At 39.7% G+C, this 103,630-nt stretch overlaps 2 protein-coding genes across 4 annotated transcripts; one reads left to right on the top strand and one right to left on the bottom strand.

Moving 5' to 3' along the window:
* The first annotated feature begins 14,036 nt into the window (after positions 1 to 14,036).
* On the top strand, positions 14,037 to 56,609 carry MED23 (mediator complex subunit 23). 2 transcript variants are annotated; one of them, XM_066248003.1, is made up of 30 exons: positions 14,037 to 14,320; positions 14,646 to 14,677; positions 14,843 to 14,930; positions 17,279 to 17,403; positions 18,389 to 18,500; positions 19,940 to 20,038; positions 20,933 to 21,034; positions 21,651 to 21,720; positions 24,475 to 24,587; positions 26,512 to 26,607; positions 27,166 to 27,183; positions 32,531 to 32,731; positions 34,851 to 34,994; positions 37,104 to 37,249; positions 38,563 to 38,808; positions 39,283 to 39,425; positions 40,451 to 40,625; positions 41,500 to 41,663; positions 44,142 to 44,266; positions 45,182 to 45,384; positions 45,472 to 45,652; positions 46,522 to 46,692; positions 47,089 to 47,305; positions 48,882 to 49,118; positions 50,085 to 50,250; positions 50,797 to 50,869; positions 51,828 to 52,042; positions 52,655 to 52,775; positions 53,505 to 53,636; positions 55,132 to 56,609. In XM_066248003.1, the coding sequence occupies exons 1-30, from the start codon at positions 14,273 to 14,275 to the stop codon at positions 55,297 to 55,299; spliced, it is 4,131 nt and encodes a 1,376-aa protein (XP_066104100.1). In that variant the 5' UTR covers positions 14,037 to 14,272; the 3' UTR covers positions 55,300 to 56,609. The 2 variants fall into 2 exon arrangements, with proteins under 2 accessions (XP_066104100.1, XP_066104101.1); XM_066248004.1 differs by lacking the exon at positions 27,166 to 27,183 and having other exon boundaries at positions 14,038 to 14,320.
* Positions 56,610 to 60,335: 3,726 nt separating this feature from the next.
* ARG1 (arginase 1) lies at positions 60,336 to 103,316 on the bottom strand. Of its 2 annotated transcripts, none has more exons than XM_066248005.1 (9): positions 103,219 to 103,316; positions 77,700 to 77,816; positions 70,764 to 70,836; positions 65,878 to 66,052; positions 63,032 to 63,191; positions 61,733 to 61,827; positions 61,274 to 61,378; positions 60,927 to 61,063; positions 60,336 to 60,689 (listed from the first exon to the last, which is right to left on the bottom strand). In XM_066248005.1, exons 2-9 carry the CDS (start codon positions 77,754 to 77,756, stop codon positions 60,523 to 60,525), a joined length of 969 nt encoding a protein of 322 aa, XP_066104102.1. In that variant the 5' UTR covers positions 77,757 to 77,816; positions 103,219 to 103,316; the 3' UTR covers positions 60,336 to 60,522. The 2 variants fall into 2 exon arrangements, with proteins under 2 accessions (XP_066104102.1, XP_066104104.1); XM_066248007.1 differs by having other exon boundaries at positions 77,700 to 77,808; positions 103,219 to 103,297.
* Between the last annotated feature and the right edge of the window lie 314 nt (positions 103,317 to 103,630).

The raw sequence follows: 103,630 nt of genomic DNA, 5'->3' as shown, positions 1-103,630 counted from the left end.
CTATCAGGCTTGGGTGGGCAGGTGGCCAACTACAAAAAAGAGCCCCTCATGAGAAAAAGGCAGAAAAACCTACAGGGAGATTGACAAGCATGCCTTGCAAGCAGAAATCTGACCAGGTAGGCAGCTGGTTTAAGAAGAACAGATGCTAGTTCTTGGCAAGTGGAGATCCAGCATTGAAACTGAATCTAGAACTAGCTGCTTGGGTGGGACTGGTGTTGGCAATGGCAAAGCAGGGCCTAGAAGCAATGGTATAAAGAAAGAGACGAGGCAGAGTCTTGGCACGGACTAGGACCAAGTTCCTGGAGTTGAAATAGAAGTAAAGTGGCTGGGTTACTAAACATACAAACGGTAGAGTTAAGGCTTTTATGTCGATGTATTTTGCAGAACCTACGTATGTGAATAACATTTTCCAAGTTGAGATTTATAAAAATCTCATTTTTGATCAACATGGATGCCATTTGTAATCAACATGAAGATAAAGAACAGTAAATTTTGATCCTCAATTTAAATATTATCCACCAACCCTGGGAAAATATAATAATAGGGGGGGGGGAAAGGATACTCCATTATTACATTTTGAATTTTATCAATCAAATTTGTGAAAAATTGTTGTCGCTCTAACTATATAATACACACATCTTTGACTTCATACACATACCTTCATAATATCATTGATGTTGCCTCTTGGCCCACAAAGTTTAAAGTATTTACTAACTGGCACTTTGCAGTATTGTTGATCCCTGATCTACTCCCTCAATTCTTCCAAGTTTCAAAACTTGGCAACTAATGTATTTAACCAAAGAAACCCGCATTGCCTTGTCACTGGAACCATCAATGAGTACCTTCAATGATTCATAAAATCAGAAACTTGATTTGGTGTCTCCTGTGGCATTACAATGGTTTTCTACTGAACAATGAACATTTCTAAAGTTGTCTTTGGATCCCGGAGGACGCTTCTCTCACTCGTCCTCAAGTGCAGCAGTCTGCCCAACTGGTGTTAGACTTTAGCAGCTTTTTCTTGTTCATTCACAACTCAGAAATAAATTTATTTCCCCAAATTTTTCAAGGTTAGAAGACTCTTCTTTTTAATGTCCTCATTTAGGCCTCATTCACAATTCAACTTCTAGGGATATTTCCAGAAGAGTCATTTTAAAACCATGTTGCCATCATGCTATCTGAGTTCACCAAGGTTGGGTCCCACAAGTGCCACTTCATGAAGGTACAGGTTGTGGGTTCGTTGTACTTCTTTGAACCCTGACAGGAACTGGGTTATTTGCCAAAACCTTGGAACCCCTTTGGCACGTCCACTCCATGGGGACAATGCATAGGTTAGTTCACGTTTTCCATTTTGTTCCAGTGTCTAGCACAATGGCCAGCACCTAAAGGACATTCAGTGAACAACTGCAGAATAAGTTATTCAGTGGTTTCAGAAATAATCTTGAAGGTCTAAATTTACCTTATAAATGTCTAATGAAACAAGTTGTTATAAATTATAATAACCTCAGAGGTATAAATTTGTGTCTGATCCAAATGTTTCTCTACATCTAATATTTCAGAAATAGCTATTTCCTCAAAGATAGCCGCACCCATGAAGTGATGGGACTCTGGAGGCTTTATTCAACCCAGACTGACAAATAATAACTGAGTATCACCAAACCCCAGATTTTATGCCTGGTCTAAGGAGATACAAAAATGTTTAGTTTCTGTATTTGCTACTCTAAACAGCTTTAGTCTGGTAGAAGAGACATTACTAACCATAATAACATGTGATTTGGGCTTTACTAGACATATTAATGAAGTACCAGTGGAATGGAGGAGAAAATAATAAGCTTTTTTAAGGGAATTCAAAAAAGTATCTATAGTAGTTTTCTAGGATTGCCATAATAAGGCATTCAAGACTGGGTGGCCTAAATAACATAAATTTATTTTCTCATATTTCTGGAAGTGAGAAGTCCGAAATTAAGAGTTGGTTCCCTCCCTCCTAGTTGTGTGTGTGTGTGTGTGTGTGTTTTGTTTTGAGAGAGAAAAACATTGATTTGTTATTATACTTATGTATGCATTCATTGACTGATTCTTGTATGGGCCTGACTGGGGACTAAACTCATAATGTTGGCATATCAGAACTACACTCTAAACAACTGAGATACCCAACCAGGGCAAGGGTTGGTTTCTACTGAAGGCCTCTACGCTTGACTTGCAAATAGCTTTCTTTTCCTGTGTCTTCACACAGTTGTCACTCTGTGTGTTCACCTGTCTAGTGCCTGTCTGTCACAATCTTCTCTTTTCATAAGTACACCAGTCATATTAGACGAAGACCCACCCTAATAACCTCATTTTAACTTAATGACCTTCTTAAAGATTCTATTTCCAAATATAGTTACATTCTGGGTTACTGGGGTTTAGGAATTCAACATTTGAATATGAAGTCAGCCCATTACAGTACCTTAAAAGGTAAGATTTCTAGTAAAAATTATGTGACTTAAAAATTAACTCAAGCCTGCCTGGTGATGGTGCAGTGGATAAAGTGTCAACCCAGATCACTGGGGTTGCTGATTCAAAGCCCCAAGGTTGCTAGCTCTGAGCATGAGCCTGGCAGCGCAGCATCACTGGCTGGAGCAAGAGAATCATCCACACAATCCCAAAGCTCGCCAGCTTGAGCCCAAATGTCTCTGGTGTGAAAAGCCCATAGTCACTGGCCAGCTGGCTTGAACAAGGGGGCACTGCCTTGGCCCTGATCAAGGTATGTACGAGAAGCAATCAATGCACAACTAAAGTGATAGCAACTACTGTATAAGTTGATCCTATTACCCTCTCTCTCCCTACCTGTCTTCCTCTCACTCCCTCTCTCTCTCAAAAACAAAAACAAAAATAAGTAGCTCAAGCACTATAGTTGAGTAGCAGGAGCATGTGTCCTATCACCCATGCTAATTGTGTTTACAGCACAGTTTCTGCCAATGTTTTATGCACTTGCTGGATAAGCTTTGGGGCAATGTCTGTGTGGGACATTTGAAATTATACACAGAATTTATTTGCATATATGTTTATGTATATGCATGTATATGTTTTCTATATAGCTTAAATTGGGATGACAGTGACTAATTGAATTATATAGATTTCAGGTATAAAATACTATAATACATTATCTGTATATTGTACTGTGGATTCATCACCCCAATATATCTGCATTCATCAGATATATTTCAGATAGGTGAATTGTATTGATGCTAAATTTTCAGAGTGTGGTAAGTGTACCTTGGTTATAAAAGTCAGGTTCTAGGCCCTGGCCGGTTGGCTCAGTGGTAGATAATCAGCCTGGCGTGCAGGAGTCCCAGGTTCGATTCCCAGCCAAGGCATACAGAAGAGGTGCCCATCTGCTTCTCCACTCCTCCCCCTCTCCTTCCTCTCTGTCTCTCTCTTCCCCTCCTGCAGCCAAGGCTCCATTGGAGCAAAGTTGGCCCGGGTGCTGAGGATGACTCTGTGGCATCTGCCTCAGGCGCTAGAATGGCTCTGGTTGTAACAGAGCAATGCCCCAGATGGGCAGAGCATCGCCCCCTAGTGGGCATGCCGAGTGGATCCCGGTCAGGTGCATGTGGGAGTCTGTCTGACTGCCTCCCTGTTTCCAACTTCAGAAAAATACAAAAAAAAAAAAAAAAGGTCAGGTTCTATATGTATGACTTTTAGAAGTTGCATGATGACATATTTAGAGGCGGAGTTATGATGTCTGTAAATAATTTTCAAACAGTTCACTTAGAGATTCGATTAGTAGAGAGAAGAGACCGAAAAATAGCAGATGTTGCAAAATGTTTACAGTACGTATTTGTAAAATTCTTTCCATTTTCTAAATAAAATGTTGGGATGCCTGACCTGTGGTGGCGCAGTGGATAAAGCGTCGACCTGGAAATGCTGAGGTTGCCGGTTCGAAACCCTGGGCTTGCCTGGTCAAGGCACATATGGGAGTTGATGCTTCCTGCTCCTCCCCCTTCTCTCTCTCTGTCTCTCTCTCCTCTCTCTCTCTCTCTGTTTCTCTCTCTTCCTTTCTCTCTCCTCTCTAAAATGAATAAATAAAATCAAAAATTAAAAAATAAAAATAAAAAATAAAATGTTGGGAGAAAAATAGTCTTTTTGAGGAAGTTAATGTAAAATATGCATTCCTCCATCTTCAAACAAGGGGGTAAATTGAGGAAGAGGAAGGCACGAAACTGAGCAAACAAAAGTTGTAGACAGGAGAGAACTAAAAAGAATCAGCAGACCCTGTCCGTGGACGGCAGCCAGGAGGTCGGTTTAGGAAACAGCCGGTCCCGACAGGAACAGACGGGCAGAGGTTCCAAGGGATATCCCAAGAGGAAGATAAAATTAGTGCATATTTTATGTGTCCGAACTTCCTGAGAGGAGATTAACACCTCAGGCAGAGGTTTTCGGATGAATTAGCGATAGGCACATTCAAAATTAGGCAAAGAAAAAACATTAGACAAATATTAACTCCCAAAACAAAACAATAAGTTGGATGGAAAAGGAAAATGGAATCACAAAGCACTGTGTTGTGAATGTGTAAATAGTAGCTAGAGTCAAAACAATATAAATAGTCTGTAATTATGTAACCAACAAATTCTGATACATGAATGGATGGAGGAGGAAACGTGAAATATGTGCGGGAACACTGAGCACTCATTTTACATTGTAAGAAGTATTGACGTAAGAAATGTCCAAACCTGTGGAGACTTTTTTATGAGTTCATTTGAACCCAAACTGACAGTTTCCAGAAGCAAGATCTAAAGAGCTTGAGAGATTGTTTTGCAATCTTTTGCATGTATTTGAAATTAAGGAGGGCATGTAAGGAAGATTATATGAAGGTGGGAGAAAGCAAGGCAGAGATTGAACTACAAGCATTTATTTATTTTTTCTTCATGCATTTATTTATTTATTTATTCATTTATTTATTTTACTTGCTTCTTAATAGCAGTTAACCAGGGGTATTGCTTCTGACATTTCAAAGGCATATCAACCTAGATGCACAAGAACAATGAACAGAGCTGGTTTAAAAACCTTTCACTAAAGAAGTCATGCCCTAGCTGGGTAATTCAGTTGATTAGAGCATCCTCCCAATATACAGGTTCAATGCCAGGCAGGGCACATATAAGAACTAACCAATGAATGCAGAAATAAGTAGAACAACAAATTAATGTCAATCTCTCTTTCTCTCCCCCTACCTTCCTTTCTTTCTAAAATTGATAAATTTAAGAAAAAGTTTCAAACAAGTCACCGGGCAGTTAGGAATTTATGATTTTTTTTTTTGTATTTTTCTGAAGCTGGAAACAGGGAGAGACAGTCAGACAGACTCCCGCATGCGCCCGACCGGGATCCACCCGGCACGCCCACCAGGGGCGATGCTCTGCCCACCAGGGGGCAATGCTCTGCCCCTCCGGGGCGTCGCTCTGCCGAGACCAGAGCCACTCTAGCGCCTGGGGCAGAGGCCAAGAAGCCATCCCCAGCGCCCGGGCCATCTTTGCTCCAATGGAGCCTTGGCTGCGGGAGGGGAAGAGAGAGACAGAGAGGAAGGAGGGGGCGTGGAGAAGCAAATGGGTGCTTCTCCTATGTGCCCTGGCCGGGAATCGAACCTGGGTCCCCCGCACGCCAGGCCGACGCTCTACTGCTGAGCCAACCGGCCAGGGCCAGGAATTTATGATTTATTAGAGCACCCTTTTTTGTCCACAAAAGTCAATATATAATCCCTAAAACTGAAACAGCAAGAGACAGTGGGATAGAACATGTTATTTAGAAAAAGAATTGAAAGTAGTAACTTCTAGGGAGAGTTGAAGGTGGGGAGTATTTAGATAGAGGACTACTATAGTCTTAATAAGAGCTTTGGAGAATCAGTCATCTTTTATTTATTTATTTATTCATTTTTAGAGAGGAGAGAGAGACAGAGAGAGAGAAGGGGGGAGGAGCCGGAAGCATCAACTCCCATATGTGCCTTGACCAGGCAAGCCCAGGGTTTCAAACCGGTGACCTCAGCGTTCCAGGTCGACGCTTTATCCACTGCACCACCACAGGTCAGGTGCTCAGTCATCTTTTAATATATATATATATATATGTTGCTAACTAAAATTAGAGGATATTTCAAAATAAATATGAAGCGAGAAAATATCCCCTAATATTTGTGAGCAGTACTTTGAAAAATTATAACAACAGAAAGAATTAATATTATATTAATAGTGTGAGTACATGTGTGAGTGTGTGTGTGTAACTGCAACTACGTACATAGATTCAAGTCACCAGCAAACTTGACATAGATGCTTAATAGACTTTCCTAGTTATTGTGTCATCTCCATTTCTTCTATAGTCACCATCTTTAGCCCTTACCTTGGAGAAACTGTTCTGTTAGTTTCCTTCTTATTCTCAAACCCAGATAGAACTGGCTTCCAACATTCTTATTCTTCAGTGAAGCAAGGACCTTAATCCCTAAGACCATCCTCTAGCCTATTCCTACCATCCTTATGCAATGGCTCACTCCCCAGCACTAGGTCAAGATTACCCTCTTCAAAAACCAATGAACCCTGATATCTTAGTCAACGAGATTTTCATTTTGTCAGTGATTTCATAAGACAGCTTCTTATCTCTTCAGAACACAGTACCCAGCATACTACCCACACCTTTCTTAACAATTTCAATATTTTATTGATTTATTCATTGCAAATATATCAATTCATTCAGAAGCTACTAAAATAATAACAGTAAGATTTTAGAAATAAATTGTACTTTGTCCAAATTTTAAATTTCTACTATTACAGACATTATTTAAGATAATGAAAAAGCAAGCCAAGAAAGGGAGGAAGCATTCACTATACGTACATCTAATAAAAGACGTGTACTTCATATTATGGATGAGAAAAGGGGTTCTGTGGTAAGTAACCTCACAAAATGATCTGCTCATTGTTAGGTCACCAAAGGAGGGACGCACAAGTACTGATGAGTTTCGTAAGAAATTTACTTATGCATCTGTGAACAGATGGGCTAAGACCCTCGTGGTGTCAGCAGCGAGAGGATGAAAAGCCTCAGCCTATGTAGGACTGAGTTTGGCTGTATTTCTCGCTGTAGGGGGAACACTTCCGTTACCAATAGCAGTTAAACAATGGAAGAATTAAACAATGGAGGGGGTGGTGCGTAATGGACAGCAATAGATTGCTCAGTAAGTGAAGGGGGGAGGGTCACTAACTGGCAGACTGTCCGAGGGCCAGGAGGAGGTAAGACATCAATCAAGATTGCTCAGGTGCAGTGCTACGGGAACTGCCTGGGCACTGGGTCACCTAAAGATCCACCTGCCTAGTTGAGGCTTTTGGTGAGGGGTCCTGGACCTGACCCAACATTCATAAATTCCTAACTGGGCAGGTCATAATGAGTAGTCACACCCCGGGCATGTGACTTCTCTACTTAATGTCTTATCTTTGCCTTAAGCAAGCACTGCCCATTTTTTCTGTGCATCTAGATTAACACACTTTTGAAATACCTTTTTTTTCAGGCTCCACTTCTATATTTTGTTGTTGGTTTTGTTGTGTTCAGATCTCACTTCTAATAACTGACCACCATTCAGGTCCTTCCCTCTAAAAGTGTGAACACCTTCAAGAGATACATGATCAGGACCATTTTGTAATCTGATCCCCACTGCCTTGCCTCCTCCATCTTCCTGTCACCTTCCTTATCTTCTGCCTTAATTTCCAAAGCACAAAAGAAAGTGAAAACTGTTATTGTCTGAAGCACTTATTTCAGTCTATTTCTATCCTGCCTCCAGATGTACCCTTTGGCTCAAGTAAATGCTTGTAAAAACTCTTTACAAAATCAAATAATAATGTGACTGAAGCCATACATTATTTGATCCTCCCAAAAATAAACCCCTAAAAATTTGGATGTACTTGTGTCAACAGCATACTCTATAAAAAAAAAAAGTCACTGGCCCTGGCCGGTTGGTTCAGCGGAGCGTCGGCCTGGCATGCGGGGGACCAGGGTTCGATTCCCGGCCAGGGCACATAGGAGAGGCGCCCATTTGCTTCTCCCCCCCTCCCCCCCCCTCCTTCCTCTCTGTCTCTCTCTTCCCCTCCCGCAGCCGAGGCTCCATTGGAGCAAAGATGGCCCGGGCGCTAGGGATGGCTCCTTGGCCTCTGCCCCAGGCACTAGAGTGGCTCTGGTCGCGGCAGAGCGACGCCCAGGATGGGCAGAGCACCGCCCCCTGGTGGGCGTGCCGGGTGGATCCCGGTCGGGCGCATGCGGGAGTCTGTCTGTCTCTCCCCGTTTCCAGCTTCAGAAAAATACAAAAAAAAAAAAAAAAAAAGTCACTAAGAAACTGTAATCCCATTAGAAAAGCTAAAGGAATAAAGTTGACACCAACCGTTGACAAGGATGTGGAACAAGTGAAACTCGAATTCTACATTAGTAGAATTAGAATGTAAAAATGCTAATGCTATTTGGAGGAACTGTTTGGCAGCTTTTAGTTAAACATATACTTACCATATGACCCAAAAATTCTGCCCCAAGGGGTTTACTGAATGGAAAAGAGGATATATCCAAAGGAACACTTATTTGAGAATGTCCATAATACCTTTACACACAACAGTTAAAAATTGAAAATAAAATAAATATCCACAGTAAAAAAAAAAAGTCTGGGGATATAGACATATTTTTTAAAAATGTAAAGAGTTTATTCAGATAATGATTTTTTCCCCTTAGTATGAACCTAGTATGCTCTCCAAAACGGAGGGGATAGGGCAGGGGTTTATAAAGGCAAAACTTAAAAGGAGCTGTTGATCAAATAGATGGGTTGCTGGAGGTAATAAGTTCATAAACTTATATCTTTTGTTTTCTGACTAGTGGGGGCCACTGGACTTTCAATGGTTGGCTGACTCAGTGATCAAGCATCTGAGGTGGTGAAGTGAAAATAATGGTTAATATATGATTAAGCAGCCATCGAGTCCAAGTCAACCCAGGCCTGTGGAACCGAAAGGCTGTCTTTGATCACACAGTTACAGTACAGAGAGTGTTATTTAATAGCGGTGCAAGGAGTACAGCTTATCAAATAGTACAATCAGCATAAAGGGTGCTGCTCGTTCTGCAGGCAGCTTTGGGGCTCAAAAGGGCACAGGTACGCTCCATAGAGCAGCCCCAGAGCTCAAAATTGTCAACGTAAGAAATAGCCAAGCCTGCAGAGAATTTCTATAAAAATTTATTCAAGCCAAACTGATGACATATGCTGTGTCTTTTTCTCTTACTTCCTCTCTGTCTCTCTAAAATCAATCCAGGAAAAAAAGAAAAGACCAAATCTGTAGAGAATTTTTACGAGTTGACATACACCAGGAGAAAGTTAGTTTTACAGCTTCGTTTATGCATTTGAAATTAAAAAGGGAACATAAGAAAAATCACACGAATGTAGGAAAAAAAACAGCGTAGAGATTGGGTTACAGGACGGTTCACAAGATTATATGCTCTTTCGAGGGTTGATACTCCCTCCCAGAGGTATTATTTCTGATATTTCAAAGATATCTTAGCCTAGATACACAAGAACAATGGACAGGTCTAACTTAAAACCTTTCGTTAAAGAAGTTACAGCCCTGCTTTGGCCAGTGGTGCAGTGGATAGAGCCATCCTGCATAGAGAGTAGTCGTGAAATGCCGAGGTCACAGGCTCGATCTTTGGTCAGGGAATGTATAAGAAGCAATCAATGTGTGTACAAACAAGTGAAACAACAAGTTGATGCTACTTTCAAAAAGAAGAAGAAGAAGGAGGAGGAGGAGGAGGAGGAGGGGGAGGAGGAGAAGAAGAAGAAGAAGAAGAAGGAGAAGGAGAAGAAGAAAGAAGAAGAAGAAGAAGAAGAAGAAGAAGAAGAAGAAGAAGAAGAAGAAGAAGAAGAAGAAGAAGAAGAAGAAGGAGAAGAAGGTGGTGGAGGGGGGGAGGAGGAGAAGAAGAAGAAGAAGAAGGAGAAGAAGGAAGAAGAAGAAGAAGAAGAAGAAGAAGAAGAAGAAGAAGAAGAAGAAGAAGAAGAAGAAGAAGAAGAAGAAGAAGAAGAAGGAGAAGAAGAAGAAGAAGAAAGTTATAGCCCTGGCAGGTTAGCTCAGGTGATTAGAGTGTCGTCTTGTGCAAAAATTGCAACGTCAGTACACAGTCAGGGTACATACAAGAACCAACCAATGAATTCATAAGTAAGTGAAACAAGAAAATGATGCTTCCTTCTCTCTTTCAAATTAATAAATAAGTTAGTTAATAATTAAAAATAAAAGTTATAGGCCTGGGACATGACTACTCATCATGACCTTTCCAGTTAGGAATTTATAATCAGATCAGCTTGTGAGGTACAGGTACTCACTTTACATAGAAGCCCTTTTTTTCACCCACAATATGTAAAAAGAAGATCCAAATATTGTTTCACAAGTTATGAAACTAAAGTTCTTATAAGTCCTCACTACCAAGTGGTGACTCAATAAGTAATCTGTATTATATTCATAAAATGGAATAATATAGATGGTGGATCTCAAAATATAATGTGTAAAAGAAGCTGGATACCATCCTGTGTGATTCCAATTATATAAACTTCAAACACATGCAAACTAGTTAATGGTTACATAAATTAAAAAGTGTTTGCTGCTGAGGGGAGGGTTGAGTGCAAAGAGACCGCATAAAGTTTCCGAGGTGACAGACATATTGCAGACCTTGACAGTGGTATGATTAAACAAATGTGATCATTTATCAAAATTCACAAACTTGTACATTTAAAATTTATGCATTTCAAAAAACTACTCATTTTATCGTATATAAATTATACATCGATTTTTTTTTAAGTACTCATTTATTTTATTATTTTTTTAAATGTTTTTATTTATTTATTCATTTTTAGAGAGGAAAGAGAGAGAGCGAGAGACAGAGAGGGAGAGAGAGGTGAGAGAGACAGAGAGAGAGAAGGGGGGAGGAGCTAGAAGCATCAACTCCCAGATGTGCCTTGACCAGGCAAGCCCAGGGTTTCGAACCAGCGACCTCAGCATTTCCAGGTCGACGCTTTATCCACTGCGCCACCACAGGTCAGGCCAATTATACATCAATTTTAAATATTAATTTCAGGGGCCCTGGCCGGGTTGCTCAGTTGGTTAGAGCGTCTTTCCTATACCTCAAGGCTGCAGGTTCCATCCCCGGTCAGGGCACATATAAGAATTAACCAATGAATGCATAAATAAGTGAAACAACAGATGGATTCTTCTCTCTCTCTCTCCCTTTCTCTCTCTCTCTAACATCAATAAATAAGAAAAGAAATTTAAAATTAATATCAGAAATTTTATTAAGAAGTTCTAAAAATGGTCAATATTTTTAAATTTTTATTTGTTGATGTTAGAGAGGGTGGAAGGGAGAGAGGGGGGGACAGAAACATCAAACTGCTCCTGCATGTGCCCTGACCAGGGGGTGAGGGGGGAACCAACAACCTCAGTGCCTTGGGAGGATGCCCCAAGCAACTGAGCCATCTGGCCAGGGCAGGAATGGTCAGTTTTTATTCAATGAATAAAGCATCAGCAAGCATGATTTAAAAGTTAATGTCGTGCCTGACCTGTGGTGGCGCAGTGGATAGAGCGTCAACCTGGAAACGCTGAGGTTGCCAGTTCAAAACCCTGGGTTTGCCGGGTCAAGGCACATATGGGAGTTGATGCTTCCTGCTGCTCCCCGTTCTCTCTCTCTCTCTCTCTCTCTCTCTCCCCCCTCTCTATAATGAATAAATAAAATCTTAAAAAAAAAAAAAGTTAGTATGTATCGCCTGACCAGTGTTGGAGCGTAGACCTGAGATGCTGAGATCCCAGGTTCAAAACTCTGAGGTCACCAGCTTAAGCGCAGCCTCACAGCTTGAGCTCAGGGTCGCCAGCTTGAGCGTGGGATCTTAGATATGATTCCATGGTCACTGGTTTGAGCCCAAAGGTCACTGGCTTGAAGACCAAGGTTGCTGGCTTGAGCAAGGGGACACTGGCTCAGCTGAAGCTCCCAGTCAAGGCACATATGAAAAGGAATCAATGAACAACTGAAGTGCTGCCATTACAAGTTGATACTTCTCATCTCTCTTTATTCTTCTCTCCCTTCCTCTCTCTCTCTTGCAAAAAATAAAATAAAATTAATGTGTATTTGATTATGGCAAAAAATACAATTCTTTTCTATTTCACTTTTTAATTAATTTTACCTTTTTAATTAGCTGGCATTTGCTGAGAATACACTGATTTGGACACAGACTGAAAGTATGAAAAACTGCTTGATAGTAAATGAAAAATGTTTTAGAAGAGTATTTGATTAATGGTAATCCATAATACTGTAAGATAATTTGTTTAGCATACAAAAATAACCCAATAGATTGTTAGGGAAATTTGATTTTAATAATTCTAGCTCTGTCATCACTCTAGTTTGGGTAGTCTGCAAAACTTATTACTGCAATAGTTCATTAAATACCTTTTTTTTCCCCTTAAGTGAGAAGCAGGGCGGCAGAGAAACAGACTCTCACATGTACCCAATCCAGATCCACCCCACAAGCCCCATATGGGGCAATGCTCTGTCCATCTGAGGCCATTGCTCCATTGCTCAGTAGTCAAGCAAGGCCATGGAGCCATCCCCAGCATCCAGGGCCAAATTACTCCAACCAATCCATGGCTGTGGGAAGGGAAGAGAGAGCTAGAGAGAAGGAAAGGGGGGAGGGATGGAGAAACAAATGGTCCCTTCTCCTGTGTGCCCTGGCTGGAAATCGAACCTGGGACATCCACACACTGGCGATGCTCTATCACTGAGCAAACTGGCCAGGGCTAGTTCAATAAATACCTAACACCGTGTCTAGCACTAAGCAAAGGGTAGAAAAATATTCCATAAATAAAACACTCTAGGCCCTGGCCGGTTGGCTCAGCGGTAGAGTGTCGGCCTGGCGTGCGGGGCACCCGGGTTCGATTCCTAGCCAGGGCACACAGGAGAAGCGCCCATTTGCTTCTTCACCCCCCCCCTTCCTCTCTGTCTCTCTTTTCCCCCCCGCAGCCAAGGCTCCATTGGAGCAAAGATGGCCCGGTCGCTGGGGATGGCTCCTTGGCCTCTGCCCCAGGCGCTGGAGTGGCTCTGGTCGCGGCAGAGCAACGCCCCAGAGGGGCAGAGCATCGCCCCCTGGTGGGCAGAGCGTCGCCCCTGGTGGGCGTGCCGGGTGGATCCCGGTCGGGCGCATGCGGGAGTCTGTCTGACTGTCTCCCCGTTTCCAGCTTCAGAAAAATACAAAAAACAAACAAACAAAAAACAACAACAACAAAAATTAAACACTCTACTAGTAAATCACAGAAGTATTACCTGAAGATAAAGAAGAGATCCCTAAATCAGCTTGAAAGAGGTGGACTAGGTTCCTAGAATATGTTAAACTGATGCTGGAAGAAATAAAATGGTGAGGAGTGCAGCAGTCAGTGCACTTAGGCGTCTGCTCTGACCATGCCAGGGGGATCAGCCTTCCTCTTTGCCACCCTTTCGACCTCTACCCCAACAAATAGGCTATAGGTATTCACTAACTGATCAATATTATTATTTTTAGATTATTATAACTAAAATGATATTATTATTCTAATTAAAAAGCAATAATAATGTGTTTCTCCCCCCCCCCCCCCCCCCCCCCCATTTTCTCTGAAAACATGCTATGTGTCCAGCATTGTACTGGGTTATAATTGAGAAGACATGTTCTCTGTGGTCAAGAAAAGTGTGATTTCAACTCCTAGCTCCACTCTGCAGACAGAGCTACAGGTTAGCAGCTCCCAGGCATCATGGGGTTGACTCAGGCAGATTACAGCAGAAACACAGCCTGCAGTCCGCAGCAGCCCTTGAGCTCCAAAGCTCTTTTCCTTTCCCAATACTTGAGCCTGGAGGAGGAAGTCAATCCCGCTCTAGCCGGCAGGTGGCGGCCTGCAGCCGACAATGCTGTTGGCTGATTTAAGCTCAAGACTCCACTTGGGGGCGCTCTCGTCCGGCTCGCGCGCCGTCCTTCCCCTCTGGCGGAACCATATGGCTGAGTTCTTGGTTTCTGGGGTTTAGGCACCCAGGGACACCAGGCACTTCCCGGCTCTTCCGTGCAGGCCGGGGTGGTTTGCCGGGCCCCAGAGGGGACTCCGTCAGCTAAGCGCTGGGAGTGCGAGGCGACGCTGTCCCTCCCGCGCCGTCCTGCGGGCGTCTCCGCCCCTCTGCGGGCCGACTGCGGGGGCTCGGCCCGGACCCCGAGCCGCGCGCCGGGCGCCCGCGGAAGGCGGGGGCGATGGTGCAGATGGAGACGCAACTGCAGAGCATTTTCGAGGAGGTGGTGGTGAGTGGACGGGCCAGGGAGCCGGGGCCGCGGAGCGAGGACCTGCGCGGGTAGCTTCTCGGCCGCCGCGCCTTTGTTGTGACACCGCGCGCGCGCCGAGGTCCAGCGATGCTCACACCGCTGTCACATTCTGAGTCCCCTCGGCATCCACAGCCCCCGCCGTGACAGGCTGGGCAGGTGGCGGGGGCGCCTTGCCCGAGCTGCGTGGTAACAGGTGGCTCGAGGAGGCCTCTCTTTCTCTCTCTCTCTCTCTCTCTCTCTCTCTCTCTCTCTCTCTCTTTCTTGAATTCACATCGTTTTCTTTTGTTGTTCTTTTTCTTTACAGAAAACCGAAATTATAGAAGAGGCTTTCCCTGGGTGAGTATATCAGGGCAGAGTTTTGTGTTTTCACGGGAACACAAAAATGGGTTAAGATTTTGCTTCGTTTTGCCTTGAAGGTTAGTAAGATCCACTATTCCAGTTAGGTTGAGGTTGAATTACCGTCTCCAAACCAATGGCAAACGATGTGATTTTTGGTTCTAGAATGTTTATGGACACCCCTGAAGATGAAAAAACAAAACTCATTAGCTGCTTGGGGGCCTTCAGACAGTTTTGGAGTGGTCTTCCTCAGGTGAGCACTCTATTTTTTATGCAATCAGATGTGATTTTTGACACCTTTTTTTTTTGACATTTACTTTAATGTTGCTTGTTGAGGTTTTTCTGGGCAAGGAGAGATGAAGTTGTCATCGTCTTTTATTTGTCCATTCTGGTTTGCGTTTGTTCCAGTGTGTATTCTTCCAGTGGAAAACCTGAGTTGAGAGGTCAAGTTGATGACAGCATAGTGTGAGAGGTTAAAACTCGGCCCCCTGTTAGGCTGTATAACACTGTTTTCATCCTACTCTGATTTATCTGGTGCACTTGAAAATAACTGCGTTAGGGATTACAAAGGGTAAAAATTCCATTCATTTGCTCAACAAAGGAATCGGCACAGTATAATGAAGATACTATATTAAAGATACCAAAATGTTACAATAAGGATACAATGATTTTGTAATAAGGATATAAAGATATGATAAAAAAGGAGGAAAAGAGTAGTGAATCTTAGTAACAAAGACCAACAGTCACCAGGAAATGTACAGAGATACAAAGTGTGTGGTTTTTAAAGAGTTTGTGTTCCAGTAGTGCATTTTCTTCTCATGGTTCTTTATGGGTAGGACAGTGTTTTCGGTTGAGGTGCTGATAAGACTTGCTACTCAGACATGGATCACATAATGTCGATACATTCATTTTCCAAGTGTTTTAATAGGTAATATATTCATATGGTGTCAAATGCAAAAAGTACAAAAAGGAGGACCGATTAATAGTTTGCCTTTCGTCTCTCTTAGCTTAGTTACCTGTTTGATTGTCTGTCTGAAGCCAGCATGTTCAGTTTATGCTCCCTTCTAGAGGTGTTTTATACACAGAGAATCACTTCTGTAGAATGATCATATACTATGTACATTGTTCATTCCCACCTTGTTTTTTTTTCCCTTAAAAAATTCTGAAAGTAAGTCTACAGCAATCCACTAACAGTTAAAATTTCTGCCTTTCTTCCTGTCTTGCAGCATAAAATATTTCATTGTTTTGGCTGTACCTTCCTTTATTTAACCAGTCTCCCACTGACTTTTAGGTTGCTTCTTACCTTTTCTACATTAAACAATGCAAAATGAATGATATTATATATGGACATAGAACAAATCCCTGAAAGTAGTATTGCTAGGTCAGAGGGTATATTTATTTGTAATTTTTATAGAAATTGCCTAGTAGCTTTCCATTAGGGTCACCAGTTTATACTCTGATTAGCAATGTCTGAGAGTATATATCCCAATAGCTTCATGATAGAGTGTTAATAAACTTTTTCATTTTTGCCAATCTAAAACATAAGAAATTTTATCTCAATATAATTTTATTTTGTATTCTCTTGAGTATTGTTGAACAAATTTTGAAAATATTTAAAAATTTTAATAATTCATTAAATGTGTTTTATGAGGTAAGGTATGGCCCTTGTCTTAAGACTTATATTCTAATGTGGATCCAGGAAGAAAATAGATATTTCTAAACCTGTGTGATACAGCCAACAATAGAAGTATTTAGGTGGGACAGTGATAGTGCAGAGGAAAGGGACACAGGCTTTCCTCTAGGAAATCTCCAGGATTTCCAAGATATCTAGGGTATCTTGAGGATATTCTAGAAGACAGACTTTGACGTGGCACTACATTTCTGTATCAGGTTTAAAGTTCTTATGGAAGCCTAGAAATTTGCTGTGTCATTGCATTCATATTTGGTTGGGCTCTTAAGGATTAGATTCGTACTAAATTCTCATGAGTCACATGTACTAACCCATAATGAATTTTTCCCCCAGCGACAGGAATATTTATATCTGCCATTAAATAGGTCACTGCCTACAAAGCCTTACACAATCTGTGTGAGAGTCTTCTATTGACCATGAATATGTCAATGATATCTTACTCCTTTAGGAGGTCTGATGTAATAAAAATGGTAGTTTAGCCTGACCTGTGGTGGCACAGTGGATAAAGCGTCGACCTGGAAATGCTGAGGTCGCCGGTTCGAAACCCTGGGCTTGCCTGGTCAAGGCACATAGGGGAGTTGATGCTTCCAGCTCCTCCCCCCTGTCTCTCTCCCCCCGCCTCTCTGTCTCTCTCTCTCTCTCTCTCCCTATCTCTCTCCTCTCTAAAATGAATAAATAAAATTTAAAAAAAAATGGTAGTTTAATCGATATAATTGTCGGGTTTTAAGTTTAATATAATTGAAATACTAAATCTGATTTTTTAACATTTTTTTAAATTGTCTTCATCCAGGAATATTTATAGTAGAGCATCTCATTCATAATCTTGATATACTCCCTGGTGTAGTATTAGTTGTTTGTTAATTACAAGGTTAACTTGAGGCTTAAAATATAATTATTTTCTAATTTTTCAGGACTCTCATGAACAGTGCATCCAGTGGATTGTTAAATTTATTCATGGCCAGCATAGTCCTAAAAGAATTTCTTTCCTTTACGACTGCTTAGCAATGGCAGTTGAGACGGGTCTTCTTCCACCCAGGTATGTGTAATGGGGGGTGTGAGCAATACAAGAATTTTCTTTTTTATTAATGCTTGGAAAGAAGTTAGTTTCAACAAGCAATCCTTCATAATACCTCAGGTTTTAGGTATAATTGTGTACTCAAAGCTCAAAAACAGGCCGGTTTTGCCTTTTATCCCAGGAGCTCAAGTCACTCACTTTGATGAGGTTATTCTATTTAACTTTTGTTGCACCTCAACACTTCATGCCCTAAACAATAATAATCGTTTTATTATTACCACTCATGGTTAACAGTGGTTGACTAGGCTGACTAGGCAGCTTTATTCTCAGGGTTTCATGATTACAGTCAGATAGTAGCCAGGACTGGATCATGACAAAGGCTTCCCCAGTCTGGTGATTGATGTCGGGTTATCTGTGAGACCTCAGTTGGGGCTGTCGGCTGGAACCTGCACATGCTCTCTCTGTGTGGCCTGGACTTTCTCAAAGCATGGTGGATGCCAAGAGCAACCATTCAAAAGAGGGCTGGACAGAAACTGTATCATCTTGCTTTGGGTGCCATACAGCATCCCTTTTGCCGTGGCCTTTGGCCTGTCCAGGTTTAAGGGAAGAGAATGTAGACTCTCCTCCAACCTCTGCACAGGAGAAATATCACCAATGTCACATTTCAGAAGAGTATAAGGATCAAAAATCATGTTGCAGTCATCTTGGAAAAATATAATCTGCCACAGGCCGATAGATAGTAAACATTTAACCATCTATCTTTTGATAGATTTCTTTCTAGTAAAAATATAGCATAATGAGTGTTATTTGTTTTACTTTATGTTTATTCTTCCATACAAGTGAATTATGTAAAATACTATACATATTTTTTAAAAGTATGTTTGAATAATAATGTACTTTTATGAAAAATAATATGGCAAATATAATATCCCATGTATACAGACCTTAGCTATTAGAGAACTTGCAAAATTCTATCGTATAATTGGAATGAGTATTTTTTTTCTAGGTTGGTTTGTGAATCCCTGATAAACTCCGATACTCTTGAATGGGAAAGAACACAGCTTTGGGCCCTAACATTTAAACTGGTTCGGAAAATAATTGGTGGAGTAGATTATAAGGTATTTTTTCCTAATTATAAAAAATAATCGCTTTCAGTCAAGATTAATTGTTCAGTTTGTATATATCTTAATTTCAGATGGGAGAAGTTGAAGTAGAAGCACTTACAAAATGTATATTGTGTTGCTTATTTCCTGAAGGGATTTAAAATTACTCAGTGTTTCCTACAGCTTCCTGTTTTCCTCCCAACATAAAAATGCAGGTGGCTAGTATGTTTTTTTGATGAGTGGGGAAGTTGCCTAGCAGACCTTGAGTTTGTTCATGCCACAGATTTTATGATGTTGGGGAACCTTTCAAATGACGTCACAGAGGAAGGGTGTGTGGAACTTAGAAGAGATGTAGACATAACTGATGAAGGGAGCAAGCCCTTCTTCACGTCTACCTGGACCTTCCTTGTACACGTGCCCTTCCCTAACTAGTATCAGCAGCGCTCTGCTCTTGACCAAAAACAACAGCATGTACTCTAATTGTGTCTCCTAATACAGCTCAGGATTCCAGTAGCTGCGGAAGCCGTTCTGCTTCATTCCAGCCACTTTTGTTATTGTCCTTTTTGAAAGAACTGCCAATACCTGACCCTGTGCTTTATGTCCGTATTTTCTCTAATCTAAAATAACTTAATTGATAATCATTTATTTGAATTATGATTTAATACAAAATTAAATCTATACCTTTTTCTGATTATTTTCTCTTATAGTTCAGTTTCTTCAGCAGGTTAATATGCAGTTTTTACCTTTTTATTTACATAACCCTTTATATTGTTTCTGATTTCTCTCGTGTATGTGTTTTATCTTTTTTACAAGATTCAACACATTGGTTATACTCAATAAATGCTTATTGAATGAAATTTCTTCTCTAAATATTAGATTCTGTTCTGAAATAATGCAATTTGTAATAGATATAAGAGAATGAATGATCCAACAGAATAACCTTGTTAGATAAATTTGAAGGATTAAGGTATGTGGTAGATGAAAATGGACATTAAAATTAGAATATACCAAAGGGTGTGAGCAGAAAGGGACATCTGCCAGGAAGCTTAATATTTTTGTCCATATTTTCAGACTGTTTTCAAGTTCTATTCAAATAAATTTCTGTCTGTAAGCCCAAGTCAAGCTTTTTTGAACTTCATAACTAGAAACTCTTTTAATATTATTAAGGTCAAAAAGGCTTAGAAGATTGTGGAAAGTTTAATTTTTATTTATTAGTGACCTTCTTTGTTCATTAATGTATCAATGCGTTCTTTAGAATTCTCTTTGGGAACATGACTCATCTGTTGGGTTAATGTCAAGGACTTGAATATTAGCTCTGATTAAGAAAAATTGACGGTGTGACTTTGAAGGAAATTTTTTTCCTGAGTGTGTAGTGCAATCTTGAAAGCTTCAGATATATAACTAGCACAGAGGACATTGCTTAGTTTTAACCTGTGACTTTTTTCTGATATCAGGGTGTTCGAGATCTCTTAAAAGCGATTTTGGAGAAAATCTTGACAATTCCCAATACAGTGAGCTCAGCTGTTGTACAGCAGCTTCTAGCAGCAAGAGAGGTAATTTAAACATGGTTGCAGTACATTGGTCATAACTTCAAAAGCTCATTTTCTACAGTTCTGTGCTTTTAAAGCGTATGGTAATCTGTGGGATGTTCCATTTGTTTACTTCTATATAAATCATTTTGTCGTTGGTGATGATTTTGAGAGGAACTTTATTAAAGCTGGGGACAGTGAAACCAGGAAGGGCTTAGGATAGAAGCACCAGGAGAGCCTCGGCGGGCTGCTTTGGCTCCCTAGCAATGTTACAGAAAAGAAGTGGGCCTGGGTGGGGCTGCCTGGGCTCACTGGGAAGTCAGAGAAAGGGGGCCTTGGTGACAGGTTCGGGGGTTAGCCCAGGCTGAGCTGCCGCTGCCCACTGCTCCCCTGGTTGCAGGTCTCATGGTGCCCCTTAGAATTTAGGAGATGCATGCGTGGGAAGGAAGAAAGGTGTGGGCGTGCAGCTGGGAGGGAGGGCATGCCCAACAATCTCCTTTAGTATTACAGGTGCTGTTTCACTTCTTTATATTTTAATTAATTTGTGGGTTTTAATTGTGAAAACAACAACATAGCTATTAAAGTATTTTCAGCCATTACAAGATGCCAGCCTATGGACCACTTAAAGGATCTTTGTGTTTTGTAACTAATGTTGCAAGAACTGTTACTTTGGTCTACTGCTCTCTTGTAGTCTACCAACATTTAAAGCATTTTTAATGTTATTTACTAACCATCAGCAGTACATTCCATTATTTATTAATCTTCAGTTTTAGAGATTCTTCACATATAAATGAATTCCTTTATGGTATTTTAAACCCAGTAATTTCATAAAAAAATATTTCTCCTTTTTAATGTATTTAAAGGGTTCATCTGTGGGACTAGCTAAGAATAATAACATATCCCTTTTATTTTTCTTAGGTTATCGCATATATCTTGGAAAGAAATGCCTGTTTGTTACCAGCCTATTTTGCAGTCACAGAGATCAGAAAATTATATCCTGAGGGAAAACTTCCACACTGGGTAAATTTGATATTTTCCAAATTAAAAAAAAATGTTTAATTGATTTAGCAAGAGTGGAAGGGAGAAAAAGAAGAAAAAACATTGATATGTTGTTCCACTTATTTATATAACATTCATTAGTTGATTCTTATATGTGCCCCTGACCAGGGATCGAATCAGCAATCTTGGCATATTGGGACGATGCTCTAACCAACAGAGCTATCTAGCCAGAGTCCAAATTTTTTAATAGCAATGTTTTATAAAAAGTAGTTATATTAATCTTATTTTTTGTGCTTACTTTTAAAATGGTCACTTTTATCCTTAGATACTATGTATTTTTTATCAGTATTTTCTATTCCATTTCTCTGCTGTCCTGTTGTGATAGTTTATGTACCGTGTTATAAAATATACATAGCTTCATCAAATAACTAAGTACATTGTGGTATGACTTGGCTTAATTCAGAGACAGAAGAACTGTAATTGTTTAGAAGGCAGCAAAAGAGAACTAACCTTTGAGTAATTTTGATGTGCAGGCTTTATAATCTTTACATACTATCTCATTTTATGTAAATGCTCATTATATTTAGAGCAGTCTTGATTTTATTTTTATACTTATTTGTTTTTGTTTTGTTTTTAGTTACTTGGAAACCTAGTATCAGACTTTGTGGATACCTTCAGGCCCACAGCAAGGATAAACTCCATTTGTGGTAGGATTATAATTTAAAATACACTAAATAGTGTGTAATTTTTAACGATCTGACTATGGAACAAAGTTGACAGTATCTTATTACATGTCGTGGTGGCTTGTCATTTTAGTGACTCTCTAGGAGCTTAATAATAGCCTTTACTTGTTTCAGGTACTTTGTGTGCTGAGTGAAGGGAGGGGAGAGCAGATGTCTGGACTGGGTCTGAGCTTCAGATACAATCATTCCAGAAGATCTGTTTTCTGCTGATTACAGGGAGCTTGCAGTAGAGCTAGTAAAGCACCGAGGACTCTCTAAGTGATTGAAGTCTTGACATATCTGCCCCTCGGTGGCCACAGTGCACAGGACTGTTGGGCTCTTCAGGCCATCCCAGTTCCTACCTTTGCTCTCTATTTCATTTATTCTATTTTTCATATTTTCATGTTTTGTTATATTCTCAGAATTTTCTTTTAGAAATAAGCATGTGCCTGACCAGGTGGTGGCGCAGTGGATGGAGCATTGGACTGGGACGTGGAGGGCCCAGGTTCAAAACCTCAAGGTCACCAGCTTGAGTGTGGGCTCATCCGGCTTGAGCATGGCTCACTAGCTTGAGCACAGGGTCACTGGCTTGAGCATGAGATCATAGACATGACCCAGTGGTCGCTAGCTTGAGCCTAAAGGTCAATGGCTTGAAGCCCAAGGTGGCTGGCTTGAGCCCAGGGTCACTGGCTTGAGCAAGGGGTCACTTGCTCTGCTGTAGCCCCCTCGGTCAAGGCACATAGGAGAAAGCAATCAATGAACAACTAAGGTGCCACAACAAAGAATTGATGTTTCTCATCTCTCTCCCTTCCTATCTGTCTGTCCCTGTCTTTCTTTCTGTCTCTGTCACAAAAAAATAATAAAATTAAATAAATAAAATTTAAAAATAAGGATGTGATTTGGCAGTTTTTGCCGTGTCCATATATATTCCTGAATTATTTCTAGAAATTATGGTGGCCTCAGAACTGTCTGGGGATATAGACCATTATTTAGACAATAGCACTTTCTGTGAGCCAGGTGCTATTCTGGACACTTAAATGCAAAAACAAACTAAATACACACTACACAGATAATCCTCAGGCTCTGGCTTCTGTAACTGAGTGGATAGTGGTATTTAGTGAACTATGAAAGTGGTGCGGGTTTGTAACGGATAACAATGGATTCAGTTTAACACGTGTTGAGCTCGAGGTACCCATGGGCCGGCCATCCAAGTGCCAATATGCATTCCACAGTTGTATGTGCTACAGATTCTACATCGAAGGCTTCTAGGAGCATCATGGTGGAAGTTAATCATGTTGGCCCTACACGAGAGTGGTCTATAAATATTGGTATTTATTTACTTCTATATAGTAAGTATTTTAGGTTTTGTGGACTATTCAGTCTGTTGCAGCTACTCAATCCTGCCATTGTGGTGTGAAAGCAGCCGTGATCCAATAAAACTTTATAAAAATAGGTAGCAAGCTGGAATTGACCCCCTGGATGACCTTTATCCTAGATACTTGGACAAATACAACATTAAATTTTTTTTTTAATTTTAGAGAGCGAGAAAGGCAGGAAAGAGACATTGATTGGTTGTTCTACTTATTCATGAAGTCATTGGTTAATTCTTCTATGTGCCCTGACCAGGGATTAAATTCACAGCCTTGGCATGTTAGAACAATGCTCTGAACTACCTGGCCAGGGCAAATACAACATTTTTGAGTTTTGAAGGCCTGTACCAATTTGTGTCAGACTTTGTGGATACCTTCAGGCCCACAGTATGTTCACAACCTTACAAACTTGTCCCAGGAGAGCCTGAGCTCTATGTAGATCAGTCATTCCGGATTCTACTTCCGGCACAGTAGGGCACCCCGGCTTAACAGCAGGGCTGGCAGCCTCCTTGAGACTACTCTTGAGGATTCTACTTATCAGTGCTGAGACCAACTGCCACCGGAGGAAAGACCACACAGATTAATTGCAAGTATCACATAGGAAGTTTATTTCTCACAAATCCTTTTGGTGTGCCTGGGTTCAGCTTAAGGGGGCCCTGTGGGCGTGCTCCTCTCAGCTGTTCTTGGTCAGAGCTCAGAGCGGTGTGGAGACAGTCCATGTTCACGTGGGAGTCTGGGCCACTACCGCAGCATGGGGCGGAGGGCCTTAGTTTAGTGCCTTTTTCTGGCCTATTTCTCCTAACAGTTGTCAATCTACAGGATTATCACCTCAAACCACCTTTTTGGGAGTTCCTAGCAGGGAGCCCTTTTTATGTTAATCTAGTGAAGTGTCACATCAAGCCACTTTTAAGGTGTTCCTAGAGAAGCTTCTTGTTTACGTTAACCTACAGAGTTTTCACACCTGGCTGTTTTTTATCTACCTATGACTTCACACACTCTAACTAGGCCCTGCACGAAAGGCAGAGTCTGCCTGTCGGTACACACTCCATTAATACTTACCCAGACAGCATAGCCTTTTTCACTTGCCTTAATGGCTTTTAATGTTATATCCTAATTTATTTCTATATTCTATATTTTTTTGTTTCTATATATTTAATTACTATAACATTATATTGCTGTAAGAAAACTGGTCTCCAACCATCTGGTTTAAAAACAATGAAAGAAAATTTCCAAACTTTTATCTAATAGAATATTTTTTAAGCCAGAGTCTGGTTCAGCATAGATAGTCATTAAATATTTGTAGAGCGAACGAAGGTACAGGCATTGCTGTGTTCATATTTACTTAAAAACATTTTTGTAATACGTACAGGCCGCTGCAGCCTTCTGCCAGTTGTAAATAACTCAGGTGCCATTTGTAATTCATGGAAATTGGATCCTGCAACTCTTCGTTTTCCTTTGAAAGGTCTTTTGCCATATGATAAGGTATGTTGCTAAATGTAATGGAACTTTTGGCCTAATAGTCTTCGACCTGGATTATATGATGTGTCATGCTCAATTGTCTCTACATACAGTGTGTCCGTAAAGTCACGGTGCACTTTTGACCGGTCACAGGAAAGCAACAAAAGACGATAGAAATGTGAAATCTGCACCAAATAAAAGGAAAACCCTCCCAGTTTCTGTAGGAAGATGTGGCAGCATGTGTGCATGCGCAGATGATGACGTAACACCGTGTATACAGTGGAGCAGCCCACGAGCCATTACCAGTTGAGATGTGGACGGTAGAGAGGAAAGTTCAGTGTGTTCTGTGGCTCGCTAAATTCGAATCCGTGACCAAAGTGCAACATGAATATTGGCGCGTTTATAACGAAGCGCCACCACATAGGAATAACATTAGTCAGTGGGATAAGCAGTTGAAGGAAACCGGCAATTTGGTGGAGAAACCCCTTTCTGGTAGGCCATCAGTCAGTGACGAGTCTGTAGAGGCTATACGGGATAGCTACCTAAGGAGCCCTAAAAAATCTGTGCATGAGCCCACATCGAACTGCACTGAATGGGTATGAAACTGGGAGAGTTTTCCTTTTATTTGGTGCAGATTTCACATTTCTATCATCTTTTGTTGCTTTCCTGTGACCGGTCAAAAGTGCACCATGACTTTACGGACACACTGTATACTGAAGTAAATATCTAATGACAGATATTGTATGGTTTAATGCGTGATTCCAGCGTCCACTTAGACTCTGGTTTGGGATATTTCAGGTGTTTGTGCCCCAGTGGCCCACCTCTGGCAAAGCACGTGGAGTTAGAAACGGACTTTTTAAATTGATTTTTTGTTTTCATCCTTCCATTACAAAGGGAGGACCAAAAATGAATTTGCAATGTCCTTAAAATTTGAAGAATGAGCCTCCTATTTGTTAGATTTTTTTTTTTAAAGGGGATGATGGGACAAAAGTAGAACAGAAAATTCTCAATGGAAAATAAACTCCACAAATATTACTAAAATGAAGCATGAGGTAAAGACATAAAGCTGTAATGAAATTTGAAAGATCACTATATTATGTTGGGGGTTGGAGTGATAACAGAACAGAGTATAGGAGAGGGTGTTCCTGTGAGTGATTCGTAGAGTGATGAGGAAGCTGGTCCGAAAGTGAGGTTGGGGAACTGGTGATGGTGAGGGACAGTCTGAGCTCCTGCCATGTTACTCAGAAAGCTGTGGAACGTGGGGAAGTGGGAAACTCACCCGAACTGACTGTCGTCATGACAGCAGTACCAGTGAAAGCAGATACATTTATTGTGTGCTCAGTACATGCCAGGCAGTGTTCTCAAAGCGTTACTTTGCAAAATCCTTATTCTTTACCATCATATTAGTATCTCCATTATACAGACGATGAAACTGTGACGCAGAGTGGGGAGTAATTTGACTAAGGCCCCATGTTTAGGAAGTGACAGAATCAGAATTTGAACTCAGACGTGATGAGTCCAGAACCTGTACTCTTAAACCCACGCTATCAAGTCAGGTGTCCTCTCCAAATTTGGAAATTGTGTGTTTTCAGATCTATGAGAGTGATTGGAAACTGCTTCCATATCTCTTTCATTAGATTTCTGAGCAGAAAATCCTTTTCTTACAGTGATGCTTAAGACTTTCATGAGACTAGCTGAAGTCATTTCTAAGTTTATACTCTTAGACTTCGGGCAAGTCCCTTTGCCTCAGTTATCACTTATAAATAAGGAGTGGCAACAGATTAATTGCAAGCACTAAAATCCTATGATTTTTTCTCACTAGATACTGTCTACTGTGTCAGGTAACAAGTGCCTTTAGAGGTTTTTTTGATCCCAATTTCAAATTATTTGAATTACCATTTACTTTGATCTTGAAGCAATAATTTTTTTTTTTTAATTTTCTTTAAAGGATCTGTTTGAACCACAGACTGCTTTGTTGAGATATGTATTGGAGCAACCTTATTCCAGGGATATGGTCTGCAATATGCTAGGTTTAAATAAGCAGGTACTGTACTATGCTGGAAACCTAGTAAACTGCGTAGAATCTGCACTATTCTTTTCTCTTTTCTTTGCTATAGCTAGCTGAGCAAAACAGTTAAAAACTATTTGGTGATTTTAAAAAAAAGATTTATTAAACAAGTATTGTTGCTATCATATATATATATATATATATTACTTTAAAATGTTTAAATTAAAAAGGAGATTCTTAAAAGTTGGTTTATTTTGCATTGCTTTTTTTTCTATAAGGCCAGTTTCAAGTATACCTTTTGCCAGAGAAACCTACACATGACTGAACCATAATTTTTTACTTTTTGAGTGTTTGTTGTTTGGGTGTCTTTTTTTATAACCCTTAGTATCTTCAGCAAAGTCTCATTGCTGAACTTTTTTTTTTTTTTTTTTTTTTTGGTGTATGTTTGTTTTTGGTGGTTTAGCATGTGGGAGGGTTTGTGCTGACTCTGGGTCCCTTGAGGCTGGCCTCATAGTCACTGTTTTGTCTTTTCTTTTTTTCTTCCTTTATTTTTGTTCTGTCCTGTCTTGTCCTGCCCATCCTCCAATGCTCTAGACCTTGAACATTGCTCAGGTATGTTCACAACCTTACTGTTGTATTGTGACTAACGATACGCTGGCCGCTTTGTAGGCACTGATTCCATTTAGCAAATACATGTATGGTCGGGGCTTGAAATTGGCAGGACCATGCTGAGACCAAGGCCACCGAACGAATTTCTTCTTGGGATATGAGAGTTGTTTTTGGTGGATTGTTTTTGGTTTTGGTTTTTGGTGTTTTTTTTTTTTTAACATATTTATTTTTTTCTTTTTAAAAAAAGAGACAACACCTAGCACACAATAAAGACAACACCTGTCATTTTTTGATGGGTTGTTTTTTCCTTCCCACTCCATTTTACTGTTTTTCATACTTTAGAGATAAAGCTAGCCTACTAGAATTTTTAGAGATGGAAAGATTTATGGTGGCCTTTATCTTTCCAGACTTTTAAAACATAAATACATAACAACAATAAAAATACTGCTGTTGCTTTGCCTTAAAAAAAAAGAAAACAAATTAAAAAAAAAACAAAGGAGAAATAAAGCACTTTAATAGAGATATGTTACTTTAAAAAGTTGGAGTGGCAAACCTTATACAGGGAAGTTTTCTTTTTTGGAAACATGGGGATTGACTAAGAAATGTCACACTCTTAGGTGACCCCACACCTGCCTGACAAACACCCTTCTTTGTCAGCCTTTGCCAGAAGTGTCCTCCTCCTGGAGTGAGCTCCTCTCAGTTGAAGTTCACATTTGGCGGGAGAAAAACACTCTGGCCAAACTTTGTAAATCAAACTCTTATACCGTCCCAAGTCTGTTCCCAGACTTTTCACCTTGGAGATTTTAAGCAAAATAGTGGTTCCAATTATTTTTGTTAAAATTTTTTGAACCCAACATATTAAAATAGACCAGCTTTTTTATTTAAAAAGACGTTCTTGTCTAGGTTACATAAAAATAGCGTTACTGTTTGCAATACTATAGTGAAGGTTGTGCCAGTGCTTCCATTTATAAAGCCCTATTTTTAAGGACATATAGCTTGGCCATAAAACTTGCTCAGTGTTGAAACTTTGCATGCCAAACCTCACCCTAGTAGCAGTATCTCTTTTATTATTTTAAGTTTTTCTTCTGAAAAATTTACCAAGTTTCCTTGTTTGGACAAGCCTTTGTACATGTGAAACTGAAACTGCTTCACACTACAGTATCTGACAGTTACCTCATATAATCAGTCTGTCAACTTAACATCTTAAATACCCTGTCATAATTCTGATCAGCTTTCACTTGAGTTAGAGGTAAGTATTCAGTTAACTTTGAAAGAATGCTTCATGCTATGTCTTAAAACTAATTCTTGCAATGAACTTGAATTCAAACTTGACTTTTCCAGTTTGGTGGATAAATGTACCTGTCGTCATTTGAGCTGCGAATACCTTCCCCCAGATAGCCCTAGCTATATCATTAGCTTCTTTGTTTTTCGGGGGGCAGCTCATCTGAAACCAAAAATTGACAAACCGACTCAGAGAAGAGAGTATCTCCAATCTGTTCATTTTAATAACAAGTTTCAACCTAAAAAAAGTTTATGACTAAGACATAAATCCATTAAAAAGAAAGTTTATAATGGAAATGCTGACAGAACATTATTATTGGTCCCACTGTAGTGTAAACATTGTCAAAAATTTATGATTCATCAGTATTTGTTTTGGTAGAAAACTGTAGTGAATGGACTTGTAGCTGAAAGAGATATGCTGAATTGACTCGATATGTTATTTTTACCACCTTGAAAGTAGAGAAAGAAAATGAGAACACACAGTATAAGAAGTGTATGATTACAAAGAAGCAGGTTATCTTATCGCATCTTTTATCATTACAAAGCTATATTCTGCACTGTACTTTCTTGTCCTTTCTCTAGCAATGCAGTAATTAACGAAAGCTTGACACCTTTTAAGAGCTGTCCATATTACATTTTCCAGTAGGAATTGGGCTATATTTTATCTTAAAATCGGTCACATTTAGAAGGTCATAAATAGCCCAGTTCTGTGACCAGCAAGGTGAAGTATTCACAGTGGAAGAATCTTGGTTTGTGTGTTTTCAGAAGACTTTGTGTTCTTTCTACTGAATAAGAGCATTACAAAACATATACTTGTCTAGCTCTTATGTGGTGGTGTATGAACTCTGGCTGTCCTGAGATGGTGAAGTACTAGACCCCTGGTCGGCAAACTGCAGCTCGCTCATGAGCCACATGGGGCCCTTTGGCCCCTTGAGTGTGGCTCTTCCACAAAATACGTGTGCGAGCGCTACCTTGTTAAGGAATATACCTACCTATGTAGTTTAAGTTTTAAAAATTTGGCTCTCAAAAGAAATTTCAATCGTTGTACAGTTGATATTTGGCTCTGTTGACTAATGAGTTTGCCTACCACTGTACTAGACTAATAATCACTGTTTATTGTTTAAAGGCACCATTGAAAATGCTATTAGTTCCAGCTTCGCCTCAGCGTTCCCGCGCCCTGCCCCTTCCTGTCCCGCCCGCTTAAAAAAAAAAAGAAAAAGAAAATGGTATTAACTGGCATAGCACTGCAGTTCTTATTTGCTGAGACCCTAATAAATTACATATAATTTCTCAATTTGTCCCAAATAGGTATTGCTTTAAAATTGATTTCTAGCACTGAAATAATGATGTAAAATAAACTTAAGCTCACCTAAGTACAATATGTTAAAATTTCACAAAAGCTGTACCAGAACTATTATATATAGTAAAGTTTAGAGGCCACTTAGCTAAAATACGATTACTACTAAGACTGAAAAAATGCCTTATTATTTGCCATTTGAAATCATGATGGGAATGAATCAGGGGCTTGGGTAGAAGTTAATATTAATGTTTCTCTTACTACCTCAGCTTTTAAATAAGAGCTGAAATTTTAAATTGTTTCCAGTATAGTTTGAGCTGTTATACAGAATTTGAATTGTTAAAATATTAAATTAGATTGTTATTGTTAAAAGAAGTTTTAACTGAATATGCACATAGCTATGATACAAACTAATTCCACTTACATGCTTATTCAGCTTACATGAAGACGTAAATTTATAAAAGTTTTCAGAAAGTCAGTTAAGTCACTATAGACATAGTGTTTATTGGCTTACAGAATTATCATAGACTAGTGATTGATAATTAACCTTTATTTAAAGATCATTTAATTGCTTTGCAAACTTTCATTTCTTTCACTTTTTAAAATAACTTATGTGTTGAAGAGTCTTAATTTTAATGTACTTATTTTAGTAATTGAAAACTAGACAAAACTTAATTATTCTAAAGTAGTAGCTCAGATTTTTTTATCATTAAAAAAATGTATCATTAAAATTGGCAAGTAAACAAAGAAACATGTTTAAGCTATCTCTAAACGTGGTTTGCAACTACCCTTGGCTTTAATGAAAAACAGCTGGGAAATATGGAGTCAGTCCTGATAGCTGTTCTGCCATCCTCAGACACTGGGCACTTAGGCACCAGACAGGGTTCCTGACTGAGTTAACTCTTTACAGAAAATTTGGATGTAATCTTGAGTCATACTATGTATTGAAAAATCATCCACTGTAACTGTTAATTTCCTTCTTACTTTGTCAAAATCTTAATGTTTTTGGTTTTCCTTCTTAAATCATTAATTATTAACTGTATGTCCATCAATACAGCCCTAAAATATGTAGATAAAAGGCCAGTTTATTAAAAAAACATAACATATTAATAAGGATAACTCCAAAATGACTCAGATGCTAAAAAACAATTTTACTTAGTTTGCTCTTTTTTTCCTGAAGCAGATGGATGAAAGACCATCATGGATGGAGAAATAGATGACAAATTGGTTAGTTCTTAAACTAGAAGCAAATTCCCATCACTAATGAAAAATTCCTACTGGAAATAATGGCTTTACTTCTTTTCACGGATTTTTCTGACTCTTATATGCTTTGAATGATCTCACTCTAAATTTGTGTTGTCTGACACATTTCTTAGGTTGTTGGTGGTTGGCAGAACTAGTGAATTTCAAGCCCTGTACACAATAGTTTTGCATGCTGATCTAAGAAATAGTTTGTAGTGTTGTCTGTTGCACTTTGCTCTGCTTCATAAAGATAATTACATCTGGAGGAAAAGTACTGAAGTCTCAACTGGTGGTGTTACTATTGCTATTTGTAAACCTGTAATGTGGTTGAACTGTGATCATGGCATTGTGTTTTTGGAAAAAATATGAACCAACCATTGATGCTTACTGTTTTGGATAGACGTTTGTTTTACTTGCATGTGTTAAGAAAGTGCAGCTATATTGGAGCTTTACAAGTTTGGAGCTGGCAAAGAGCATGCAAAAGAGGGGATGCTATTCATTATGTTTTGTTTTTTTCCAAATTCATCCCCATTTTGCATTTTTCCCTTAAATTTAAAGAAATCATATCCCTTTTTCATGGCAAAAGACTAATAATCACATCTAAAGTTTAGAAGGAAAGCATGTATATTAGTAATTATATTCACTAGAAAGGCATCTAACTGCCTGGCTATTAAGCCATATGACATTTTATAAAGTAAATATGAAAATGCATAAAATATGGCATAGCATATCTTTTGGTAAAAGTATATTTTTAAATCACTTTTAAAAGCGTAAATCATTTTGCCTCTAGAAAGGGAAGTTGCATTTTCATTTTTAGTGTTTAAACTCAGTTCTTTATCTTGTTTTAGATTTTAAAATAGTCTTATTTACAATTAAAGCTGCATTATGTTTGACTTCTAAAAAAGAAGAGCAGAGATTAACTTTGAGACCTTTTTTTTTAATTTTTTTTAATTTTTTATTTTTTGGTAGAAGTTTCCATTTCACAGGATCAAAAACACACACTGAGAAACAGATCTGAGTGATCTGGCAGCAATTTAGGAACCCCTCTGTATATCAGGCTAGAATAAACTTGTGGTTACTTTAAAATAAACTCACATACTTTGCTCTCCTATCACAATATTTGATTCCTAGAAATCCAGGATTCTCATATTTTGAGTGAGATTGCAAAATTAATACTGCTATCCCCATTTCATATGCCTTTTAAAGTAACATTTTTCAAAGGATAAATAAAATTTTCTACTGTGCAGTGCCCCGTCACTTTGAAATAATGATGTCTATAGTGAAAGTCAGAAGTTAATGGGAAGTCTATCTTGTGTGAGGCCTGAGGAAGAAATATTTATAAGGAAAATTCATCCTGTATGATAACTTAACATGATGCAGCTTTAATAGACTAAATCTAACCTTAACTTTCTAAGTTCAACTTCATTTCATGCTTCTCAGCCTCTTGTTACAAATAATGCCCATTAACTGGTAACTTAGGAAACTAAGCAGGAGGCTTTTGGAATACTGTATTTAATCTCTGCCCCACAGCACAAGCAGCGCTGCCCTGTGCTGGAGGACCAGCTGGTGGACCTGGTGGTCTATGCCATGGAGCGCTCCGAGACTGAGGAGAAGTTTGACGACGGGGGAACCAGCCAGCTCCTGTGGCAGCATCTCTCCAGTCAGCTCATTTTCTTTGTGCTTTTCCAGTTTGCAAGTTTTCCACATATGGTCCTTTCTCTTCATCAGAAGGTGAGTACTGAGTCTTTTGTTAGAGCTGCTTCACCTGTTGCTGAGTATGTTGTAGACTGGTATGGACATTGTCTAGTGATTTCTGCGTTGGCAGGTGTTCTGAGTCCTAATTTCTGTTTTGTTCCTTTGAGGTTCTTTTGTGCTTTAGAGGTTTCATCATTTTTTTCTTTCTTGTCACTATATAAACCAGATTTTGTCATTCTCCATATTCACAGTGCTAAGATCAGGGGATACAAAATGAAAAAACACTGTAGTACCCTCAGTGAGCTCCTTACTAGAGCAAAGATATGGATGTAAACAATTTGATTATAATTTAATCATTTAAAGAGTGAAGGCATATTTCCCCAAAAGGAGTGAAGAACAGTCCCAATATAGGAATGGCTTTATCAAAGAGATTTAAAAGCTAGCACTTAAAGGACAAGTAGAAACTGGTGAAGAGGAAAAGCTTGGAAAGTGGTTTCATAGCAATAAGATCATCATTTGGAAAGGGAAAGAAGTGGATAAGAACTGGGGAAAAAGGTAACGGGGAAAGTGATGCAATAAGGAAGGTGGGACGGCAAGACCAGACGAGGAGAACATCATATGGCCATGTGTTGTATATGATAATCATATACAAGTTGAAAAAATGACTGTTAGTGCTCACATGGTAGTGACACAGAGATAGATGTATGGGGCCAGAATTTGAGGCAGGGATATTATATTTTAAGGGGGCTATTGCAGTGGTTGGGAGGAGAGATGCAGACGGCTGAACCAAGACAGAAGCCAGAGACCAGGTATTCCGAGGGTTGAATAGAACTTGAGGATAGGTAACAGGAGTCTCGGATCACTCACTGGTATCTACTTTGACAAGGAATAGAAAGGTAAGACAATGAATGCAGAAAGGGAATATTATAGAAGAGTAAGTTTGTGGGAAGAGTTGGTTTTAGTCATAAGGTTTTATACACATTGAATGGGAATAAAATAAGTGTTCTATATTTAACATTCTTACAGCATGGATTATTTACGGGAAATTTTTTTTTTTTTTTTTTCACTTTCTGAAGCTGGAAACAGGGAGAGACAGTCAGACTCCCGCATGCGCCCGACCGGGATCCACCCGGCACGCCCACCAGGGGCGATGCTCTGCCCACCAGGGGGCGATGCTCTGCCCATCCTGGGCGTCGCCATGTTGCGACCAGAGCCACTCTAGCGCCTGAGGAAGAGGCCACAGAGCCATCCCCAGCGCCCGGGCCATCTTTGCTCCAATGGAGCCTTGGCTGCGGGAGGGGAAGAGAGAGACAGAGAGGAAAGCACAGCAGAGGGGTGGAGAAGCAAATGGGTGCTTCTCCTGTGTGCCCTGGCCAGGAATCGAACCCGGGTCCTCCGCACGCTAGGCCGACGCTCTACCGCTGAGCCAACCGGCCAGGGCTTAGGGGAAATTTTTTAAGAGTTGTTCAAATCAGCCTGACCTGTGGTGGCGCAGTGGATAAAGTGTCGACCTGGAAATGCTGAGGTCGCCGGTTCAAAACCCTGGGCTTGCCTGGTCAAGGCACATATGGGAGTTGATGCTTCCAGCTCCTCCCCCTTCTCTCTCTCTGTCTCTCTCCTCTCTCTCCCTCTCTCTCTCCCTCTCTCTCTCCTCTCTAAAAATGAATAAATAAAATAAAAAAAATTTAAAAAAAAAGAGTTGTTCAAATTATATCAACCCCACTGACCCCCAACCTCCCTCCTCCACCACTGCCATTGATTTCTGTTATAATCTACAGGAAACCAGGAGAAGTGCTTTTTTAATAACCAATCCTTGAAGATTTTAAATTAAAAAAAATGTTTATGGTATAATAAAACAGTCCTCATATTTTAATGACACACTTTTTAGTAATTATCCCATATTAAATTTGATTCTCATGCACATGTAATTAATTTTATTCAAAAACATTTAATTTTTGATGTGTATAGTTGTTGTGGATGCCAGGGAGGAAAGCTATATGTTATATTAAAATAATCTTGATTTGAGACTAAGTAATTAGCCAAAATTAAATGGCAACTTTCAGAAAACAAGATTTCTCTTTATTTTTTTCTTTAAACTTGACTACATCATCTCTTTAACTGGCTGTTTAGATGTGTATTTAAACATGTTTTGCAGTTAGCAGGGCGAGGACTGATTAAAGGCAGAGATCATCTAATGTGGGTTCTCCTGCAATTCATTTCCGGAAGTATTCAGAAAAACGCTCTAGCTGATTTTCTCCCTGTCATGAAACTCTTTGACCTTCTGTACCCTGAAAAAGAAGTAAGTTTTACTGAGTAATTAACAATATGTTGAGTGAATTATGTCTAATTTATGCTTAAGGATTTTATATGACTTTGTGAAAAGAGCGCTGAATTTAGAAGCTAGAAATCGGAGTTTTTTTCCTAATTCTGTGACTAATCACAGTCGTGGGATGGGCATTAGGTCTTTCTTGTCATTAGTTTACTCATGTATAATGAAGAAATGGAACTAAATTATTTATGAAGTTTATCTTAAATCACAATGGAATGTTCATTATAGTAAACTCTTCTACATTTTAAGTAGGTTTACAATTTTAAAAAGCATGATGTTGTTTTTATCTATATACATTAGTGTCTGTGAATGTCCTTTTTTTGTTTGCCAATTGAGTGTGTACACCTCCCACAGTTTTTTATTATATAAAGTATTTGAGTAAAATATGCTAATAGCAATGATTGCCATTTTCTTGATGATTGACATTTTTTAAAAATCATTTTATTATGGAAAATTTTTTCCAATTTTGATTTAGGCTATCAGTTCTTTTTTTAAATTATAGAAGCTTCAGGTATGCAACATTATAATTTGACATCTGTATATCCTACAAAACAATCACCCCAAAAGTCTAGTTTCCATCTATCACCATACAGTTGACTGTCTTCACCCCTTTCACCTAACCCCTTGACCCCTTGACTTCTTTAAAGTTTCACATGAGTAAAATCATATGGTAGTTGTCTTTCTCCTTATAACTTATTTACTGTTATATCCTCAAAGTTCATTCATTTTTGTCACAAATGGCAAGATTTCATTCTCTTTTATGGCTGAGTAGTATTCCATTTGTGTGTGTGGATCATCTTTATTTATTCAAACATTGATGGGCACTTAGGTTGTTTCCCTCTCTTGGCTATTGTAAACAATGCTACAGTGAATGTAGGGCTGCAAATATAATACCTTTTCAATGAATAGTTTTGTATTTTTCAGATAAATACACAGAAGTGGAATGGTTTGATAATATGGTTGTCCTTAATTCTAAGAGGAATTTCCATACTGTTTTCCATAGTGGCTGCATCAATTTTTAATCTCACAAACAGTGTACAGGGATATCCTTTTTCCACATTCTCTCCAACACTTATTAGTTCTTGGAATTTTTTTTTTATAATAGCCATTCTAACAGGTATGAGGTGATATCTCATTGTGGTTTTGACTTGTGCTTCCTTACATGTTTATGGAATTTTTTTTTATGAGAGAAAGTTTATTTAGAAAGTTAGGAAGGTAGAAAAGGTGAGCCAGCTGAGCTGCGTGGGCTCAGGAGATAGGTTAGAGAAGTAAAAGAAGGGTCCTTTTAGCTTAGGAGAAGGGCAAAGGTTATGCAAGTGGGAGGGAGAAGGGGGGCAGGGAAAGGTGCTGACACGCTCTGGGCTGGGGCAGGAAGCGGGAAGGCCGGGAGTGCTCAGAGAGAGAAAGTGCCGCTTGATGGAAATTTTTAAATGCACAAAAAAGTAGATTGAATAGAAAAGTAAACTTCTATGTACCCATCACCAAGATATATATTTTTTTCTTCCCTTTTCATATTTTTTGTTAATACTGGACATTTTTAAAGCAAATTCTTAATTTTTGTGAATTTGAAAAGCATATATGACTTAAAGAAATTTCATGTTTTTAGCGTATTTATCATATTCAGTAAGATTTCAGTGTTTAATTTTTTAAAGAATAAAACTTTTTAAATGATGAATTTTCTGTGGCACGAAAATCTTGACTAAGCAGCTGTGAATTTATTTTCTTGGTAAGTCAAAACAGTCTTGTAATAGTTTCAATATATTATACCTGTTATATCTTCTGATTTATATTGAATAGTCAAAGAATGATTGGAGCTAAATTAGTACAAGATATTTTAAAAAGAGCTATATCAAAAATAAATGACTGCCCTGCTGAACAGCTTGGTTGGTTAGAGTATCATCCTGAAGCAGAGGTTGCTGGTTCAATTCCCTGTCAGGGAACATTCAGGAGCAGACAGATGTTCTGTCTCTCTCTCCCTTCCTCTCTCTCTAAAATCAATAAAATGAACATTAAAAAAAAGTAGATGACTAAAATAACTCTAATTATAATTCTTCTCTTTCTGATGCCATTGTTTTTCAGTGTATCCCCGTTCCTGATATTAACAAACCTCAGTCAACGCATGCCTTTGCAATGACTTGCATTTGGATTCATCTGAACAGAAAAGCCCAAAATGACAACTCCAAGCTACAGATTCCAATACCTCATTCTCTAAACCTTCACCATGAGTAAGTATTTGTAGTTTGACAGTTAATTTTTTTATTTTATAAATAGTAGATTATAGACTAATATTCTTAGTCTTTGTGTAAAGAAGGGAAATCTCCCCACACTCACTGGAAGTAAGGGTGAATACTTAATGTGTATTGTCAGACCACAAGAAACTAATGTCTGTATCAGAGAACAACTAGAAGATTAACCAATCCTGTTTACGTGTGTGTGTGTGTGTGTGTGTAAATATATATACAAACACATTTACTTTGCAGGTCTAATCTTTGCTTTTATATGTTTTACCTTAATTAAAGTTCTTAATTTCCAAAAGTATGTCAAAGTGTTTCAGAATTTCTTAACTATTTGGTATTTGAGCATGATCTGACTGAGATGTCCTTCTCACCTGGACTGCCAGGGTTGCTTGAGCTGATGCTGTGATTACTCAAGGAGGCTGCCCTTTTCAGCTAGGACTGGGCTTCCCACCCACCACTTCTTAAAAGGACTTTATTAGAGACTGTAGGATGGTCACACTTCACATTTCATTTCACTTTCATTTTATGAGATACCCCTTAACCATCTTTTCCTGTTGACACCTATAACGAAGGCACATTGTTGTGCTTAAGCAGATGGTTCATGAATTTGTGAGTTACTTCTTCATTTCTGAATCTTTTTTTTTTTTGTATTTTTCTGAAGCTGGAAACGGGGAGAGATAGTCAGACAGACTCCCGCATGTGCCCAACTGGGATCCACCCGGCACGCCCACCAGGGGCGATGCTCTGCCCACCAGGGGGCGATGCTCTGCCCCTCCGGGGCGTCGCTCTGCCGCGACCAGAGGCACTCTAGCGCCTGGGGCAGAGGCCACAGAGCCATCCCCAGCGCCTGGGCCATTTTTGCTCCAATGGAGCCTTGGCTGCGGGAGGGGAAGAGAGAGACAGAGAGTTAGGAGGGGGGGTGGGGAGTGGAGAAGCAAATGGGTGCTTCTCCTATGTGCCCTGGCCGGGAATCGAACCCAGGTCCCCCACACGCCAGGCCGACACTCTACCGCTGAGCCAACCGGCCAGGGCCTTCATTTCTGAATCTTAGTGCTTTATATGTAGTACCTACTTACAAATGCTCATTAATTGTTAACTTATAATTACTGAAATTCTTTCTGAAATGCTACTTATACTTTTATTTATGTTTCTACTTTGTGTTTGGGGCAGAAACTATAACCTGTAGGAATAAAGATAGTATTAGCAAGTAGCTGCATGAAATTAAACTGTTTTAAAAATGCAAGTTAACTTTCTAGAAATTATTTGCTTTTTTTTCTGTTTCATGGGATTTGAAATTTTAGGTTCCTACAGCAGAGTCTTAGAAATAAAAGTTTACAGATGAATGACTATAAGATTGCCCTGCTGTGTAATGCATACTCTACAAATTCAGAATGTTTTACATTACCCATGGGAGCTCTGGTGGAAACTATTTATGGAAATGGAATTATGAGGCTACCTCTTCCTGGAACGAACTGTTTGGCTTCAGGATCGATTACTCCCTTACCAATGAACCTCCTGGATTCGCTGACAGTTCACGCCAAAATGAGGTATGGTCTATTTATTTGGTTCTGTGTCCTAGAATTCTTATCAGTAAAGTATGGACTTGATCTCATGATTATGTATGTGTGTTTTATGGACAGGTATGCTTCAAAAATGATTAGTTTTTTGTTATACAATGATAATTGTTTATTATAGAATATACAGAAATGACACCAACATGTTGGGCCCACAAGACCACGACGCTTTAGCCAGTAGGTCCCCCTCTGCGTCTCAGCACAGTGGGGCCAGCACTGCCTGTGTTCCTTCTGTCCAGGACATCAGCCGTGAGCCCTGGCTGCCTGCACTGTTCGTTTCAGAGCATCCCCGTTCCTGGTGTTAACAAACCCAGGGTTTTCAGCTTAAGTAATTAAAGTGGGACTGACTCATTTCGTATCCTTTAGTTCACAAGTTTCCTAGCAATAGCGTAACTCCGGAATTTATGTCAAAAATACGGATTTTTCTTTTCTTTTGTTTCTCATCAGCCTTATCCACAGCATTGCTACCAGAGTGATCAAACTTGCTCATGCAAAGTCCAGCGTGGCCTTGGCTCCAGCCCTAGTGGAAACTTACAGTCGCTTATTGGTCTACATGGAAATAGAGTCCTTGGGCATCAAAGGATTTATCAGTAAGCCGGGGCTTTCTGGTGTTTATAACCATTAACCCATTCAATAATTCAACAAGCACTCCTCAGTGTACGCATGTCACTGCCATCATTGAGATTACCTGCTAATGAGGGAGCAGACAGAAAAAGTCAATAAATGGAATTGTAGTATGTCAGGTGATGTCTTAAAGAGAAAAATAATATAAAAAAGAGGGGTTTAATCAGGGGAGTAAGCTGCATTTTTATGTAAAGTTATGGTAATACAAGGGTAGTATTGTACTAAGTGCTTAGGATGCAGTGGTCAGGACAGACAGGGTTACTGTCTTCATGCAAAAATCCTGTTTGCATTTGCCTCTTTCACTGGTTTCTTCCCCGGGCAGCGATGTGGGAGGAGTTTTCCTGAATTGCACAAGGCAGCTTGTGATGTCTCTTAGTTATTATGCCTTTCTGAATAATAGGTACTTTCTAATATAGTAGTGTTTTTCTGATTCATGATCATTCTAACATTTCACGACAATATAATTTTAATTTTAACCATAGTTACTCTTTTTATCAAATAATTGGGAACTGAATAAAACTTTCTTGGGAGAGAGGAAGGAATAAGAGCATGTGGGATGCAATTTGTGTGTTAAAAAGTGATCCTCTTGCTTCAAAATGTTGGGAAGATTAATTTCACAAAAATAACTTTAAAAATTATAAAAGTGAGGAACGTTATAATTATATACTATATAAATTTTATATAATTTATAATTATATAAAATATGTTATATTTTATACTTTGTTTCTTATTTTTCCAGATGACCTTGAGTATCAGTTGGCAATTTCCAGGAAAAAATAGCAAACTTGATATTATAATTATGGTCTGGATTATTTTCCTTATAATTAAAGTAGAAATTATAGAGAAAATTTGGAAAATATATGCACATATCTGTGTGTGTGTGTGTTCACAATAAAATCTTTATATAGATTTTATTCTGTGACTTTTCTTTAACTGTCTTTTAATACACAACTTTTATTAATTGGTGTCTTAAATTATCTTGTTTCTCAAGGTCAGCTTTTGCCAACTGTTTTCAAGTCTCACGCCTGGGGCATCTTACACACCCTTCTGGAGATGTTCAGCTACCGGATGCACCACATTCAGCCGCACTATAGAGTTCAGCTCTTGAGTCACCTTCATACTTTAGCTGCTGTTGCACAAACAAACCAGAACCAGCTCCATCTCTGGTGAGCTCAGAGGAGACTGTCTCTTTGAGATGTACTAGAGCTCCTGCCAGTACTGCAGTAGATTAGAGTGTTGTCCTGTACACTAGGGTTGCGGGCTCAGTCCCCAGCCAGGGCACATACAAGAATCATCCAGTGAGGCATAAATAAGTAGAACAACAAATTGATGTTTTTCTCTCTCTCTCTCTCCCTCTCTCTCCCCCTTCTTTTCTCTCTCAAGTCAATAAATAAAAATAATCTTTTAAAAGATAAGATTTATTAGAAACTGTTTTGAAAACTTAAACCTTTGCCTTATAATATTTTTATTCATTTGTCATAAAACTTCTCTGCTTCTGGAGTATATTAGTTCCAGTATAGAATGAATAGAATCCAACTTTTCAAACAGAAATTTGTTAAGATATTCAAGTCCTTGCCTTGGGATCTTTGGACTAAGACTAAGTATTTCCAAAGCCTTTGATATATTCTAAGTTAGCCCTTTAGCATGCTGGATTGAAATATACTTCCAGTTATGGTTAAAGTATCAATCATGTCATTTTAATTTTGCTCTAAGTTAAAATATATTGCAAATAAATATAATGTAATTTTTGAAATGCTAAATATCTAGGTGAAATGTTCAGTCCTATAGGCTACAAAGCTCTCTTTTCCAAATGTGCAAATATGTCAGGTAGTTATCACTATAAACTTGCCACCTCGGGTTTTTAAAACAAATTAAGCAGAGCTCATCTCACACAAGTTTGTTTTTTAATCAAAGAAGGGAAATTCATAGTGTGTATTTTTTTCTATTGTAATTAACCTAGAATTAGATTTAATTCCATAATTCTGAAATTTATATGCAAGTTGACTTTTTCATTTCATGTTTGTCTTCTGCCCCGTCCAGTGTTGAGAGCACTGCACTTAGGCTTATAACAGCCTTGGGCAGCTCGGAGGTCCAGCCGCAGTTTACACGCTTCCTCAGCGACCCAAAAACAGTGCTGTCTGCGGAATCGGAAGAGCTGAACCGAGCCCTGATTCTGACGCTGGCCAGAGCAACCCATGTGACAGGTACGGGGGCCTCCACTAACAAAGCCGTGCAGGTCGAGTGTGCTGGGCCTGCACTGGGGAGCAGGGGGAGACATACTGAGCAGATACTTTTTATTTGTTCAAGAAAAACAGTTGTTTTGGTACCTTCACCATCTCAGTCATTAAAATAGGTTCTTTTGTGTACTGTCATTTTAACTAGGGTGGGCATTAGTTTTCAGCTACTTTTCAGCAGGGACTCTTGAGTTTTTTGATCTTGGGATTCCATTACACTCTTAAAAAATAATTGAAATTCTCAAACATTTTCAGTTTATATGGATTATATCTATTGATATTTATTTACTGTATTACAGATTAAAATAGAAGTTTTTAAAATATTTATTTTATTCTTTTAAAATAACAGTAATAAACCAATACCTGTTAACAGAAATGACATTTTTATGAAAAGTAAACTTTATGTTTTCCAAAACAAAACATCAGTAGAAGAGGTGGCATTGTTTTACATTCCTTGCATCTCTCTTTAGTGTCTGATGTAAAGGAAGAGTGCTGGGTGCTCACATTAGCTTCTGAGTTTCCTCTACTGCAGTGTGTTTAGTGGAAGTGAAGGAAATGTGTCCTCACACGTATAGGAGGTTGGAAAGGGGAGGAGTGTTTCAACAGCCTTTTCAGCTAATTGTAATTATTCTTCCATGTCACACACAATGGACCAAGTTTCTTAAATGTTATTTGCAATGTGGAATTCAATATCCTGTCAGTGAGCAGTTTGTACTTTGTTACATTATAGTCCATGGATATGTTTTGTATATTAAACAGATTATTTTTAATTCTTGTGTATTTTATAACTTGATGCATTGGCTTTTTGAAAAACATTGGTTCACTGAGTTATGTAGATCTAGCTAATGTTGACACGTTTCATTATTCAGTATCATTAAATTACATTTGCTACTATCCCAACAAATTTCATTAGAAAAATCTTCAAGTTTTGGAAAGCTATTAGGCTCATGGTAGCAGATGCAAGTTTTCCAAAATTATAATTTTTATTTGAAAGGTATAATGTTATCATTGGTAAAAGATGTCATTTAGTGTAGACCAGGAGGTGGCACAGTGGATAGAGCATCGGCCTGGGACACTGAGGACCCAGCTTCAAAACCCTGAGGTCACTGGCTTGAGAGCGGGCTCATCTGGCTTGAGTGCAGGCTCATCTGGCTTGCGCATGGGATCGTAGACATGACCCCATGTTCGCTGGCTTGAACCCAAGCATTGCTGGCTTGAGTAAGGGGTCACTGGCTCTGCTAGAGCCCTCCATTTAAGGCACACATGAGAAAGCAATCATTGAGCAACTAAGGTGCTGCAACGAAGAATAGATGCTTCTCATCTCTCCCCCTTCCTGTCTGTCTGTCCCTCTTCTCCCCCACATCTTGCTAAAAAAAAAAAGAAGAAAAGTCATTTTTTTTCCTTGAAGTGATAGGCTCTCTGTTAATTTTCAGAAAACGCTTAATGCCCAAGTCTGAGTAACTATAGTTTTCTAATCAGATGTTCTTTCAAGTAACACTGTAATCCCATGAATAGAAGAGCTAATTTAACTGAATGCTCAATCATACAAGTACTTTTCCTAAGTGACCCTTTATCCTTTGGTGTGTAGCTGGTACACTTTATGCATACTTCCATTTTATCAGACAGAATATTAAAAGTGGTCTACTTAAGGGCTGAAATAAAATCCTTTTTTCCCGCTACTTCATTAAGGATATTCTTAAGTGAAGTTAGCACTTCTTTTTTTCCACTGAGAGCATACAGTGGTGAAGATTACAATGGCTGTTAGTATAATTTGGTGCTACTGATTAGTTCTGAGGGCCAGCAGCTTTACCCGTCATTGCTGTTGCACCATCAGTGCACAAATCAACATAGTGAAAAGGCCACTGGTATCTTAGTATTATTACTTTAATAGCTCTCTGACTTCATCAAATCCTTGAAAGGATATTGGGAACCACAGAGTCTCCAAACCACACTTTGAGAACTGCTGTTTTAAAGAAATAGTTACTGAATTTGGTAACCTGAAATGCATTTGTGTAATATATCTTATTTTACATAAATAAATATTTTTGATTTAGGGAGATACTTGTAGTCTATAGCTACAGAAAAAGAGATCTGTTTTCTTAATTCTATCCCTTGGCTCGAGTGCTTAATACCTCGTTGTCAGAATGAACTAAATGAGCAGTCATGATGGACCTGTACAACAGCTGTACTGTTAGAGCTCTGTAGCTTACAAAGATGCCAGCTGTCTTTGGTCTTCTTTTCACTCATTCTTTTCATATTTACCAGTGTAGTAATTCATATCATTCAAATTTAGGTCCTAAGCCTAATATTATTACTAGTTAAGCAATAAATGCACTGGAGTGAAATTCTCCAAGTGTACATAATTGTTTGTGACTTTCTCTGTGATCTCTTTATGAATTGTGGGTATAATCATCTATATCTGGATCACATCTGTTTGTTTATGTTTAGATTTTTTTACAGGCTCTGATTCAATTCAGGGAACTTGGTGTAAAGACATACTTCAGACCATCATGAGTTTTACTCCTCATAATTGGGCTTCACATACTCTTAGCTGTTTTCCAGGCCCACTACAGGTAATTTGGTCTTGAATTACATGTGGAGTATATGTGAAATCATTCTTCCCATTTACAGTGTTATTCTAGAGAATTGGTTTTGGTGACATCCAAAAAAAGTTAGCTTTTATTATTATTATTTTTTAAATCTTTGCTCTTCTAAAACCTGGGTTATTCCTTGTTCTATTCTAGGACTGTATATTTTTAAAAGTTTAATTATTATGGTTTTATCTTATTAGTTAATTCTTGTGAGAACTAACATATTACCTGAAAATTTCTCTGTCAAAAAACTGAAATGGAGAGAAATATAATTTAATGGAGCATCACCGAATACACATATGCTACACTTGAGTGAATTTAAAATTTCACACAGAGAAAAACTATAAACTTGGCTTTATTAATATGGAGAAAGAAAACCTCATCTGCTTCTTTACAGAGAGAATTGTAGGCATAGTGAGCATGTTTTTTCTCTCATTTCTAATAGGGCTAGAGCGGTAGTTCTCCAACTTAATCAGAATGTCTGGGAGGCCGGTGTAGGTACAGATTGCTGCTCATACTGGTGGTCCAGGGACCGGACTCAGAGAGTCACACCACTGGGCTACTGTAATGTATTTTTCTTGTAGAGATACTACAATAGGTAGCCAAAGGGCACATAAATTTCTTTCCTTTTTTTTTGAAGGTGAACAGAAATATCAACAGATGATTGAAGAAGCTTTGAATTCAGGCTTGCTTGGAAGTCTGTTTAGGAAATCTAAGAAAGGAATCTTTGTAATGTAGGCAAACCTGCATGTTTTTTCAAATCAGGCCTTGATTACTGAGTTACTTGAGGTCACCACTAACTTTATTTTCAGAGTCAAGCCTAGAACTGGTTTCTTGACTCTATAGCTAGTGCTGTTTACTGCAATCATTGAAATAAACTTCTGATCTTCTTTTTAGGCTTTCTTCAAACAAAATAATGTACCTCAGGAAAGTCGTTTTAATCTGAAAAAAAATGTGGAGGAGGAGTATAGGAAATGGAAGTCAATGAGCAATGAAAATAACATCATTACCCACTTTTCTAATCAAAGCTCTCCTCTCTTCCTTTGTCTTCTCTGGAAAATGCTCTTAGAAACAGACCATATTAATCAGATTGGCTATAGGTAAGCCAAAAACCTAGATCTGTATTCCATTTCAAAACCTGGTCTACCATGCACAAATAATTTATTTTTTTACTCTCTGCTTTTCAGAGTATTAGAAAGAATTGGAGCCAGGGCCTTGGTAGCCCATGTGAGAACATTTGCAGATTTCCTGGTATATGAGTTCTCTACATCAGCTGGGGGCCAGCAGCTCAACAAATGCATTGAAATTCTTAATGACATGGTATGGAAGTACAACATTGTTACATTGGACAGATTAATTCTCTGCCTGGTAAGAATATGCTCACTTAAAAGAAGTTTCTAAGTTGTCTATTTTCTTTTGTATTAAGGTGTAGAATTGGATGGCTCTTGTTCTGGTCTACTTTCTATTGCCTCTAAAGATTTAATAAGTTTATGCTGTAATCAAGCACTGCTATCACTTCCTTGAGGAACTAGACATTTCCGAATTTCTTTATTCATTCATTCATTCAATAAGTGTGTGTTGAATATCTATTGTGTTCTATGTACAGAAGGTACAGAGTAAATAATACAGAAATGATTCTGGACTTATGATGCTCTAAAATACAAGCAGTTAGACCCTGAGTCGATTCTCAATGTCTCTCACTAGAGTCAAGAATTAGTTAAGTCACTGCATTTCTTTGCAGAGTGCTAATAACCATTTCAGTTCAATTTGGGAGCCACATTCAGAACTGAATTTTTTTCATAGCTACCCTGTATTCCCCAAATGGTTTTTTCTCTTTACTTAGAATGGTGATATTTGGGGTGGCTTAGTTGGTTAACATAAACCTCTTAGCTGTGGAACATAAAGGTGGCTACAGCCTACTAGGGGAAATATGCAAACCTATGAATCAATAAAATAAAAGGATAAAATGGAGACACAGTAAGATTTTACTTACTCAGATTTATTTATTTTTTATTAATTTTAACACAGTGACGTTGATCAATAAGATCTATAGCATTTGAACTGTTGATTATGTTGTATAGCCATCACCCAAAGTCAAGTCATTTTCTGTCACCTTCTATTTGTCACTCTTCCCCCACGCCCTCCCCATACTTATTCAGATTTAGATTGCCAAGTCGCAGAGCCTTGCTTTTGGACAGGTTGACATTTTCATACAATTTTTCTGTTGTTCTCCAAAGGCCATGCGTAGTCATGAAGGAAATGAAGCCCAGGTTTGTTATTTCATAATTCAGTTGCTGTTGCTCAAACCGAACGACTTTAGAAACCGCGTGAGTGACTTCGTGAAGGAGAACTCCCCCGAGCACTGGCTCCAGAACGACTGGCACACCAAGCACATGAACTACCACAAGGTATGAGTCCCTCCAGGGTGTCCCCTGCGCGCCGACCTGGGGACTTGGCTGCCGATGGGGCTCTTTCTCTGCGGCTCCACTGTTTCTTTCTGGTCTCTACACTCCTTCAAGGTTCTAGGGTGTCTCTAAAGTTAAGAATGAATTAAAATTGCAGTTTTTGTAGACATGGGTACTTAAAATACAAAATAAATGAGTTATTACAAATCCTTTTGTACATAATCTCTTTCAGTATATCTTTGGTATAAGAGATTTTGCCAAGTAAAGAACTCTAGTTTTTATTGCATTGCAGGAGCAAACAATGGTTTCATGTTCTTTTTAAAATGACAAGTTATGTGGCTCTCTTGTAAGAGAATAGGAAAAGATGCCCTAAACATTGACATTTCCTTCCTTCCACAGAAGTATCCAGAGAAGCTGTATTTCGAGGGCCTGGCGGAGCAGGTCGACCCTCCCGTGCAGATCCAGTCCCCCTACCTGCCCATCTACTTTGGAAATGTGTGTCTGCGATTCCTCCCAGTATTTGATATAGTAATCCACAGATTTCTAGAGTTGCTTCCAGTGTCCAAATCACTGGAGACTCTACTAGATCACCTAGGAGGGTTATATAAATTTCATGGTGAGATTTTTCAAATTTTAATCCCATCTTATAGCTCTATAAATAAGTGGGCTAGGCATGACCATGTGGGGAATAGTGGTTCTAAAGGTTTTGCTTTCATCCTTTTTAAGTAAAAGTGTTTTGAGGGTAAGTGCCGTGCATTGATACTGTGAAATATAAAATAGGCGACATAAAAATATGAATAGGTAATCATAGCAAACGTATTAAATAGCAAAAAAAAAAAATGTGATTTGCAAGAGATACCTTACTTTATACATAGTGTGTGATTAATTGCCAAATGAGTATAGAGGGAGAAAAGTGTATGTTCACAACAGATGGAGGTTACTTTACTGTGGTGTAAGTGATTTGTGTAAACAGAAAGGAGAAAAAAATACGAGGCAGAAATAATCCTTTGGAAAAATCACGAAGGTTTTGAAAATAATCACCTTATTGGGCTAAAGCAGGGGTCTCAAACTCAACTCAGCATGTGGGCCGCAGGGCAAGATCACAGCCGTTCAGCGGGCCACACTAGGTCTACAAAAGGCAACTGTTACGCAACACTTTCCAGTGTCACAAAACGACCAGAAACTGTAGTTCGTGGATTAGTCTGCAGACCGCAGAAAATTGTTCGGCGGGCCGCATGCGGCCCACGGGCCGCGAGTTTGAGACCCCTGGGCTAAATTGAAAATTCATGCATTATACCTGACAGATCACTTTAAATGCCTGACCGGGCAGTTTTGACTCTATAACTTGCAGATAGTCAGGAATCAACTAGAAGTTATTGAGGAAGGTAATGACATGGAAGCACCAATGGAAAACATTTATTTTAGAGAAATCCAGCTGTAGTTGGCAGCATGTCCTAAAAGGAGGAAGCCATTTCAATAACTTAATGTCAAATTGTTAGGTGTATGATTAGTACCTAAACATGATGGCATCGGAAATGAGGAAAAAGGGACAGATAGTCAAGGAGGAAGGAATGGGACATGGTTGACTGGTTATGAGAGAATATAAAAAAAAAGAAATTAAGGACAACTCTAAAGTTTTAAACCTGGTACTGGAGAATGGTAGTCAGACAGAACCATGCAAGTCCCAGAGCAGCCACTGTGGGGACAAAGTGTATTTATCTGGGGGCAGTTCTTTTTAGTCCTTGATCTAATATATTATTCTCCAGTACAGAAGCCTGAATTGACTTTAAGCACGACAGAATAAAAGCGTGCATTTCTTTAGAACATTTTTCATTTGGATTAGGTGCTGTATGCACATGGTATAGAAGGGGTATAGTAACATGTCCCCTCCCTGTCTACTAGCAAGAAATGTTCTTGCACATGTGTCGTTTTTGTAAGATGTGTTTCCAGAAGTGAAATCGCTACCTCAGTGTATACTGAATATCATTAAATACAACAGGTATATATCATTGGAAACCTTCTGCCTTATCCTAAAATTAAAATACTTATTGTCTGCAATTACCCAGCACGTGAAATAGTTTTATAATCTTCTGAGCTGTTTTTTGATCATCTTGATTAGTTTTTCAGATTTCTTAAAGATCAGTTGTCAGTAACTAGATAAGCATTGTGGTGATTTGTTTTCTTCTTGGCAGACCGACCAGTGACTTACCTGTATAACACCCTTCACTACTATGAGATGCACCTGCGAGAACGCGCCTTTCTCAAACGGAAGCTGGTCCACGCCATCATCGGCTCCCTCAAGGATAACCGACCGCAGGGCTGGTGTCTGAGCGACACTTACCTGAAGTGTGCCATGAATGCACGAGAAGACAACCCTTGGGTCCCAGATGATTCCTACTATTGCAGATTGATTGGCAGACTAGTAGATAATATCCTTTTTATTGTGAATTTCCAGCTATTTTAGAAATAACTGTGTTGTATGATTTGTGAGGACATAGGCTGTATTGTCATTTCAGGGTAACATTTTTGTATATTCTGAGACTTCAGGTTTCTTAAAGATCATTTCTACTTTTACTTCCATAAAGTGTTTGAAATTTTAAATTAGCAGCATCATGACAGATAGACCAAAACTCACTCTAAAATTTACATTTAAAAACAGGCCTTATAAGATTTGTTTCAAAGAAAACATTCTATTTCTAAATACATGGACTGTGTCTTGTAGTACTGCATCTATTTGCTACTAGAGAATGTAGAATGTTGTTGCTTTAAATGAGTCATTGAATTTTTTAAAGTATTAATAGATAATAATAAACTTATTTTCTCTTTTTTAAGTAAAAAAGGCTGCTATACAGTATTGATATTTTTATTTCTTCATTTTGATTTCATGTTTTAACTTATCAACACACCATATTTAATATGTCTTTACAACCATGTCACTATTTACTAGATAGAGCAACTTTATATAAATGGGCATGGTTTATTTTCCTACACAAAGGAATTTCCTGACGTAAAAGAATTATTATGAAGTCACTTGCTTTTTAACTGTCCTGTAACTATAAAAAGAAACAGGTCGTTATAGCCATACTTAGGTCACATCTCTAGCTGTCCCATCACAGTTGTAAAGAGCCCACCTATATAAGACAAATCATTTATACCTTATGATTGACCACGTGGTGGTAATCAAGACATTTGTCATGTCAAACTTAATTGTATTTGGTTTGTACTATTTGCCTTTTAATCTCTCTGGTAAATCTTTTCTTGGGGTTCATAATCAGATTAATGGTAATCAAGTGAGGTATTTATATGTGAAACAGTTTGAAAACTGTAAAGCACTATACAAATGTGAGCCATTAATCTCAAACTGACCAAATAGTTATTGCTTTAATCATTTGCACCGATGGCTGGCAAATCTCCTGGTCCATTTCCAAACTGTGACTGGAGATTCAATGAGTTTCCCAATCCAGCCGCCCATGCACTGCATGTGACTTGTGTGGAGCTCATGGCCTTAGCGGTTTCAGGGAAAGAAGTTGGAAATGCTCTTCTAAATGTCGTGCTGAAAAGGTATGTATCCTGTTGTGTGCTGTAAGATGAGTTGTCTGTTCGTAAAGAGAATCATATTTTATTTGGAGCTGTCCCAAGGCCAGTGCACTGGGATAGTAACTGTCTTTTTTGGGTCCAGATCTTGTCCTTATGATATATATGTATTAGAATGAACTCAGGACAGTGTCAGAAAAACCTGCGTTTGTTCCCATTTCTATTCTCTATTAGCTGTTTGGAATTTAACTTAGTAATAATGTTAACTTCTCAGTAAAAACACCCTTTCAAAAGTACTTTCTTAAAGACCAAGGTAAAGTAGGGCATGATTATTAGAGAAGTATAAATAAATGGAAATAGTCTTTCAGCTCATTTGTTAAATGAGACAACCCAAAACAAGAGCCTATAGCTTTTTGTTTTCTTCATATTAAATCTTTACTCAATAAAAATCTATTATAGTTTTATTGGAGTAGGTCAGTTGTCAGCTCCTGAATTATATATGTTTTCAAAAAAGGATCCATTGTCAACCATATGAAATGTTTTTATAATTTCACATATTTTTTCCCACTTTAGTCAGCCTTTAGTGCCAAGAGAGAACATTACAGCATGGATGAACGCAATTGGATTGATCATCACTGCTCTACCAGTGAGTTAAATTGTGATTTGTACACACTAATGGAGTGCAGCTCTTCTCCGTCTGCCGAAAGAACGGGATGCCTTTATACAAGGACATCATGCAGTTAATGATATGTTTCAGATTTTTAAAGTTTTCGTATTAGTATTTCTTCAGATATCTACAATGACTATTTTGTCTGCCTTCTGCATCAAATCTAATTAATCTACTTGACTTTTGGGTCCCTGCATTCATTGGTCCCACCTTACCCACCCAACCTTAATTTTTACATTAAAATCTCATCTCATTTTGGCCACTTGGCATGTTGTGTATCTAGGGCATTTTCTCATGCAGAGAATGCTCGTTGAGACATGTTTCCGATGCGACACCTCTGATATGTTAGGGAATGTGGCGTTATTCCAGAACCCTTCCTCCTCCTCTCAGCTTCTCTGAAGGTGCTCCCTCTTTGACAGTGAACCCTCCTCTGACTCTCCACTCGTGCCGTGACCCCAACACGTGTCCGCTCAGCACCACGCAGTCGTCTATTGTGCTGTTTGAATGTCAGTGATACTGTCTAACCCTGTGCTCGCCAGATTCTTTGATTATGTGCCTCTGTGAATCACTTCTTTACACACCTCCAAAATATACATATTTATTTCTAAGTTATACGTGTTATCAGTATTGTCTGTATAGTAAACATTATTGAAGTAGATTTATTGTGTAGTAAGTACCAGGTTCTAAACGAGCAGGACAGACGTGTGTGGAGCCCTCTAACTCACAAGCATTTCTTGTTGGCTTGTTACTGACTTGCTAGGAAGCCGTCCAGTTTTGATTTTAAAATATCCACTACACAGAGACACAAGCTGGACAAGTAGAAAACATAAAAGAATAAGCAAGTACTATTATTTTAGGCGTGGGAGCGTGGTAATGACTATGGGGTGGAACACTGGGTCAGCGATAGTTCTCAGCAGGCTTCCCTCTGGTTTTAAAGGAGCCATATTGGATTGTCCTTCATGACCAAATTGTGAGTGTGATCAGCAGTCCCAGCTTGACGTCGGAAACGGAGTGGGTCGGCTACCCATTCCGCCTCTTTGACTTCACGGCTTGTCATCAGTCCTACTCCGAGATGAGCTGCAGCTACACCTTAGCTCTGGCCCATGCTGTGTGGCACCACTCCAGCATTGGACAGCTTTCCCTCATCCCCAAGTAGGTCTCAGAATTTCTTAAAGAAAGTTGTCTTTTTTCATCTTGTTTCTGTTTTGTTTTTTAATCTTATTTACATATGAGGTGTATATTGACTCAGCTCAACAACTTGCAAAGTAAGAATTAAGTAGAATTTCTAGATAACTAGAAAGCCTCCTTTATTTCAGAATTGTTTGAAAAAAATTTGTATGCACAGGTAATAATTTGGTATCTAGTTTTTCATTACATGTTCAGGAGACTTTTTCCAGAATATATTCCAAAAGTTGCCTCTTGAAATGAATAACTTATATTAGCCTATTTTCTGATTATCTTGACTCAAAATTGGTATTAATTAGATTCAAATTTCTTGAGAATGGCATTTATACTAGATGGGTTATTCACCTTTGTCATTCAGTAATTTTATTTTTAAGAGTGACTTAATTCTAAATGTTTCAATAATCAAATAAAAATAAGAGCCAGTGAGAGATGTGAGATGAATTAGAAATGTTACTAAAATTAAAAGAAAATTTTAAAAAATTATTACACATTTTGCCAATACTGGGTCGGCTATATTGACAAAATTCAAACAATTCAACTGATTTCAAGTCACAAGAAATTTTTATCTTCAAATTTCAGGTTTCTCACCGAAGTACTTCTTCCTATAGTGAAGACTGAATTCCAGTTGCTTTATGTGTACCATCTTGTGGGACCATTTTTACAGAGATTTCAGCAAGAGAGAACTCGATGTATGATAGAGGTAAAATACAATCTGGGTTTTCTGTGATAAAATCAAGTTGTAAAATATCTGTTTAGGTTCTTTCCTGTTGTTTTTCAAACTTCCTATTATAATCATTAGTGGTGAAGTCAGCTTAGTAGGATCCGAGAGCGGTTTTGGAGGACTTAGTGCCCATGACTTAGTACAGCTATAACGAGTTTGGTATGGGATGTGTTGACCTGGAGATGCAGGGGAAAGAGCCATCATCAAAGCTGAGAAGCAAGTTAAGGCTGGAGAAATCCATTTGGGAACCTGGACTGTAGTACAGAGGAATTAATTAAAGTCATGGAAATGGATCAAGTCAGTCACCTGTAACGACAGAGCAGAGATAAGAAAATAAACCAGGATAGAACCTTCAAGTATAAGCCACCAAATAGAACTAAGAAGTTACAGTCTAAAAGATCCCTGATACTGTGACAATCCCAGAAGTTGAGAAATGATTTGCTCAGAGAAGATCCTCTGTCTTGATGTTAAGAGAAATTACAAGGCTGTGTAGAAAATTGCATGTAAGCCCTGTTGGGGGCATTTTGTAGCATCTTGGTTCCGTTATGATGCAGGCCATGCCGTATCTCCCATGCGCACACAAGTTTGCATGATCAGTGACGGTCCTTCCACAAAGATGGTGACCCTGGATTGGAGTCCAGATGCATTGTGCTGAATTACTAAACCGTTTTTGAACATGTAAATAACTTTACATTATTTGTTAAATAGATTGGTGTGGCCTTTTATGACATGTTGCTGAATGTAGACCAGTGTAGCGCCCACTTAAATTACATGGATCCCATCTGTGACTTCCTGTATCACATGAAGTATATGTTTACTGGTGACAGCATAAAAGAACAAGTAAGTTAACTTTAATTATTTTTAATGATGTTTAGTTTAGAAAACTTGAATATATGGTGATAGACATTTTTGTTTGGGTGAGTGGTTTTTTTAATCTTTTAAGGGGAAAAGATTGATATGAGACCCTTTTAGACTACATGAGCATATTCTAGATATAGTATTAAAGTAAAAGTAAATACATGTTATAATTTCTCACATTTTCCCCTTGATATTTATAACAGGGCATCTGAAATGAACAGTTATTTCATTAGGATAAAACAGCAGGGTATGGTGACTGAAAAGACTAGGCAGGTGTTGTGTTATGAATGAAGAGGTCTTGTTTTCCCCACAGTGATGAGGGTACACTGTGGGAATATTAGACAAATTGCCACATGACTAGAAAACAGAAGCCAGGAGGGTCCGGAGAGTAACTTCCTGAAGGGTATTTGAAGGAACTGGGATGCTTGCCTTGAACTTTAAGAGTCCTAGGGAATTGTTCATGTCCTATTTGGAGGGTTGCCATTTGGATTAGGTGTTAGATGTGTTCTGTGTCACTGCAAAGGGCCTATAAACTCTGGTGAAGTGAAAGGGAGACACATTCTGACTCAACACAAAAAGAGCCACTCCCTCGTAGAGCTGTCCCAAAGTAGAAGGGACCTCCTTGAACCGTACCTGAGTTTCCTGTCTGTAGGAAACCACCTCAGCTGTTTTTGGAAGGGTGGAGGAGTTAAATAACCTCCCCTCTGTTATTTCTTTCTATAATGGGAAAGAGGAGTAAATGATTATAATGACTAGGAACCCTACTGGATTCTTCCCTTGCAGCTGAGGACATGGGGTGGGGAGGGTGTTGACTCCTTTGAGCCTCTGCAGGATTGTTGAGCCAAGTTGAGTGGGAGCTCATGCAGACATGTACTGGGCCTGACCCACTTTGATACAAAGTAATTACAGAAAGGAAATATGAATGGGCTGATCTTTCTTGGCAAGGTCAAAGTGCATTTGAGTAAAGCCATGAAAGCTTTGAAACTACTTGATGTACTTATTGCTTTAAAGTATTCCAAGTATAAATCAAAACCAAAAAGAAATTAGCTTTATGGATATATATATTATTCAAAGAACTCCAAAATACATATAATTATGCTTCATGCACCTGTGAAGATGGCATTTTAAAAGGATGCTCACCCGTTGCCTGTGTGAAATTTTCAGTGGAAACTCTATAGCTTTTGGCAGTGGGATTCTTGGCCACTAGGTAAGTGTGTATGTTTTTGTAGATGAACACACATCCCATGTACACACACATATATATATATAGAATGTGTGTGAGGGAGAATACATGATTTTTCTCATGTGAGGGAGAAATAATTTTATCTGCTTTTATTAATACACAAACATGTACATAAACTTCTCATTCCCCCACTCCCTAGTGTATTGTCTCAGGGTATGTATAAATAACTTCTTTCAAAGTTGGGAAATTAAAGTTCTCTGGTTAAAATATTTTTTCATGTTTTCATATTTTTAGGTAGAGAAGATTATCTGTAATTTAAAACCAGCTTTGAAACTTCGTCTTCGATTCATCACACACATTAGCAAGATGGAGCCAGCGACAGTGCCTCCACAGACCATGAGCAGCGGGTCCCCAGCACCTCAGTCTGGTCAGGGGCCAGTGCCCTTACCGGTAACCCAGTGAGGTCGGGCTGTGCTATGGTCAGGCGGAAACACGTCTGTCTTTGACAGTGGACTCGAGTCTCTTAAATCTGGACGTGATCATGCTACCGAGAGATGCAGTAGAAGCAGTGACGTTCAGATTGTTTTATTTTGATTCAAATGATGAATCTATTGGCACCTTATAACTCTTATCTTCCTGTTTATACTATGTCTCTAAGAGAACAAGTAAATGACAGGTTGTTCATACCTATAACAGTTTATTAGAGCTGCCTATGAAGGTATCTGTGGTCAAAGACTTTTATTAGATACTCTCAATCTTTCCTAGTCTAGCCATTGGTTCTCTTTTTATGTTGTATAATAGTCAGTCTTCAGATACATTATTTTAAAGGCACCACACATATAGAATAGTTATTTTGTATCTTTTTTTTTTTTTTTATTTTTTAGTGAGAGAGATAGGAAGGTAGAGATATGAGAAGCATCAGCTTGTAGTTGCGGCACTTCGGTTGTTCATTGATTGTTTCTCATATGTGCCTTGATTGGGGGAGAGGGGACTCAAGCCAAGCCAGTGACCCCTTGCTCAAACCAGTGACCTTGGGCTTCAGGCCAGCAACCTTTGAGCTCAGGCCAGCGACCTTTGAGCTCAAGCCAGCAACCTTGGGATCATGTCTATGATCCCACACTCAAGCTAGTGACCCCGCACTCAAGCTGGCAACCTCGGGGTTTTGAACCTGAAACCTCAGCATCTAAATCTGATGCTCTGTCCACTGTGCCACCTCCATTCAGGCTACATATCCTTTTATACATAAATCTTTTTAGGTGTGTCTTTGGAATATTCTTGTCAAGTAAAGAACTGTAGATTTCATTGCATTGCAGGAGTTAATAGTTTCATATTCTTTTTAAATGGCTTAAAATTTTTATCTTAGGTTTTCAAATAAATGAGCTAATGTGTTTCTAAGCACAGTAAATTGGCAACTTTTTGCCTTTGCTGTGGACTTAACTGTGTGAAATGAGTTAGAAGCCATGTAAGTAAATAACATAGCTAGAAATGTGTAAATGAAATAAATCCATGCCTAAATGGTGATTCTCCAGTCTCTGTTTTTAAAAATAAATTAATTGCTTTTCCAAGTTGATACTCACCTCACAGATGATGCGATATTTTGAATTTTTATAATCATAAAATTTTTAATTATTTATTTTTTAAATGCAGTGTACATTTTTGTTCTTTAGGGTTCATTAAATTTTAAGAGACTTAACTGTTAATTTTGGGGAGAGATGACATTAAGATTGTAAAAGACTTCAAAAATAATTAGTAAAATCTGTTAAATGAATAAACCATCTGACTGATTACTCGATTTGCATGAGCGTCTACTGAGTGGCAGGCGGTGTGCTGGCTGGTGTAGCAGAAAATCGGGCCCCTTCCACAAGTTGTACAGTATGGCTGGTGACTGACAGTGACCTAGGCGTTAGGAGAACTTATTTCTTTTAATCAATGAAGTTTAAACACGTATACTTCAATTTTTATTTCCAAATACTTCTTTCTAGACTTTTATCTTCTTCATGGTTCATATTATAGTTGAAATTTATATAGTAGTATAACTAATTTTTCTATGCTAATAATATTGTTGAAATTCTCCAAAAATTTGTGATAGAAATGAATTCAAGTGTTACTCTTAATATACTTTTAATATGGTCTTGCTACCTTGAGGAATATATTACTTTGAGTTCCTAAAATGGTAGTAATTATGACACTGGCATTACACAGATAGCATAAAAGAAGTGAAAATCAATGTTACTTTTTGAGAATATACACATTACAATTATTTACTAAAAATTCAGTTTTTTTCTTCTCTAGTTTAAAAAAAATGGGAATATGATTTTCTCCAAAAGGGCTTTTAAAAGACATTATAAATCAGAGACATTAATAGAAGGCAGATACTTTATTTGGGTTTAAAATGCACCTGAGGGGGGAAAAGTGACTTTATATTCATTACTTCTTAAACTTTCTTTTAAATAGCAACTCAGAAGTGACTGTCCAATAGGACTTTCTGCAGCGGTGGAATAATTCTGTATGTGCTGTTCGATGCAGTAGTTAGTAGCTACATGTGTCTATCAAGCCCTTGAAATGTGGAACTGAAGTTTAGATTTTATTAAACTTTAATGAATTTAAGCAACTACAAATGGCTGCTGTATTAGACAATATAAAGTGAGATTCAGCATAATGGTGCTTATCTAAAAGTAATTCAGTAAAAATTTTTTTCTTAGAAAGTCCTACTGTCAAAGGTTAGGTTTAAAATTCTGAGCTGCATATGAAAAATATGGTAGAATTGCTAACATATGGCTGTTACAATAACTACAGATTCTTTCATGGGGCCTCCTTCATTGCAGAGTCTACTTGAGTTTTGTGTAAGTTGTGCAGGAGAAGAGTTTGCTTCCCTGGTTTTGATCAGAATTTACTCTCATTTTTTGTTTTCACTCTCCTCTATTGCAGAGCCAAAATGAGGTTTGTAGGATGTTTAAAGGTTTCAGCTAATTAAACATACTGTGACTGCAATGAGTGAAAGGTGGCATGTTTGGAAGTCACAGATAATTTTAAGTGAAATCTCTGAATTAGCAGATTTTAGAAACAAAATAGCTGTTTTATTTATTTTTTCCACCTCCCAAAAGGCTATTATGCTAAAAATATAAACCGATATCAATTTGAGGTTTAGAAAAAGTAAAACATGGCCATCTAACAGGAATGAACGTGGAGATTGCCGAAGCCTCGTGATGGCCCAGTTCACGGATGAAACCAGAGCCAAGACACCAGTTTCACCCGGGGTCTCATTGTTTGGGGCTGAGGATTTCACTATGGCTGTTTGAATCCTTGTAGTAGTTTTAAGCAGGATGTGTGTGTATTTTGCATATATTTACAAACATGTAGACATGATGGACACTTACATAGAGTTTATTATACAAATTACATCTTTTGAACAACATGGGAATATGGTCCCTTTTCAAGTGGGGTAGTTTAACTCCTGTTTCAGGAATCCTACTATGGAGGTGTGAGTTTTATTTTATTTTTTTTAATTTATTGATTTTAGAGGGAGAAAGAAGAAGTCAGAGAGAGAAAGAAACATTGATTCGTTGCTCCACTTATTTATGCACTCATTGGTTGATTCCTGTATGTGCCCTAACTGGGGATCGAACCCACAACCTTGGCATGTCAGGATGACACTAAATAATTGAGCTATCTGGCCAGGGCTATCAAATAACTTTTAAACCTTAGCTTCTCCATTTGTCAAATGAAAAAGCAAACTTATTAAAATGGCCTTACAGCGTTATAAAGGGCCAAAGGCCTTGAAGTGGTTAGGCGAAAGTAAAGCCATTCTGGGCGCAAGCGCATGATGCCCGCCTGCCCGTCTCACCACTTACGGCAGTGCAGTGGTGTTACCAGACCGGAACCGGGCCCAGAGCGGGTCCGCCTCGGGCTGGTCTGTACTGCGTGGGTTCTTGACTTCATGCAGGAGAGATGTCACAATGCAAGCCCAGATGGTTTTGAGAGACCATTTAATAAAGCTGGTGACAGTGAAACAAGGAAGGGCTTAGGATAGAAGCACCAGGAAAGAGCCCAGGCGGGCTGCTTTGGCTCCTGGGAAGTCAGAGAAAAGAGTGCTTGGGAGACAGGTTTGGGGGTTTAGCCTGGGAAAGCTGCTGCTGCCCAGTGCTCCCCTGGTTGCAAGTTTCTGGGGACCCTTAGAATTTAGGAGATGCAGGCCTGTGGGGGAAGAAAGGCGTGGGCGTGCTCCCCGACAGACAGTGCCACTATGTTTATTTTTAACGCCAGGAAATTTTTTGTTTGTTTGTTGTTTTTTTTATTATTCATTTTAGAGGAAAGGGAAGGGAGGATGAGTAGGATGCATCAATTCCCATATAGGCCTTGACCAGGCAAGGTCAGTTTTTTTGTTGTTGTTTTTTACAGAGACAGAGAGTCAGATAGACAGGGACAGACAGACAGAAACAGAGATGAGAAGCATCATTAGTTTCTCGTTGCACGTTGCGACACCTTAGTTGTTCATTGATTGCTTTCTCATATGTGCTTTGACCCTGGGCCTTCAGCAGACCAAGTAACCCCTTGTTCCAGCCAGCGACCTTGGGTCCAAGCTGGTGAGCTTTTGCTCAAACCAGATGAGCCCGCACTCAAGCTGGTAACCTCGGGGTCTCGAACCTGGGTCCTCTGCATCCCAGTCCGACACTCTATCCACTGCGCCACTGCCTGGTCAGGTTCCAGGAAATTTTTATTTAGAAATTAATTTGTACATTCTTTTCTAGAGATTAAATCTTTTACCAAAATGGGAAATATAAGTTTCTTAAAGTAGTTGGGAGACTGGGGGTAAAAGGTGAAGGAATCAAGCTAAAAACAAAAAACAACTCATAGACACAGACAACAGTATGGGAATTACAAGAGCGAAAGGGGGTGGGAGGAGGTAGAAGAGGGTAGAGGGAGTAAATGATGATGGAAGGAGACTGCTTGGGGTGGTGTGTGCACAAAACAGTATACAGATGATGTGTTATAGAATCGTGCACCTGAAACCTAATATAATTTTATTAACCAGTGTCACCCCAATAAACTGAATTTAAACTTTTTTTAAAAAGCTAACTACAGCCTGACCAGGTGGTGGTGCAGTAGATAGATCATCGGCCTGGGATGCAGAGGACCCAGGTTCAAAACCCGGTGGGCTGGCTTGAGTGCGGGGTTGCTGGCTTGAGCATGGGTTCATAGACATGACCCCATGGTCACTGGCTTGATCCCAAAGGTCCCTGGCTTGAAGCCCAAGGTTTCTGGCTTGAGCAAGAGGTCACTTGCTCTGCTGTACCCCCTTGGTCAAGGCACATATGAGAAAGCAATCAATGAACAACTAAGGTGCCGCAACAAAGAATTGATGCTTCTCATCTCTCTTCCTGTCTGTCCCTATCTGTCCTTCTCACTGTCTCTCTCTATCTCTCTCTGTCTCTGGGGGGAAAAAAGCTAAGTTTACAAAAATTGGAATTTCCAAATATTTCACACCAAAAGGGAATTGATACAGTTTATTATTTTTTATTTATTAATAATACAGTATATGAATATTAATAGTACTAATATTGCCTAAAGCAAAAAAACATTTTTCTGAAACACCAAATCTGTAAGAGGAAACCAGAAGCTTAAGTAAATTGTTAGATTCACTAATGATATTATTAGCTGTGAAATTCTTATATAAGGTTTCCACATTTACTTGGGTGGGTTAAGGTAGTCAATAGGCTTGTGATTACCCTCTCGAGCAAGCCCAAAACAAGCCAAGGTTATTGCTACCGCTGTGTTGACTGTTCGGGTTACTTCTTCCGGTGTCTTCCCCAGGGACGGGTTGACTTCCATGATGTCTAATCCCGACAGCAGCCCTGCAACAACAAATGGAAACAAGGTAACTTGGTAAATAGTTGACATCTGAAATTCAGGATCTTAGACATATCACTCCGGAGTGTGAAGAGGGGGTGACCAGCTGAAACCACGTCAGTTATTGCATCATGGGATGGCATTCTGGAGGTGACAGCTGGGCCTGATTTTCAGGTCAGGCGGTAGAAAGATAAATGGCCACGTGTGTACTTGCTTCTCTATTCACCCAGATGTATGCCTACCTGTTTTGCAAATTTCTTCTGTGATGTAGAGACCTTCTCTGTAAGACAGACCTCCAATGACGGGCGTGCCAGTGGCTGGTGTGACAGACGGATCCAGGCCATCAACATCAAAGCTCAGATGAATTGGCCTTTTCTTTCTTTTAAGAAGCAGAAGAATAATTTAGTTTTAAGTTGGTAGTTTAATTTTAGCAGATAAATATAGTTCTTAGTTTGCTGTATAAAAGGAACAACACAGCAAAGTTCCATGATTTTACATAAAGGCCTTATTAATAACTTACACTGACTGGTGTCAGCAGCGGGTTCTTTTAATATCATATAAATTTATGTTACACACACGAGCTTCATACCTTCCTATTAGATAGCTGAGTGTTTCTTCCATCACCTTGCCAATTCCCAGTTTGTCCACTTCAGTCATTGAAAAGTATTTAATACCCAGAGTTTTCAAAATGTAGCTATGAAAGAGGGGATATTAAGATAATCTATAATTAATGTGGAGGTCAACTCTGCCCTCTTGTTTCCTTTTAAGAAAAGATCAATGGGATAAGATCAATGGGATAAAATTAGTTAAGTTCTGTGAACTGTGTTAAATATATAAAATTTTTAACATCAAGTCAATTAATATAAAAATCACCTGAATATAAACATATATATATATAGAAATGTATATATACATATAAACATATATAGATATAGGTTTAGGTATATAGACTTGATGCCTAAAATAATTTTTTCTCATAGGTTTGGCCAGTACACTTAAATGCAAAGGAACAAAAATGAAGGTAAATCACATCAAGGAGTAAACTTACTGTTCCCCAGGGTCCACGTCTCTCAGGCCAATATACACAATATCTTTGGCTGACATGCAAGGCGTCACCCAGGAGAATCCTGGTATATCGGGGATCTAAAATTACAATGCGTCCATTATATATGTTATATGTGCTTCTCTTGAGCAAATCTTACATTTGTTGGATTGCACATGTCTTATACCTTGAACATAAATTTGTATGAATTATTAAAAGACAATACAAAATGAAGAGGAGAATGCCTGCCTCGCCGGTGGTCCCCTTGAGTGCTTTGGCTTGGCCCAGCCTCACCCTCATCCTGTGGCCCAGACCTAATCTGAATCACTTGTCGGCGTTCATCAGCATTTAATCATTTGTGCATGATTTCCACTGGGCCCTGTTTTCCCAGAACTCATCTGTGAGAAATCATGCTGCATCACTTCCGTTCTTTCTTCTCTTTCTTATTACGGACTTGACCGAGAAGGGGGCTTGGAGGAAGTTTTTGATCAATCCCCAGTTGCTTTTCAAATGTCCTGGAGTCAACCTGGGCTGTTGCCATGTGCTAGTATATACACATTTTGCAAGTGTATATACCTATCATTTGGTTGTTAATTCAGAAAACGTTAGTTCTGGGTATTTAACAGAACATTCCCAAGTCTCATCATAAAGACCGATACACTCCAGTTGTATCAATAACTATGGTAGTAACAAGAATATCAATAAAAATTATGAACCACGGTGTTAAATCTTAGTCTGGAATGTCATCTTACATCTTTTAGAAAAGAAGTTTCTAGGGAGCAAGGAGGGAGTTCTGCTTACGACTTAGGTATGTGCTTCTCACACTAAAGGTGTCAATAATAAACGGTTGTGATCCGCATTTTAAAACTCCGTTTTTGAAAAGGCCCTGTGATGTGAAGGGGACGCTTGGTAAGAATGCGAGCTGTGTGGCAGGTAACAGAAGTCGGCACGAGAAGACCAGTTCTGGCCCTTGCCTGGCCATATGCTTGGCATGTGATCTGAGTGAGTTGGTTAACCTCTGAGCCTTGCTAACTTGCTTATAAAAGATGACTCTCTGCCCCACCTACTAAAAAGGGTAGTTTAAGAATCAAAAGGGAAGATATCAAATCAGTTTGCAAACTGTCGAGGAAGGTAGTGGTGCAGAGCCTCACCACCTCTATCTTCCAACCCTGTGCTTATTGGCTGCCAAGGAAATAGTCTGAAACTATCCCAAGAGTAAGAAGGCAGAGGGGTCCTTGCTTCCCTCCATCTCCTGGACTCTGCGAAAGAGTACTGTCTGGTAATAGAATACACCCAGCCTTTTACCTTCCCCTTCAGTTCCTTCAGGAGAAAGGACACAGGCTGTCCGTGCATGTTCCCGGAGCTGGTCGTCTGCGGAGTGTTGATGTCGGTGTGAGCATCCACCCAGATGACACAGAGGTCTGGGTGGATCCTGGCATGGCCCAAGATGCTTCCAATTGCCAAACTTTAGAAGAAAAAGTTCGTGTGAACATCAAGTTTGCAATATCATTATATACATTCTATTATCATTCATTCAGTGCTTGGGCTTGGTTTTCCCGTAAGTCAAAGAGGCTGATATTTCTCAAAGATTTTAAATTGGAGATGCTAATTAAACAATTAATAGAGAAACTACAGCTTACACTGAATATGTACTAAGAAGCTAGGGTTCCACTGAGGGCTCACTAAATAATTTGTAATAGTTTTCAAAATCACCTTCCAATGAAATTTTAAATTATAGTTTCATCAAAAATTAAATATGGGCCCTGGCCGGTTGGCTCAGCGGTAGAGCGTCGGCCTAGCGTGCAGAGGACCCGGGTTCGATTCCCGGCCAGGGCACACAGGAGAAGCGCCCATTTGCTTCTCCACCCCTCCGCCGCGCTTTCCCTTTCTGTCTCTCTCTTCCCCTCCCGCAGCCAAGGCTCCATTGGAGCAAAGATGGCCCGGGCGCTGGGGATGGCTCTGTGGCCTCTGTCCCAGGCGCTAGAGTGGCTCTGGTCGCAACATGGCGACGCCCAGGATGGGCAGAGCATCACCCCCTGGTGGGCAGAGCCTCGCCCCTGGTGGGCGTGACGGGTGGATCCCGGTCGGGCGCATGCGGGAGTCTGTCTGACTGTCTCTCCCTGTTTCCAGCTTCAGAAAAATGGGGAAAAAAAAAGAGAAAAAAAAATTAAATATGTGCAAAAATGCTACCACATAAGGAATTCCTTAGCATGAGACTATTCCATTTTCAGGGTTAAATCAGGCTTATTTTCTGCTGTCTCATTTCTCTTGGTAAATTCTTCCTTCTCCCAAGTGAATTATGTCAGAGTCCTTCCAGTCTTCTTAAAACCCGATTGTGTACTATTGGAGAGGGGGCATCACTCAGAAGCCCTTCCCTCCGCCTCCGCCAGCACATCCCAGGTGCTCACTCACTCTATTCAACGACCAGGTCCTTTGCTTGAACTTTCTACTCTCCTCCCACACATTTCAGGACCTACTCTTAGCCAGGTCCAGAACGCTCCAAGTTCATCTCAGGCACACCAAGCTCCAGGAAATTGCCTGATCGGAGCAACAAAGTGATGTCTTTCACAAAAGTTAAAAGATTAGGACTGGCCATACAATGCCCACCTTCTCCCACGTGTGAGCGTTTCGAGTGTCATTCGGAGACTCGTGAACTTCTCAGTTCTCAACGTGGAAGCAATCATGCCTTGATGTTCAGGTATTGATTACTCAGGCTTGATGTTTGTTTTCCCTCCAGTTCTTTTTTTTTCCACTTTAAAATTTTCCACTTTAAAATTTTTCCACTTAAAATAGAAAGTAAGCCCGAGCTTCTCAATTTCAGTTTTGTCATAAAAGCCCTAGTAACAGTTTGATTTTCAGGACAAAATTTGAGGGGTTGAAATAATTGACTCTTGCAATGGAAGCTATTGTAATGCTTTTACTTTTGACCTAATCATACTTCCAGTATTTTGGGAACTTAAAAGTAAAGATTAAAGAGGCTCATATACAAAAATTATTTTGCCAACTATTGGTAATGCTGAAAATTTGAAAATAACCAGAATATCAGACAATATGGGTATATATTATATAATGATATAATACTCTAATGAAAAAGTATGCAACGTTAAAAACATATGTTTATATATCATGAAGTATGATAAAGACATTTCTACTGTAGATTAAAAACAAGACAGACTAACACACATACACACAATTGTTAAACAAAATCATGTACAAGGAAGAAATAGGGCAGAAAGGAAAATATGACATTTTCAATTCCAGTTGAAATGGTTGTTAGAGTTAACTATTGATACAATTACCACTGGTTTGTTTTTCTTTCCTTTTATATGTGTGTGTATTTCAAAAATTGCATAATTATTACTTTTATAATGGAAAGCACTTTTAAATGTTGACCTCAATGGGATGATCCTGATATCAGTAATCAGGTACAATGAGTTGACTTTGAATTTCCTCAGTACTTATTTAGTTAGAAATGTAAGCCTGGGCTGAATATTTTACTGAAATGCATTCATATTTTGCTTATTTTCTGTTCAATAAAGATAATGCAAGACTTCAAGTAGAGCTAAGTCTGTTTTCTTTCTTTCTTTCTTTTTTTTTTTTTTTTTTTGTATTTTTCTGAAGCTGGAAATGGGGAGAGACAGTCAGACAGACTCCCGCAGGCGCCCAACCGGGATCCACCCAGCACGCCCACCAGGGGCGAAGCTCTGCCCACCAGAGGGCGATGCTCTGCCTCTCTCGGGTGTCGCTCTGCCACAACCAGAGCCACTCTAGCGCCTGGGGCAGAGGCCAAGGAGCCATCCCCAGTGCCCGGGCCATCTTTGCTCCAATGGAGCCTTGGCTGCGGGAGGAGAAGAGAGAGACAAAGAAGAAGGAGGGGGGTGGGGTGGAGAAGCAAATCGGCGTTTCTCCTATGTGTCCTGGCCAGGAGTCGAACCCGGGTCCCCTGCACGTCAGGCCGATGCTCTACCGCTGAGCCAACCGGCCAGGGCTAAGTCTGTTTTCAAAGCAAAGCGGTAACCAATAAGACTTAAAGGCAGAAGATTGGTGTGAGCTATTGGCTCAGTGCTTTCCCTTCCGTACGTTCTCTCTCACGTGGCCTCAGCTTTGCCTCCTCCGGGCCCGACCCCACCGAGCTCGTCATCCAGCCCCACCTGTGGTCTCCACCCAGCACCAGGCTGGTCCTCCCACTCTTCTTCACTTCCGCCACCACTCCAGCCAGCTGCTCATTCGCTTTCCCCACGGACCTCGGATTCTTCATGATTTGAAATGGACTGTCATTAGGGACATCAGCAAAGGGCAGGTCCCCATAATCTTTTACATCACACTCTACAATTAAAAGGAAAAGTTGCAGGTTACTAAGTTAAAAAAGACAACAACAGTATGTGCAGGGTACTTTTAAATGTACAAAATAGGTATATTTCCTGAAGTATAAGCACAGAAAAGGTCTGAACGGACTGTAGAAGTTGTGCAGGTAGAAGCCACGTCTGCTGTTGCCTGACTCCGTCCTCCGACCCGTGCTGAGCACCGGGGCCTGCCCTCCACCAGGCTCGCAGTAAGGACCTCAGTCCATCCACTCAGGCTATGAGAGCAACAGCCGTGACCTTCGGGTTTGGGCTTAATGGGTGGTGTCACTGTCTTTTTCTGTGTTTATGCGCTTTCTGCTTTTCTGCAATAAGCATGTATTGTAACAAAGAAATCATTTTTTAACCACACACACACACATGAAAGTACAGCATATTTTAGTAGCAATTCTTGGTTTCAATTCAATCTTTCACCTGCTGAAGCAGGCCAACTCCCGCTTCTGTCCCTGGTACCTGCCTTATAGTGGTACTGTCAGAATCAACGACTCAATGAGTATGTGGCTACCATCGATCCCAACACTTTAGCAAGCTTAGGAAATAAAGGCTTTATTATTTTGCTTTTTAAATAATGTAACCCAAAGTTTCTAAGGACCCGAGTGAACCTCCTAAAAAGCACTGCATTAGGCCTCAAGGTAAGAGCTCCGTGTGGAACTGTGATTCAGGCTCGGTTCAGAGTTCTGACTAATGTCATGGTGTATTGTATTTCTTCATCTCTGTGTGTATCCATGACCCAGTAACACCTGGAGGGACTTAACCTGATATAAAATGTGACCAATATGCTGGTTAACCGATGGACTAGTTCAGTTCATTTACCCAGAATTTCTGTTCTTTATTAAGGTCTCACTCTTTTTTTAGATTTATGAGGTATATTTCTTATTTGCTAAAATTTATTCATTTTAAGTGTATCGGTCAGTGAGTTTTAGAAATATCTACAGTCTATCAACTACCGCCACAGTCCAGATCTAGACTCTTCCATTAGCGCCCTCAGCTCCCTCCTGCCCCTCTGCAGCCAGCACAGTCAGTCATCCTGTGGCACAGGTGTGCTGTCTTTCATTTACCTACCAGCTGATGGGCACTTTGTTGTTTCCCTGTTCTGGCTATTATAAATAATGTTGCTACAAACCTTCAAATACAAACATGATTTTGCAGGACACATATGTGTTCACTTCTTTGAAGTAAATACCTAGGAGTAGATTTGTTGGGTTAAAAGATAAATGTGGCCCTGGCCGGTTGGCTTAGCGGTAGAGCGTCGGCCTAGCGTGCGGGGAGGACCCGGGTTCGATTCCCGGCCAGGGCACATAGGAGAAGCGCCCGTTTGCTTCTCCACCCCTCCGCCGCGCTCTCCTCTCTGTCTCTCTCTTCCCCTCCCGCAGCCAAGGCTCCATTGGAGCAAAGATGGCCCGGGCGCTGGGGATGGCTCTGTGGCCTCTGCCTCAGGCGCTAGAGTGGCTCTGGTCACAATATGGCGACGCCCAGGATGGGCAGAGCATCGCCCCCTGGTGGGCAGAGCACCGCCCCTGGTGGGCGTGCCGGGTGGATCCCGGTCGGGCGCATGCGGGAGTCTGTCTGACTGTCTCTCCCTGTTTCCAGCTTCAGAAAAATGAAAAAAAAAAAAAAGAAAAAAAAAAAAAAAAAAAAGATAAATGTATGTTTTTGTTGTTGTTTTTTGTGGCAGGGACAGAGAGAAAGAGATAGGGACAGACAGACAGGAAGGGAGAGAGATGAGAAGCATCAATTCTTTGTTGTGGCACCTTAGTTGTTCATTGGTTGCTTTCTCAGATGTGCCTTGACTGGGGGGGAGGGGGAGAGGCTACAGCAGACCAAGTGACCTGTAGCTCAAGGCAATGACCTTGGGCTCAAGTTGGTGAGCCTTGCTCAAACCAGATAAGCCCACACTCAAGCCGCTGATCTCCGGGTTTTGAATCTGGGTCCTCTGCGCACCAGTCCGACACTCTATCCACTGCGCCACCGCCTGGTCAGGTAATGTATGTTTATTTTAAAAACTGCCCCTCTCCTTTCCAAAGTGGCTGTATTATATAATGTATTCTCATCACAAACATCCGAGGGTTCCAGTTGTTCCATATCTCGGCAACACTTCATCAGCATTTTATATATAAAGATGATATGTACTTTAGCTATACTTTTAAAATACAAAATACACTGTTTTGTCTTTTTCCAAATAGCTTCGATATATGGAAAAGATTTATATAGGCAGATGGGGATCCTCAAACCCCTCAAGCGAGATCTTCTGAGCATGGCTTTTAAGATATCAAGAGGCAGGCCCTGGCCGGTTTGCTCAGTGGTAGAGCGTCGGCCTGGCGTGCAGAAGTCCCAGGTTCAATTCCCGGCCAGGGCACACAGGAGAAGCACCCATCTGCTTCTCCACCCCTCCCCCTCTCCTTCCTCTCTGTCTCTCTCTTCCCCTCCCACAGCGAGGCTTCATTGGAGCAAAGATGGCCCGGATGCTGGGGATGGCTCCTTGGCCTCTGCCCCAGGCACTGGAATGGCTCTGGTCACAACAGAGCGACGCCCCGGAGGGGCAGAGCATCACCACCTGGTAGGCAGAGCGTCGCCCCCTGGTAGGCGTGCCGGGTGGATCCTGGTCGGGCGCATGCGGGAGTCTCTCTGACTGTCTTGCCCCATTTCCAGCTTCAGAAAAAAAAAAAAAAAAAGATATCAAGAGGCAGAAAAAGCCCAATAGAGATCAGGGGAACTACCAGCTTTTAGGATACGCCCTTAAAGGCTCCAATGCCCCAAAGGGGTCTCATAGGATGCCATTTGGGTCCTGCTTCAATAGTGGAAAGGAAAGTCATTGAGCTAAAGCCTGCCAGGCTTACATGCCTTTGCTGTGAGGAAAAAGGGACACTGGAAGGTAGGCTTACCCCTCGCTCCTCTAAGGGAGGGTTCAGTCTCTTCCAGCCCTGCTCCAGCCACCTATGACCTAACCTTGCTCAGAATGCTGGGGTTTGCCACTGAAGGCTGAAGGTGCCCAGGACCGTCAGCCCCATCTACTACACTGTGGACGAGCCTAGGGTATTTCTTCCAAGAAGCAGGTAAACTGATCTCATTTGCACAAGGGTCACTTAACTATGTCCTGCCTGAATATTTAGGTTTTTTATTCTTCCCTCGAAGATCTCTGTTGTGGGTGTTGGTAGTCCTATTTTCTGCTGCTTTGTTTAATATATAGTGTTTCTTTTATTCCTCCTACCTCAATGCCCCACTCATATTTCAGGCTGGGACCTACTCCTAATTTAGAGCTCTCTTTCCCCCTTTTGCCAACTTCTATTATGAATCTACCTTTGCCACCCAGCTTGGTATATCCCAAGGTTCTCTTTACCAAGCCACAGTCACAGAGCTCCAGGGAAAAGCACCCTGGTCTCATCTCTCCAGGCAGAGGAGAACAGAAGCTCCATCTCTACACATGCTGCAGATGGCTTTTCCAGTCTACCTGAATCATTACCAGCTAGGAGCAGTGGTCATTGGGACTTGGACATGAGCTGCAAAGTATAGAATGGTGACAACAATTCCAGTGCCATGCGGACTTTTCCTGGATGTGGACTTTTCCTGGACTCCTGCTCCTTGTGACAGCTCCTAACAGACTGAACAGGGGTTGGGTTGCATTTTTCAGGGATTTGGCAAGGTGCTGGGGCCAACTTGGACTTGGCGAACATGTTAAGGACACTACTCTTTTATGGATTCTTGTTGTATTGGCCAAGAGTTTGCTTAAAGGCTTTAATCACTGTTAAAAAAAAAATAGAAGACTGGATAAAGAAGATGTGGCATATATACACCATGGTATACTATTCAGCCATTAGAACTGATGACATTGGATCACTTACAACAAAATAGTGGGATCTTGATAACATTATACGGAGTGAAATAAGTAAATCAGAAAAAAACAAGAACTGCAGGATTCCATACATTGGTGGGACATAAAAACAAGACTAGGAGTCATGGACAAGAGTGTGGTGGTTACGGGAGGGAAAGAGGGAGAGGGAGAGAGGGAGGGGGAGGGGCACAAAGAAAACTAGATGGAGGGTGACAGAGGACAATCTGACTTTGGGTGATGAGTATGCAACAGAATTGAATGACAGGATAACCTGGACATGTTTTCTCTGAATATATGTACTCTGATTTATTGATGTCACCCCATTAAAATTAATAAAAATTTATTTATTATAAAAAATAAATAAATAAAATACAAAATATTTTTTTCATTTGTATACTGCTCACATATGTAAATATGTATGTGTGTACAATATGAGTAACGATACACACATATTAGAATTATTATTGGGTTTTGTTTGTTTAGATTCTCCAAGTTTATTCACAGCCGTGCTGTAACTAAATACTTCGTTATGATTTCTGATATTACAGTGAATTTCCCTGGGCATGTTTTTGGATAGCATAAGCCTTCTTTTAAAGAAAAATAAGTATCAGTTCTTGCAACAACCAAGGGAACTGAACTCCAGCGAGTTCATGGAAGTGGCTGGATAGAAAGGCAAAAACTGGGAGAAAGTAAAGTTTTGACTTAATAGCCCGTTCTGATATTATACCCAGAGCTGCACTTCTGTGGTCCAGAAGTCATTTCAGACACCCCCGATGTTAGCAGGAGCCCACTCCTTCCTTCCGAGAGGGAAGGAAATCAGCTGATCATATTTCTACTTAAAAGTTACCTTGTTCTTTAAGTTTCTCCAGCAGGCCAGCCTTTCTCAACACTGAAGGGCCTTCCTCCACTCCTCCTCGCGGCTGAACAATGAGAAGATAAAGTAATTCAAACATCATCTTGATCATCAGATGCACACAGCAGGAAACTTCTCATTATTTAATCAGTTGAATAGTAATCTGATTTTGTGGGTCCCTACAGATCCAGGAATTTGCATTACCTTGTTTAATTATCACAGCAAGGTAGATCGGATTACTCCTATGTTAAATTCGAGCATCGAGAATCAGAAAGGTTATATAATTTCCCTACAGGCACATAGCTAACAAGTGGCAGAGACTCAGGACCTTACCCAAGTCTTTTGGATTCCAAAACCTGCACCTCCTCTTCCCATCACAACATGCTACCAACAAAGTGCACATGTATTTTTGTGCAAAAGCACTCGGACAGATGGAGATACAATAATAAAAAGAAGACGGTTTCTGTCTTGGAGTAACTTATAAGCTCATAGGAGATTTGGATATTTCACTTCAATTACAGCACTTGGAAATTTTCCTCAATGCAGATACAAGATGTAATAACAACAAAAACAGGATTCTCCTAATATGGCCAGGGACAGAGCATGTTAGGTGGAATGGTGACATTTCAGCTTAGTGTTGCAACACAAGTTCAGGACAATGGATACGGTGATGGAGAAACTTTGTAAACCAGGGGGCACAGCATGAGGAAAAGCATTTAAAAAAAATAAAAGTGACACAGGAGAGAGCTACGTGCAGGTCCTCAAGGTAGCAAGGTCAGGCTCTTGGGGACAAAGCGGGCAATAGGTAAAATCACCAGGCAGCTGGCTGAAACCACTAAGACCAACCTAGTACAGAGTATTTCAAACTTTGACCTGCTTAATAAGCACAGTGAACAAAAACTCTAACCTTGCCGTTTTTACATCCGGGAAGCTAATGTGCTTCCTTCTGGCAGTAAAAGTTCTCTAGCCTCCGGTCACATCAGTGATCTAAGAAACAGTTCTTTCAGGTGTCTGGCTGATTCTGGTTTCCAACAAGGGTTTTGGATACAGAGTTATTTCCTGTTGTCAGATGAGAAGAGGTACCAAAAGACATGAATGTCTCTCCTTAGGATTGGGCTGTAGCCCCAAACCAAGCAAATAGTTCTTCCCAATTCAAATTAGCAGATGACTTTCCCTGGCTGCCAAACAAACCCTCCATGTCAGACTCCTGTCCGGCAGAGGGACCCCAAGCGCCCTGACTGAGGAATTTCATTCCTGCGCTCCACCCCCTTTCCCCTGTCGCTCCCCAGCTCCACCTCAACCAGCAGATAGTTTCTCTCTCTTTAAACCTCATAGCGTGCTGCTTGGATCAAATTCAGCCTTCAATTTTGTGTTCGTTTTTTCTTTTCTTTATTTTTTCATTCTTTTTTTTTTTAATTATTTTTATTGATTTTAGAGAGAGAAACAGCAGTTTGTTGTTCTATTTATTTATTAATTCACTGGTGGATTCTTGTATGTGCCCTGACCCAGGACTGAACCCTCAACCTTGACCCATAAGGATGACGCTCTAACAGCCAGTTTAGCTAAACCATCCAGGGTTCTTCTCTTTATTTTTGGATTTCCGTCCAAGTTTCTTTATCCTTGCAGCACTACATTTTGTAGGGTACAGCTAACACTTAGTACATGCTCAAAAATTGTCCATTTGATAAAATCCCCTGGCCTTTCCCCCGCTCCCTTAAAAAATGTAGAACAAATCAAATGTTAGTTGACACTATATTTGCATTAATGCAGTCATTAAAATTTTCCAGAGTGAGGTTTGCTAGCATTCTTTTACATTTGTTTCATTCAAATTGCTGCTCATGATTAGTCCTTTCTTATTGCTTGATTTACCTACCCACTTTGGACATCACTTGTTATCTTTACTGCCTTTGAAGCTGAGTCCCAGTTCCTCACTGGCCACGAGTGGGAGATTCCCTGTGCATTTAAGGAGGCATCCGTGAGGGTCAGGAGCACACAGGTTTTGGAATCAAACAGTGCAATCTGGAATCACACACTCAAGGCTGTGTGACTATGAGCAAATTTCCAAACTTCTCTGAGATTTAGTTAGCTCAACTGTAAAATAAACGTAATACTTACCCCATTTGTTGCCACCACCTCCCTCCTACCTCCCACTGTCTTACCAGAAGGGAGACAGGGAGTAGAGTGCTTTCTCAAGCTCAGCCTTCTAGTCATTTTTCCTCTAATCCTTTCTCTTGCATGTCTGTCAAACTTTTACCTGCTCTAGATAGGAACAGATGTTTCTATTATGTTGGCCATTTTTTCCTTCTATGTTATGTCTTAGTGTAGAAAAATACCTCTCTCTGAGTTCTTATTATCATGAGACAATAAGCTTCACTTTCATGGGACTACATTTTAATGGGAGAAGGGTTGTGGTGTGAAAAGAAAGAATTACTGAGGACAGAAAATACACTAGGCTACATCCCCTAGAGGGGCTGTTATCATCAGTCTAAGGCCTGCTGAGGACCAGGGGCCAAAGCAAGTTCATACTCCTTCCTTCCTTCCTTCCTTCCTTCCTTCCTTCCTTCCTTCCTTCCTTCCTTCCTTCCTTCCTTCCTTCTTTCCTTTCTTTCTTTCTTTCTTTCTTTCTTTCTTTCTTTCTTTCTTTCTTTCTTTCATCTTTCCTGTTTCTTTCTCTCTCTCCCCTTCCTTCCTTCCTTCTTTTCTTCCTTCCTTCCTTCCTTCCTTCCTTCCTTCCTTCCTTCCTTCCTTCCTTCCTTCCTTCCTTCCTTCCTTCCTTCCTTCCTTTGTTCCTTTCTTCCTTCCTCCCTCCCTCCCTTCTCTCTTCCTTCCTCCCTTGCTCCTTTACTTTTGTCAATTATTTCAATTCTGACTTTGTTAGAACCTGCCCAAGAATAAGTGAGCAAATTGTGGATTTTGCAATTAACCCCAGCATTAAAAAAGAAACATTTTTGTGTCAGCAAAATACCCTATCTTCTGGGAAAGACCTTTGAAGGATTTCCAGAGAAAGTGACACAGTATTTACTGACATACAAATGCCGTTTGGGTCTCTAACCTCTGACCCATCCAATTTCATTTTGCAATAAAAAGCCAGACTGCAAAGCAAGACTTCAAAACTAAGAGAAGGAAAACACTACCCATGTGGGCAAAGAGAAGGTTCTGAGGAACCTGGAGAAAACTCCACTTAAAACGGTAACAAAAGGATAATCTAAGGACTTTCGATTCACACTTGCCTTATTTGTTTTCGTTGTTGTTTTTATTTATTTATTTATTTATTTATTTATTTATTTATTTAGGTCTTCTTCCTCTTTAAGGATAGATACGTGTTGAAGTCTAAGGTGTCGTAATCTCATTATATTTACAGAATGAGTATGGTCAGGCAGGAAAAAAATGTTTTATTTCAATCTTACTGGAATGTTTGGCAATCTGGGAATTTCATAAATCTATTAGTCCTTTCACCATTACCAATGTACAGTCAGATTTTCTTTATTTTATTTTTTCCTTTCCTCAAAGATATTGATAGATACACAAAGGATTCATTCTACTTAGTTGATGAACTAACACTTCTATAGAATTATTAAAGCCTTTAAAAATATGAATCGTTGTCAAAGTTGCATAAAGCAATCATACACAGGTTACCCAAATTAAAAGAACTCTGAAGGTTGACTCCAGTCGATGACATTTTTCTAGGCATTTATCACATAACTAAAGAAATATATTTTCTGGCCCTGGCCGGTTGGCTCAGCGGTAGAGCGTCGGCCTAGCGTGCGGAGGACCCGGGTTCGATTCCCGGCCAGGGCACACAGGAGAAGCGCCCATTTGCTTCTCCACCCCTCCGCCGCGCTTTCCCTCTCTGTCTCTCTCTTCCCCTTCCGCAGCCAAGGCTTCATTGGAGCAAAGATGGCCCAGGCACTGGGGATGGCTCTGTGGCCTCTGCCCCAGGCACTAGAGTGGCTCTGGTCGCAACATGGCGACGCCCAGGATGGGCAGAGCATCGCCCCCTGGTGGGCAGATCGTCGCCCCTGGTGGGCGTGCCGGGTGGATCCCGGTCGGGCGCATGCGGGAGTCTGTCTGACTGTCTCTCCCTGTTTCCAGCTTCAGAAAAATGAAAAAAAAAAAAAAAAAAAAAAAAAGAAATATATTTTCTTAAAATTCTCTCTATATATACACAATAGCACCAAAAACAATGAGAACATGGACATCTAAATAAGTAGCTAACCTGAAGAAATAGTCTATTCCCATTCACATAAAAATATTTTCTTTTTTTGCCTGACCAGACGGTGGCGCAGGGCATAGAGTGTTGGACTGGGATGCCGAGGACCCAGGTTCGAGACCCCGAGGTCGCCAGTTTGAGCACGGGTTCATCTGGTTTGAGCAAAAGCTCACCAGCTTGGACCCAAGGTCGCCGGCTCCAGCAAGGGGGTTACTCGGTCTGCTGAAGGACTGTGGTCAAGGCATATATGAGAAGGCAATCAATGAACAACTAGGGTGTCGCAACGCGCAACGAAAAACTGATGATTGATGCTTCTCAGCTCTCCATTCCTGTCTGTTTCTGTCTATCCCTCTCTCTGACTCTCTCTCTGTCTCTGTTAATATATATATATTTTTTTCTTTTTAAAAATATTTTAAAAGTTTAACTTTTTATAAAAAATTTACTAAACTTACTCTAGATTTAAACAGGCCCAAGTTCCAACCCCAGCTGCACCTCTCCACCCACCGATCAGCGTGACCTTGGTGAGGTTACGGCGCCTTCCTATGCCCCGGCTTCCTCGCGTGTCAAGACCGCACGGTCACCACCTAACGGGACGACTGCGACAGCCAGCCAGGAGAAGGGCTCGATGGCTGTGCCTGCCTCACTGTAAGCACTGAAAAGTGCTATTTTTATCGTTAAAAAAATTTACACATTTTACAAATAAAATTGAAATAAAGGAAACAATATTTCACAAGGAGCTTTTTGTTTTCTCCCTGCGAGTTTAGCATTGTTCATTTTGCCTTCCTTTACTTTTGTGGGTTTCTCCTGCTGAGAATAGACCACATTTACAGATAAACTCACTGGGCGAAGGAAAGATGAAAGGAAGTGACACTGCTACTGTCAACTACTAGAACCATATACAAATGCAAGTCTGCGGAGCTGAGCTGCAGAGGAACAAACAGTGCCGTGGTGGTGAGAACGACACTAGAACCAGCTGACACATGTCTTCACGTTCCAGTGAGGGGGAGTCAAATTTCTTGAGTAAACTTAAAATGTGGTCTTCCTATATGACGGAGCTAATATTTCATTCTGATAAGAAATTAGCTCAGTGAAAAAGGAAATAAAATCCCCAAACTTAATTCCTAGAAAATAGAATGGTGAAGAGACATTCCAAAATGGTTTGAGCACCTCGTTAGTAGAAAGAGAGGTGGGACAAAACACCGCCTAAACGGAAACCATATAGTAAGTTACTTCCTAGAGAAGACTCTGTTTTTGTCATATCTTTAAATTCTGCTGGCCCTGCCAGCTGGCTCACTGGTAGAGTGTTGGCCTGGGTCGGCCTGGTGTGTGAAATTTCTGGTTTGATTCCCGGACAGGGCATACAGGAGAAGCTACCGTCTGCTTCTCTGTCCCTCCCTTCCTCTCTCTTCCTCTCTCTTTCTGTTCCCATGCCATCAGTCATGGCTCTAATGGTTCAAACAAACTTGGCCCTGGGAGCTGAGGATGGCTCCATGGCCTCACCTCAGGTGCTAGAATAGCTCGGTTGCCAAGCAATGGAGCATCAGCCCAGACAAGCAGAGCATCTCCTGGCAGGAGGTTTGCCGGGTAGATCCCAACTGGGGTACATGCGGGAGTCTGTCTCTGATTCCCTGCCTCTCACTTAATTAAAAATAAATAAATGAATAAATAAATTCATCCATCTAAGCCTTATAAGCATAATTTTTGGCCAGATATCAAGCTCTGGGACATTATCAGGCACTCTGCAAAATGGTAGGGCACACTGAAGTGCTGATCTTCAAGGGGAGAAGGCTCTGGAAGCTTCCGGAGGGCTAAGAACCAGTGAAGTAGGTAGTTCTCTCCACAGGACTTTAGACTTCTCACTCTTGGTGAAAAGAATGCACAGAAGCAGCTCTATTCACCTTAGTTGTGAAAAACACATCTCTACATTGCTAGCAATTAGTACCCATAGAGAGGGTTTCTTTTCCAAAGAACTTTATACATTTAACTTGAAGTTAGCATTAATTATCCTTACTTTGCCAGATGAAAAGTAACAGGCAGCGGGAAAAGACTATGTTTTACAAGATATCAAAAGATGTGTTTTAAATTTATTCTTAACCCCCAAAAGTATGTTAATAGTATTAGCTTATTCGGTCCACAAACCACAAATGAATGTATTAATAACGCCCTAGTCATATCAACATTCGCTGGGTTTATAGGACAGTATACCTACAGCAGAAGAATATCTTCCCGTACAGCTGTTCTTGTAAGATTTCCCATCTTCATCTGAAATAATAGCCACCTGCATAGTTACTGCAAAGCCTCCTGCTTCCTCTGCTTCCCGGGAGCTGCTGACCTCATTCGGCAGGTCAGCTGCACTATTCTGAGGCTTGGGGCAGGTTGGGGAGGAAACCCACAGCCAAGGGGCCCAGAGGCTGAGCATTTCAGCAATGCTTCACTCAAGAAGCTGGCTAAAAATACGAGGAAAATTTAGTAGATCCAAATAAAAGTGGCTGTGGCTGAGTTTAGGAACCGCAAAAATAAGCGGGCTGGTGACCGTATTTGCACAATGTTGCAAAATAGTGAGACAGCTTTAAACTATATACTTTTCCAGGGCCAGATTGTATCAGGGAACTTAACTAACCAGACAATAACACTTCATTTATATGAAAGTCTGAAACTTTCTAATGAATTCCAGCTATTCAAAGCCAATTGTGTTTTGTTTTGTTTTGTTTTTTACTCACCTGTCCCTTTGAGAAAGGAGCTCCGACGATTCCTATGGATTTTGACTTAGAACTCATGCTCTGATGTTTCTGGTCACTGCTCCCGAGCTGTCCAGCCAGTCACCACTCTCTGCAACCCTCAGTGACAGAAGACACATATTTTTTCCACTTATAATTGGGTTGAATCTGTTTACCTTATTCTAATGAGGGAGATCAGCTCCACCTACTGTACCAAAAAATGATAGTCAACTGAAAGTCTCACAAGTTCTTCATACATGGAATAACCATAAATCCTCTGAGTCCAGGATCTCTGCTTACGTGAGATTATTCGTGTCCCCAATTCACAGCCATTTAACAAGTCAGCTAGGTTAATACCTTCCCTAATCGCAATCTTTATTCTTAATTATAACAGTCTTTTCTCATCACAACCAATTCATCATGATCACATAAATGGTGCCATGGTTCTAGTTGTGCAAACTCAGGGAAGGGCACTTACTTCCTCCAAGTCTCCAAATCCTCTGTGTCAAGAAGGGCTCGGACAGGCCAGATGGCCTCTCACACCCCTTTAAGCCCTGTAATCCTGAGTTCAGGTCTCACACACTAGGATTAATGGTAATCAGTGAGACATACATCATACACCACTAGGTTATAGTCTTAGTAGAGGCACATGACTTTCTTTTCTGCTTATTACAGTACTTAAAGAAAATCTTAATTGCCTCATTAACAACCTAGAGATTTTTACCATACTAATTTTGAAATATGGTGTGTAGAAAAACAACAGTGTTCCAAATCATAATGCATAATCAAGATATAGAAGTAAAAATAGCCAACAGTGAGTTTTTGTAATGTGCCAGATGCTGTTCTGTTTCCTATTATCTCACTTAATCCTTATACTAACCTTATGTCAAGTCTCATCATTAGAGTCATTTTACTGATGAAGAAACTGAAGCTCGAAGAGGTTGCCAAATGTCACACACAGATTGCAGAGGAAGAGCCATGATTCACTCTTAAGCGTTCTGGATCCAACTAACCTCTGGACTTTGCAATCAAAACACAAGCCAAGTGTCAGATACTTGTGCCTGTCAGATCTGTGCGGGGAGTTATTTATTGTCGTGCAGAAGTTTGGATTTAGAAAAAAAGCACCTTAAAATTCTTCCAACTTTAAAATGTGATTGTAATGTAAAAGTAAAATTCACTTAAAAGAAACTAATTTCTTTTTTTCTATTGGGTGGGAAAGAACATTGTGAAGTATTTAAATTCCATGAAGGCAGGTAATTTTGTCTGTTGTATTCCCAGGACCTAGAACAATGCTGATACGTGATCAGCACTCAGTAAATATTTACAAAATGTATGAATGCAAAAACCAAGATCTCACAGGTCCATTTTAATAGGACTATTTTCCAAATAGGCTTTCTCTCTTTCAACTGTGGATTTGCTTGAATATCCTAGATATTTGCTTATAGTATTTTATATAGCTAGATATTAATCTCTTATGGCAGTGATTTTCAACCTTTTTTCATCTCAAGACACACATAAGCTAATTACTAAAATTCTGCAGCACAACAAAAAAATATATTTTTTTGCCAATCTGACAGAAAAAATAGGCATAATTTTGATTAATTTACACTGGATGGCTATTGTTGTGTTGGCTGTTGTCACTGTTTTATTTGACAATCTAAAAGAAAAGAGGTCAGTGCCCCTGACTAAACAGGTATTATATGTTTTAAAAATTCTTGAGGCACATGCTGTTGAAAATTGCTGCCTTATGGTGCTGACATTGCAAAAAATTTTTCCAACAATCAGTAATCTTTTTACCATAGACAGGGAACACAAGGGAATCTTCCCCACTGGCCAAGATGGCAAAGGGGGATGGATGTCCCTATACTGAGCGCAACAAAACTGGCAAGAAGATTAGGTAGAAAAAAAAGCCCTCCCTTCCATATCCCTGTAAGGACCACAGACTTGAGCATCTTCCCAGATGAGATAGTCCCTGAGATACAGGAGTTCACCATTCTCTCAGGTTCTGACAGCTGGGTAAACTTTTGCACCAACATGTGTCTCCCGAGTTCTGCTTTCCTTGCAGCAGGTAGCCAAACCTGAGTATTTGGTTATAATCTGATAACTTTGCATATGTTATCACCCCAAATCCTTAATGTTTAAGTAGACAACTGAATAATTTTCCTTTTATGTTTTGTGTTTTGAAAATTTTGATTAAGTCCTTCTTACTCCAAAATCACAAATATATATATATATTTCTATATTTTCTTCTATTTGCAGGGGTCCCCAAACTACGGCCCGCGGGCTGCATGCAGCCCCCTGAGGCCATTTATCCGGCCCCCGCCGCACTTCCGGAAGAGGCACCTCTTTCATTGGTGGTCAGTGAGAGGAGCATAGTTCCCATTGAAATACTCGTCAGTTTGTTGATTTAAATTTACTTGTTCTTTATTTTAAATATTGTATTTGTTCCCATTTTTTTTTTACTTTAAAATAAGATATGTGCAGTGTGCATAGGGATTTGTTCATATGTTTTTGTTTGTTTGTTTGTTTGTTTTTCTGAAGCTGGAAACGGGGAGAGACAGTCAGACAGACTCCCGCATGCGCCCGACCGGGATCCACCCAGCACACCCACCAGGGGCAATGCTCTGCCCACCAGGGGGCGATGCTCTTCCGTGACCAGAGCCACTCTAGCACCTGGGGCAGAGGCCAAGGAGCCATCCCCAGTGCCCGGGCCATCTTTGCTCCAATGGAGCCTTGGCTGCAGGAGGGGAAGAGAGAGACAGTGAGGAAGGAGGGGGGGATGGAGAAGCAAATGGGCACTTCTCCTATGTGCCCTGGCCGGGAATCGAACCCGGGTCCCCCGCACGCCAGGCTGACACTCTACCGCTGAGCCAACCGACCAGGGCCTGTTCATAGTTTTTTTTTATAGTCCAGCCCTTCAACGGTCTGAGGGACAGTGAACTGGCCCCCTGTGTAAAAAGTTTGGGCACCCCTGCTTTAGAGCTTATCTTTCACATTTACTTCTTTAATCCATCTGCACACCTCTTGCTGTATTGTGAAAGTTTTCCAACTGTATTTTTTCCTATACAATCCATTGGTTTTCTAAACAACATGCATTGAATAGTCCATCCATTTAGCCCCATTCATTCAAGTGTGGTATCTTCATTATACACCAAGTTCTCTTGAACGCACAGAAGCGTCACTGGGCTCTTTCTTCTGTTCCACTGGCTCAGTTTCCTGTGGATGCACCAAGTCCACACTGTTTTATTATCATGATTTATAATATAGCGCACTATTCCTTGGACAAGAGCGACATGTTTGTTCTTCTTTTATGAAATTATTTAGTTATTCAAGGGCCTCTACTCTTTTGTGTACTTAGAATAAATTGTTAGATTCCAAAAAAAAAGTCCTACTAAAATTTTTAATAAATTTATAAATTAATCAATAGAGATTTTCTATCTTTCAAATTTCATTGCCTGGATTTAAAACAAAAACAAAAACTCTAACACCTGAAAGTTCTTCTATCAAGTGGAGATTGCTTTCCTGTTATTTGACCCATTGATCACAATCTTCCAAGCAAATAAAATACAGCCTCTTGACTGTCATGTATTTCTTGGATCCTCCGTTGTTTAGCTTCAGTATCCCCAGATAACTCATCAGTTTCTTGTGTCACATGAATTCTCAGTACCAATTATTATATTATTAATTTGGGGAATATGGTTGCCCTCCCCTTATAGTTATATCTAAGTTTTCTTTTATTGCTTTACGTAATAAATATACTCAGATTGTACTCTGTATCTGGTCATTTTAGTGTTTCAAATCTTTGTAGGCCTATCACTGTTCTTATTGTTTATTTATAAGGGTGATTTCTTTTTAACACACTTTATTTTACTTTTTACTGAATTTATTGGAGTGATATTGGTTAATAAAATTATATGGGGTTCAGGTGTACAATTCTATAATACATACTGTATAGTGACTTGTTTTTTAAAATACCAGATCATCTTTTTTTTTCTGTGCTGTTCATTGTTAATGAAAATACATGGTGGCATAAAAGTAGGTTTATAGCTGTGAGTACACAAAACACAGAGTGTATGCTTGTATTATTATTTGTTAATTATTGTATTATTTTCCATATGAACAACTGTACTTTTGCCCGGCCCTGTATTTTCCAGGCATAATGTGAGGATATGATGAAGTTACCCTGCTCCAGAAAAGATCTGCCTGGTTTCCAGGCACATAAGGGCAAAGCAAGTATAGGGCTACCTTAAACCAAATTCAGAGGCTAGGGTTCTCCACACCACTTTGGAATTAAAACTTGGAAACAAACTGTTGTGAAAGCTGGTTAACTTTGAACATTTAGCCTCTTAGGGTCACAAATTTTTTTATTTTAGGTGCACTCTTCAGTTCTGAGCTTTTTATACACTGAGTTTTTATTTCTGCCCACTTGACTCCATGAAGCTATGAAAACAAAAATTAAAATTTACCAGAATCATCAAATGTCCCAGAGCAAAAGCCGTTTCTGTTCCAGTTTACCATTTGGGCTTCCCACTTTGCATTTAAATTTTAGCCTCGTAATTCTTGACTGTCATGTTAGGTCATCACTGCCTTTAGATGAGTTTTGCCCAGTATTTTTAGTTGTTTTCATTAAAAAAGATGATCTTAGAAACCTAACCTACCATTGGGGAAACTGAAAATTTACAGGTAGACTCTTGAGATTATTCAGGCAAAATACAGTGGGAAGTTGAATGTAAGATCTTTCCAGTGACATTTCCCCAGAGAAGAAATAGACAAGATATCAAGTCTCTGGGTGGACCCTCCGAAGATGTGAACTGAGGGCATGTGAGCCAGAAGGCTGGCTTGCTAGTTCTCTGGAGTCAAGAACAAATAAGTCAGTTCCCTTTGAGATTATGAAACAGCTTTACCTGGCAGCAAGTCAACTGATCAATTTTTATGACCTATGTACTATAACGTCACTCACATATGTCAGAATTCCTGCAATACACCGAAGTGCACACCTATACTCCATGGGTGGTTCAAAACATGTATTTCTACGTAGGGAGAGGGGGACCGGTGAAGGCAGATAACTCTGCCTACCTAGATTCTTTAATAAGTAATCATTCAATAAATATTTACTAAAATCCATTTTACTCAGTGCTTTCTGTTATGTGGGACTCCAAAGTATACTATGTAGACATTACCTTTGACCCAGGATGAATCTAGGATCACAGATTGCATGAACTTGTCATGTCTTCTTAGTCTCTTTTAATTTGGTACAGTTACCCGGTTGTTTCTTTTTATTTATTTATTTACTTGTTTATTTATTTATTTATTTATTTTGTCTTTTGTGAACTTTGAACTTTTAAAGAGTCTCCCAATTTGTCTAAGGCAGGGGTAGTCAACCTTTTTATAACTACCGCCCACTTTTGTATCTCTGTTAGAAGTAAAATTTTCTAACCTCCCACCAGTTCCACAGCAACGGTGATTTATAAAGTAGGGAAGTTACTTTACTTAATAAAATTTATAAAGCAGAGTTAAAGCATATAATAATAATTACCTACCAAGTAATTTATGTCGGATTTTTGCCAAGTTTGGCAGAATAAATCTTTATAAAACAACTTACTCTAGTTAAATCTATCTTTTTATTTATACTTTGGTTGCTCCGCTACTGCCCACCATGAAAGCCCACCATGAAAGCTGGAACGCCCACTAGTGGGCAGTAGGGACCAGGTTAACTACCACTGGTCTAAGGGAAGATTAAATTCAAGTGTTGCATTTTTGTAAGAATACCACAAAAGTAATATTGTATACTTCTCAATGTATCACATTATAAGGAATGTGGTGTCCACTTTCCTGCTACTGTTGATGTTGAATTGGACCACTTGGTTAAAGATCTTTCAGAATTCTCCACTGTACAGTTACTATTTTTCTCTTGATAATTACTAAGTATCTTGTGGGGTGGTATTTTAATACTATGTAATTATCCTGTTTCTTGTTATACTTCAACCCACTAAATTCAGCATCCATTTATGACTCTTAACTAAAATAATTTCTTACTGTGATATTTGCCAAATGGTAATTGTTTATTTCTATCATTTTTTTACATTTATTAGTTGGGATTCTACACTAAGGAAGAGCTTTTATTTCTACCCCACTTATTTATTCAATTATTAACATTATCATGGTCTCATATATTCTTATTTTATTCTATGAGTTATAATCCAAAATCACACATTGAAGCCCTACTCCTCAATATGATGGTATTTGGAGATGGAAACCTTTGAGAGGTGGAAGTACATATTAGGTTTAGATGAGGTCGTGAGGGTGTGACCCTCGTGATGGGATCATTGCCCTTATGAAGGAAGATACCACAGAGCCTGCTCTCTTTCCACATAATGCAGAGGTCATGTGGGCACAATATGAGACCATGGCCTACTATCAGCCAAAAGCAGAGGCCTTGGATCAAACCTACCTTGTCAGTCCCTTGATCTTAGACTACAGAAAACTGTGAGAAATAAATTTCTATTATTTAATCTACTCAGTTTATGTTATTTTGTTATAGCTGTATGTGCTAAGACATTATCATTATTTGTTTTGCTTCTCAGATTATTCCAGATTTGGCCAATGTTTCAAGTGGACTCCTGTATCTTTTTGTTAAACAACTCCCACGAGGTGTTCCAAGCTTATCCTATCTTGTACTTTCATCTTGTACTTTCCCTCAGAGCACCCTAGTACTAACCATTTGTCAGAGGAGCCCTGGTTCCGTTTACTTGAGAAAGGGTGTCGGGAGTGCCCATTGGGACTGGAATCCATTGCTTCTGCACTCTTTCAGCAGACAGAACTAGAAAATATATGTATACTCACACACACACACACACATTTCTATTCTTGTACTTATCCATCTGAAACTATAATAAAAATCACAAGTTTTTACTGATTAGAGCATAATAGAGTGTACTGGTTCTCTAATCCAATGCCATAGAATTCAAGGATTTATTCTAGCCTGACCAGGCAATGGTACAGTAGATAGAATATTGGCCTGGGACACTGAGGACCCAGGTTTGAAACTCCTAGGTCAAAGGCTTGAATGCGGACTTATGAGCTTGAATGCAGGCACACCGGCTTGGGCATGAGATCATAGACATGACCCCATGTTTGCTGGCTTGAGCCCAAGGTCACTGGTTTGAGCAAGGAGTCACTGGCTCGACTAGCGCTTCCCCTCCCCCTATTAAGGCACATATGAGAAAGCAATCAATGAACAACTAAGGGGCCACAACCATGAGTTGATGCTTCTCATCTCTCTCCCTCCTGTCTCCTTGTCTCTCTGTCTCTCTGTCTCTCTCTCTCTCTCTCTCTTTCTCTCTCTCATGTGCATACAGGATGAAAAAAAATTTATTCTAACCTGTTTTCCCTTGTTTGTAACTCCCTCTTCTGACACATTTCATTATCCCTCTCATTATCACATTTTATCATTTGCCATATATACTTGCTCTTTAAATTTTTCATCAGTTCCTTTATCCATCTTTTGTCTCTTCCTCCCCAACTCCTCAATGATTTTTAAAAATGTCTTTTACATAAAAGTGAGACTAAGAGGCATTGATAAGAGTGTGATGGTTATGGGGGGAGGGGGGAGAGGCAGAGGGAAAGGGGGAGGGGGAGGGGCACAAAGAAAACTAGATAGAAGGTGACAGAGGACAATCTGACTTTGGGTGATGGATATGCAACATAATTGAACGACAAGATAACCTGGACATGTTATCTTTGAATATATGTATCCTGATTTATTGATGTCACCCCATTAAAAAAATAAAATTATTAAAATAAAATTAAAAAAAATAAAAAAATATCTTTTATATTAGGGCTATTAGTCCTTTGTTGATCAATTATGTTATAAATAATACATATATAACTATATATAAAGTATATTTTGCTAAACATTTTTGTTAACTCTGAGAAATTAAACTCATCAACTGGTATTTACTTCCTTATAAACACAGATAAGGTTGAGAAGAGGAAAGAAAGCAGTATGTATCGTCCAGCTTTACCATGGTGTCTCCTGCAGGTGAATTACTGCATTGAGCAAGACTTCATTTTCCGTGTAAGCCCAATCTATTCTTTTGGTTTAGGATGAGCAATTGTCATATAAATGGCTATGCACATGCAGTACCAGCTCATCAATTCACACTAACTTGGAGAAAGGTTAATCTGAATGAGAAGTCTGAATTATCAAATCATTCAAGAAAATGTTGCTGTGTTGCCTTCCAATAACATAGTAACTAAAAGTGCTGACAATTTTTAAGGAATAGATATATATTTGACAACCTCAAATAAAATTATATGATGTTGGCCCTGGCTGGTGGCTCAGTGGATAGAGCATCAGCCCAGCATATGGACATCCCAGGTTTAATTCCTGCTCAAGGCACACAGAAAAAGCAACCATCTGCTTCTCTCTCTCTTCCTCTCCCTCTCTCCTTTTTCTCTCCTTTCCCTCCTATAGCCAGTGGTTAGATTGGTTCGAGATGGCCCCGGGCACTGAGGATAGCTCAGTTGGTCTGAGCATGTAAGCATCAGACTCTAAAAATAGCTTGGTATTCCAGCATCAACCCCTGACTAGGTTGTTGGGTAGATCCCGGTCGGGGCACATGTGGGGGAGTCTGTTTCACTATCTCCCCTCCTCTCACATAAAAAAAAAATCAGATGATGTTGTTAAGCTGCTGTGTGTCTTAAATGAACTTAACTAAGTTAAAAATTCTCATGAACATCATGTTATTTATGGTATTAATGCATTTAATCAGCTCTCTTTCCTACAAGTTATTCAACTCTAAACAAGCCAGAAAAATTACTACAAATATTAAAGTGGAAAATAAATGTTTTTTTCCCTACATGTATTTATTATATGTACTAATGAATAGTATAAATATTTACTTGTGTATATTTTATTGTGTTAGCTGGATTTTTCAAAATAGCTAATTGAACAGTGCATTTTGCTTTTAATTACCAAAAGTTTGTCATAATGTTGTGATGGATTTTATATCGACATTCCTTTATAATTATGATATGGTCTTTGCACATGTAAGTTAGGGATTTTATTTCCTCAGGATTGTTTAGGTTACTGTTTTTCAATTGCCAGTCCACAAGCTGGTACTTTTCAAAGACTATAAACCAAATGATTATAGACTCTATAATCTTCATACAACATCAGAATGGTTAACTCTTGAGCAGACCGGCATGAAATTTATGGCAAACCGGCACCTGTCTGCAGACTGGAAGTTGAAAATCACTGGGTTAGGTGAAAGCTTGTTTTGGAAAGAGGGATTTAAAAACATCCTTTTAAAGCAAGGCCGTGACACACTCCTACCTACTTAATTTGATGCTAACAATTAAGAGATGATTACAAAATGCATAAATCAGTTTATACTGTAAGTAACTGGTTCAAGGAGATGTGTGCATTACTAGGATTGTAGAGGCCAATGTTCTGTTGGGAGGGCGGAGGACTAAACATTGCCTAAAATTAGCTGTGCTGTGAATGTTTGTTTTTAGGAAACACTTGGGAATAATCATTCTTGAGTACCATTTAACATCTGAATTCACCAAACCTCATTATCTTTTAAGATCTGAATGAGGTGCCTGATCAGGCGGTGGCGCAGTGGATAGAGCGTCGGACTGGGTTGTGGAGGACTCAGGTTAGAGACCCCGAGGTTACCAGCTTGAGTGCTGGCTCATATGGTTTGAGCAAAAGCTCACCAGCTTGGACCCAAGGTTGCTGGCTTGAGCAATGGGTTACTCAGTCTGCTGAAAGCCCATGGTCAAGGCACATATGAGAAAGCAATCAATGAACAACTAAGGTGTCACAACAAAAAACTGATGATTGATGCTTCTCATCTCTCTCTGTTCCTGTCTGTCTGTCCCTATCTATCCCTCTCTCTGACTCTGTAAAAAATTAATTAATTAATTAATTTTTAAAAATCTGAGCCAGGTAATAAGATTTCATCTCACATGTCAACTGAAATACAGCTCTCAATTCTGGGGCAATTTTTAAAATTCTTCTTCAAACATTTTATCAGTTGTACATACTTATTAATTAAAACTACATGACAAAATAACAAAGGGCTTGATTAAGAAGAAGAAGAAGAAAAACAGTCTATGGTTTCTTACTCCTTTGAGAAGACTTCTCATCAACCTATGACATTCTGTTCCAATAACTCTCAACTTGCAGAGCAGTTACTGTCAAAGCTACTCATTGTGTCATCTGACAACACATTGTTTTAGAAGCTGCATGCTAAACCCCTCTGTTTCCATTTTGCTCCACCAAAAGCATTTGGTAGGCACTCAAATACTTGTCAGGCTGAATGAGTAAAGACTTTTAGGGGAAATTATTAGGGTTATAGTCAGAACTTTTAGTCTAAACAAAGTTCTGATAGTCATTTATACAACTTTAACAGAAGTCATGATAATTTGAAGCATTTGCTTGGCATTTTATAAAGTACAATAAACTTTTAACTTATCTTCGACACTTAATCTTTGATCTTTGGTTATATATTCCCACTTCTCCAAGTGAAAATGAACTCAGAGAAGCTGGCTAACTTGCCCAAGGCCTCACTGCAATTGATGAAGCTAATTGAGGAGGCTTATTGTTAGTCCAAATGTTATTATTTCATTGGATAATTTCAAATTATTTTGTCTTACTTGGTTACAGGTTTACCTTATGCAAACATCAAATGTTACAAGTTGATATCATTAAAATGCATTTTAAAAAAATTTGTTCCCAAAGTAGTTACAAAATTGTTGTTCCAATAAAACTCTAACTTTGTTTACAAGTACCTTTGTCAACAAGGAAGAAAGTTTCATCAGGAAGGATTGGTTTAACCCAGGGGTAGTCAACCTTTTTATACCTACCGCCCACTTTTGTATCTCTGTTAGTAGTAAAATTTTCTAGCCGCCCACCGGTTCCACAGTAATGGCGATTTATAAAGTAGGGAAGTAACTTTACTTTATAAAGTTTATAAAGCTGAGTTACAGCAAGTTAAAACCTATAATAATAATTACTTACTAAGTACCTTAAGTTGGATTTTCACTAAGTTTGGCAGAATAAATCTTTATAAAACAACTTACTATAGTTAAATCTATCTTTTTATTTATACTTTGGTTGCTCTGCTACCGCCCACCATGAAAGCTGGAATGCCCACTAGTGGACGGTAGGGACCAGGTTGACTACCACTGGTTTAACCCATGATTTTATTACAGAATAGCAACACCAACTTTGGTTAATCTTAAAGTATTTGACTGGAAGCTCCTTCAATAAATGACACTTTATATTTACATCTATTGACAGATAAATGATGTCAGGTTAAGCTATCCATCCATTGTGATGTTTTAAATAAGGTTTTACTCAGGGTTTGAACCAAAATTCAAGAAAGTAACATCCTTTAGCACTGTTTTGATTCACTGCCGACTGATCTCCCTGAGTTGTTTTCTAGTGTCATGAAATTGATATTACTGGAAAGACTACAGGAACCAGTCTATGAAATTTGCTGTAAAAATATTATTGAGGTCATTATGTACCATGCACAGGGTGGGGCAAAAGTAGGTTTACAGTTTTGTATGGAAAAATAATACAATAATTAAGAAATAACAATATAAGAATAAACTCTATTTTAAGTACTCAGAGCTGTAAACTGACTTTTGTCTCACTCTGTATTTAAGTGTTCCTTCCATGCTGTATTTAAGTAATTCTTTCAGAACTGAGGGCTATAAAATCTTTGCTTGGCCTGAAAAACTTAAGTTTTTTTTCTTTTGGACAATAAATACTAATGCAACTGACTTTTATTTTAGACTATATTTTCCAAGAAGAAGTTCAAAGCCAAATTTGTGTTCCAGCTCTAGCCAATAATATTGAACAGTATTGTGTGTGTCTGTGTGTGTGTATTTCACCTTCATTTTATCTGATCCTGATTTATATAATTTATATTTTATGTGTTGCTTAAAAGCACCTTCAAATCCTTGAGAGTCTGAAAGCATAGAGGAAAAACAAAATTTAAAATATTTTTATATATTCTTTTTTTTTGAAATGCTATAGGGCTGACTAATTTGTATTGGTTGAAAAAAAAGACTCTAAATTGATTGTGAAAATCAATGCAAAATAGGGACTGGGGAACAGCCACAAAGCACCTCGTATAAAAATGCAACTTTCGTTAAGAGTAGGTGGTTGCTCAGTGGGGTGGACCTAGACACTGCTCTTTCCTCAGATTTGGGAATATTCATTGCTTTTTATGCACACTGAGGTCTAGCGTCTGAGCCTAGTACTTCCAGAGCTTCAAAGTTTGACCAACAAGGCAGTTAGAAGCAGAGCTATGAGTGGCATTACCATGTACTGTCCGTGGACTTGACTGCCAGGCTCTATTCCAGGGGAACACCCAGGAAGGTTTGTGCTATAGGGAGGAACTTCTACTGTTTTCAAGGCTTTCACACAATTGTACGCAAGTTCAAGGTCTGAAGCTTTCTTTGCAATATTGACAGAAAAATGTCACACCCTCATTAAGACACAGGTAGTTTTAGTATTAGTTGAATTCGTAATGCTGTTATAAGCAAGTAAAACAAATCCTCCTAAAGTCTTAGAGAAAATCATGTTTAAAATATTTGTAGAAAAAAATGCATACGCACAAACTTTCTGATTGATTAAAAAAAGAATTCAAGATTGCAATGGTAAAAAAAGTGGGGAAAGGATGACCTCTTCACTTATCACAATCTGAGAAATCATCTCCTAGCCATTCATTTTTTCGTTCGTCATTTATTTAACAAATATTTATTAAGAACGTACTTTATACCAGGCATCTTCTTTTTCTAGCATGAAAACAATACATATACACAAACCAATGTCTTATAAGTCCAAACTCCCTGCCTGACCTGTGGTGGCACAGTGGATAAAGCATCGACCTGGAATGCTGTGCTCTCGGGTTCGAAACCCTGAGCTTGCCTGGTCAAGGCACATATGGGAGTTGATGCTTCCTGCTCCTCCCTCCTTCTCTCTCTGTCTCTCTCTCCTCTCCCTCTCTCTCTCCTTTCTAAGATGAATAAATTAAAAAAAATAAAAATAAGACCAAACTCCCCAAGGAAGATATTAGGAACCTGTGGTTCTCTATAAAATAGATTTACTTCCATGAACATTTTACATTCAAACATGAATATCTCTAATAAGACTGATTGGGGACATTTATCATTTCAATTAAGCAATTCTTAGGTACTTACTGGAAAATTTATCAGATTTTTCAAAATTTTCTTCCTGCTGATGGACCAAAATAATTCTTTTTATTAAATATAAATATGTGCCCATTGTAAAATATTTATTTTTAAAAAAATAAATAAAATGAACATTACCCACAACCTTATCTCCCATATTTAAGTACTGCTAATATTCTACTATATTACTTTCTGATATTTTGTGTATTTGTTCATTGGGAAAAATTTTATACCTTGTTTTTCTCTTAGAATTATTTTGTGAACATTTCCCATATTATTAAAAATTATTTGAATAATGCTTCTTCTGCTTTTAAAGAAATATCAATACTTTATCAAATGATTTTACATTAATTTATTTGAATGATAACTATATAAATTGTCTTCCTCTTCACTACTATTAAAAATATTGTATTAGACCTTAAAAGTTATTTTAACATTGCTTTTCCATGAACAAAATGCAAATAAATGACAGTGGCATTAGATACAACATGTGATTAATTTAAGTATCTCTCTTTTTGCCTATACCTGACCTAATAAATACTTTATGAATTCAAAATGCTAATTTTCTGAAAAGGTTTATTGATGTAATAAATCAACATTCATTTGTGGTTGGAATAACTGATATTCCTAACAAGCATAATATCTCTTTCTTGAAAATGTGGCAATTCCAGGCCAACACGAGGCCTGAGCATTTAGGGACCATGGTTGTGGTGAGAAAAAGCAATATGGGTGAAAGTTATTTTTATTATTTTTGTTTGAAACTTTTCTTTCCTCCAATCAGGCCTTTTTAATTCTATTTTTAAAAAATAATGAAATGCACCTTTATAATCCAACATGATAAAGCTGAGGATTAAAAATATATTTATCATTCATAAATCAAATTTGCAACATAGGGCAGTGAAACAGGCTTATGGGTAGAATGCAGAACTTCACAACTGTTTGTTTCCTGCGGGTAAACCTAAACAGGTAATTAATCTTGTGGGGCCAAATGTCTTTACTGGGTGGGTGGGGGGGGGTTGTAAACAGTCCTTCAAGCTTCTAAAAGAGTAGATGGATAGATGTGGAAACTCTTTAAAAGAAAGACTTTGCATCTACTGCTTATGCCTAGGGAACACAGTATGGGTATTTTGTTACAAGCCAAATAAGTCATTATAATTCCTAATCCTTGTAAGAATCATGGTGTTAAATAGCTCATGTCCCAAAATTCTTTTTGTTTTAAGATTTTATTTATTCATTTTAGAGAAGGGGGAAGAAAGAGAAAGAGAGAGAGAGAGATAAGGGAAAGAGAAGGAGGGAGGAGCAGGAAGCATCAACTCCCATATGTGCCTTGACTGGGCAAGCCCAGGGTTTCGAACCAGCGACCTCAGCATTCCAGGTCGATGCTTTATCCACTGCGCCACCACAGGTCAGGCAAAAAATTATTTTTTATCTAAAACTCTCTCTTCTCACAAGCTGTTGTCAAGTCAGGATCATGTAACTGAGCCAAGTAAAGATTTGGCAAAGTGTATTTATGCCAATTAATATAAAGAAATATCATATACATCAGGCCCTGAGTGGATAGTCTCTTGCTTAAACTACATGGCTAGCTTTTTTTCTCCTTGACAGCAGATAATCTTAGAGCAGTATTTTGCTCTATGTAACTTTAATACAGTAATAGATGATCGTGTGAATGAGTTAATCCATTCTGCAGGCTCTCATACATCTGCCAAGATAAATCCAATATTGAATGAGAGTATTTTACTAGCTTAAAACCGAGGCAGCTCTAATAATGAGAACAGGCAGATGATGAGCATTGTACAGCTACCTTCTCAAACATTTTAAATGTTCATTGGCAAAAGGAGTTTGAAGTTCTGTCATATAAGTCTTTACTCATGGTAATTTATGAAGCATACAAACAATAGGATTCAATGTGTCATAATAAGATGGAAAATAGTGCAATATGGTAAAAAGTTCATAGATTCTGGAATCAGAAAGGTCTGGGATTTGAATCCTGAGTATTTGAATTTGAACAACATCTACAGAACGGGAATAATAACTGAATTATTCTTTTTTTAGGTGAGAGGAGGGAAGATAGTGAGGCAGACTTCTGCATATGCCCCAAACGTGATTCACCCAGCCACCCCATCTGGGGCTGATGCTTCAGTACCAAGCTCTTTTTAGCACTCAAGGCTGATGGGCTTGGACCAGCTGAGCTATCATCAGCACCTGGGGCCACGTTCAAACCAATCAAGCCACTGGCTATAGGAGAGGAAGAGGAAGAGAATGGGGAGAGGAAAGGGGAGAGAAGCAAACGGTCACTTCGCCTGTGTAACCTGACTGGGAATCACACCTGGGATGTCCATACGCCAGGCCAGTGCTCTATCCACTGAACTACCAGCCAGGGCCTATCTGAATTATTCTTGTAAATAATATATTAACTAGTGCATGCAATATATCCACTACAGGGTCCATTTATAATAAATGCTCAATGAAATAGTGATATTTATTATTTTTAAATTATATATATATTCCATTATTAAATTAAAATCCCTTGATTGGGCAAGGCAGTGTCTTTTATCTGACATTAGTGACTCCAGGCAGAAATTCCAGAGGACAGTGACTTGCAAAAATTGTCTCCCGTGTGGATCAAAACACTATAAACTCTTCCAAACAAAGATTTCTCCATTACTTGTGAAATAGGTGTCTTACCAGAATTTGTTAGCAGAGCAGCTGATCAGTAACAAAAATTGATCTATCCGTCACTAAGGAAAGCAATTGGAAGTTGAAAGCCTCCACCCCAAGAATGGATTTCCTGTCCTCTAGCTTCATACAGACCACTCAGAGATTGTATTTGATCTTTCCCACCAGAACAACTCTAAAAGAGAAATTAATACTTATTAATTAACTGCAAAGCAGGACTTGGGGCTCCTGCTCTTGAACAGTAAGTTAGCTGGAGGGAGGAGGAGTGCTGGAACACAGCCGGAAGTGCCCTCTGAAGGAAGGGAGACTGCCTGGTCACCCTGGCTGCGTCAGAGCTCCCAGTGCAGCGCCACTGTGCGTGCTGGGAGCCGGAGGTAGCTCGGTGCAAGTTACAGATACTCTTCCTTTGGGGACTATATATATTTATCAGGAATCAGAGAGCACATTAAAATAAGGCGTCTCAACTATGGCTGCCCATGAGAATTTCCTGGAGGGGTTTTCATACATACTCAGTAGACCATATCAATCAGAGCGTCTGCAGGGCGGGCTTGAGCGCAGCTATTGTGTTTTAGGCTACAGGCTCTCCAACCTCAATGTGCATCACCATCAGCTGGAGAGCCCGGTAAACACAGGTTGCTACCCCGCTTCTGACAACACTTTTGCATAGTATAGGTGCTCTAAAAATATTTGCTGAATACATAGTGCCAAGTTTGCATTTGAAAAGAACAAACTTCCAGAACTGGTAGTTGACAATTGGTGCTCATGGATGGGTTTGGGGTCTGGAGGCTCCTGAAATTGTTTGCGATATTTCATGCGCAGGTGCCTATTGCATGAGAGGCCAGTTCCTTGCTTTCCTCAGATTCTTTTTTTTTTTTTTTTTTTTTTTTGTATTTTTCTGAAGCTGGAAACGGGGAGAGACAGTCAGACAGACTCCCGCATGCGCCTGACTGGGATCCACCCGGCACACCCACCAGGGGCGACGCTCTGCCCACCAGGGGGCGATGCTCTGCCCGTCTGGGGCGTCGCTCTTTTGCGACCAGAGCCACTCTAGTGCCTGGGGCAGAGGCCAAGGAGCCATCCCCAGCGCCCGGGCCATCTTTGCTCCAATGGAGCCTCAGCTGCGGGAGGGGAAGAGAGAGACAGAGAGGAAGGAGGGGGTGGGGGTGGAGAAGCAAATGGGCGCTTCTCCTATGTGCCCTGGCCGGGAATCGAACCCGGGTCCCCAGCACGTCAGACCGACGCTCTACCGCTGAGCCAACCGGCCAGGGCTTCCTCAGATTCTTAAGGGGGCACACGACCTGGAAATGTCACAAGCCTCTCTTATAGGGATTAAATGTTTCTTTCCTTCTTTCTTTTTCTTTCTTTTTTCTTTCTTTCTTTCTCTCTCTCTCTCTTTATTTCTCTTTCTTTCTCTCTCTTTCTCTCTCTCTCCCTCCCTCCTTCCTTCCCTTCTTTCTTTCTTTCTTTCTTTCTTTCTTTCTTTCTTTCTTTCTTTCTTTCTTTCTTCTTTTGACAGAGACAGAGAGAGTCAGAGAGAGGGATAGATAGGGACAGTCAGACAGGAAGGGAGAGAGATGAGAAGCATCAGTTCTTCGTTGCGGCTCCTTAGTTGTTCAAAATGTTGTTTTCTTTTAGGCTTTGTTTTTCATGAATTAAATAAATAAATAAATGAAAGTAGTCTTTTGTTTTCAAAAAAAAAAAGTAATTTCAGTATTGACAAATGTAGAAAGCCTTTGATCTTGTTAAAAATAATAAACCAGACACCAAAGACACTAGACTGTCATCCAAAAGCCTTTTTGCGGACGAAGGCTCATCTTTTGAGGAATGCATCTATGCTTGTTTTACTTTGAACAGAATTTTTTTGCAGATTGAAAAATAAAGGTTAAGATTGTTGTCCCGCCAGGGCAGGGAGTTTGTTTTGCTGTCTTTGTCCCCTTAGGCCTGCCCAGGAGAGGCACACAATGACTGGCTGAGAGTAGAATGCTATTGGTAATGCACATGACTCAAATCTGAAAAGCATACAAGAAAAAGTAATAAAATACCATCTTAATGTGCTCTAAAGTGATGAATTGGTAAACCTCTTTTTTCAAATATGTGCTTTTTTCCCCTTCCTCCCAGCCAATTCTTGCCCTCCAAGACTCAAAGATTCACCTTCTCCCACAGAATTCCTACAAGCTTTCCCCTTTAACAGTGTATAACAATTATTATTATTTTTTAAATATTAGGTTTTATTTTTATAATATTTGGCTCATACACTAATGCCTTTATATTATGTCGATGCATACATTGATATTATACTATTATGCCATCTGAAATAAAATAGTACATATTATAATTACAGTTAAAAACAATTATAGTTCTAAAGAGAAAAACCCCCGGCAGTGGCTGTCAACCCCAATGTAGTTATTTCTTTCTATGCCAGATCCTTCTCAAATTCACATACAACTCAATTTAGAGAAATTATCTCTTGTACACTGTTCCATGGAAGATCCAGTGAAACCTCTGCTGATTAAGTGGTCCAATAGCACCTGTTCACCAGAGTGCCCAGAAATAGAGCTATAATCCGTACCTCTTAGAGCTCAGTCTGTCTCTTTCTCTTGATGTGCAGAAGCAAATGGCCTCTCAGAGTTTTAAACTCATGCATAAAAGAAAATATTTTTCAGTGTTCATAAAGATCTTCCTTTTCCCTTTGAAGGACTACAGAATATTCTATTGTATGGATACATGATTGTTGCTTTTTAAAAAACCAGATCCTTATTGATAAACATTTAGATTGTTTCCAATTTTTCTCTATGACCGATATAGCAATGAACATTCGTGTAAGCGCAGCCTCCTGTCTTTGTTTTTTCAGGGAGGTTAGTGTACTTATCATCGTAACTTTTCTCCTTCCAACCTTAGCTGTCCAAAGTTCTGCATATTAGCCATGTCTGTCATCTAGTAGCCATAGGAACTTGGGGAAATTACTCAAATTGTGTGTGTGTGTGTGTGTGTGTGTGTGTGTGTCTGTGTGTGTGTGAAATGGAAATGCTAACAGCTACTCTGCCTTTCTCACATGGAGAGGAAACAGTGGATGGGAACATGCTTTGAAAACTTTATCTCATCAGTATTTTGTATTCTTCTAACACACTCCATGAACAGTTTTTGTTTGTGATGCCCAATTTTGTCCCGTGCACTCAGTAAATGCTCACTGAAGGAAAGACCGTGAATGGACTTCATCAGCGTTTCTCGAATTGTGGTCGGTACACTTGCTGAGTCACCTGGTGCCCTAGTTAAAAAGTCAGACTTGGGGGACCCGCTACATGACCTAGTGAATTAGAATCTGTGTGTGCAGGAGGACCTGAAAATGGAGAGGCGCTGGATTCTGACTTTCTCACATTCCCCAAGTGATTATGATATAGATAAAAATTTGAGAAGCCTGGGAAGAGGCACACATGGCGACATTGCTAGTCCTCATTTCCAGCTCTATGGTAGAAAGAAGTAACATTACGTCCTTGATTGAAGGAGAAGCATGTTCCATACAGGAAATTGTCCCTTATACATTTTATAGGCTTAAATCCCATCATACAACCCTTAGAGATCTGCCTCAGAATGAGCATACTACTCAAATAGACAGTAAATTTCTTACAAATCAATTTTCCAAAAGGGACTTTGGCTTTCTTCTCAAGTTTTAAGATTGTGTGGATGTCTAGATTTGGCTGAATAAAATACTACCTGCCACGACTGCGAACAGTCACAGTTAATGTGGCTGCGTAAGACGCCCCCGAGGAAACAGGAAACTAGGCCAGCCCTATCTGCGTCCGGAGGCCATGAATAATGCATGGAGAATGCAGTTCCTTTTCACGTAGCTCTTCCTCTGCTAATATTGTGACCACTTCGGAAAGTAGGAAATGCAGGGAAAATAGCTGGGACATGTTCAACAACTCAGGTCTTGCTTTATCATATAGTGTGGCATATGGTTACATTAGAGAAAGATGAATACAATTATTTCTCTGGAGATCGATCATAAGAATAGCTCATATTGCTTTCTCATGTGTAACTGACCAGGCGGTAGCACAGTGGATAAAGCATTGGACTGGGATATGGGGACCTAGGTTCAAGACCCCGAGGTTGCCAGCTTGAGCGTGGGCTCATCTGGTTTGAGCAAGGCTCACCAGCTTGAGCCCAAGGTCACTGGCTCCAGCAAGGGGTCACTCAGTCTGCTGTAGCCTTCCTGTCAAGGCACATATGAGAAATCAATCAATGAACAACTAAGGAACCGCAATGAAGAATTGATGTTTTTCATCTCTCTCCCTTCCTGTCTGTCCCTAGCTGTCCCTCTGTCTGACTTTCTCTGTCTCTGCCACAAAAAAAAAAAAAAAAAAAAAAAAGAGTAGCTCATATTGGGAAAGCGTGCTTGGTGTCAATGTTGTACTGTGTTTTACACATAGAGTTATATTAAGCCTCATTAATTTGCCAATCAGTGCAAAGTTTTTAAATAAAAGGCAATGTGGGACAAAGTTAAGAAAACATGAACAAACACTCCAAAACTTCGAGCCAAGGGGAAAAGCCAGAAACCCTGGTGTGTTCAAAAGGTCATCAGCTTCAGCCTCTATGATGTCATGTGCCAGACAAATTTATTGGACAAGGTTACGTTCTGGTGAGCCACTAAGGTGACATTGCTTAGAGAAATGCAAGCTAGTCCTCTTGGGAAAGAAGAACAAACATGCTTGGTACACCTAGTGCTGTTTGATATTTTCAGTTGTGACGCTGAGGCGAGTCAAGAGCGTTGTCATCAGAATTGATGTCAGTCAGTTAACATTTGAAAAGTCTTCTTTGTTTGCATTGTACATAATATAAAGCATCTCATAAAATGTGGGCTCCTGGTCTCGAGGCAGTGTACACTCTATTATGAGGAAAGGAGTGCAAATCTCCACACATTTTTAAAATAAACTTTTATGTTAACCATAAAAAGCAGTCCAAGCCCTACAGATTGGCGGGCAGATCAAGACAAGAAACACAGAAGTAATGAGGCTCCCAGAGGGGTCCCAGTCTCAGGGAGAGGGTTAAGCAGAAACGGAGGAGTCATGGAAAGCATCCAAGATCACTTCTGCTAGAGAAAAGCACAAGAGAAAGAGGAGAAAATCAAGTCCCTGGTTAACAGCCTTGTCTAGGTTACGCCATGCTTTACCCAGATCATTCTGTGAGGTTTCCATGATACCCGAATATCTAAGTCTTCTCACTTGGCCATAGGCCTCAGAGTACCCCCTTTTCCTACTCTCTTTGCCTGAATTTATGCAGCCTGACTGCTATCCTTTTAATATCAGAGACTCTTGAAATCACCAGCATGACGCAGGGCTCCCGGCTTCCCAGAATCCAATGTTCCACTCCATTCTCTTTTTTTTTTTTTTTTTCCTTTTGCATTTTTCTAAAGCTGGAAACAGGGAGAGACAGTCAGACAGACTCCCGCATGCGCCCGACCGGGATCCACCCGGCACGCCCACCGGGGGGCGACGCTCTGCCCCTCCGGGGCGTCGCCATGTTGCGACCAGAGCCACTCTAGCGCCTGGGGCAGAGGCCAAGGAGCCATCCCCAGCGCCCAGGCGATCTTTGCTCCAATGGAGCCTCGGCTGCGGAAGGGGAAGAGAGAGACAGAGAGGAAAGCGCGGCGGAGGGGTGGAGAAGCAAATGGGCGCTTCTCCTGTGTGCCCTGGCCGGGAATCGAACCCGGGTCCTCCGCACGCTAGGCCGACGCTTCCACTCCATTCTCAACGCTGACTTTCCCAGATCTCAGTGTTCCCAGAGCCCTTCTGCACTGATGCTCTCTTGGGAATTAGCCAGTCCTTCTTTTCAGTAGTAATTGGGCAAGTGCTTGATTCCAACAGTGTCTGAGGAGTGCTCCTGCCTATTCAAAGTAAGAGTGATAACAACAGGAGCGACATTATGACTTAGCTCCCATTTTCCAGGCAGTGAGCTAAGTGATACATATCAAGGACTATGCTATCAGGGGCAAGGATCTGCCATGTGGTCACTTCTCTGTGGACACTAGCTGCTGATGTTAATTGTCTTTATAGTCCCTCGTTGACTGCTTCTTCTGAGCTTCTCTGCTCCTGGAAAGCCAGATCCGCAAAGCTCTCTCCTATACTCCTGCGTCACCCCGGGGCTTCTCCTGGTCCACTCACCCCCTCAGCCTCAGTGCCTTCAGGACTGGGAAGCATACCCAAACCCCTCCTTATGGCATCCTTTAATCTTCTCAGCTCTTGTGTTTTGGCATAAACATTAGGATGTGAGTTCTCCTGATTTTACAACTGATATTTAAAGGGGAGTAGAATACACCATCCCATATTGTACCACGTTGGCATATAGGTTATTTTGAACTGAAGGAAATTAAGACCCAGCAGACTTGGGTAAAGGTTTTTACCTCCTTCTTAACTATCTAAAAGAATTTAGAGTGGGAGCTTATACCAGCAGGAGAGCTATATCTGCTTACCAAACATCAGCTCTTCTCTTCTCCCTAGGCATTGTCCTTCTTTCCCAAGAAGTTCTAGACCTGACGCCTTGCTCCTTAGCTCAGGATGAGAGATACACCTTGACTGCCCACTACCTTTGAGTCTCATTCATTGTGGGGCTCCTGTATGTGTGTGATTAAATTTGTTTTCCTCCTGTTAATCTGTCGTATGTCAACTTGATTAGTAGGAAAGCCAAAAACCTAGAAGGGAAGAAGGGGAAATGTTTTCCACCCTTACATATTCAATGATAATATTTTTGGATTTCTGAAATCCAAATCACCAAATGTCTTGGTAGCCTCAAATCTGTCTGGCTTTGAAACCGAAAATCAAGTTATGAAGATTAATGCTTCCACTGTTGAGGGAAATTTATTAGAATCTCTATAGGAACCCGAAAGTCAACACTCAATTTAAGTCTCCTCTCTGCACCATTCCTATCCTGAATGCAGTCATACACAGAGCAATCTTTGTTCCCAGAGAAAGAGGAGAAGGATAATGGATACTGGAAAATGCAGGTGTTGGGCAGAGGGCTAACCTTCAGTTTAGTATCTCCAATTATAATCCTTGTTCACAACAAAAGAAGAAAAACATGGAATTCAAAAATCTTAGTTGTTCTTTTCTTTCTTTTTCACCATTTTAAGTGAATAAAATCAGGATAAAAAATGTTGAGGACAAGTTAAGAGAGAGTGGGTCAAAGATAATTCATAACAGATGAAGTAAGGGCAGATAGTACACTCTTTTTTCTCTCATTCTCTACACTAGTATTGTCCAATCATTATGTTTTTATAAAGAATATTTATGTCAGAGTTTCTAGCTGTAAGTGAGAAAAACATGCTCTGGTCATTTAAACAGCAGAAGGCATTTATTAAAAGGATCCCAGGCAGCCCAGAGAAATGTTGGGTGGACTGGAAAACCAGACTGAAGGCTTTCTGGGAGCACAGTCTCTAACGTCACCGTGTAAGGGGTCTGACAAGGGTATTGTTACTATGACTGCTGCCCACAGAGCGCACGAAGCTACTGTTTGCCTTGTTGCTACCATTTTGCAAAGGTGAGTGGGTGGAGCTTGACAGCCCATTTTTCTTGGCTTTATCTACCCTTGTGAAGCTACATAGTCCCTTAACCTAGTGAGACTATTCAAATGATGGATGAGGGAATGTAACATAAGAAGTTATAAAAAGGTAGGAATACACTGTTCTGGAAAGAGTGTCAAGATATACTGTTCTGTACAAAAGCAAGGGAGTGTGGTTATTATGTAGAGTCCTGCACCAGGAAGAGGAAGGTGGCTGACTCTTACCAGCGGAGAAAACAACTATTTGAATCAACCCTGTTTGCTGTGCTTTGCCTGATAACTTCTCATAACTGGCTCCCCCTACTCCTCAACATCTTGTTTGTCTTTATCTGGAGATGGTTTTTAAGGTGGAGGTTTAGGCCATTTTGGAGAGTTACTCAGTTTCCCCAGATGTCCAACATATATATAGGAGGTGTACATGTTATTAAACTTCTGTTGGTTTTTCTCCTGTTAATCATATTACAGGAAAGTCTTAGCCAAAAATCTAAAAGAGTACAGGCAAAGTTATTTTTCCTCCCCTACAAGGGTAACTAGGTAGCCCCAGCTAATAAAGAATGCCCCAAATAAGATATAGAAAATAATAAAATCAAGAAACAATAACTCCAGAACAATTCAATCTTTGATTCAGGTAGAGAACTGGTGTTGACCCCCTTAAAACTGATTGGTGGAAAACTGAACATCTGTATGGGGCTACAGAAACACTAACAGAGGGATCAAGATGGTATCCCCACCCCCCAGGGGTCTCTCTCAGCATGCCACTAGTGGTCAATGAGATATCATGAGTTCTCTGATGAAATAATACACATCATCTAGATGTATTGTACCCAAATGGTTTAAATCTAATCAAGCTTTTATATCTAATTTTCAACTTACAAGAAAAAGGTAAATGATGTCACAGGCAACAATCAGATAAATCACTATGAGCCAGTCTCTTCAGCAAGACAATGCCATTAATATGTGACTAGCCAGACTAAATAGGGCTTAAAAAACTAGCAGTCAGATGAAATGTGTGATCTCAAATTGGATCTTGTTTTGTAATTATATATGATTTGGGGAACATTAAGGAAAATTTAAATGTGGACTGGTTATTAAGTAATACAAAAAAATTAATACAATATTTGTAACAGAAAAAGTGTTATTTTAGTTATAGAAGAAAGTGCTTTTATTATTTTTTTTAATATGCACCTGATGTATTTATGGTGGAATGTCTTGACGTCTGGGAAGTTACTTTAAAACAATTCCACATAAAAATAAATGTTCAGAAAGCTTCTGGATATGGGGGAGGAAAAATAATTTCCCAGTTATGGAGGGTTATTTGGCAAAGCACAATAAACAAGGGTAAAGTTGTTATGTAGATTTAAGTAGCTGCTTCTGCGTTGATAGAGTTTCTAGCAATTTAGTCATCCTTCTCTTTCTCATACAGGGAGGAAGAAACCTTTACAAACAGAGATTTGTGAGGAAAGGGTAGGGCAGCATGAACCAACAATGATTCAAGATTGCCCTTTTATTGGAAATGACTGTTTTTTCAAATATTGAAAACAGGAAATACAGAATTGTGATCCCCAAGAGAAGAGAAACAAGTCAGACAAGGATCAGGTCAAAATGGCAGAATAGGTGATGCTGCACTTATCCCTCCCACGACCACATCAAAATTACAACTAAACTAGAGAGTAATCAACTATCTGAATGGATCACCACCCGAATGGATAACCATCTGAATAGATAACCATCTAAAGACCAGTTGAAAAGAAGACCAGTTGAAAAGGAGTCTGATAACTAAGGATATAAAGAAGAGACCACTTAGAGACTGGGTAGGAGGGGCAGGGATGCAAAACAGGCTGGACTGTCACCCACTTGTGGCAGTTGAGAATCCAGAGGGACATCTCAGCTGCAGAGAACCTCCCTGAGGACTCAGCTCCATGCTGCACTCCCCCCATCCAGAACACCAAAGCCAGGGAAAGGAGCCCACATAACATCTGTCCATAATTTTATCTGTCAAGGTGAAAGAGAAGGCTTCTGGAAACGCAGGTATCCTCTTAGAGGGCCAGTACAAAAGCTCTCACTTGCAAGCACTTACCTTGGGCTTCAATGGAGAGAAAGTGGCTTGGGTAGAAGCACCAGGGGCATCCAAGGAGAAAGTGAGTTGTGTGGCTTTGGGGTGAGGGCTGGAAGGATGGCTGTTATTATCCCTGTGTTAAGCCCTCCCCCTACAATGTCAAATGTGAATTTGCATTGGCTGGTAAGCTCCACTAGCTCCACCCTGATGACTCCCTGAGACCCCACCCTACCTAAAATCTGCTGTGCCTGATGCTCTCTCAGCCAGTCCTGACCTGCTTGGGCTCACTTAGTAGTCTTTGTCAAAAAAAACTTTCAAGGAATTCCAGTCAAGTTGCCAGGTGGGAGGACAGAATCATATCTAGAAGAACTGAGTTGTTCAGCTTCAGGATGACAGATGCGTAAATGGCTGCCATTGTTCCTATGCTGAGTTC

This window comes from Saccopteryx bilineata, chromosome 12 (genome assembly GCF_036850765.1).
Source record: "Saccopteryx bilineata isolate mSacBil1 chromosome 12, mSacBil1_pri_phased_curated, whole genome shotgun sequence".
NCBI lineage: Eukaryota > Metazoa > Chordata > Mammalia > Chiroptera > Emballonuridae > Saccopteryx > Saccopteryx bilineata.
Note: the sequence above shows the minus strand (reverse complement) of the source record. Positions and strands in the feature narration are given on the sequence as shown.

Bases quoted from the DNA above. Each gene is read 5' to 3' on its own strand.
- MED23 (XM_066248003.1), top strand. From the start codon at position 14,273: ATGGTGCAGATGGAGACGCAACTGCAGAGCATTTTCGAGGAGGTGGTG. The intron at 38,809-39,282 runs GTATGGTCTATT...GTTTCTCATCAG, and splicing joins ACAGTTCACGCCAAAATGAG to CCTTATCCACAGCATTGCTA. The intron at 49,119-50,084 runs ATATCCTTTTTA...AATCATTTGCAC, and splicing joins GATTGGCAGACTAGTAGATA to CGATGGCTGGCAAATCTCCT.
- ARG1 (XM_066248005.1), bottom strand. From the start codon at position 77,756: ATGAGTTCTAAGTCAAAATCCATAGGAATCGTCGGAGCTCCTTTCTCA. The intron at 66,053-70,763 runs GTAACTTTTAAG...TTTTAATTGTAG, and splicing joins GGAGAAACTTAAAGAACAAG to AGTGTGATGTAAAAGATTAT. The intron at 61,379-61,732 runs GTAAGTTTACTC...CCTCTTTCATAG, and splicing joins GACGTGGACCCTGGGGAACA to CTACATTTTGAAAACTCTGG.